A 144,179-nucleotide genomic window follows, 5' to 3' on the forward strand; every position below is an offset into this window, starting at 1 on the left:
GTAGAAATGTGATATGTTGTGTGCTGTTTTGTGGGAAGTGATTCTTGGCTAGGTGAAAAGTCATGCAGTGAAGAATCAGAACTACTAAAATGAAAAGATCCAGTTCTGAATATAACCGTGTTTAAAACACACCACACCTTTTCAGCCAATTTGATGGAAGACGTTAATTTTGCACATATTAATGAGCACAACACCACCTGCAATAAAACCGCTCTCGACGTGTGAGCCGTTTTGCACAATACCCCATGTCATGTGACCAAAAGATCCGGCACAGAATAAATCTGGACGTTCGCTTCGTGTACGCGGCTCATGTCTGCCAACATTCTCCCCTGGGTTACTTACCACTTCAATCTACCCACCCACACTTTTTTATTTCTTGTTATTTGAAGCATTTAATGCAAGATTGAGCTCTGCAGCTTGCCCTCTTGTTCCTGCTTGGGCTGCGTCTGCGTGAGATAAAGTTGAACGCCTACTTTCGACACACATGGTGTGAAATAAAGCAGGTGTACCTGATGGGAGAGACGCTATCGGTGTATCGTGGCATTAGTGTGTTTATATTTCGTTTAGACATAAATCTGTTATATCAAGAGATGTGTTTCAAATCAAGGTTCTATGTGAGAGCCATAATCGTGGTTGTCTGTGCCATCTTGTGGGCTTTTTCTTCTCTAGTACTTCTGTGATTTATTTTCTCAAAATTGTTCCTCGCAGATTCTTCTCCAGCATAGCAAAGCAAGTGATACTTTGTATAAGTCACACACTGCCTAAAGAAATGAGTTTTAAGAGGACTTTATAGACAATGACTTTAAGCTTTTCACCATATTTATAGGCCAGATGTCAATTGGGTGGTTAAATTCCCATGTGATGTCTCTCTGAAAGTTTTTAAAGCATTGTTTTGCTGTTTTTAAAGTAGGAATGTCCATAATCAGGTGAGTGAATTGTCTCATCCATAACAGTCCATATTCCGCATAAACAGACACATCGTGTTCTATAAAGAACCACCCCATCTCCCCATTTGTTAGGTTGCTTCTAGTTTGGTCATTTTAATTCACAGAAAAGTGTGTTTTCTCACAAAAATTTCCATTCTTGTTTTCAAATGCATAAGGCATGATGTTTCTGCTCTTTGAAAAAAGAAAACTTGTGCATAGACTGATATTTTTATGATATCATCATTGCTTTAGTCAAATATAAACAGAGGGTTCAAAGAACGGTGATAGACACACACTCTGAGAATTTATATTTCAGGTTTTGACAAAAAATGTCACATCCATAATGTTAGAATTGCTCAGGGTCCAGTGGGACAAAAGAGCATGAGCATGTCATCATAAATATATAATATAAAATATCATTTTTTGTTCTTTGATTTTTAAAGGACAGCATAGAGAGAAAAGAGGCGATGGGGTGGATAAAGGGCGGGACTGGGAAAGAAAAACAAGCTGGTCTGGAGCGCTGTCCACACAGCCATGATTCTGACGAAACTTGGCAGTTTTTGTCAACGTTCTGCTGTATGCTCACTCTGATATTGAAAAATTAGATGTAACTATGTATATAAACAAGGTCATTAAGTACTTCTATCACATTCCGACATGTATGTTAAGTCTGTTTATTACCTTGCCCCACTTGGTGTTTTAAACTTACTGTAACCCGAATGTATGCTTTTTGTGTATATGCAAAGAGAACTTGATGTTCAACATGTCCCCTACCCCCTATCCAAAGCTGTCCTTTGGGGTTAGGCCTCAATTATGGAGGTCAGACCCTCCAACTCCCTCTAATTTATGCCCTATTTAAAGGTGCCAAAACTTCACGAACTAAGCCACCGAGTTTAAAACACGATCCAAGATTTCTGTAAACGTTTTGCTGAGAAAAACAAGACATGCTTCTTTTCAAGGGTTTCATGAGGCTGGTATTGGTGGCTTGCCGAACCAGTCAGTGTCCCCGAGTAAAGTGCAGAGCTATGCCAGAGAGGTCACTAAAAGCTGCATCTCATTTCACTGCGTTATTTTCAGTTCGCTTTCAGAGAGACGTGCAACCCGCAAATCTGGTTTATGTCGCCCTCCTGTTTTCTTCAGCACGCCTTCATCATTACCGCTGGAGATGCCAAACTATGAGGGATCTGATGCAGGCAAAATGCTACAGGAGGGATGGATCTTCCCGTAATTACAGACTCTCTCTCTTATCTCTGGGATGGAATTAAAAACACATTCCATGCAGAGAGTCTCGGTGCTGGCCTGCAGGAAGCAAATAAAAAGAGACTGTTCTTAGAGAATTGGAAAGGACTTTGGCAGTTTGATTAGAAACTGATGTGATCATGGTCGTGCTTTACGTTATCTGACAAGTCGAAGGGTCGAGTACTGACTGTAGTTTGCTAGGGATGCTGCAGCGGTGTAGGAAAAATGTGGACGACTGTGAGGATGTGTGGATTAACCACTCTGAACAGAACTTGAAATATGATACAGAACAAGTCAATGCATGAAAACTTGGATATTTTTGTTTACTTTTTAATGAAAAAAAAGCTTTTTTAAATTGACAATGTATCTGTCTTACAACACTTACAGCACATGTTTACTATTAATACATCACAAATTCTCAATACAACAAAGCAAACACCTAATGTAACAAATATTATGTGTAACTAAAATAACTGTACAGTCTGGTTTAGCTAAAAACATCTAAAAAATAAGTGCAAATTAATTTTAAACGAAACGCATACCAACTATCATGTTTCTGTTGACAAATGCATTTCCACAAATATATGTCTAGAATGAATTTACATCATTACAAATATACAGCTTTTCAACTTTGTCGATATTTTTAATGAGGTATGATAACTGGCAAAACCGTGTATAAATGGGAATTATAATACAGTTTATGTATTTATGAATGTAACTTGAAAATATGTAAAGCAACTTTTAAAGGCAAATATAAACAAATCCAGAACTTTTTTCACACCGTATTTATTTTATTTTTTTCCCACCATATTATTTTCCTGTCACTTGCCCTCTGGTCCAAAGATCTCCAGGCATTCAATGAGAATGAACTCCACTATCTGATGCTGATATACCATATTGACTTCCATATTTCCAGATTCAAACTCTGGCCACATGAGAGTTGGTCCAAACACAATGCTAATGCCCTGGGTCGACATCAAGTTCTGCTGGGACTTGGTCAAGACTCTGTAACACAGAAAACAAGGGCTCAATCAGGTGTAAGACACAATAGCGCTGAACATCATATATTGTATATAATTTTTTTAGAAAACATTGTATGGATATTCTAATGGAACAACAGAACGAGATATAATTTCCTCCAAGCTTATAAAGTGTATAAGTTTCTTTCATAAAACCCGTTTTGGTGACGAACCGTCGGCACGGGTGTTTTAGAAAAACTTGTGCCTGTTCCTTGGAGGCGTCTAAGCGCACTTTTAGCAGAATCTCTCTGAGTTGAGGTTTGGCTGTGGTGAAGAAACAATCAATACAGGGTATTGGTGGAGTCTTATAAGGAGTCGGATTGGAGCCCTCTGGCTGTGTTATGGGTTGAGGCCTGGAAAGGGAGGGAGGGATTGTGGTGAAGGGCTGCGTTCCAAGTTGTCAACAGGATCCTGACTAAGAGGTGGGAAGACGGCTTAACATTTCGGAGCACGCTTTGTAGGGTTTAGCAGCAGCACAGATCTGAAAGGTACTGTTTAGACACGTTGGGTTTATTGCGTTCACGTGTACGTGTACTGTTGCACTATGCCATCTACGTTTGTGGTCACATCTATCAAAATAATGGTCTACAATTATGCAGCGTAATTCAGCCGTCTAAAATCCCGATGTCATTGTCAAAATACCACTGGTATAAAATAAGGGCACGGGCTCCCTCCCTCAGCAAGATGTGTTCGGCTAAGTTTCTCCGCGTGTGTTTTTAGGATTTTGGGAAGCCATTTGAGCTGAGAAACACAACTTGAGAGGCAGGCCAAGCCCTCTCAATAATTCCCTGTTAATGTGTATAATTAACCTCGGCCGTTTCGCTTCCCCTGTACATCACAGCTAGACGCTTGTCCTGCCATGAGCATTTTAACCTAATTAGCGCACTATGATGTAAGGATCCCGGCTGCCATTGCTAATGGTCCGCTAATGATCTTAAAGAGAGAGACTTCATTTCCGAAGTGATTTTTCAAAACATTAAATATGAAGCTTTTTCGTCCAACCTTTTAGTGTTTTTTGGTAATTATGTCACTGTGACACCACTATATACTATGAAGCCCACGTCCCCCACCTTCACGTTCATTTGCGCTATCAGTAATGCCAGATCGATTAAAATTATGATAGAAACTAAATTACAGTCATTATCATTTTCAATTACAGTATCACATGTTGGGCAGAAGTGAAATATGAAGAAATCCTCTATCCAGACGCGAAAACAGGGTTCTTTAGCTATAAACATGATTTCATCAAAAAGGACCACAGAAAGGATGCAGAAATGACAGAGCTGAATGCTCACTTGAGTTATTTCAACCTTACAGGCATTTAACTGGAGCCTAATCTAAAGTCCTGCACTGTACAAATTCGCTATGTGAATATTTGTTGTTGTTGTTGTTCATTTTATTGTTTTATTGTTTTAGCAGAATTTTCATTTATTTAAAAAACAAAAAACGTAAAAGAATGTCAAATTAAAGAAATATACTGCAAAACATGTCTAAAATAAAGTGACTAAAAATAAGATATATGTCATATTTTGGCATCTTTGTCACAATTTGCCCGCAATATTTAAAAATGTCCCCTTTCCATTTCATCAAACAGGTTTTTGAGATCTTACCTTTGAATTCTGTAGCTATATTGGCTGCCCTTTTTTAAACCAAAGTCATCCAATCGAATAAGTAGGCATAAACAAATAATAAAATATTTTATATATACAGCATATATATATATATATATATATATATATATATATACACATACATATATTGTTATTGTCTAAAGGGTTTAGGTTCTTGAATTACAAAAGTGAAGGATGTAATCTGATCATCATTATCTGGGTATTTGTGGCAAAAAAAGCGCTGATTAAACCATCAGTTGACTCGGAGCCCAGTGAAGTTACTCTGGTGTCTGGATAAGGGCCAGGCTGAGGGCAGCTTGACCGGAGGTGACTGCGTTACACATGGTTGAATCTGACAAATCATTGATATCCCGTACATAAGCCGACGTGTAGGGCTCAAGATGCCAATGGTTATTAATTAGCATCTCGTTTGCATGACAGGAAATGGAGGATAGTGCACAACGCCATCATACCCCGCCTAGGAGGCCCGGCTAATTGGGTCAGCCTCACTGGCTTCTGAAGAACCTTGGGACGAATAATAAATTGAGGTGGGGTGGGGGGTTACAGAATCGCTCCAAGCTTTAAACTGTGTCATTTTCATGTTATGCCTTGATGAACCTATGAAAGCCTAGCTGGAATCAGAGGAAACAATTCCATGCCTCACTTTGATTTATGCTAGTTAGAGATTTATCATGGCTTACTGTCCATACCTTTGAAATAATAAGGATTTTTTTATAAACGCTTGTAAATATCAAAACGTGCACAACACCAGATTTCTTTCAATCTAATTTAAGAGACACAGACCTAGATGAGAATAACTTTTTTCTTGGCTTTGCTGATCAACGGTCGCTCCAGGTTTCTTTGCCGACACAAAGCGAACGGAACCTTGAATTACTAACGAAAAACAAAACCTGTGGCCTTTTAAATCACTTGCGGTAAACGGGAAATATGAGCGGTGGTGACAAAACCTCCCACAAAAAGAGACAGAAATAGCACTACTGAGCAAGTGTACGGTTGAGAAAATATGGTTGCCTTGACCACATCATCACAATGCAAGCACACAACTGGTTATTGAATCCAGGCTCCACGGACCAGAAGAAAGAATGAACACTCGTTCCACGCGGGCACAGAAAGCTCCCACAACAAAGAGTTTTTGACTTTCACCACTTTTGCATGGGCCAAGCCAGAACAAAATATAACCCACAAAAGAAGTTCGACCGCATGAGTTCAGAGACGCATTCGGTTGAGTTTTACCTGTTTTGGATGAGAAGGACAGGAAGTGTACATTAAAGGCTGGGACTGATGTTTGAGAACGTATGGAGCTTGTGCATATCAATACTTTGATATTGGACCAATTTTTTGTGTGTAGGTCATGTCACATGTCTGGTCTAAAGTTTCAGAGCAGATCTCAAAAACGCCTCGAATGTGATGAGTCCCTCAACCTAAACTCTCTAAAATATCTTCCCATCTTTACTTTCACTGTATTTCAGCAAATGTCTTGTTTGTGTCACCAAAACCTAAAACTATATAAAAAATATATGGAAAACTCCCAAACATGACGGAACCCCAGAATGGAAGAACCCCCTGTTCTCTCTTCGCTCTGGACTGTACCAGTATTAATAAAAAAAGAATACACCTCTGAAAACAACAACGCACTTTAACCTAATTCACCATGACCGCACATTCCTTGCCTTGATTCATGGTAAAGCCGTCCTGATATTTAGAGAGGGAAAGAAGTAGACGAGTATGACTTAAGTGAGAATGTAAAATGAACTGAACCACATCACTTGGCCAGGGTGTGGTACCCACAAAGCAAAGCGTTACGCTTTGGATTCAAAGCACTAGTCTTTATTGCTCTAATAGTGAGAGAAAAGAGCAGCGGGAACGTCGCTGTGGAGAAGGAACAGACTTGGTGGCACTAGAGGGATTTTCCGTGTCACCGCAAGTTTCACTTAACGTTTTTTTGGTAAGCGACAACTTAATGAATGTTCGAACGCTGCCGTTTAGTGAATTGATGGTAATCTTAATACTTATGCTTGCATGAAAATGGACAATATTTCTTCCCATTCTTTCGAATGCAAAAACTACTGATGGACACAACTTGTCGATCTTTGTCACGAAATGCAGGCTCAATTTTTCTCAACACATCAGAATTTCAGAATAATGTGTTCCTGTTTAGGAAGCGTTCAATGAGCATCTCTCTCTCTCTCTCTCTCTCTGTCACACATTAGTGTTTCCTGATTGGGAGACCTGGCATGGGCAACCCAACAGACTTTAGCACTAGTGCCAAAGGGCATGTTCCACTGGGGGAAGGGAGGAGGGGGTGCTCATCAATCTGAGATGAGTCCTGTGGCCCTCCTGTGCAGGGTGGTAAATGTGCAGAAGGGTAAAGTGGGATAGAACACCCCTCCTGGGAGATGGAGACTAGCCATATGGCCTTCTGGCTGTGCCAATAACGCTATCATGGACAAGGGTTTGAGCACTGACACACACACACATTGTGCTTCATGTTGAGTCCTCTGTTCACGTTGTCTCTCATATAGGTTAAAAAGTATCCCACGATATTTTTAATGTAACATTAAATATTATTACAACAGTTGTGGATAGTTGTGGTCTTTGATGCTGATCGGTCAATAGCCATGGCTAAATCATAAAAGAGCACATGAGTCATGACCTCTTTACCAACCATAAGTGATTTTTCGGTCAAAACAAGATCAGCTATCTGTATCTAAACATAAGCTCACGAGATGCAAAGCCATTGCAGATTTAACCACAAGGTCTTTCTTACAGCATCATTAGCAAATTGGGAAAGACCACAGCAGGAATCTGTAATACGTTCGCTTCCAGTCTGAAGCTGACAGGTATGAATAAAGCTATTAAAACAGGTCAGGCACAACTAAACAACAAAGATCTAACGTCTGAGATCAAAAAAGAAATCCTGCACCTGAAGTCAAAATTATTATAGGTGCCAGATTTCCACCTACTCTGTTCCTCGGGCTTCTTAATGCCCTATATAACATGCATCTACAGAGTATTTTTGGAGATGTGCGCATTGCATTAAGATTATTGTACGTTACAGGCAACTGGGTACTGGAGGTGAGTAGGCTTTTGGCAAGTGACAGATGATGTGTGTAATTTTTTAGATGTTTGATGTTAAAATACTTTTGTTTAATATGCAGAGGCATCTAAGGCATACTTATAAAGATGATTTGCCAAAAAAGTGAAAAATCTCAAAACACTGTTTGTGAGATCTATCTATCCTGAATGGATTTTTACCTGGAATGGTAAAATTTGAAATTATTTCTTGAAATGTTTATCTCGTGCAAAGGAAAAGGGAATTTCTTTTTGGATCGGAGGACCCCAAAGTAATCGTATGCGTGGGGCCCGACAACAAGTCCCCGCCTTTGTAGGTGCGTACGGATGGAGCCAATGTACAATATTCAACGTACCTCCTCAGGTGGTGGAAGAGCAGTTTCATTGTGTTGTGGTTGGATTTGGGAAATTGATGGATCAGTTTCTTCAAAGCTTGAATCTTCTGTGTGGTCTCCTTAATTTCTGTTGGCACAGAAGACACGATGAAATGTTTTGATTTCAGTATCGCTCCTTCATTTGAGCTTCTAGGTTCACAGAGAAGTTAATGTCGTTTCCATCACTTTTTCATTAACATAGCTCATCTAACATCAGAACTTTCCCTAATACCACATCATTACCCCCTTCTCTATTAATTATACAGACATGCCCGAGAAGGTCCCATTCAAAATGCCTTGGACTCCAAAATGCAGATTTATGACAAAGGCGATATGCAATCAAACAGATTATTCAATTTATCTCTTCATTTCATTACATTTGATACCCTAAGCCTTAGTTACAGTAGGTTTCATTTCCCTTACAATTTAACGAAACATAATCCCCTTTTTAATTCTGACATTTGGACAATAAAGTCCCAAGTGACTTCTTTCAGAAGATTTTGCAATTGTGGTTGTAGTTCAAGGGCATTCAAAAAAGGTTTTCATCGTTATTTCTTCAAAAATGAGCATGGATTAACAGGTTAATACACTAAATTTAAACCAATCAGCATTTAGTTTTTTGCAAATATAAACTTTACACAAATAATATCACATGCCACTTCATATAAAAAAAGAATTGCAAATCGCACTTACATTTTAAAGTACCTTCCTAAAAGACATCTGCTTTATCATACTGTAAAATGAACACAAGCTATCTGTTAAAACCCACCCATATGCTTAAATTTTGTAGTCAGGTTTGTCTTATGAAAGCACATGTGAGTGATGCTAATGGGCTATAATACTCCACGTCCATTAAAAGCTGTTATCCTGTAACACTAGCTGTAACTGGCGACCTCTTGACCCTGCTGCTCTTTACATGTCAGATGGCTTATGACCTCATGGCAAACTCCTGAGAGGCTCCAACCTGTGTGCTAAGCGTTCTTCATCAGTTTCAGTACCTGACCTTTGACACTTTGAAGTTCTCTGTATCCGTTATAATGTATTATAGCATCTCATACACTGAGGATTTACACAAAGGCTGACATGATTTTAAAAAGGCTAGTCAAGCAACATATTAAAGAAGGAGTCATTTGCAATTGTTAAAACTTTGAATTGCAGGAGTAGAGGGTATTTTTATAATAGTGGAATCAATGGTTTTGATCAATATCATTATGGAACCTAAGTAGATGTTGAAATGGAGCTGCTTTCACGGGGGCCACCTGTGGGCATTCAAAGCCCTCTCAGGTCAGATTTCACCGTAACGGATTGTGTAAAACAGTATTAACAGACCTCCAAGATTGTAAGTCGAGATTTCCTTACACATACAGTGGCCCCAAAAAGTGTTTCAACACCTAAAACTATATCTGTTTTATTTAATATGAAACATCAAAGTCGTAGACCTGTTTTCCAAGTAAACACAACATTTATAGGATTTTTTTTAGTAACTGGTCACAAAGTCATTATCAGTAGAAGTTTAAAATTAAGTTCCCTTCACAGATGTTTAAGCAACCACAGGTGTGGTTCATCACTTAAAAAAGGGACATATTTCACATGACAACCAGAATTTTTTGGGGGGGTCTTAGAAGTAACATTATATCTGTTGATTTTACGTTTAATGCTCAATAAATGTATTTTAGTGAAATATTGCTCAAAAATGTGCATTTAAAAAATAAATTCCACTGGTCTTGATATGATGTTATTCAAAAATGCAATGACATTCAGACATTAAGTGTGCTTCAAGTAACCAAATATTAAGGCTACTGTATTTACCCAAGATATTTTCTTTATATATTGCAAATCATTTTTATATTAGTCACACCCTGAATATGCTTTTTATCAATATGGCTCAGTGGTTAGAGCATGGTGCTAGCAACAGAAAGGCCATGGGTTCGATCCCAGGGTATTACACATAGTCAGAAACAAATGAATATTACATTGCAATGTTATTCGCTTTTGATAAAAGCGTCTGGCAAATGCATAAATGTAAACGTATAGGGGAATATACTGGAAGATATAATGCAATATATTAAATAATGCATTTCCATATGATAAAAACAAGTCCTTATATCTTTCAGTATATGAAAAACAGCAAGCGTGATTAAATGTAATATATTAGAAAATGTATTATTATATATATTTTCATGTACAGGCCTATAATACAATATGATACCGTTAATATATAGGAAAAGGTATTTTCTTTGCATAATGGAATAAAGGCAACAACAAACTATAGCTAGCGTAATTGTACTAATGAAATATCATGCCAAAAAATGTAAATAAGGTCATTTTTATCCGAATCAAATATGTACATCTATACATTCTGAACAGAGTGAAATCTTCCTCCAGCTCAACGACACCAATGCAACCTCCCCAAACCATCACTGTTTGTTCCTACCGTGGTTGGCTAACAGCTACACCGTGCTATTCATGGGATGTGCCATGGAAGGGAGCTGGCAGTAGTTTTGCCCCTGGTCTACTGTACTGCCCAGGATGCCCCCTGGGCACTAATGGAGCAGATGTCTCCGTGTATACACCGCGCTGGCACAGGCTCTGCAAGCAGATGCCCCTGTCAGATGCCAGGTCTGTCAATTGAGCACAGATAGAGACCATGTTCTAGGACAGAGAACCATTCTGACCCGCTCCTCTAGGTAACACTAACAGATGAACCGTGTTTTCTGCTATTTTACTATTAGTTACAACATTAAACAATCAAAACATGAGTCATATCCCCTAAAGAAACCCAAAACACATTGTAATTTTTAGCTGCAAAGTTACAGTCATCACGACACCACGTGCGGTAAAGGCTAGAAATCTTTTCTTCATTATTTAGTCATTGCTTCATCCGAGCAATTTCTTTTTTTATGATATTCTCTTCAAGCATTATCTCAGCAGAGGCCTGTCGCTTTCTTTTGGCTTCGACACTGCATGGCAGTCGGCCTGTAAAATATTTAATCTAGTCATTATTGCTGGCATTATTGCTGTCATTAATTACTTTGCCTTTGGTGGCTAGCATATTGGAGATGGTCCCTCTTCCTGTATTTTGGACAGATGGTGCGGACAGTGTCATTAATATAAAACAGGTTCAAAATGCCTACAGCCCAAATCAACAGGAATACACTATGGTAAGCATTACATCCACAGTAATCAGATCACAAGGGACTCGCTGATGGATCAAATTCATCATGTTCACATTGTCATTATTTTATTAACTATGTTGGAAGAGCAAAACTCAATTTTTACTGTTTTTTTAAATAAGCAAATACTAACCAATTAAAAATAATGAGATGTTGCCATTTTGGTTCACAGTATTCAAAGATGATTTTGTATTTCTGGGTAAATGTGCTTGGTGTGGTTCTATATAACAAAGGCATGGCTCACTCTTTTAACACAATGCTTCGGATGAAAATAGTTGTTATGTACCTGTGGTTGCAAAACGTACCAAGTTCGCCAGCGCCATCGGTGCATGGCGCACTCCGTCTAAATCAAACTGAGAGCATCATTGTTTTGTCAAAAGCGCTGATGTTTAGGAAAGAATAGATTCACTTTCAGTTACAAAAATCTGTGAATATAATCCAATTACAAACAATGAGACCTTCTTTACCGCAGTACAGCTTTGCTTCTCAGGATAAGCCCATCTGTGAGCTTTGTCTACAGGCTTCTTTAAGCCCCGTCAAGGCAAATATTAGCACACTGCAAATAGTCCTGAAGGTTATGATTAAGATTTTAAATGTATCCCAATTGAATACTTTGCTTTATGAATAACAAAGTCTTAGAGGATCGGCGTTGTAATTTATTAAACATGAAAAACTTCTTGATGAAATATAGAGACTGGGAAGAGATTTATGCATTTGAAAATATTTATGCATGCTAGCTTTGCATGGCAATGAGGCCAGGTTGCACAAATGAGAAAAGCTCAGTAGAATGTAAAGACTTGTGATTTCAAGGCTGAGTCTCAACTGTCAATTGAAAGAGCATAACATCACAATGGTCAAATAATGACGTTGTGACGGATGTATTGTTTGATGCAGCTGACAGCCATTGTGTTATTGTGGCACGTTTTTTGTCAAAATGAAAAATAAAGAAACGGAAAAATGTTACTATCTGCATAAATATGCAACGGTCATCTTCAAACTTCAAACAGTGCATCTGAATGAACTTTAGAGATTACACCACAAACGCTGGATTGTGTGTGTGGGCTCAGAGAACAAAGCCTCCATTTGTCAACAAGTATGTCTTCGCTTTGTCTAACAAGGCGAGCTTGTCTATTGGACAGGTGGCAGGACAATGTCGCTTAGATACCAGGCAATATGAATAATAGATTTTGGCCATCGCCAGCCAAGAGCTGGTGCCTGCCACGTCCAAAACAGGAACCAAGTGCAAGAATGGAAAATTAGGCCAACTATTCGCCTGAGTTCGATGGGAAGTCCAAATGCAGATTTGTGTCAGCGATCGCATACATTTTTCACAATAAACACAGATTCCCACTGAGAAGCAAAATCGTGAGTGAAGGGGCCATTTAATGTTGGTTGAAGTCATAACCCCAAGATTACATTTGAATAGTTTGCCAGAGCTTCCAACAAGCTTAAACTGACTTAAGGTTTCGTAAAGACCTCAAGACGCAGCGTGCTATTGGGCAGCTGTCCTAATTGAATGGATTCTTTCCCAAAGTAGCGTTCCAGAGACCTTTGGTTAATACCAATGGTATAAAGGGCAGCCATGTTGAGAAACTGGACTAGAGAAGCTGTTCTCTCTTGACAGTGATGGACCAATATAGATGTCCCGAGCCACTCAAATATCACCAGGATTACTGAAAATGCTCGCTGGTGGCCTAGTGAGATCAATGAAACTGGATGTCGAGCAGTTACGGTAAATGAAATGTAAGACGAGCTGCGAGGTTCATTAACCCGAGCCAATATTACAGGCAGGGGAGGGGCTTAGTACCGAGATACCCTGTTCTACAGTAGCTGTTGTCACAAAATTTGTACTTTTGTTACATTACTAACACTCAATGTGTCTCCTTTGCCAGCAAGCCAGCTAACCCAGCTTCCTCACGTAACCCAGACCTCACAAATATGAAACTCATTGAAAAGAATTTAACTTAAAGAAGTGTATATTTACCATTATGCAAAAGGAAATGAAGAACATTTTAGACAGTTTTTGCTTGACTGTTGTTGCATGAACTTGCTGTTGCATGACTGCAGCTAGAATTATTCAGAAATCAATATGTTTGCATTATTAATTGATTAAAATTAATTTTTCAGCATTAATTATGTTTAATTCATTGGAGGCTACGGAGGATATTACGATAAGCCGATATTACTTCTTGTCATGAACTCACTGTTGCATGTTCAGTTCAGCTTCTTCTCCGATTTTATGATTTACAAATTTTATGCAATTGATTATTGATTATGATTATTTTTGCGATTTTCACTTTCTTCTAACTGTTGGAAGCTATGAAAAAGATCATGCTAGGTTAAAATTGCTTTGTTTATTTGTGAAAATAGAAAATCAAGGTCCATTGCATTGTGGGATACAATGACTACTGTACCAGCATATGGTGTTTTTTTTTGGAATATTCAACGCATACAGCCCATTTTCATCATGTCTACCACAGGCACACTGCATATTTTGCAAAAACATTATATCATGGTATCATAGTATCATAGTAGGCAACATCTCCAACATACCCTGAGTTTTGTTGGGTATTTTATTGGGTATGTTGCAGGTTGGACTAATTATACCTCCTGCTATTAGGGGTCTTTTATTGTAATAATTAGCTGTCTAAACACTATCTGTAAATGATCGGGCTCATCTACTGATTAATTGGATACAGTTTGCGGTACTATGGCCTACATGCGGCATGAGTAAATATTTATTAGCAAATTACAACATCACCTCAGGCCTGTTCCCATTCTGTCTCATGCACATCTCCGTCCAGCAGGGAAACACTGAGGTGCTGTGATCATAATGATAATACAGCCATTAACAGAGTGAGAAGACTGGTAGTACATGCACAGGCATTTTGATAGTCTATATCTCAAAATGTTGAGAATACAAATCATTCATTGATTTAAACAAACTAACAAATATCGTATTACTTATATGTGTGAATTTTTAATATTAAAGTGCTTTCCTCTATCCTAGCTTACAATGAGTAGACAGCTACAGATGGTTTGATCGGACACATGCACCTGGCCTGAAGTTAACTTCCGGTCTGTGTTTGGTTATAATATAACCATTTATTTTATATAAATATGAATTAATATTTGATTGTATATTCATTTATTAAATGACATTAAACTACTCAACCGTTATTATATGCAGAAGTCTACCAAAAGTTAAGTTTGGGCCACATGACGTTTGTTGCCGCTGAAAGCGTCTATAAGTAAATTATTTGTAAATTGATTGAAAAGTGTAAACTCTTTTTACAAAGCAACACTGACTCAACCAATAGCATGAATTTTCAGCCGGGGCTAACTGTTGTCTCAAACAATTGCACATGTAGAAAATCTGTGTTTGTGTTTAGATTTTTTTCAATAATATTAATAATTGTTGTAATTACTTTTGGTACTTTTTGAATAGATTACACGCTTTAGCTGAGGGCTCTTATTTTGTAATCTCCTATTAAGGAATGTTTTTTACGCTGTCTTTATTCCTGTTAACAATGTTTAACTCTATACAATTGTGTATACCTGTCATCACTCTCTATTTGCTTTATATGTTCCTCTCTATTTACATCCACACGAAGAGTATCACACAGTTACAACTACTGTGTTTGTTTTTGAACTAACATGGTTTCAGAAACAGCCCGAGTCGTAAAACAAAAGGAATGGACAATGTTTTTTCAAGCATACACATATTTCATTAGGTATACAGCTTTCAGAAGGTAGATTGCCCAAGAGAAACATATTGGCGTCAGCTGGACGGCAGAGATGAGGCCCAAGTTTGCTCTGTGCTGCTGGAGGGAGGTTACACGTGACACTAAGGCCGATCTGGTGACAGTTTCTGTCTGGACCACAGGCCCTGACTTTGCCCTCTGGCCTGAGAAATTCCCCCATTCCCCAAACAGGGAATTTGAATGATCATAGTACCTCCCTGTCAAAGAGCGACCCCTTTTGGCTGACAGATCTGCAGGAATGCCTCTGAAAGGGTAAATCCCAAATTCCACGCTCAGCCCGAAAGTGGCTGCCGGTTTAACCATCCATTCCTTAAATTACAGTCAGTATGACCCGGTTAACTTAAGCTGTAAACCTTGAATGGAAATAACTTGTACATGTTGCCGTGGAATACTTGAGCACATTATGAGTGCTCTGAAGTCTCACATCTCTGCGAAGGTAATTATTCATTCCTTATAATGTATTTTAAAATCCTATTCTCAAATATTTGCAGCTAAAGCACAAATTTGTTCACATTGAGAATGTTTTCAGTACTTACTAATGGCTTCCACAAACAGGTCGAAAAAGCGAAAGGGAAACAGAGGCTCTGGCAGCTCGCGGAAAAACATCTTTAGCGCTCCGGTGATGACATGGATGTCCTCCCATTGGCTGTCGCCCAAGTCAAGCTCCTCCTCTGGGGAAAGAGGCACAGTCAGAGAAGCCAACGGAGAGAATTAGAACAACAGTCGTTTGATGAGGAAATTAAAACATGCTAATCATTGTGTCAATGTTAATACGCCCCTTGAGAACCCCAGCACATTGTCCTGACTGCATCGCACTGCATATCAAACCTCATTGAAAATCCGAATCAAACAATTTGTGGCGCTTAACACAAGTAACCACTTCATACCTTTCAGCAAAAGTATTTAGAAGAAAAGATGCTATAGATGAATACTGATGTGGTCAAGAGAACAGTCAAACGAGTCACTGAAGATATAAATAATAACTGAATTAAACTTACCTTCATCGACTAGGAAGCGTAGTTTCTGGATAACGGCCAAATTGCCGCTCACCCTATATATCCCATCAGCCTCCAGGCCTGTGAGGGTAAAGACATCTGTTAGTCAGTCAGCCTGGCATAAAACCACCACTTTTGTTTTTCATAAGAATCATCTTTTGTACCTCGTTTCTCTACTTCCTTCACACACAACTTGACAAATCTGGGCACTGTGGTCTTTTCTCTCTCACACAGGGTCAATATGTGACATCCAAACACACGGTCTATAAAACAATGTGTTATTAAAAATATTTAGTTAAATTATTAGAAAAATATAAATAAATATATAATACATCTAAACATGTGAACATATTTCAATACATTTAATAAATATATAATAATATTAAGCAAACAATATAATAAGAACCATTCATAACTATAGCAATAATTTTAGTCAAAAAAATTATTTAAAATGTTTATTTAGTAAAACAATTAACTTGATTTTACCTATTTAATCATAACCCAAAAACACATTTGTAAGTATTTTTAAGTAGCACTGTAATGTTTATGTTCAACCACTGAAGGCCTAAACTAAAATAAGACATACTGTACATATTTACTAAATCCATACTTTGAATTATCATCATTTGGTAGCTTTTGGCAAGTATTGATCATTCAGCATATTGTTGCTGTCCTTCTGAAACCTTGTATCTCAATAATATGTAGGCCAAAAATCATTATTATAGATCACCCTTTATGTCTATTACTGGGTTTGCACATGTCTTACCAGTAAAAATATTAAAAAAGTGCTTATCAACTGTAACAACAAAATATTTAATCATTTAAAAAGTGTTTTTTACATTTCCTGAAAAACAGCGAATTTGGACATCCGAGGTATTGGAAGTACAGCGACCTTATAATACTATTCATTCAACTACTTTTAAATCCATTGACAGTTTATAAATGTATGATTACAAGCCCCAGAAAATAATTTTACAGCAAAATCTCAGTTGTCAGGGCTGAGGTGCACAGAGGCAGCGAGCGTCCTCATCATCTGGCTTTCTGAGGTCATATAGGACCAGGCGAGCTGTCCCAGAGGCTTCTGGAACATCAAAGTTGTCCTGCTCTCATTTCAGCACCCGCGAGGAGGAGGAGGGGGGTGCGCGCTAAATGCATAAATGACTGCGAGCGAGCCACCTTTGCATACAAATGTGCATTCACAAGGTTTCCTAAAAAAATATTTTGCACGGGAGGAGGGGCGTTTCAGATAAATTGCCATTAGAAAGAGACGGTACAATACGCAAGAATCCTAATTTTGAGATGGATATTTAAAGGCTCACTTGCCTTGGAGCCCTGCCAGGGATAGCTGTGTTGGGGCCACCTGCGCTTCTCGGTTAATCTCACAGTAGTTTAATTCATTCCCTCAATATTGTCCTCTTTGATCTCCCATTTACCCCCACAGATACTGCATTAAAGGGTCTTTTCAACACCAGAGGAAACTAAAGATATCATTACCTTCATGCGACGGTTCCAAGTATGCCTAAAATATCCTTTAATGTTATATGTGGTGTGTGCCATGAATGGAATATATTAGTTACAGCCTTTAAGTACTGGCGTCAGGGGCCGAACTGGTAGAATATACAAAAGGAAAACAGAATGTGTTTTTTTTTCACTGGATCACAGTTTTGTTTAATATGGAAACACGTAGAGCCAAACTAAACGAATGTCCTAAGATCATCCATTCAAATGTCATCATGCAATATGTAACCAGTAATTATGTAGCATGTAATTATAACTATTAACTGGCCTATGAGGGTTTGTTCTCAAAGTTGTTAAATGAATAAGAGTTTTGCAGCAGATTTTTGACAGTCATTTCCCAAATCTGCACAGAGCTGAAGTTCCTTCTCAGACCAGTATGTTAAAATATAAAAAGTTCACCCTTAATAATGCCTTTCTCCTGTAGTGTTCTCATAGAGGGCCTTCTGGAGATGAACTTCTTCAGTCTGTTCTTGACACCGTTCTTATCCGCACTGTCTGACGCGCTGTAATTCAGCTTGAACACTGTGCGGGGGATCACAAAAGACAAAGGAACAATGTTGTCAGTGAACACTTGCCACATTCTTTTGAGGGTTTCTTTGTGCAAGTCCTCCTCATGCAAATAAGAGAGACTCGGTCTCCACATTGTTCAAAAACACGGCGAGCGCAGCAGAAGTGAACTGCTTATGTAAAATATTCAAATGCCCTCCAGTGTAAGTGAATATCTCGTTTGGCTGCATTTTTTTATTGATTCTGGCCAATGGTGGTGTCGGTGTTACACCATCTTTGTGAGTGATGCATGTGACTGTGCTGGCCAGTGTTCAGTAGTGTAGTAAATGAAATCTCTCTGATACTCATTTAGGACGGAAAAAAAAGCTGAAATTACGAATGACAGAGGCGTTTGGAGAGTGTCAAGTAGCTGGTAATTTATAATAATGATTGACAATGACTTAGTCTTACTCATACTGTATGAAATTCAACAACATTTATACAGTTTTTATTGGCTTGATTGCTGTATCATATGATAATGATGTAATGACGTGTCTAAATTTTACTACAAGTGTATCTTTATTAAAGATGGACGTGTTAGTGTAACAGTAACACAACTGTATTGCTGTATTGGAGAAGAGCTACAGCAAAGACCAATGTTCAATAACTCACTGTTTTCACCTTTACAGTTTGAGCATAATCATGCATTATAAAGATTCTCATTACCCCAATACCTAATACAATCATTTTTACTGTAGTACAGTGTTTTCACACATTGAACGCCGTATAACAAATACAACCCAAATTATGAGGTAATATTCTATACTATCATACTACAGCCACAGGAAAAAATCCTAAATTTAATATAATCAGCTTTTCTACATGAATTGTGGCCATTCAGTCCAGTGTCCAGAAATTCAACAAAATCAAAGTCATAATCGAGGTTATCACCAAAAAATATTTGTGAACTTTTCCTAAATACATGTACAAATATCACTGTTGTATTGCTTAAAAGTAAATATCAACTTTTACATGCCTATAAATAGTGATTTTTAAAAACAGAAAAACTGAAAATGGTTTCTTCTGTTTTTCTGCGGCTGTTGGTATACATTCGCTACTTTGGAAATGTAAATGACTTGTTGACAGGTTTCATGAGAGTCACCCATAAGAAATGGAAGGGGAACAGAACAGACTGTGTCAGCTGTACTGTAAACTCATTAATGTAGATATTAAACAGTGGTGAGGCAAGACTGCAACCCTGACACACTCACTGTTTCTGAACTATCTGTGTCAACTGCCGGTTATCACCTTCTTTCTCTCTCTCTCTCTCTCTCTCTCTCTCTCTCTCTCTCACACAAATGTTACTCACTGATAGAGCGTCTGTGTTCAGATTTGGAGTCTTTTGGTTTGGGTTTAGGTGGATCGCAGATTGGTCTGGACAAACATTCTGTACTGTTTGATTTCTTTAGGGCTGCTCTTCCATAGCTCTGGCCTCCAGTTCTGCTTGACTACATAAAAAAATGAGTGTTTATTAACATGCAGAAATAACATCAAGAAATATAGTTTTAAGCATTGTTCACCGTGCAAAATGATTTATCTACTGTAAATAAATCTCAAAGTTATAGTATATTCAGAGATGCATTTAGGAACCCAGTTCTCAAAAGTTATATTCAATCATTACGTACAGCAGGAAACAACAAGAAAATAGAGCTTTCTTAACATTGAGTGGAACAGCATACTGAGCTCCAGCTATAGTGAATATGACCATATCTTCAATGTCATTAAATTCCAGTTAAAGACATCAACTGAAAGAGCTGTTAATATAATAATAGCTTCATTCATTTTCATAAATGACTTACCAGACTGTCCACTGTTTTTTGGAGGGTGTCGTGCCATTTGCAGATTGTTGGAAAATGATCAGCCTGTAGCAAAAACTCATCGCCAGTAGGGGTGGTGATCTGTTTGTTAGAGAGGTTTGAATAGAAAGATACATTATAACAACCAGCAAACTCTGTGTGAACATCGTGTGTTTAAAGGAAAACAATAACGAACCAATTTTGTTTGTTTTTTTAAACCAATTTATCTTTGATTATTCAAAAAGCTGATTCTGTAACAGACACCGTGGAGAAGGTAGATTTCAGGGACAAAATTACACACACAAGAGGTTTTGCTTTACACTCATGTTTCGAATGTTATAAGCCTTTTGACAATGCTATTAGTTTGATACCTGACTAAACATTGCACTTATTTTTCAAGACTGGTGTAACTCCACATGGCACGGTCTCATAGTATAAGCGGCCTTTCCACAAGATCCATGCCAACACCAACGCTAAGGTCAGAACTGTCAAATACCGTCACACTGAACAGATCCTTGTAACTTTAAAGAGAGCTGACGGCGCATATATCTAAAATCATTTTAAAGTGCTCACTCTTAAAAAAAAAAACACATCGCACGATAGATTCCACCACCCCCGTGAAGTCACTCTACATAGACGTCCAAAGTTTTGCCCATTTAAAACAGACTTCTCTGACTTGGAGAGAGGGGGGCGGGGGAATCAAGCAGTCTCTTTGGGGATGGAGGGAGGATGGTTAGGGGCACAAGTCTTGTCAGAGTGTGTTTGCGATCCCTCTATTCTTCAGAGTAGCACATCCGAGAGAACATGTTTGTTCTGAAGCTCGTTTTTTCCCTGAAGGCCGCCCGCAGACATGACAGCATTAGTTTGTAGTGGAGTGGACTTGTTGGAGTTCTCGTCGGCGTTTTGATCGAATGAAACATCTCCACTGTAATGAAGGATATAATGCTGCAGGTCATCAAAAACTTTACAAGGGCAGTTTCACATCTTGTTCTGGTATGACTTGTGAAGCACACGCAATAGCAGCGATCTCTTTTTATGCAGATTCGACAGATATTTAATGCATGACATTTTTAATTCAAAATTAAGCGAACTACTGTCAGTCAAATTCGTTTTTTAGAAGTACCGTGGCATTGTTTCACAACCCAGCACGCAAAGGATCAAATAATTCAAATAGCATTTCAAAGCCAAACCAGCCTTAATAAATTCAACACCATAGTTGTATTAAGTTAAACTGAAGCACATTGTATATTTCTTTCAAAATAGCTCATCCTGTAAATCAAGCTGTTTCAAAACCAAACGCCGCATTGGTCTTTGATATCACGGAGCTCATCGAAGAACGTTAACCGATGACTTTAATTAAGTTTGTGGGATGGGAGCCATTTAAAAGGGTTTAGATGTTGCCAGCATAATTTTTCACCAACACAACATTGTTATCAATGTTTATATCAAAAATGCAGATGACATGTATCAGGATTGATGTTCTGCATAAAACACATGCAAAATATTAAAAGAAATACTATTGGTAAAAAATGGCAAAACAGCTCATTGACAAACTGGGACTGTTGAAAAGTTTTTCGATTTTGGGAGTAAGTAATAAAGTATAACATAAAAGCACATGGCTTTTAATGCCACTGTTTAATGAGGAGGAATTTGAATATCTGGGCCCTCACTTTGACAGTTCATTAATGTTTAATTATGCAGAGCCGTATAAAGACCAGAATGCCATTTGTGACTTAACATTTGTGTTTTGCTGTTAAATTAATCATTAATTTGAAAGCTACACAAAGACACAACTCAACTTTGAAGCGCTTCTGATAACAGGGTTAATTATCTCCAATTTTCCACAAATCTTGAGATTGGTTTGAGTACGAGAGCGATCAGCTTCCGAAAGAAGAAAGAAAATGCATTGCGTTCTCTTGCTCAGTGTTTAATTCAATGATTCAGACTGCGTCTGCCAGATTAAAAACATTCATAATAAAAATAACAGAAAGGAAATCTTCGTAAAATGCTTCACTAGCTTGGAATACTGTTCCCATAACCTACTTCTTTAGATTGCAGTTTTGAGAGAGCTTTTCTCACAAAGAATTAAACGGCCAATCGATTTGATTAAACTCTAAGTAGTAAAACAAACACAAAAATGTTTCACAACCAAATTGCTAATATAAGTCTGGGTAAACAAATACAATATTGATAATGGAGCATGTAATAAAATAATAAAGATATATAGAAACAAAATATGAAATAATAAACTATGCACCCATCAACCATTAAGTATATGATCAGACACCGAGTTTCTGATCTCCAATATGTCCTAAATGTGTTAAAATTGTAACCCAATTTCCCAAAGAGGTCATTTTAGTACAAGCCAAAGTGTCTTATTTGTCCTGAGATGTGGTCTTGCAGGAGTTGTTTTTCTACTTTAATCTCTTTTGTAATCTGTTGTCTGAATCTCAAATCCTTCTGTTCACCCCATGATTAGAACCGTTTATACACTATATTGCTATGCTATGAACAGAGAAATTAATGTTCAATACAATGTAAGCAGCTTTATGCACTAAGGTCAAGAACTGCAAATACCTTTTGTTCAGCTCTCATGCAAAGTGGTCTTAAAAGATAAATGACGGTTGCTAGTTTAAAGGTCCAGTGTGTCATTTTTTGAAGAATCTATTGACAGAAATGCAATATACTACACGTAACCATATCTTCAGATGTGTATAAAGATGTGTTTTACATAATTCAGCGTTATGTTTTATTACTCAACTTTATTTATATAGCGCTTTTTACAATTTTCATTACCATGAATAAAGTATTTAAATACACATCGGGTCCCCTCAGATTTCGCAATGTTGCTTCTAGAGTAGCCCTACACGGACAAACTCCTCTACAGAGCTCGTAAATAAGTTATCTCCTTTGGGAATATGTACCAATCAGCCCCTGTAGTGCTTAGAGAGGGAGGGGTGGAGTGAATCGTTAGTTGCAATTCACAACCTCACCACTAGATGCCGCCAAATTTCATACACTGGACTTTTAAAAGTGCAGAAATATGTTTCAAATCTGAGAGAAAGTGCTTGAAACTCCACAATCATCATGTAAAACCTAAGAAATCTTAACAAATGATACTGTAAATCTATCAAAAATATTGATTCAACATTTACTTACCTATATTTAAATTACTTCAGAGTATTACTATTACCACGATGAATAAGTTGTTAAACAAATCTATAAAATAAACAAATCAGCTATTTTTGCATGAATCAACCATGACTATACTTTCCAACAAATGAATTTATTTATATTTTAATGTAAATGATCACTTATGAAATATAAACATATATATTGCAGCGTGAAAATATTGTATATGTGTACATTTGGGATACATAAAATGCCAACTACAATACTGGTCTCAGCAAGACAAAGAGGTCTGCTGATTTATTCTGAAGAGTTCATTTTCTGAATGTCCACAGGGCCAAAAGTGGCCAAATTTGAAGAAACACACAGTTGGATGTTCCTTAAAGTAACCGAAAAAGCCATCTATGTCTCCTCCATTTTTTCTCACCCAGAGACAAAAGCAACATGACAATGACAACATTTAAACGACTTTTTATCTTGCGCATTCTCCTAATATTTCTCAAAAACGTTATAAATGCACTGTGCTTTTAGTCAATTTGATGCCATTTTTTAGACATATTTTGATAGAAATGACAACATCCTGTGTTACGGGACACATTGGCGTGGCGGTTAGGTTAAGCCTGTTGACATGTACTACAATGAATGACAATCTAAACAACATTTTGTAATTACACAACACATCACTTCATTAGCTCAATTCTATAAAGTGTCCTTTCAAGAGTCCAATACTTAGCAGTCCTTCTGGGCAAGCCATTCAACGTGTCAGATCCTTCCTACTCACTGTACAACCTGTCAGTCGACCACATCGCCAGTAAACATGCCCGAAATTTTCAGAGTACATGAGACATCAGATCTGACAGCGCCTGGCCGAGGATCTTCATTTTCACAGACAGTTTAAGAGATGATGGATAGACGTGAACCACATGCTATTCATCATACTGCCTATAACATTCCAAACAGGATAAATTGGTTCATAATTTAGGCATTTCCTCTGGCCACTGTTCTTAAGAAAGGATTTATTAATCTATATGCGTTGTCTGACAGGCCTTTACCCAGAAAGACCTTACAGTTCACTCACAGTTTATGTAAAACATTATACAGAATATGCAGATGTAACTAATGTAAAAAAAAGTCTCTGACAAAGCTTTTTAGATTTTAGATTTGGGATGTGCATTTTTTTATGATGTAATATAACATTACAAACATTACAAACAAAAAGGTGTCTGTATTTCACCTCCATTTTTCTTCATGTTTTTCATTTCATAACATGGATACTTGCATTGAAACCCCCATATCTCAAACAGATTTATTACAGAGCACAATACTGGTTCCCCAACATGCAGAACAATTTCAGGCTATATGGGACAGTTGGCAACTCTTGGTGACGCGAACAGCAAAGGCGCTTGGCCCTGATGAGAGCGGAACGGTTTCTGTCTTATCTCTACAGTCTCTCCAGCTTGACGCCATATGCCGTCATATGATATTACAATCAGCCTCAGATGTTTCCTCTTGATTCTCAAACAGTCATGCCAGGCATCTATTGTCAATAATGTGACACAGTTGTAAGGTCTTAGTCCACTCACTTTTTACTATAGGGATGACTGGATTTCATAAACATTTTCACGCAGGTGACGCAAATGTGGACGAAATGAGAATCGGATTTCTATTGTCCGACTTTTTTGTTTCCTGCTATGCTGCAATCTGAAACGTGCGAAATTTAGGACGAATGTTTTGGAAGAAGATCCTTTTCCTCTTCCAATTACAACAATGGAAACATCTTTTTTCTGACAGGTAAATCTTAAGGTTATGATTAAAACATTTAAATAACACTATATAAATGATCAGATTAGAATTTGTGCAGGTATTGTTCTGCTTCGAGTTATGTCTTTACATGAACACCCAGATAAAGTATTTTTCTACATTAAATCATCCCAATAAAATTCTGTATAAATACAACCTTAATGTTTTTTAGATCTAAATTAAAGGTTCAAATCGAACATTAATCCTTGTTATCTCGAAATTAGATCATGAGACAAGCCTGCTTTTCACCCAAAATGTGTACTAATCTAAGCATGCCAACGTAAGGTTAGATGTAGTCACAGTATGTTTCTTAACCTTGTGATCTGCCTCAGTACTACTGCCTACACACATCCTAACCATAACCAAAGGTGACTGATTTTACATGGGCGGCAACTATGCACACCACAGAAATGGTGTTTTGCAAAAATGATACGATGAAAATTATAATTCAACACAGTTTTACATAAGCTAATAATGCATTCAAAACATACAGACACATGAACATTTGATTAAATGATTTATTTTAACTCTAAAACTGAACTGATTGATAGTCAACATTTCTATTATGTCTTCTTATTTTGTGTCTTAAGTAGCACAGGAACATTTTTAGTAATTGCCAAAAATACAGGGTATGGGTAAAAATTACAGGTTTTTCTTTTCTGCCCAAAATCATTATGATATTAAGTAAAGATTATGTTCCATGAAGATATTTTATACATTTCATACTGTAAATTTATAAAAACATTGCTTTTATATCAATATTTTCCTTTTTAGCACCCTAAGATTCCAGCTTTGTAAACATTTGTTGTTCCGCCATATTTTGTCCTATCCTAACAAACGATATATCAATATAAAGCTTTTTTCTTCAGCTTTCAGATGATTTTAAAATCTCAATATCTGAAAATGTACCCTTAAAACTGGTTTTGTCGATCATGGTCACATTTTGAATTTTTTCACCGAGACAGTTAAACTAAAAAAAAATGGCATCACTTACAAACCCTCGAGTTGTTCCAAATCTGCATACATATATAGAAAGATATTTGGAAGAATGCTTTTAACCAAGCAGTTCTGGCCAGCATTGACTACCATAGTACACTGCTATTAAAAGTGCTCCAAAACCTTTCATTTCTATTTAAAGGATACCTGCCTTTTTTCTAAAACAAAGAAGGCATAAAGATTAAGTTGCTTACATTTTGGAACAACCTTTAACGTAGGCAGCTTGATTTGGAACAAAGTATGTTGTTTCAGTGGTGGGAAGGCTTTCCTCTGAGAGAAATGTGGCACTTACCAAAGCTCTAAAGTTTCATCAGTGTAAGAAAACAGATCTAGTTTTGTGCAAACTCAGAAAAAGATAAATGCATATGACTCTTTAGGTTCATAACCCTTTCAAATGATCCAGAAAGCTGCGAGTCAAACTGAAACCATCTAAAAAAATGCATGATGAGACTTTCAAGCACTTCTTTGTTGAAGTGGTGCATCCTGCCTTTCTCACTAATAGACAGCAAATATTTCTCATATATGGCTTATAATAAGACTCAATGCCAATTACATCTACCCACATTTATGAGAATTCCTCTCATAATAAAAATAAAGCTCATTTCAGCTTTCCCGGCATTGCAAATCAAGGCTTCTACATTTCAACCGATAAGCACTGTAATCTATGTATAAGCAGAGATATAAGGATCTGCATCAGCATTTAAGGTTAATATTAGACGTGACAGAAGCATAAAAAGGACTGAAAGTCAACATTAGATGCTTAAGACACTGATCAAAACCTCCAATGAAAGAAAGTGAACTTCTTAATCGCAACTATCCCTCATGTGACACAAGTGTTTTGTCATGGGCTAAACCGAGCAGATCTACGAGACCTCGCCTGAATGCCTCACAGATTGCAAATCTAACTCAGAGCGCCGTTGAATTAACAACCCTCCGCACTAATTTCTAATCCCGGTTGAGGTTGATTGACAGCAATGGCAGACTACGAAATGGCTCGGTACCGTCATTACAAGCACTTTTTCCTTGCGAGAGTTTGGATTATTTAAGATTACTGTTTAAAGCCTTTTTAATCTCTCCTGCCGAAAAAGATTTCTGGCCAAAGCACTGGACGGCAAGTACTGCGCAGTGATAAAACATTATAAGAGATCGGCTTTTTATCCACGGTTTGCATCATTATGAAAGCTAACTCTGCTATCAATTTATTGATAATCACCGGGCGTCCCGACACACCAGCTTGAAGATTATCTCTCTTTAGATAAATCTTAATGAAAAGTCTTCAGGACAAAAATTGACTGGACAGAGATATCAAGGGATGCTTTTGGATCCAGATCATTGCAAACACTGGTGTGCGGATAAAATACTGTGTATTTTTTTCAAAGGCAGCTTATATGTTCTCGCTCATCTCTTGAGAAACACTTGAGGGATTTTAAGAGGTATGACACCAGTTCTGACAGACAATATCAAGCCTTTAAGAAGGGTCTGGTGAAAGCTCTATAAGCTCACTGAGCAATTGGATTCCCCTGTAGTCTTTTCAATCCCTTGAGACTTCATAAATGCATTGAACAACTTGGTTAAGCTGTGACCTTACAAGTTTGAGTTGAAGAAAAAAGGATAGATTTTACAGCTGAAGCTATGGGCCAAGTTATTAGAGGTGAGACCTTGTGACTCAAGAGATCTGTCTCAATACTGCTTTGCCATTGAGGTTTACGAGACAATATTTATCTGTTAATATGTCTATGCAATAATTAAAATATTCTAATATCAACTGTCTCACCTGCACCACGTTCTTTCGGCTTGATTTCTCTGTTGTCCACCCGATTGCAGCCCCACACAGATCCACACCATCTGGTCTACAACTGGGTTTCTGTGAAAAAATGTGACACTTTTTCCAAGACTGACACAAGAGCTTGTGTTAAAACTCACAGAGCTTGAGACATCGCGTTTATCTCCCCCAGATCTAATGATGAAATGCTCAGTAGATTCTTAACATCATGTGTCCTTCTGATCTTGAACCACCACCACAAACCAAACCTACCCAGCACTGATTCTGGACGCAATGTAAGTGTTTCTAAATACTAAACAACTGATAAACGGCATGATCTGAAAAACCGCATGTTCACCCCAAAATAAATATTTTGTCATTATTTATTAACCCTTTTGTCATTTTATACCTGTGTGACTTTCTTTCGTCTGCAGAACACAAAAGACGAAATTTGAAGAATGTTAACCGAATAATAACAGTTCCCAATTCACTTCTATGTTATAGACACAAAAGCAAAGCCAATGGGTTCTAATGTTGCTCGGTTACCGACATTCTTCAAATATCCTCCTTTGTGTTCTGCAGAAAATTCATCATACAGAGTAAATGATGACAGAATTTTCATTTTTGGGTGAACAATCCCTTCAACTGACACATTCTATAAAAATCTATGACATCTGTGAGGAGAAACGTCCATTTATTATGTCTGCGCTTTATACAAAAAAAAGCTCTGGCTTTTAAACTATTTGAAAGAGCAGTCTTACTGTTTTAATGAGGTGGCAAAAATACTTAACTTGATCCTGATAACCTCTGTGTGTATTGGCCTCAGAAATGGCTGAGAGGCTTGAGGGCTTTATAGCCACTTGACCATGAGTGATGTTGAACCAAACGCGAGCTGACCTCATTGATGGTCTCGATGTTTCATTTAAAAGAATGACAAGCCTGCCAAGGTAGAAAAACCTCTCAACCTCTGTATCACGCTCTCTCTCTTTCTCTCTCTCTGTTTCTCTCTCTTTCTCTCTCTTTCTATTACTGCCACATGCTCACTCAAATCATCAAAGTAATGATATGCTGGTATAATTCTATGCATGATGGGTAAATATTTTCTCAGCAATCATTACGTTTCTCCACCCATTCGTTAACCGTTATAGGCTACTGCTCAATGCACATCTGCATCTATTCATTAATGCTGCTGTTTGTTTTCTGTTTATACACATTATATTCTTATTATTCTCAATGAGAATAACCGTTTCCCTGTTTTGAAAGAGCAAGATAATTAACAATTCTCAGCATTAAATGTTTTTACTAAATGCACTCTGTTGGGCGTGTGTTAATATGCGTAGGATGTGTATAACAGAGCTGTAGTGTCTTACCAAATTAGCCACAGCTTCTTGTTTGCTCTCCTTATAGAATAATAGCTGACTAGAGGAGAGAACAACCCAGGTTGAAGTCCAGTTTTTCCTGTGAAAATATCAATGGTTGAATTTCTTCATTCATTTTTTTAATTAATACAATTTAAATTGTAAACAATATTATTATTATTTGTATCATTACAGACATACAGATAGAAAGATATGAATATTTAAACAAACCTTAATTTCTTCCCTCCTTCAGCAATTTTGGCTTTGTTTATATATTCTTTTAAAACAGGCTGAAATATAAAAACACATACAGACACAAATTATTTTGTCTTTCAGAATTCTTCAAAATGATAAAAAATGTGTCAGGGTAAAATTGAATTTGATTGTTTAATTTATTTGGAAAGGGAATTAAAAAAATGCACGTCATTTATTTTAAGATGAATACCAACTCAACTGAGCAAACTAAACATAATACGAAGGGTGAGCATCGCGTCCTCACTACCGGCTCATTATTCAATTTCCATGCTCTCTGATCTAAACCCAATTTCATGTTGTGTCAAAATAAAGGAGGCACCACAGATCATACCTGCAGCCCAACAGAAGCTTCCATGTTATGTTGAGACTGATTCCTCCGGTGACGATTAATCTAAACAAAGAGTGTTGCTAAGTCAATATGAACAATTTCACATTACTAAATTTTTGTGAGACCTAAAAATGAGTTTATGGACATGTTAATTTTCTATATACGTAAATTCCGTACGTTCATGCATTGTTAATGTCATGTATTTATGTTGTAACTTTTTATCGTTCTGTTTGGTGTGCATGACAGTCTATGTAAATAATATGCAGATGAATTACTGCTCATACAAATATTCTATTAAGCTATATATTAAATCATATCTGATCCTTTGATATCTCTATATAAATAATACATGAACGATCTTCATATTTTTAAAGAAGATCTAATAATTAAAACAATCACATAATAATTAAAAATCACAAACTGGTGTAATGTAGGTTTTAAATCTTGTGTATCATAAAAATGACTAAATACATAAATATACATTACTACTCAGAATGACACTGAATCGTTGGTTTATCTGTCAAAGTGTGATCAAACGTAAAAAAAAGAACCAATTGCAGCTAGTTGTGTTTTGTGCATGCTGTGTTGACAGAACTGTGGGAGAAATGAATAAAACCAGCAGGCCACGTTCAGCAGTGCTGGGCTGCCCTCTGCTGTTCTATACCTGACACATTCAGTTACAGTGTTTCTCAACACACAGCTTCACAGCTTCATGTGTTGCATTGTAATGTATCAACATACATCATTGATTTACACTGGTGATTCTCACGAAATCTTGGTCAGACATGATTTTCTTAAAAACACATGTATCAACAAATTCCCTTTATATCAATTGAAAACAAGGTATGACATGTTTTAAAGCATTCATTTCAAAACTTTTACGAACAGTTTAACACAATAAAAAAATACAAAAAAGGCCTTAAAGATTCTCATTACCGCAACCATTTAAAACGGACCATCTCATAGCATGTTTTGCTAAAAACAAGCGAAGCCATGATGCCTAGCAACTTTTTATTAATCATACATAATAAGACATTAAAGAATGATATTTTAAAAGAATATTATAGGCCTATATGTAAAATTGCTGTAAATGTGGAAAACTACCTGTATCGGTAATGCCATGGGAAAAAGTTGTTTCACAGCGTGACAAGAGAATATCAAGTTTTTAACTTGAAAAATATAAAGAAATTTGTTAACTTGTGAGCCAGTTAAAAGGGTATAAGTAGATGTACTTCTTCAAATAAAATCAAACTTGTATGTATGTAAATATCTTTCTGTGTCTTAAAAAATGATACGGAGGATGAGAATTTTCAGTCGAGGACACTTCTCTCTTCCACCATTTCTTCATTTTTATAATACATGAATATTCTGTCAATCGTTTTTTTTACTTTTTTGGTCATTTGAGAATATCTAGTAGAATTTCCCATTGTTTTTTTTTACAATGTTTTTTTTATTTTACTCTGTTTAAATACAACATATAATACACTCAGACAAATCAACACGCATTACGGTTGTGAGAATTTGAGCAGAAAGAGCAATAGAATACATGTCAAAATGAATATGGTATAGAACACAATTATCTTTAATCTGATCATTTTTTGTGTTACATTTTTTTAATGTTTTATCGTTCAAATCTTTACTGCCATGGTGTTTCAGTGGTTTCGTGAGAATCACAGCTCAAAAACCAATGTGTGAGCATTAAATTAATCTACCCAAGACATGTGGTGAAAGTGCGCATGTGCCCACTCACAGAGCTCACAGGTTTCTGTAGTGTCTCAGGGTCTGGAAGGACCATAGACTTAGTCTGGCTGAGTCTCTCTCCAGAGTTGCTTTGAGAGTTTTTGATCCTCATCTGAACAGCTCCAGGAAGTACCAGCCCGGGCTGCTTGTGCATTGCTCTGACACTGACAAATAAAATGGCATAATTCCTCTTAATATTTAGTAAATAATATGCATTTAGTAAAGACTGGGGCTAGTTGTCACGTTTCACTAAATTAAACTAAAAATTATTGCTTTTATGTGTAATAAGGAAATTTTATTCTAAATTTGATAAAATGACATAAAACACATGAGATGACCTCACTCATTAAACACTCTGCATTTACAAAAAATATATTATACCCTTCTGATTAAAATATATTTCTATTATAAAGCTGACTCTTGACTTAATGCATACCGATGTGGTTTTACTGTCTGTACTAAGACTGCCGCTAGTTTAACACTAGTTCAAAGCATACAAACCCTCTGCTATGTGCATCTGATATATTACTTGGAATCGTTTTTGCTCAGAGAAAGGCTTTACTGTCAAAAATAGAATAAGTCAAACTAGAATAGTTATCCGTTTTATTTTTGTCACAAAGGAGAGAAGACAAGTTTGAATTTATCAATATACAGTAAATCAATATTGCTATTGAATTGAATTCATTTCCTGAGTTGATTTCATCTTGTAAACTGCGATCACAATTTAAAAGCTGAGCTTTCATATATCTTCTTAGTATATATATATATAGATTAAACAGCATTGTTTCTAGTTGTGGTTTCAACATCAGTCTGATTGCACCATAAGACACACAGCAGAGGAACTGCTCTGAGAAAACTTTACACTTTTCTCTGGGTCTGAGTTCCTTAACTACATTTTACGCTACATGTGTATGTACTGAACAGCAACTTACACTTGAACAGCAATGAATTGTTTTCATATTTTGATCAGCCTGATTGAATTATATGTATTTCCGCTTCATTTGACACCAAAGTGTTTATGTCAAAACAAGTGTACAATGTGATTCACTCTAATGGCCAATTCTCTGAGTTTGAGGTCTACCGCACAGTGTCTACTTTTCTTCTCATTATAGAAACGCATTCAAGATGAACAGTGTTAAATGTAAAACATGCACCACTGACAATGCATGAAGATGGACAAATTCTGTATGCGTAAATTTAGATTTTAAGCCAAAAGTCTCTAAAGCTATTAAAACATGAACTCTGCAGTTGACATGGCAACACTCTGACATGACAGGAAATAAATAAATCTTCAAAAACAAAATGCACCGGAAACTCAATGCCACTTTTCTCTATGCATGATAAGTTGCCTTTCTTTCAGTGGTTTATTAAGGGGGCAAAAGTTAACAACCTCCTCCATGAGTGACTGGAACTTACACGTGAATGAAAATGAACAGGTTCAATCGAATCACTTTGACATTTTGCCATAAATTTACTACACTTTGCACATTTCTTTATTCCACTGACGTAGTTAAGGTAAAAAACCCATCAAAAGATTTCAAAAATTGAACTTCTCACCTAACATATATAGATATTAAAAAGTCAATGACACTTTGATGGCTTAATTATATGCAAAATAACAAAAGTTCCACTTTATTCAAACAAGTCAAGTCAGATACATCAGTAACTTTTCCTTTCCATCTCCTCTTAAAAAACTACATTAATCTGAAATGGATTACAAAGAAATGACATCACGATCAAAATCTAGAGCCAGAAACATAAGCAGAGACACTTTAAACAACCACCAGTAACCATTTTCCACCCACATCGCATTCTCTTCTTTCCTTGTTCATTTCAGGCCCAGGTTAAACAGATCTGCTGCATCAAAGCTCTTAAAAATTGATCAAGAATTTCTTACCTGGTTCACGTTGTTTACCAAAGAATATTGATCAAATTCTGTATCGGTAAAGACAGAGAAAGAAAGTGTCGTTTGGAGGAAGTGTACAGGTCACATGGGAGACTTGACTTCTTTCAAGATGTGCAAGTATTAGTGCATACATCACACACTCTGCACTTCCTGAGGCCTGTAACATCCGTTTCAGTCAAGATGGCTGCTGTTTGCAGATTAAATAAAATCAGCATCAGGCTAATATGAGGTTTATGTCTGTTCCGGAGTAAAATGGTTATTAGTTAAATGATTTTTTTTAGATAAGTGAGAGACATTATTTATTGTACTGCGATGAATTGTTTTCTACTGTAGTATTGTGTCTGGCAGAATTGTTCTTGTTCTTCTAAAAATAAGTTGAAATGAATATAATATGTAATAATATTTCTTCTGGTTTTAATTTTCAGAGTTATCCTCTTCCCTTTAAGGTAAATGGATTGTGACATGTTAAACATTTCTAACTGTATGATGGCAAACATTTTAATATGTCAAATTCATCCTTCTCTTCACACAGGAAATATCATCAGTCTCACAATAGGACTTTGTGTAATTGTTATGCAGTGACAGTATAATAATATAAAACATAATAATATATTAGGAGATGTATTTTTTATTTTCCATTCTCTAACATTCTATGTATATTCTGTATTGTTGTTTATTTGTTTCCACCTTCAGCATTACGGCTATATAAATATTCAGTTAAATTACGGTAGTCTTAAGAAGTTAATAATGTTTCATGTTAATATTCATATTTACAGTAGTAATATTTGATATACAATTCTGGTTCTGTTGTCTAACTAACTAGTCATTTATCAAGAGATTATTTTAAATACAATTTTGAATGCAGTGCACAGTTAGTCCAGCAGATGGAGACCTCATTTCCACATGAGAAAATAACATTTTATAAGGCGATTTGAGCTTTATAAAGTCATTCACTGTATTGCTCAAGAACAGCGACAGATGACCGATGTATAAGTAAAAGCAACAGTATATCAGATTATAAGTGCACATACAATCTATAACGCAGACGAGAAGTACTACAATGTAGCCACTAGATGGAGACAAACACTCACACACACGAACACTGTATTATATATTCGCTTACATTTGCAGATGTCTCGTATTCATCCTATTCATCACGCACATTTATTACATTTGTACTAGTTTTATCAACACTTAACTTAATTTAAAAGAACGGTGACTATGATTATAAAGGTCCTATTGATAAGCTATGCAAATGAATGGTAGGCCTTGTACAAACGAAATTGATCTGATAAGTCCAGGAAAACTAAGAAATGCCACATGTCGTGATGCTAAAGTTTATCTGCAGCTTGCGTGGGTTTGTCCTGATCAACATTCCACATTACCAATAGGATCACAAATCTTTCCACAACTGTCCATGAACTTAAATACGAATCAATTTGACCAGAGCGCCACCTAGTTGTTGGCCTACAACTGCTTTGTAGAAAGAAAGCAAGAAAGAAAGAAAGCAAGAAAGAAAGAAAGCAAGAAAGCAAGAAAGCAAGAAAGCAAGAAAGCAAGAAAGCAAGCAAGAAAGAAAGAAAGAAAGAAAGAAAGAAAGAAAGAAAGAAAGAAAGAAAGAAAGAAAGAAAGAAATCAAGCAAGCAAGCAAGAAAGAAAAAAAGAAAGAAAGAAAGCAAGAAAGAAAGAAAGCAAGAAAGAAAGAAAGAAAGAAAGCAAGCAAGAAAGAAAGCAAGAAAGAAAGAAAGAAAGAAAGAAAGAAAGAAAGAAAGAAAGAAAGAAAGAAAGAAAGAAAGAAATCAAGCAAGCAAGCAAGAAAGAAAAAAAGAAAGAAAGCAAGAAAGAAAGAAAGCAAGAAAGAAAGAAAGCAAGAAAGAAAGAAAGAAAGAAAGAAAGAAATCAAGCAAGCAAGCAAGCAAGCAAGAAAGAAAGAAAGAAAGAAAGCAAGAAAGAAAGTCAAAGAAAGTCAAAGAAAGTCAAAGCCAAAGTCTGGTTTATTGTCAATTCTGCCAACATACATATAGAAGAATGAAATTGTGTTACTCTCAGATCCATTGTGCATACAAAGAACAATCCACAGAATAAATATGTATATAAATACAAATACAAATGTATAAATGTTAAAAACAACTATTATAAGCAGTGATATTTAATGGCCATTTAGGTTAATGGCAGATAGAGTGCAAACCAGTGATATAAACAACAGTGCAGATGTGAGGAAGTGCAAAGAGTTTATTAATCTCTTTAAAGTGACAAAGAGAGCAGCTTTGTTAAACCCATCAGACGTTAAAGATAGAAATTAAGAAAGAAAGATTTATTGATCACAATTGCATACTTATCTCTTTGTCAAAGAATGAAAACATAGACATGAGCTAATGTTTCTGTGTGTGTTTTTGGAGGGGGGTAGACAGAAAGAATTAGAGGCAGGAATGTGGTGGAGTTCACGAACAATGTCAGATTCTATTACAGTCTGAGGGGCGTCACTCTGTTAGATAGGTGCTGTGTGTGAGTGGGGTTAATCCAGTGTTTATGAAACACACAGGGTGAATAGCTGGCCCGGTCACACTCAAACTGCACTGCTGTGTGATGTGTGTTTGCTCTGTCACTTCATCTTAGAGAGAGCGCACAGCTTAATGAGAACGAGGAAGTGAAGAAGCACTACAGGGATTTTCTTTCTTTTGTAACGGTGACAACAGGTGAGAAATCTTTTAGACTCTACATAAACAAATCACCTCTGAGAAAAGCCTGGGTCAATAAAAAAGCAAGCTTTAAAGAACACCTTACATGCACCGTTTCACCGCAAATGTTTTGAAAGGTGTTGAGGTCTCAGGCGTGGTCCTGGTGGTGCAGTCTGACCTCTTTCCATGCCTCCTCTGGGACATATGGCAGGGATTCCCAGTTCCCACGTCTGAGTCCAGATTAAACCCTGAACCTGAGGTGTGGTAATCCAGAACAGAAACTCGCATTGACAGAATTGGGGCTCTTTGATCAGATGAAGAAAAAGAGCGAGGGATTGAGTGTTGGAGGGTGGGGGATAAACAGGGATAGAAAGAGATAGAAATTACAAAATGGAAAAAAGAGATTTGGAAATTGTGATATCAAATACACCCACAATAAACCAAAATCAACTATATTGCAGACACCACATCTGTGGTATCCGTTTAGATCGCTCACGTGTGCGTTTCAAATGTTTGTACCAAGAGAAACCAGTTGTGACTGTTAATAAACACCTTGTGTTGTGTGTAAGCACATTAATGAACGTCAGTGTATGTTGATGTACATCCATAAATCAATCAGTACATGTGTCATGGCACTGTAGGTTTGTTTGGTTATACCCCTCTTCAAATAATTCTCTCAAATATAGCAATGCATGCCAAAAACACTTGAATATTACACTCTCTGGTGTTTTGTGATGCCATAGAAAGGTTCTATGGACGTTAAAGTTCTTCTGGAACACAAATGGTTCCACTAAGAACCTTTAATGTCCATTGAACCTTTCTATTGCACAAAAGGTTATTTGTAGTGAAAGCATGTTCTTTAGATTATAAAAAAGTAAAAGAAATTCCAGAGTTTAATAACAAATAAAGATACTCATTAAAAAATGTCTTTGATAAGGTTATAATTTTTGATTGTGTTAGTTGGCTGTATTTTAATTTATTATTATTATTACTAATGGAAAACAACGCAACTGCAGTTTGATTTGTATTAATTGGAATGCACAACAAAACATTTCTTTTAATTTAATTTAAAAGTAATCTATTTTTGCAAATTAACTAAATTTATCATAATTATTTTGGGAACTAAACTTATTCTTCTTATTGCATTAAAAACCGTTTAGTAACACATTGAGTATATAATTGAATATAGGGAACCTTAGTTGGTTCTCACTAGAACACAATAAGTTTGTGAAATATTATATTTATATATTTTTTGCTTTAAATAATCTAGTCTACGTAATGTCTTTATTAATTTACTGAAGCAAACATGTACTCTTTGTGTGTGTGTTTGTGTGTGTGTGTGTGTGTGTGTTAGAGCAGATAAGCCAGCAGAAGTGAAGAGAGCTGTTATTTCAATAGCAGGAAATGGAGCCCTTGGTGAGTAGAGACATGACTATGAAGTCTGGCGTGAGAAACTCCAGTTTACAAAATACACACATTATCACACACACGCCCACACACAAGTTTACATATTTAAATATACAAGAATATATAAAATTTCCCTGTTCAACATCTCCATGAAGTGACACAATCACAAAGAAATTAAGTCTAACTGAAAACCAAACCTGCCTTTGACAAACAGGACATCACATGCTTTAGGCAAAACAAGCTGTCAAGCAACACCTCATATGTTGACATCATTGCATTAGTTATGGCAGTATTCTCACCCATGGCTTAGGCTAAAAAATCATATAAATACGTTTTGGGACTTCAAACACGCAAAGGAGTTCTAAACGCCATATTTAAAAACCAAACACAACTGTGTCAATGGTTTTCCACAAGAGGACAGCACAGTCCACAGCTGACACAATCCGACTTCTCGCGGCTTTGAAAAGCATGGACAGATGGCCAAATAGCTGTGTGTGCCTTTTGATGTTTATATGTCGGTGTGTGTTTGAGTAAATATTATATGTGCACGTCAAAGAGCATAAATGTGTCTTTGCGTTAATATCCAGCCTGACACATCCATTTTTATTTTCTCCAATCACCCTGTCGAGTCTCTCTCTCTCTCTCTCTCTCTCTCTCTCTATCTATCTCTCCCTCAGCTCACTCCATTAAAATAAAACGAGAAAGTGTATAACACACGCGCTCAGGCTGGACTCTATTAAGGTCTGTGCTCTTTAGTAGACATCCAGTGTGACAGTGAGGTCAGAGAGGGTTAAATCTCTTCAATGCAGCTCATCTTGTCACAGAAGCAAACTCCTGCCTCTGAACCCCCGACAGCTTTGACCTGTGACCTCATCTTCTTAGGAGAACCCTTTCTCTCTTTTAGCTCCTTTATTCTTTCTTTAGAACAGAGCAAACAAAGCCATTAATAATCGTCCAATTGACATGACATGAGGTAAAAAGATATTATTATCTACTTAAAAGAGCTTTATTCACATCTGACCCAAAGCATAGAGTTAAAACACGGACTGAATAGTTACCTATAGTACCAGGCAAAGGAAGCACATCGCAGACAAAACAAAAAGTGTTAACAAACCAATGGACTCTTGTATAGTCTAAGAAATCTCTATGTCTTAATTAATTTGGGTCAACATGGTAAAAGTTAGGCCTTTCACAAACTAACCTTTGGACGTCATTTATTGATATTGACTGGTATATTTGAGTATAGTATATAGTATATTTGAATGTGTCTTAGTATATCTGTGTATGTTTGTCATTGGTACATACTGTAAATTGTCAGGTAGAACAAGGCTTTTACAAACTTTTTGGCAAACATTTGCTCTTCTTTAGTTTCATATATTAGGTCAGATTTCCAAACATTAAGATACGACGAGTAAACAAGAATGTTATTATTTAACTAAAGGGAGTTTTGTGTAACAAAACAAACAAAGAACATCAAAGTCACCTGGCCTAATGTAAAATACATGCATTTGTATAATTGTGCAATGCTATGATGCCATACATAATATAATTAAAATCACTTTTGGGCATAATGTTCCATAGGCAATAAATAAAATGGTCCATGTGGCGGAGAATAGAGTAGAACCTCTAATTTAGGTGTTGGGGCGACATAAGAAAAGCAAAGAAGAGAGTATCATGCAGACACCTCTCTGAGTGGACCGGATACAGACCCACGGTCCTGAGACATCCAGGAAATACTGCATGGAAGTGTCTGGGAAATGATGGCCATTTAATATATGTTTGATGAGCAAATCACTCATCACGTACTTCTTTTTTTAGGCCATTTTAAATGATACTTGCAATCACACAATTTATTTTAAGTAAATTGTACTAATTTATACAGTATTTAAAATTCTTCAACAATACAATGTATTCTATTTTATAATTATTTTTTTTACAGTTTTACACTATTATCTGTACAAACAGGGTTGGGCAATAATACATCAAAATGTATTTAAAAATAAAAAAAAGAAATACCTTAATTTTATTTGTATTAAACTAAACTACAAAATACAGATGGCACACCACGTATCAAAGTAAACTACATTATTTTTGTGTTTTAAAGAGACTAAAAAATACTTTTAAAAGGGAGGATGATTTTCTTTCTCAACTTTCCATCAATCAATTTGCCTATTTGATCTATCCCTTCACCATATCACAGACTCAGTTGATTACGTAAACAATGTTTGATAGCAACAGCTTTTCTCTGCCCGAGTCGTGCAATAAATCTGACATACGCAACCAGTTAACAGATCAAATATTCGTACAACGTGTCTACCCCTCATGTGACACGACACGATAAAAGACAATATAGCACCCTGGCATCCATTTGATTTTACATTTTGTCCACACTGGATGTGGCGCCATGCGATAAACCTATTAAGAACAAGCTGTAGTCGTGCCAGTCGTGTCTGGTGTCAGTTTTGAAGTAACCAACAGTTTAATGTGTAACAGTTTGCTAATCTTAATTGTATCCTAATTTAGTTATTTGGTGTTTGGTAATGAAGGGCCTACTTTGCATCAGCAACACTGACTCAATGACAAACAAGTCATTCATAAGTAGACAACTGATGCCACCTGGGGCCAGACTAGTCTTACAAGTTAGTTATCTTATTAAGAAGAATGATCTTATTGAAATCTGAAGAGTACGCATTTTTAGTCTAATTGCTAGTTATTGAGATTAGTTGTTAAGACACAGTCTTAACTTAGTGGCTAAGTTTATGCAACTGGGCCCTGTATTCAAAGCAACTAGTTTCTAACTAATTCATCATCTGATTGTTAATTATAAATATAGTATGTATATTATTAAATATGTGTCAGGAAGTCGTTCTTGCAATGGTACACAAAATCATGATCCTATTCGTCTACTTCAATAAGGGTACAATATTCAGCAATCAAATATTTATTTATCATACATATTTGGAAGTAAAAAAAATCTTTAGCTAATAATTAAATAATCAATGTGTTTTGTAGCCATATGTTTAAGCCAAATATGTTTAAATGAAGCCAGAAACGTAAACGGATAGTAGCAACTGAACTTGTCAACTTAAAGTCTAACAAAAACAATCAAACTGAGACAACAGGTCTCATTAGCTTCTTATGCCTCTCAACACAACACATTATGTACATTTGCTAACTATTTAGTCAAGGTTACTAAAACAAACACCAAAACTTAACATAAACTGTTAAAATTATAGCAATTTCTGCAAAAGACAATGAAAATGTGGCGTGATATGTTATAATTATATGTTTTGAACGAAGGGGGTTACATAAATGCCATTTTTTTTATTACAAACTAAACTACTTAATAAAATATCCTTGAAATAGATGACATTACAGTGAAGATGCTAAAATATAAAAAGGTTTGTTTTGATTTCTTTGTTTCAACATAATTGTATTTTTTTCTAAAATATGGAAAAATATTAATAAGTAATTGTTCTAAGTGTTCCCATATAGTGTATTCTGTCAATTTTCTTTGCAACAATGCAAATCTATAGAATTAATTTGATTCGATTAAAGAACGAAATGAAAAAGCATATCAGAGCTGAAAGTCATGCCTACATGATGAAAAGTACAGTATAAAATCAGACTTTATATTTATACTAATGTACTGAATGTTATGTACAGAACGTTGTAACAAGATAGGGCATCACCTGAAGAGGTGTGTGTGTTTCTGGAGGTGGTAAATCTCATTATCCCACCTGCATCCCATAAACCACCCGTGGCATTGGACAGTAAGTGGTCCAGTAGATTTGTGGCTCACTACAGCCTTATGGATTAGATGATGTTAAAGTTCAAATAAAGTTCAAATAAAGACGTTCCCTGTAAAGTTTGCTTTAACAGTAAAATTAGACAGATAGAACACGTCTTGTTGTAAAATATCTTGCTTTTTAGAATTATAGAATGTGTGTGTGTGTGTGTAAACGAGTAATTTACAAGCTGGGCAGGGTGTGTTAGGGCTGTAAAAGAATAAAGAGTTATTGAGATCGCACCTTTAGGACGCAAGAGAGGTGTCATCTTAAAAACCTGTTCATCAGGAAATTGTTACAATTGAATGCTCAAGGTTGACACATGAAATACCTACACACGTAGTGCTTCATATGCAAACCTCTGGCTTTTGAATCTCAAGTTTTGATATAAAAAATCAATAGGCTAAACTAAGTGAGGAGCCAGACCCCATGCAATCTATATCCTTTCTCTTAGATCGACGAATCAGGTCAGCAAAGAGGTGCAGACCTTGTTTCTCCAGCTCCTGCTCAACCCAGCACACACAGATAACTTAGTGATTATTGATTGGGTTAAATATTTCCCTTTGATTATCATCTCATCCATATTTGAAGGTCACGACTGTCCATTGATCGTCTTTCTTACATGCTTGCCTCTGCACATACTCATTTTTATCTGTCTGTCTGATGTCAACGAAAAAGACAAAACTGCACTTCTCAAACAACATTTGAGGGAATTTCATGCATTGCTTGCTGACACACTATCAAACACAGAAATCTTGCATCATATTCCCTCAGTGGAGAGCCCTTGGGTTACCCCCACATAAACACTTACACAGGTGGTATGTGAACAGAGAAGAGCTGTCTCTCGGATGCCCGATTGTTATTGCGGGCCCTGCTGGCACGCCGCTGGACTCCTACATTAATGGCACTGCAACAGGAAGTGATATATTGTGTGAAACACTGTGTGTCTTTGAGTTACTGCAAAGAGAAAAAACACATCGACAGTTTCTGTCCCACTCAATGGGCTTTTAGAGGATTAATAGACATTCTTTCCCTTTGCACAGATTGCTATGAGAGCTATGCATGTGTGTGTTTAAGTATGTCATCTATTATTTATGTCTGAATATGTTTACAGAAATTGTTTATTTTACTTAAGGTCAGACCGTCTGACTTTAATTGTGTTTGATGGGTGCGTATATGTGTATCAGTCTGTTTTTGAAAAGGTCAGTCGTGAGAATCAAACAAATAATGGTATAATGCATTGCAGTAACTCAAAATATTCAAGACATGACAGGAACTGAACGGATGTAAATGTGTGTGTGTAAAGACAGGGACCAGATAATAATTACATGTGGTGTGTATTACTAAGAGCAGGACTGGTTTATCTGATTTTTTAAAATAAATATGTTTGTATTAATTCTCATGTTGTTTTAAACCTGCGTGGCTTTCTTGTGTCTGTGGCTTTCTAGTAGAAACCTACAAAGGCACATGCAATAAAAGTTGATGAGGACAGAAGTATACCAGAACAAAATGTTGTGTCACAAATTTCAAACTAACACAAATCCATCGCAAAGTCAATGGGTACCGCTGTTGTTCGCTTACCACCATTCCTCAAAATATCTTCTTTGTTGTTCTTCAGAAAGCCAAACAGGTTTTTATTGACAAGAGAAGGACAACATTTTCATTTTTGGGTGAACTATTTCTTTAACTTGTTTTAAAAGCTGGAACATTCCTTGACCCGCCCAGACTCTCGCAATGCCTTATTGCCTTTCACACCTGCATCCCTCTAGCAACACTCTGTGTGTGTGAAACTATTTGCCTTTTTCCGCTGATAATGATGCCACAATTATAGTGTACTAATATCTACTTCTGTGTGTGTAATCCAATCCCATTCAGCAACTGTGTCCTTAAGTAATAACAACAACACATTATTACCCACTTCAGATTTTCTCTTCTCAAACTCTCATAAAAGAAAGAAGACATACCATTCATGTAACCCCATCATTAAACATCTCTGAGCCCGTCCTGACCTCAAACAAAGCCCTGGAATGCCGTCCCACCAGCAGGAATGTTCAGAACAAGGGGGAATAAAAGGACAGAACGAGGGAATGAAAGTGTGAATCCTCTTTCTTCTGACCCTCCTACCAAGTGTCCAAATGAAGGAGCGTGTAGGGGAGTAAAAGAAAAGCAAAGAAGGAATAGAAAGGCCGCTTGTCCCCGCGTGAGAAATGCATTGTAGCGATACGGCTCCTGGCTAGCATCGCTAATCACAGGAATGAGCGGAATGAGCCGAATTGCTGAAAAGAGCATTCACACTGCCCACAGTTCATTCCACTGGACAGCCCTCAGAGAGCCAGCGAACACATCTGTATCCACATATATAAATGCTAACACTTTAAAATAAGAATTTATTTGTTGACATAAGTAAATGAAGTAGCTAGCATGTACTTTGTTTATGAGCAATATGTTTTTTCAGCATTTATTGAATTTTGTTAACGTGACAATTATTCATGTTAGTTCACTGTGCATTAAAGGGATAGTTTACCCGAAAATGAAAATTCTCTCATGATTTACTGAACCTCAAGTTGTTCCAAACCTGTATAAATTTCTTTGTTCTGGCGAACACAAAGAAAGATATTTAGAAAAATGGGTAACACTTTCTTTGTAGCATGTATGTACAATGCATTATAAAGAGTAATTAAAGGGTAAAATGCATTATAATTGTTCATAATGTGTGTTGTAATGCATTATATTTAGTTGTAAAGAATTATAACCAATTTAAAATATGTAGTGTAACAATGAATTGCTAAGTGTTATAATGTATTAACTATAACAACAATTAATTATAAGACATTACAATGCATTAAAAGGTGCATTACAATCCTTTAAAACAAATTTTATAATGCATTATAAATACAGTACATGCTTCAAGGAAAGTTTCACCGAAAAATGTTAGCAACTGACATTTCTGAGACACCATTGACTACCATAGAAGAAGTAAAAAAAAATTAAATGGCAGTCAAAGGTGTCCCAGAACTGATTGTTTTCCTGAATTCTTCCACAGAACAAAAATGTTCTTCTATGGTAGTCAATGGTGCCCCAGAAATCTTTCTTGTGTTTAACCTAACAAAGAAATTTACACAGGGTTGGAACAACTTGTGGGCGATAAATTGAATAAAGACATTTCATTCTCTGATGAACTTTCCCTTTTACTTATGTTAACAGATACAACTTTAGATTTTAAAAATGTATTAGTAAATGCTGAAATTAATATGAACTGAGATTAATAAATGCGTTAGACGAATTGTTCATGTTAGCTATTGAGCAAACTGATGATAACAAATATTCTACATTTTTGGTTTTTAATATAATTGAAATTTTACATTATAATTGACATTGTAAGGTTATAAATAAGAAATAAATAAGAAAGGTTTTACACAGAAACACTGTGTGCGAAAGTGATTTATCTGTCCCTTCTTTGTATCGCTTTCCATCATGTGTGTCTGGCTTGATAAAGCCATATACATTTTGTTGATAAAATGAGTCTATATCTTGAAGCAATTGTTGTAATACAGTAACTTTACAATTTATACTATTAATGTGACAGTATTTGAAAAGGTGTGAAATATACAGTATCTGTAATCTCAAAACAACGTTTAGGTTCTTTATCTATGTGGCCTGGGGGAAGGGTTCGGTTCTATGCGTATATCACTCCACCTGCTTTTACATCAGCCCTTAGGAGAAATGTGTGTGGATAGTGATCTCTGTCTAATCTGATTTATCTATTAAATGCACATTCTCCCGAACTCATGTCACAACCTCACAAATATTTATAACCAACACAATACAGATCATTTGCAGCATACGCAGTTGATCTTATACCATATTTTTTTCAGAACATGCAAGCTGAAGATTAAGAAATCTATCTTTGTTAAAAGAACCCTGGGATTGTTTCTGGGTGTGTAAAGTTTATTCGCTAAAACAAATGTAGATATAAACAGTAGTTTCATGAGTTTGCCAATTTAAGAATTCAATGTCAAAAGGTCTGCCAAAGAGACATATAAAACAAAATCCCATGGGTGAGAAAGAAAGGAGGTTGTCTATATATTTACTTTTATCACTGGCAATGCTACTAAAAAAGAAAACAATGGAAACAATTACCGGAATTCTAATGGATTTATTGGTTATAATTTAAATTGCATTGGTTTTAATGGAAACTATAATGGTCTCTACTGGTTATGTGCTGGGTTGTATTGGTGAGATGTTATCTGGTCGACGGCAACCAGTATAAAACCATTAAATCCTAATGGAATAAGGCCCAAAACACAGTTCACAAAGGAATTTTGTAATCGTTTTATTGGTGAATGCTAACGGCTCAAAATGGTTTTGAGATGGAAGCCATTAGTATTAGTATTTAATTCATTCAACTTCTATGATGGTTTCTTTTGTTTTTAGCAGCGGTGATGATAAGCAACGTAAGGAAATTCATTATTTTAACTTGTTTGGCGAGGCAAAATATATGGTTTGCATAAAAGGGGTTTACTTTTAACAATATATCTACTTTTTGATCACTGCAAGCAAACGTAACACACGGAAACAGTGCAAGCCAGCTTGTACGCCGAATCACTCAGCATTGACTGTTTTCCTTTAACACCTTTTTGTGAATTTATCCCCCTTATTTGTCTTCAAATTTTACTTCCTCTCGCCATCAAGGCTTATGTAGATCTCTGTCGTCTCTCGTTCACACGAGAGAAAGGAAAACGTAAGCTTTCAATCACACGCTACGCAGGATGAAAAATAACTACACGAAAGCTGAATCACAAGAATCAGGATATACCACAGCTCCCAGACATAGGCCGACGCTAATTCATAACAGAGAAACAAAACACAGTGCTAGCTGGCGCTTTCCCACACTTACGCGTATGCAAGGTGACTGCGTACAGCTGTCACATAACAATGAATGAGAAAAATAATGGATGAACGAACATACGCGGCGGAGCGCTAAAGAACGAACAAAGAAACAGACCAATTAGCTAATTCACATGTTAGCATAGCATATGACCAATTATAGTGTTTGAATAGCGAGGGAGCTGAAAGATACGAACGATTTGGAAGAGTGGGGGGAAGAATAGAAGAAAGAGGGGATGAGGGAAATTGAGCTGATTAAGAGACTGGGGATGGAGAGAAAAAGACTTAAAGAAGTGAGGCGGTCAAGAAAAATAGCGCTGGTAGGAGCGCTGATCCTAGATTAGGTCATGTTGTCTTTGTTAGTGAGAGTAAAAAGAAAAGAAAACAGAAGGACGGGTGGACGATGGAAGAAAAGAGTAACCAGTTCTCAGGAGTTTAATCCGAGAGAACGACTTTGAGGTATTGAAACATCATGATGGTGGGATGAATGAGAACTGCAGTGATTTTGAGGAACGTTCAGAGACTTTGCTGATGCGAGTGTCTATACACTTGAGTTTAAACTGAGGTGAAAGTTAGCAGTAGCAGCACTAGGTGATAATTTGACCTACACTGCAAGATAACGAACATAGCAGATAACACACAGCAGATAACATCACGGGATGGGATTAGTGACAATGAAGGTATAGATTTGTGGTGAGAGGGGAGGTCGAGGGCCAGTTTGGCAGAGGAGGGGGTGTTATCTTTGTGTCTCTGTGTGTGTTTGTTATCTTTGTAAGAAAAAGGCCTTTGTCCATGTCTTCCAGTGCTGCACGGAGATCACATATGGACAATTGCATTACAGTGTCAATGTACAATGTTTGATTTACAATCTCCTGCATTAGAGTGTTTCTTCATTCTTGCTCAGTTTCAAATATGTATTTTCTTGCTTTTACTCATATAAAGTCTATCATAATTAAGCGAGTCAGAATATGGGTAGTTGACATTAATTTGTACATGTGTCCTATGGTGTGACATAGCAAAATTAAGAAAACAAACTTTTAATATTGCAGTGTTTTATATTATTAATATATATATATATATATTAATTTATTTATCATATAAAATAGCACAAGATAGATTTATCTTCTTTGTTAGTTTACTTTTACTTTTTGCAGTCACACCATAGGAGGAATTGCATAGTCTGTCAACTACCCATATACAGTATTATCAATAACCGTGATATCAAAACCAGGATTATCATGTTAATCCTACACATAGGCTATGATAATTTTGTGAACATTTCAGTATCTGTATTCTCATAAATTGTGCAACAGAATGGTTACAAACTCTCTCCCTATGCCTTTATTGTCATTATATTTATTTATAAAAATATATTGTTGCAAAAAGGGATAGCAATACCAATGTTTGCTGTCTAAAATCCGTTTCTATATATTACCTTCAATACAAATAATGACTATCCCTCTACCAGCAATTTCGTTTTAAGACAGTTTATGATTTAAAAGGGATACTCAACCCAATAATGGAAATTCTGTCATAAATTACTCCCCATACCTCAATACATTTCTTTATTCTGTGGATTACAAAGAAAAATATTTGGAAAAATGTTAGCAACAAAAATTCAGTTACTTACATTTTTTCAAATATCACAAATAAAATTTGTACATATTTGAAAGAACTTGAGGGTGAGAAAATGACGACAGAAAATGGATATTAATTTTTGGGTGGAGTTAACAGAGCCCAAAAGAGTCCACAGAGCCAGAATTAGACAGGTCATGTATGCGATGTAAGTATTAGTTCAGAAAACATTTGAGTGGTCAGTTACACTGTTTCTCTCAGATGCATGCACATATTATGCAAAATTTACTAGGATAGATACTGGAGTAAGCCTGGGAAAGTGAGCGAGTGTGTGTGTGTGTGTGTGTGTGTGTGTGTGTGTGTGTGGTGGCTTTTTGTATCCTGTAGTGTTGAGAGCTACAGAAGCAGATCTTCACCGATAACAGGAGCCAGCAAAGGAAACAACACAATAGCAGGAGACTGAGAGAGACCCTGTGAGCAAACCCACCTTAGAATGTTTATGTAAAAAAAGTTTCATTTATTATGGTGAAGGGTTTGTGAAAATCAACTGGCTAAAAAGATTACAACTAATTGCAAATGATGTCAGAAGGAGATATGAAAAACTGATAAATAGCCAACTTATTGTTATACTTAATATCACACCATTAACCAATTAAAATCATGTGTTTGCACGCACGTGTCTGTACCCCTCATCTCCATCTCATGAGAGTCAATCACATCAATTTGCCCTCAGAAAACCAAGAACAGAAGACCAAAGTGTGTAAAGAGCGAAAAACCGCTCCTTTCTTTTAACTTCTAAGCCGGTTTAAATGAAAGCGTGAAGACGAGACCACAATTAGCAGGCGCAGAAGGAGGGATGGGAATAAACTTGTGAAAGACAGAAGAATAAAAGGAAAAAGGATACAACTTATTTGGCGCTCTCATAACCTCTCGAATCCCACCACCGAGCTCTACATGAACACAGACCTCGCGAAACATTTCAATCCAATAAAAACTAATGAGACTGCATTTGAATCCCAAAAGCAGAGCGAAGAAGAACGGGGGAAAAAGAGACGATAGAAAAAGAGGAAGGTCCCGGTGTGAGGGTCTGCCCCCTGCAGATCACACTATTCTACCGTTCGCCCCCTTTTTCTCGCCCTCTTTTCTCTCCCTTTGAGCTTCACAGACCTCGCTGTCTCTCAATTGGATCTTTTCTTTGCTTGCTATTTCTTTGCATGCCTAATCCACCAAGGAGCTGAGAAACACACTCATTAGTGAGAAAAAGAGAAAGAGAGAGCAGAACATATGGCTTTGACTTGCGCTCACTCAAGAAATCTCTTGTCTTTTGCCGGTTAAATAGTTTGTCTGTTTATCGGCTTCCTCAGAGAGAACATCGTATCTGAACAGATCACAGAGAGGAAACTGTTTAAAAATGAAACAGGTTTAGAGGAGAGGTCGCACAAACAACGATCACAGAAATGATGTTTGTGGTTTTCTGTTTTAAATATGCTAAAAGATAGTAATGCGAATGCCACCTGTAAATGTTTGTCTGACCAATAACATTATCAGGTTTCACTTGAAGGCTCCGGCGGCCCCTTTGATGGGGGAAAAAGCGTCTGCCCAAGGGCCCGTTCCCTTGATTTCCCCTTTCTGTCTCTTCTTTCTTTCTTCTCCTTCACTTTAAGTATTTTCAAACACAGTGAGAGAGTCACTCTCTGAACCTCAGCCCTGTCAAAGGTTAACACACACACACACACACCTGAAGGAAATGCTTTTAACACAGGTAAAAGAATGTTTCCCATGAGTCCTTGCTGTCGCAGCTGCTGGTTAACGGTGTTGTGACATCGGAGGACAAAAGAGGCGTCTCAACTTTAACCTGAAGACAACAAAAACCAGAGGGATGGATTACAGAAGAGACTAAGATAAATATTGCAGTTCTAAAAGCGCTTTGCTTTCAATGGCAATTAAGAGAAAGACGAGCAGCATTGAACCATTTAATTCAAAATGCATTGCATTCAAGTTTTCATACTCATGGCGTGTTTATGCCAGAAATTAATTCACAACATTATAAAGCATGTGGGCAATTCCAGCGTTATTGATGTGACATTTAAATGCTCAGAGAGTATATTAGTTACCATTATACTGAATCTGTATTATTATTATTTCAGTAAACCCTTGTTGATAGAGTAAACATCATGTAAGGACTGATCAGTCTTTACTGATGTTTAGTCTATTTCAAAACAGTGAAATAAATGTGCATTACAGATGTGACAGAAAATATCAGTTTTTGTGAGAATGCTTACGGTTGACTTAATATTCAAGTACATATAAAGAAGCAATAATACCCGACAAATAGAGAGGGTAAGGCTCTTTATAGCCCACAAAATAGTTACAATATTTTAATTTACATGTGCCAATTTATTCATGATACTTATGGACAATTTATGTGATAATCCTGAAAATGGTATTACCAGACTATGGAAAATCATGCACTAAAAATAAAAATAATGCTTCAAAAATTTAGAGAAACCTATTTGATCCACCAAATGTTGACATCTGTGCTATCAATTTAGTAAACATCTTTGGTTTTGTATCTTTTAATGGTAAGGTTGACATTTGCATGGAATTGACCATATATCATTCTTTTTACAAATATAATTTTACCTTTAACTTTAAGTATATTAAAAATCGAGTTCTTACGTTAAAAAGAATACTCGATTTTGTATACTTGTATTAAAAGGTAAAAATCTGACCTCATGTATGAAATGTTTTGGATTAATAGTATGATATATGCTTTATTTTGTAGTGAAGTAAAAAAAATAAGTATAAGATCATTAAAAATGTATACTTCAAGGTAAAATATAAATTGATGTTTACATGTCTTTAAAAAAAGCTTTGTTTCACTTCATTTAAGTTGTTTACTTTATTGTATGATTATTTTTAATAGTTCACTTTGAGAGTGAAGGAAGTGTCCATTATACACTTGATAAACTCACGAAACTCATCTCAGGTGGATACTTCATGAGATTTGCTTGTGTGAATGAGTTTGCATAGCTTCAATCTAGGCAAATGGTGTATATTTTATAAAAGCAATAAGTGGGTTTTGATGAAACATTTATTAAGTATTGTTCTGCATAGTGCACAATTCTCAAACTTATAGTAATGTAATTTCAAAGTTTTGGTTAAATTGATGTTCTTCTAAAATGTGGTCAATTGTTGTTATAAATTCTGAATTGAAACTGTGTTTGGGCACATGCTAATGTCCCAAACCTGTTATTGCCTCTTTGTGCATCCACTTATATAGAAAAGACATTTAAGCACCTAAAAAGAAATAAAGACAACTAATCATTTAAAATAGATTACTGTTCTAAACTAAGTTAAAATCTGACTTGAAAATACAAACACATTCTCCATTGAGTTTTACAATTTAATTTGCCATTGTTGCTGCTCTGAATAAGTATCCCATGATCCTCTTTGGTGGGTGTGACTCGAGAGCAGCGTTCCACACCATTGGATGTTCGCTCTACCACACAGGGGCTGGTGGGTAAATGACTTCCACGACTAATCCCTTTGGAGACAGGAAGAAGTGTTATCTAAAACCTTTCTTTACGTCTTTCTAGGGTTGTCACAATACCGGTATAGAGAATAACCATGATATTTAAAACCACGTTAATCAATATTGCGTTAACACTACAAATACATTAATATCACTAATTATTAAGAACCTATGTATCATTTTGCCTTAAGATCCACCAGTGGCGGATCTAAGATTTTTTTAAAGCAGGGGCCACAATAAACAGAGGGGGGCCAAGTATAATGCACAATTCTTTCAAATTCATTTTTCAAAAGGGTGGCGCAAAGTTATCCGCAAAGTATTTTTTTATACAAACCCTGGAATCGAGTTATCATTTAGGACTTCCCTTTCCATCGCTCCAAAGTCAGTCCAAAGTGGGTTTTTTAATGGGTTTTTGGTAAATCGCCCGAAATAAACTCTGTGGTAAACAAAACCTCAAAATATTTTCACGTTTTATTCTATGGCATGTTTTTGACCCATCATGTTATCTTTTATTCTAATTAGCAAACTTATAAGACACAAAAAATATAACATCTAATACCACAGCAAAATCTATTGTCCTAACAAATATAAAGTTCAAAGGTTATAAAAGACAAGTAAACAGTCAGTAAATAAGAACTATCTCTCTCCTTCGGGCTGCTCCGGTTATCTGGGATCACCACAGCTGTTTTTATGCTGCATGCAGTCCGTAAATAAGAGCAAATAAACAAAAAATACAAGCTATAGCACATCATTTAATTAAACAGAACAAATGAAACATTGCTTTAGGTTTTTAGGCTTAATGGTATTCAGATACCGATATAATCAAATGTAAAATAATATTTTCAGAAAACAGAACGCATAATCTTTGTGTTTTATATAAAAATGACATAACTTTCAGACTGTTTTCCAGGATACTCGTCAAGTCGGGTATTCTGACATTTTGACATGTCCCTTCAAGCACAAAAAGACACAGAGAGAAAGGCAGAGAGAGGTTTGAGGTGCAGCCTGATCGAGCAAGTCACAAATCCCTCAACAGTATCGAGCATCTTTCACATCAGTTATCATGCACTCGTGTGAGCCCTGAGCTGACTAGCTTTCTAAAGCGTTAGACAAAAAGAAGTTAAGTGACAGCAATCGCTTTTTTTTTACTTTAAAGTGTAAAATAGGTAGGCCTATTTAACGTTAAGGGGACGACGACAGTGAAAACATTAACACTATTAAGCAGCTGTATGAAGAAATTGCTAGATCTAAAGAGGCGCATGCAGTTTAAATTTGAACGCGACCGGAAATAACAGAAAAACATACTGAAAGCGTTTTTTATTTCCGCTTTGACAGGCTGCCGCATTACTGTAAAGGCATAAGTATACTTCGGCCGCCCGAATTACAGAATTTTTGTAATCAGGATGGTCCGCGATCTTCTGCACACCCCATTTACGTGCAACCCATTTTTTGAGACCGTGCAGACTGGACCCGTACAACAGCGAATGCGCGAAAAATGTGGTATTATATCACGCTTATTCGCGATTAGAGTGCTCAAGAAGCTGTGTGGACGAGAATGTAGTTGCGTTTGTCTGAGCTCGCTGGACACTGAGTGCACTGGAACGCTGCTTTTACACAGCACTGTTAAAAAGTTAAATAAACATTGGCGCAAACAAGCGTTTCGGGTTAAAGAACGTGTTTATAAATCCAACAGACTGATGAGAATGCGGGACATTTAATCAATATGCTACATGCGGGACAAGGTGTGAAAATGCTGTGCGGTACAACGTAAAGCGTGGCGGGTGGTCACCAAAGCTGGACACCACAAACGCAATCCGGTCGAATGAGTTTTCGACATCTTCTGGAAGTGGTAGAAAGTCGATAAGCTCAAAACGTTTCACACCCCGTTATTTAACATTGTCCGCTTGTGATCCGTTCGACCAAACACATTTCAGGTATAGGCTACAGAGGCCCTGAGAGGACAGGGGCACTTCAGGGCCCAATAATATTTCAAGCCATAGATCCGCTAGTGAGATCCACAATAGTTACAAACTGATATTATCCAATTTATTAGATATTTTGAAATCTTTAGGGCACAATAATTGGATAGTGAAAATCCAAAATTGTGACAGCCCTACGTATTTCTTTCTTTCTGTATTTATTTATTATTCTTGAACATATACCTATCTTATGTACAGAGACATCCAAGAAACAAACAAAGGGCATCTGATCATCTCAAACATTCCTTGAAGACTTTCAATAAGCTCAGTGCTCAATTTATTGCCATCCTCAGTCTCTCCAACCATCTCCCTTTCTTCTCCTTCAACCCCCCTCTGTCATGAGTCCTAAGTGAGTGTTAAAATATTAACAGACTGTGGCTCATTAAGACAGTGTTGTTTGTTTCTTGCATTAGAGACCTTCTGTTCAGCAACACACCAGCAATACAAGAGGACCTCTAACCCCACTGCTGCTGAATTCTCCTCCCAGGGAGAAGCTTTCACCTCGGGCACAGACAGCAGTGGCCATAAACCATCTATGGAGTTTACAAATGAGCGAGGAATTTAGAAAGATAGATAAATATGTTAAACAGTGATGATGCTTCTGCATGTGTCCACAATGTATTCTGATACCTTCATCTTATTTGCCTCTCCTCTGATTTCACTTTCTCTCCCTGATCCCCAGCACACGTAAATGTATCCAGTCTCTCCAGGAGTCATTGATATGGGGATTAACTCTAAAGTGTCAATCAATTCTGTTTATTCCCTGGCTAATTTTCCTCAAACCACACAGGTATTTTGACACTAAAAGGAACAAGAGAGAAGAAAGAAAGCATTAACAGGGAATTTGCTCATTATCTGTAACGTTAGAAACACACATGGGTTTGGTCACACCGTTTCAAAGTGTAAATTGTTTCCCAGCATCATTTCACAATGAAGACTTCATATCACTTTAATCTGCTGAAGATTGGTGTTACTCATCTTGTCTTCTCTTAAAGGAAAATTTCACCCAAAAACGTATTTGTTTTGCTCACCCTTAATGGGATATTGTTCCATATCTGTATAAATTTCTTTGCTCAGATAAACACAGAGAAAGATGTTTGGAAGAATGCTTGTAACAGTTCTAGACCACCATCAACCACCATAGGAAAAAATTCATTACGTTTCTTTATTCTGTTAAACACAAGAGAAGATATTTTGAAGAATGTAGGAAAGCAAACAATTCTGGGTCACCATTAACTACCTTTTGTAATTTGACCTGCTATTGCAGTCAATGGTGGCCAAGAACTGTGTGGTTACAAGCATTTTTCCCCAAATATCTTTCTTCATGAGAACAAAGAAATGTATGCAGATTTGAAACAACTTGAGGGTGAGTTAATGATGACAGAATTGTTTTTTATTATTATTTTCTATTACTTTTCACAAACACGCAATGCTACAAAAAAGTTTAGACTATAATCCATGTTTTTTTGTATTTAAATGGGTTCTTGATATTCTGACATCTGGTCACTAGTTTAACAACACAAAAATATGTTGAGTTGGATTTAAAGCTCAGCTCTCACTACTCAATACTAATTTAATCAAAGATGAGTACTCTCCTCTATCACTCCATCTGTCTCTATGTTCTTACCCTCCTCCATTTCACACCTGGAAACCCTCTCTCTCTCTCTCTCTCTCTCTCTCTCTCTCTCTTTCTCTCTCTCTCCCTCTCTCACCTGCTAACAAGAGTTATTTCAGGTTCATTAATCTCTGTGACCTCCTGGAGGAGATGTTGTAAACACACAGATGTGTGTGTCACCTGGCAGCAATGCAGGAGTTGACCTTTTTACGTCTACACACACATGCAAACACACACACACACACTTTCCTGAGCAGAAATGTGACAATGGGACTTCAGAGAAGGACCCTAAAGTTTCCAACCCAACACAGAAAAGAGAGTTAAAGAAACCACCACCAAATCATTAGTCGATAAACTACAGTACTGTGCTGTCTAGAATACCAAAGAATTACAGAACAACAAACAATCCCACTCCCAAAATGCAAGTTTATTTTTACATCGTGTCTACACTGGACATGACAGACACTGTCGCTTGATGGAATGCATTTTGGGATTGTGATTGTTTGCAGTCCTGTAATTCTTTGAAATTTTAGACAGCATAGTACTGTAGCTTTTACAAAATTTGATATTAAAATGGGTTCTAATGCGTTTCTAATGTCTTCTGTTGTGTAGCATCGCGTCGGTCGCGTCCGGTGTAGACATGGTGTTACAGTTTTTGCAAGTATAAATTAAAAAAACTTTAGGACTACGAAAAACTTTATCATGTAATTTTAAATATACGGCCAAAATTACAGGAAAAAAATACTTTACGGTTTATTTCTGGCGCCCCAGCTGCAATTTTACAGTGCAGTAGATATGATACGTATAGTAAGGGAAAATGTTTATTTTAAAGGGATAGATAGATAGATAGATAGATAGATAGATAGATAGATAGATAGATAGATAGATAGATAGATAGATAGATAGATAGATAGATAGATAGATAGATAGATAGATAGATAGATAGTTCTGCAGAAGAAAGAAAGTCATACAGGTTGTGAATGACATGAGGGGGAGTTAATGATGAAAAAAACAAAAAAATTTGTGTGAACTATGCCTTTAAATAAACACATTTCATGTACTTTTTTATCGAATACACTGGACATATTTGAACATACATTGAACATATTTGTTTGTGCTTTTCATGAGCAACTGTTAACATAAATTTTGGCTTGATGAGGTTGAGTTTTCATAATGATGATGGCATGCTATAGAGGGATGTTGTCTAAGTAGGTTGCTCTGCAGGATATAGAACAGAGCTATTGTCTTTCAGTATTCCCTAATGGCTAAATCTATGATTGTTTAGATGCATTAACATATAAGCAGATTAGTGTTCATCAGCATGTACTTTCAACTTTCAAAACATCAAGCATTAATAGCAGTCTATCTCCAGCACACAGAAAACACATCAGGATGTCTGTCAATATCAATTAAACATCGAGACAGTGTTTAAACAGGTTTAATAGTTGTTCATAGAGCCAAAGAAAACATTTACCCAACACATACCTTCTAACCTTCAACTATGAACAGCAAAACAGCAGCAAGTTCTCATGCGACCTGCTTCAGAGTGGACGATTCCGGTAGATTATGAAATCAGTGAACTTTTTCCCTCTAGAACAATAGCCAGCAATGTGGTGGAGTGGACACCAGCTCACCGGCAAAATGTCGCTGACCTGAAGAAAGCAAAATAACAGAGTGAGAACCAGACGTGCTTTCACCTCACAGCCGGGCATATACACAAAGAGAAACAAGAAAGAAAAGAGCAGGAATGAATGAATGTTGTGAACATAAAGTGTTTGTTTGTGCCTCTCAAACATTGTTTGTGTGGGTGTGTAGATCTGGACACCATGTGTGAAACTTACACATGGTCTTCAACAGTTTTAGGCCAAGAAATGCTTCGGTTAATATAGAGAGATGGAGGATTATAAGCATTTCAGGCTGGTTAATGTAACTATTTTACATGTTTTCTACATCAAAAATGTTCATTTAATGGCTTTACAACTAAATCTAAATCATATACTTGTTCGTTGTAACATTTACTTTGACAATGAAAAATTGAATGTGTGAACTATGAAACGTTAAGCTTCATTCGTTTGTAAATCATGAAAGATGTCTTAACTTAAATATAAAGCAAAGCTGAAAAGTAAAATATACCAGACTGCAGACATCTAGTCCCGTAACATTTAGGACAAACTTGTAACATCGGAAATTGCACCGTGCAGTCTGTGCTTGTTCACGTACCTGGTTTGCATAATGCCTTTATCAAATCGGGCACTAAAACAACACAGATCACCCATACAAATACCAGCGATAATTCATCCTACGTGAATTCCCCCAATGTCTTCTTTTGTGTGTATAGTGCCAAAAGCGTGACCAGTTGTCTGCACAGTCATCTGTGCCTTTACAAACGTTATTTCAGGTCATTGAGTAAGATTAATGTCACATCAACATCACTACCGCATTGGCATTCATTCCGTCACAGTTTTGCAAATCGAGAAGCCCACTGGGGTCATTCCTGTTAATCACACAATCCATTAACTATGAGCTGTTGTAACATATTACACATCCAATTTTTCTAAACTGAAGATTAGAGGGTAAACGAAATCTTTATGCCAGGAAAGGTCAAGAAGCTCAGGGTGTGTTTTGTGCAAGGGAGGACCGAGAAAGTGTGTGATCAAGCATGAATGTGTATGGCAAATGTCACAATTAGAGGATCAAGCTCTACTCAATCTTATGAACTCAGAGGTTAAAGGTTAACATGGATGTTCAGTAAGCGTGTGTGATGGTTAGACCTACACTATGGGGTCAAAAATGGCCTCCACATTATTTGGATAGCGATGTTCGTGTGACGTTAGGGGGTTGCTGCTCATGAAGAGAATTTGCAACTGATCACTTACAAGTGCTACAAAACTTCTATTTTTTTATTTTTGCATGTTGAATTATTCATTTATTATCCTTTCATCTTCAATGAGAGTTTAGTACTCTTAGTGTGGTTTAACAGGTTTAAATCCGCTCCAAAGAGAAAACAGTCCAAAGATGGTCGTGATAGGATGTTCCCTTAGAAGTAGTCATCAGACATCTTACTAAAATATAGAATGAATGTAGAGAGAGAAACAGAGAGAGGGATGGAATTGGTGATAGCACTTTTGGAACAGCTCTCCACATTAGCATGAAACTGGATTTTCTGCTGTGAAACTCATTACAACAGAATGACTCCAAGCCCTTATTTTTCCTTAATCTAATGAATCAGTCTTAATCAAGAAGAGGAAAGAGAGGCTGTCTTTTGTTACTGGTGTCCCCAAGTGCTGATTTGAATCTGTAACGGTGCGGTCGTGCCTTCAAAAACAAATGCTCTCGTGTGATCGGGCTCAATCTGTTGTGTTGGAGGTGTCCTCGAAAGGCCAGAGCTTAACCTGTGGATACAACTGTTACCACTCAGAAATCAAGGCCTCGTATCTCTCTGTTTTTCTCACTTTTTCTCCCGGGCCAATGTCTGGGCAGCATGAAACCACAGTTTTGAATTTGGGATGGTGTGAGCTGTTTAGGATGCCCAGTGGCAGTCGCCACGCCAGCGGAGAGCTCTGTTCTTCCTGTGCTGTCTATAATCGTAAACATCCATATCACTTAGAGTCAATGTGACCGGAGGAGAAATAGGAGAGAGGAACAGATCAACACAGATGTGAGGATGCAGATCTCAACTTTCAATCTTGAGTTATTTTATGAACTGACAAACAAAAACAAGTCTCAAATTTAAAACATAAAAAAGCTAAAGAGTAACAGGAGGCTGGATCAGATTTTTCAGAGTTATAATAATACACTTAATTTCTTTAAATCACAAAATAAGCAGATTATTTATTGGAGTATAGAGTTTCGATGACACTTTGTAACCTTTTGATGATGTAATGAGTAAGACCGAAACCACATAGAACTGGGGTTGACCAAATGCAATCGATTTACATTTAAATTGTAATAATTTTTAAGGGAAACTTCTGTAATCTTTTATTCATTGGGTCTCAAGACTTGTATATCACTTTTTCTTCTGTGAAAACAAAAGTTGATATTTTAAGAATTGACTCAGTAGTTGTATGTGCGTATAATAGAAGTCAATGGGGGCCAGTGTTGGTTATTACCAACTTTCTTCAGATAATTTTCTTGTGTGTTTTGCAAAAGAAAGAAAGTCATACAGATTTGACATGAATGACATAACAGTAAATAAATGATTAAATGCAAAAGAACCCAAAGGTAACACCACCATGTTGCCACTTTTACAGTGAACTGCTGAAAAACGTCTATCAGTCATATTCAAAATAAAGAGGGGTGATGTGTCTTTCTCAATATCTGCCATAGTCATGGCCATGGTAATGAAAGGAACATTCAACAGTCTTTAGCAGGAATCCACAACAGCACTAATGTCATCTTCACGCAGGACTTCCACTGTAACTAATGCAGGCATGTGGGCGTATAGGGTGTGTGTGTGTGTTTGTGTGTGTGCACAATGTACAGGACAGAGAACTAATAAGAGGGCCATTGTAACCTGCAGATGTCCCCCAAACCACCCAGAGAGAGAGAACTATGGAGAGGGCAATAAGACTGTGCAGTAAAATAGTGAGTGTCCATTTGCACTAGTTAAGGGCCTTTCTTGGGTTATGAGGTGATGAAAATACACATACACGCAACTTTACGTCCCTGTTAAAGATGTTTGCAGTACTGTGTTACAGTCTCTGTGGATTTTAGATGGTAATGAAATTGTGCTCAGTGTGTAGCCATAATTGGTGGATATTTAAAAGGAATTAAACATTGAAAAAATGAAAGTTTTGACATAATTTACACAAACTCATTTTGTTATTTTCAAAATTCTTTTTCCATTGAGCTTAATATAAAATAGGTTGGAGTGAAGAAAAATCTTTTTTAATTCATTATTAACTAGATCTTGTTAAACTGCTGTAGTCAACTACAGCAATTTCTGACAAATCTTAAATACTGTCATTTATTTTGGGTTTCTTTGAAGCACAAGTTCTGACAAATATGTATAGTTCTTTATAGACGTATTTGTATCATTATTATTGGCAGTTGTATATTTAGATAATTATTTTATTAGATAATTATTTTAATATTTCTTAACTATATTTTCAGTGTTTTTATCAACCCAGTATATTACTATCTCAAGTATGCTGTCTTTATCAGGTATTTTTTAAGTTTTATTTATACTTAATGCAAAAGTATCAATATTTGTATAACAGCCCAATTCTGTCTGTGAAAAAGAAAAAGGAGAGACAGTATACTGCATATAGCTTGTCTGTTTTATGACAGCTACTGTTTTATTCTCTCAAATGCCGCCTGTTTATATACATATTTCACCTCTATTGTTTAGATTCCTGCATGTAATGGTGCGTTGAGAGATAATTAGGGATGTATGTGGTTCTGCTTGGATGTGTCGGCTTGTCCAAAACACGTCCTTTATCATGTTAGTGAAGGCGCTCTTCCGTTGAGTGGCTGAACATTCCACTCTAATGAAATACTCTTCATCCTTTCAGAAGATATTAAAGTTTACGGTCATAATAATCCCTGAGAAAGAATGTGGGTAAACTCTGAGATCCTTTTGGTACCAATTTCTGTGACGCCTGTGCATAGTCCATTATAATGCTATCCTGAAAGCATTGTAATGCTTTTGTGATGTCAGTTTATACACCCTATAATAAATTGCTGTTGGACGGACTTATACTCACAGTTATCATATATTATGATTCATAATTACATCTTTACAGTATAATGCATTTTACCACGTTATTAACAAGAAATTAATCCATCTTACAATTCATTATGGTCTTTATAATGTGACCATGACTTGGTAATAACTGTGTAATGCTCGATTGAATTTTAACTCACAATGAATTATTTTGTCATGTTATTATTTAACAGACGCTTTTATCCAAAGCAACTTAAAGATGAGGTAAACAAAAACGAAAGGTTGCAATAAAAGAAAACTGGGCTCATATAGCCTACCACAGTATACATAGCTAAGTTTTTTTATTTTAAATTTTTTTAGTAGAAATGAGATAGAAGTGAGAACTGATCAGTCAGATGTTGATGGAAGAGATGTGTTTTCAAATGATTCTTAAAGATGGCTACAGAATCTGCTGATCTTGTAGGAGTAGGCAGATCATTCCATAAATGTGGAACCGATCCCGAGAAGGTACGTGAGAGACATTTTTTTACCTTTTTGGGATGGCGCCACGGGGGTATAGGCGGGTATATATGTCTGCAGTAGCGAGTGATGCATCACATACATATTTTTTAGATAATGTAACTATTTTGTTTGCTTCGGTGAAATAATGGGTCTGTTTGCATGGTGTGATCTCCATTGATGTATACAGGTTTGCAATGGCATAACAGGACCCGAGACTTCATCTAATCCATCATTACTTCCAAGTCCAAAAACACGCTGGCCCGTTGGAAGGCCTCACACATGTGATTTGTAGCAATATTATTTCAAACGTAAATCATTTGTGGCTAGAGTCGAACTGAAGACAAGGGTTTATAATTTGTAACGTTCAGCATTTTTCCCGTGGCTTTTAAAAGCATTGGGCTTTGACTTGTATATCTTTGCCTGGCCAGCAATATCCCCTACGTAATTTAAAAACAACAGTGTCTGAGAGCCGCCGGGCAGATGGGATCAGCAAGTCAAACAAAGCCTTGAGCCCTCAGTGCCCCCTCAAACCTGGTCTTATTCAAACAGCCATTAGCATTTCCGCCGTGGTAATGACTGGAGCTGAGAAAACATTACGGAAAACTCACGCCTCACTTCCCACTCACTCCTCCACAGCAAATACACACAAACTACAAAACAAAGAATTGATGTGCTATAATGTATATATGTGTTTGTTTATATATATAGACATATCAATCAATTATTTTATTTAAAACATTTGTGGATAGTATAGTACTAGTCTCCTAAATTCATTTTGTTGATCAAAAGTTCCTGTAGGAAATGTTTTAACAATTTTATCCTCAACGTATGCCAAAATAAATCCTTATGGATAAACATAACATATATTTACTTGTATATTATAAAATATCAAAACACACTCTGGGGGTAATAATATCTACAAATATTTTTCTTCTAAAAATCCTGGGTTATTTTCAACCCCTGGTTGGGTCAAAAATGATTATTTTCTTGTTAAATTTAACCCAACAGTTGGGTTTGTGCCAACCACGGATTGAAAAAACCCCAGTATTTTATAAGAGTGTCTGCTGTTCTCATGGTTGTAGCCTAGCGTGTAAAAGGGCGTTAGTGACTCGTATAAGGAAGAGGATATTACAGGTTGATTGAGAAACAGAGATGCCAAATCTATTCATTAGAACTTTCATGAGAAACACCGATGTGGAACGTCTGAGGCGTAACCACCCATTATTACCCTTTATTTATTATTACAAGCTTTAACTATTTTATCTTAGATTTTATATTTGAAATTTGTTGTCCCACACATGCAGCATATCTCTGGAAACCACTATGAACTGTTGCAATTTATAAAACAGACAACAGGTGTCAGTGCTAATGTAGATCTCTGAAACTACAGCCGGGTTGTGCTCCCCTTCACTTCTTGGGACCACGGACAGCATTTTTATGGGTAGGTCCCCACAGATCCAGTGAGTAGACCCATTTAAATGTATGGGACATTTTGGTTCGGAACCCTGACGAATATCTCTGACCCTGTTTTTTTAACCTCACACATTAACTTTACAGACACAATGTTGATCGGCCTGTGAGAATCTTGACAGAAGGTCACACCCCACTGCTTAAAATACACATTTTCTTAATCAAGTGGCAGCTCCTCCGGCAGCCATTTGTTCTCGAGCCGTCTTCGGATGTCACTTTTCAATTATTACAGTGTGTGTTTTCACACGTGGACCTACAGAGATGATTGATGCAAGTAAGACTGTGGGAAAACGAATTAGGATGTCACAACTATGTGTCTGTGTAGTGAAATGTGAACTTCTTCTGTGTTTCACAGAAAAATGTTACAGGTTTGAAAAGCATACATACAAAAAATCTGTAAAAAATATATTTTCTGTAAGCTGGAGACACAGAAATGTATAGTAAAATAATTAATTAATAATTTAATAATAATTAAATCATTCCAGGACATAAGGATATATATTAAATTATGTTCTTCCTTTTTCTTGTAAATTGTTGGACTTATTCTGTAATTTTACAGTTTTTGACTGGATTTCAAAAATATAAAAAATCTTGGTTTGCCCTGCAAAAAAATCCCATTTTTTCTTTTAAATTTTCGGTCTTTTTCTGTAATTTCAAAAATACATAAAATGTTGATTAAAAAAACAGTAACATTGCTGAGTTTATTTACATTTTATGTGGGAAATCAGTAAACAAAATTACAGGAAAATTCTGTAAAATAATTTTTTTGAATGAGTCAAACTGGTGGAAACAAAATTAAATCTTAAAACTGAATGCTCTATATCAGCAGCAACTCCATGATGCTCCTCATATGCACATTATTGGAGTGTTTGTTTTGAAAGTATTCACATTTTGAGCGCGCCCATTATACCTTTAAATGCTTTCTACCTCACTAGGAAATCACGGTGATGATTATGCACACAGCCACGTCAAATTGACATTTTGTAAAGACTGAATGAACGTTACGTGGACATATGTTCAAAGGAATCAATTGGAACATGAGTACTCAACTAATGGGTCATATGTACATGTTTCATGAAACGTAATACCCCCCAAGGGTTTCATGCCGTGAGTATATGAATGAAATGGAGAGTGTTAATGGTGTGAGATGCATGTGTGTGTGAAAGAAAGAGAGAAAGGGAGAGATATATTAGCGATATATACTCGCAAGCAGTGTACATAAACGCATCAAGGGAAGGAGTGGACAGATGGTGCATTCACACACACACGCACATACACACGAACACACGCATGCACACACACACACGCGCACACACACACACCCTCACACACACAAAATCCAGTGACAGACAGGTCTAGGGCTACAGATGGTGACATCACAGTGGGGGTGTGAATGACAGAAGCCTGGCAAAGTAGGAAAGAGGAAGTGGAGTGTGGTTTGGGAATCATGGGGAACATCCAAATCATTTCAACTGTTTATATGGTGGCCCTTAAACTATTTGAAAACTATTTATTTTTTTATTTACTGCATTATATAGTATAAAAACAATAATAAAGTAAGTGGCTATTTTAATGAAAGACCATGTGTGCATGTGCACAGTTCACGCCGACCATGCTTAGAAGTATTTCCAAAAATGTCTCACAAATGTGAAGCTGATCCTTACAGTCTGTTTCCAGAAGACATCAGACATTCACCAACAGTAGCTACTTTTAAATCCAGATTAAAAACACACTTGTTTAGCTTTGCATTCACAACCTGAGCACTGTGCTGCTCTACATCAACTGCACTTCTATTTCTAATTTATTTTTATTTGCTCTTATTCTTTTTATATATACAGTCACATTTTTTATCAATTTTATTGCTGTTTTACGGTTTCTTAAAATCTAAAATTTTTGTGATCTTAAATCATTTGCATTTTAAAGATAAGACTTATTTCTTCCTGTCAATCATTTTATGTAAAGCACTTTGAATTGCACTTGTGTATGAAATGTGCTATATAAATAAACTTGCCTTGCCTTGCCTAGCATTATTTGTTTGCAAACAACATTAAATGCAATGTCATGAAAGTATAGATATATTTATGTATATGCATGCTGTTTAAAGCGGGTGTAGGTAAAACTAACTTGACATAAAAGCAGATTGGATGTTCTCATGAATCTGTGATTTTTACATAAAGATTTGCATTTGTTCCTTCCAAACGATAGCGTGTCATTGTCTGTGTTCTCACTTCACTGTCTGTTCTCAGGTCCCTCCTGTTGTATGACTTCCTTTAAACCACAAAGGCCGAGTTATTTTAGAACATGCTGACCTTCCTGAATCACACACACATTTCTCGACCCTTCTAACACAAGCTGACGTAAGCGCTTTTGGGGATTCTCTCCTAAAATTTCCAAACTCTTTATAAACACAAATGCATCTTTATATCCAAAATGGTGATTCATATTCAAATGGAATAATCTGCACGGTATACTAATTTAAAGAGCATCATAGACGATGTTGCAAACAAATGACCCTTAAAATGATGTAAAATGTGTGATCAGAGACACACAGGCTGTGTCTTTGTGATTACGCAAACCCGTTTGGAGACTGTGTTTGTTGGATGCTGATAGCTCACGGCTTTTGCGGAGGACAGTGCTGTGTGATGGGTGGGGAGGATGTGCACATTGTGTGTTTGATTTGTGCTGGATGGACAGTCTGGATTCTTTTTCCCACAGCCTTCTAAATCGGTGGCTATTGTTCTGCACGTGCGTGTGTATGACCGTTCGAGTGAGCTGTCTTCTCAGGTGAAATTTGTGTTCCTGCATGCATGTACTTTAGTCATTCTAGCCCTGTGAGTTTTCATTAATATCCACCACATCACACCTCTTTCTTTCTCTTGATCTGTCTCTTTCTTTCTTTTAAACTTTTATTCCTGGCGTGTGTATAGCAATTAAATAGGCACATGGGCCGTGTGATGGTCATAGAGAATGACATAAGTCTCTCTCACTTCCTGTCATTTTTTTCTTTACAGCTTACTGGGTCTTACAAGAGATTCCCACCATGAGACACAAAGAAGCTGAAAACAAAGACCATAGAAAAACAAAAGATGAGAGCATTAGCGTGTGTGTGTGGCCACACGTTGAAAAAGCATCAGTCTAGCACTTCAGTTCTTCAGTTTAAACTTTAAAGTGGGGACTTAAATTCTGGGTCAGCATTAGATGATCGTTCTGACAAAGTATGTCAGGAGAGTGTTCTGTAATATTTAATTAAGAGTCAACTGAACATTATTCAATATTTTAGTTCTTCACTTTGTTTTAGAAAAATATTGAAATATACATTATATGTAATAATATAATACTATAAATTTCCACATTGTGGAAACAGTTGGAAGAAGTAACTTGGAGTAGTAACTTTCATTTGTTCATCATCATTTTAACATTTCTAAAATTTCTTTTAGATATTTAGCATACGATTTAGTGATTACAATTTAGAATGTATTTGAACCTTTTAGCCGTGTGTCCATCGAGGCGTTTACACCTGCAGCCGGCATTTTTTTCCCCATTGTTTTCAACGGTAATGCCGCACTTTTAAAAAAAGTTGATCATCCCTGGTGCAATGCGTTTTTCACTCGATCGGCGCTGGCGTTCCACCGAGTGCCTAGAGTTGAAAGAGGTACAACATTGTAAAATGTAAATTGCGTAAATGCGCCTCGATGGACACAGCCCCTTAATGATTATTTGTGCAAAAGGTGAAAATAATGGCTACGAACTGTTGTTAAAAATGCTTTGCTAATGTAAACATTGCTTTTGGAAATTAATTCAAAACTTTTGCTCCCTTAACTTCCTCAATGTCATAGCTGTGCTAAATAAAAGTGACGTGCTTAATAAACACATTGTCACCTTTACGTAGGGACTTTCCTTCTGATGTCTAAGCTGAAAGACCGGAATTGCTTCTGCACTGTAAACAACTGCTTAAACGGTCACAGTTACAGTACAGTCACTATTATTACTGTTATTTCCTGGTACAGTTTCCACAAGTCAGTAAAGATCAGGGCCCATATTTGTGAAAAATCTTAGCGCATAGAGTTGCTCCTAGTGACAAAAAAATATATAGAAATGTGGGCATGTCCCCTTTAAATTACAAAAGAGATCCTAGTAAACAAAAATGTAATTCGTAAAGCATCTTAACCCTTAAAATAGCTCTCAAGGTCTTAAATTTTAAGAGTACCGAGGAGGAGACTTTTTTTTAGCAGTAAAAAAAAATGGATGAAACACGAAAAGTGAGAATAAATGTGTTGTAATGCATGAACATTTCAATATTACTTTAAAGGTTCATCAGATTTTTTAAAATTGTGCTTGTGTGTGTTCAACTTTGGTTTGTTTTGGTTTTCTTTTATAGCTAACTGTAAACATGCAATGACTTTAAATTACATTGAATTGAATGACAGTGTGTTAATAAGACACAACACATTAGATCATGCAGGGTCCATGTTTGTGACCGATCCTATCAGAGACATCTTAAAAAAATGACATGATCAATTTCAAACTAATGACCCTATACTTAAAAGCGCTCCTTTTTCCTTCTTGGCCAACCAACCAATCACAGTCTTCAAAAGACATAGCAATAGAGTAAGCTCCGCCTCCTAAACAAGATACAAGTTTTTGTCTTTTCCTGGCTCAGAGTTGCTCTCCAATTGATCCTAAATTCTAAGAAGCTTTAAGAATACGGGCCCAGAAAAAGACTTTCCAAGTTTCAAACAGCACCATTAACACACAGAAAACTATTCCGCCACCTTGGAATTCTGAAAAGATATCGAGGCTCAATAATATTAACTTTGTAGATACAACTTTTTGTTTTCTAAAAAAGTTACAAATATGTGAATAACTAAATTTTGACAAAAATGTCAGATAGAGCCTATAATTCCAAGGAGAAGATTTATTTTTATTTTATAATGTTGATAAATGTTGCATCTCTTTTGACTTGCAACTTTCATGTAATTGGGTATAGATGGGGGAAAAAAAATCACAATTATACTGACAAAATAGAATCAGGTTATATATTATTAGAATATATACTGATTATCATGCATGTCTGTCATGGCAATATTATAAAATGGCTGTGATGCAAAACACAAGCCTAAAATCTTTTAAGCATCCTAACTCAATTTAAATTTAATATCTTACATTTTGTACGTGAAATATCGGTGTAGAAATAGCCGATATTTTATTGGAGTACCAATTGTTTTATTCATTCTCAATCTGCTGTGTGTTACAATTTATGTGTATCTTAGCTACTTTGACTGGTGGGACCAGATGGCAGAGATCACCTGTGATGTGTATGTGTGTCCAAGCATGTGTGTGATAACCAGATGGGGAATTTGAGCAACTGACTAGCTACAAACAAGACATGCGTGTCTTCTTTCAATGATAACCATAATTATCATATTTACAAACATGCAGCTTCATGATGTAACAAGGCATTCAGGAGACCCTGATAAACCCAAACCAACACACACACAAAACACAAAGTTTACTCCAGTCAGTCTCTCTTTTTCCTCTATTTTGTGTGACTTGTTTAAACTATATCGTTTACAGTGGGGTCCAACATTTAGCCTGATCCATCAGATTGAACAGGTGTGCGTGTGCTCCAGTTGAGAAGATAAAACTGTTATCTGTTGCTGATACGTGGGAACGCTGGGTGCGTGAGCATTCCACGCAAATGAGCCTAGTTAGGGAGGAGAGAGTGTCTCTGGGTCACATTTAGGTCAATATCAAGTCACCATTACCACCCACTCACCCCTAGTTTAGACGAATGTGTTTGTCAATTTATTTGTGTGTTTCTGTGGTGGGGCTGGAATGCTAGGGTTGTGTGTATAGGTTTTGTAAAAAAGAAATAAACAGACTCACACACACACCACCAGCAGCAGCAGCAGCTGTCTCACCCCATGCTTTGCCACCTACATGCTAGAAGCCTGGAAGGTCAGAGGTCCTCGGATACTGAAACTATCCAAAAATATCAGCCAAGAATCTCACAGTGTCCATAAATGCCAACCTCTGAACACCAGCTGTCTTCACCAAATCCAACGGGCACTTTCCATTCTGACCTGTTACATATTTCATTAATAATCATTAGGAGAAACCATATGTTATAGCATGCATTTCAATGCTTATGTATGCACAAGAGACAAATGTGGTGTTGACTCAATATAAATGCACTTTTATATTTAACGATTAGCTATATTTACTCTTTTATGTTTTAAATACATTGAACTTTGTTGTTTACATTGCCAGACACAATTATCCAAAGTGACTTACGTTCAAGCCATACCATACATTTTTATTAACTTGTGTTGCTTCTGGGAACCAAACCCATGATCTTTGCATTGTAAACACCATGCGCTAACAGCTGAGCTCAATATGAACACTTAATATGGAGTTGATGGTAGCTGTGGGTTAAAGGGCGTTCTTTAAAGTGACGTGTGTGTTTGTGATCAAAAGACCATCGTCTCGGTGCTAAGCAGCTCTATGTCACTATAAGGTGACAGAAGGTGAAACTTCTCTTTCCTTCCATTAAGAATCGAAGTGTCACACAGACTTATGGCCTTTATAGAGCTGTCAATCACACCTGACCTCATTGGTCAAGACTCAATAATCAGACTACAGCATGAGCAGCCCATATAGAGCCTAGTTAAATCTTGCCTGTATGCACAGAGTCATAAACACATGAGAATTTAGTCCTTAAACTGTAAAACGTATATTTGTTTAGTCTTAATTATGTTAATGTGAGAGATGAATATAATTCAAGTGCGGCCTTTAAAGGGTTAGTTCATCCAAAAATAATTCTGTCATCATTTACACACCCTCACATTGTTCCAAATCTGTATACATTTCTTTGTTCTCATGAACACAGAGAAAAATATTCAGAAGAATTCTTCTAACCGAACAGTAACCACGGTAGGAAAAATTACAAAGGAAGTTCCCAGAACGGTTTGCTTTCATACATTCTTCAAAATATATATATTTTTTGTTCAACAAATATTTGTAAAGCAAAATGTCCTACTATGATAGTCAATGGTGGTAAAGAACTATGCGATTACATGAATCCTTCCAAATATCTAAATGTAAATGAAGACCAAATTAAATTTTTTGGGTGAACTGTTCCTTTCAGTAATATATAAAAAAATATGTCATGCTTAATTCTGAACTGTTTTTGTTGCCTGATTTGCCTGTGGGGAACATACTTAACCCTTTGTTATATTCTAATATTTCCTAGGTAGTCAAGGTTTTGGGGTTTTATACTGTACATTTCAACTATTTGATGTGCATAATAACGCCAACCCCTCATGAAACGCTGCTCTACCCAGGGTTAAAAGGTGACAACTTTCACTGAAATAAAAACACACATCTTTTTGTATCTTGATCAACCATGAATACTAAAAGTAGTATCACAATGGTGAGATGTATTATATAAAGTGATAAGGTCAACTTGTTATCTACAAAGAGATACAATCAGTCCCAATAGTTTCATTATTTTCTCAACAGAAGCAGACTGTGCTCTCATCTGAGCCTACACAGCAAGCCTTACATTACATTTTTTTAAGTTTTCCTGCCAAGTTCTGTCTAAAGCCCAAAATAAAAGCTTGTGATGACACCAACATTATGAAGACAGCTCCAGAGCAACACAACAAGATTGCACATTATGTACCATTTCAGATGGAAACAATATCTAACAATATTTATATGTGTGTTTACGGCGTCACCATAAATAAAGATTAGTCCAAACCCCAGCCTACTTCAAAACCTGATTCACAGATCGTCAGTGAGACGAACGAGGTGGGTAACAAAAGGGCAGAAAGTGACAGTGAGACAGACACACGGCCGCATTAGAAAGAGAGCGGAGGCTGAGAGGGTAACAGCAAACTGTGCACCAGACAGCCGGGGTGATGGATATAATCACCTTAAATGATCAATCACATCTAACTGTGCCGCAGGACATCAGTCAAACCTGAAGGGCTTTGACTGTGTGTGCGTGTGTGTGTTGTATGAAGAGTGTGGCGAGGGCCCGAGGGAGTCTTTAAAAAAAGGCATCAGTCCAGCATGGTGTAGAGAGTGAGGTTAAAAGGAATTTAAAACGAGTTTGATATTGTGTAATGGTATCCGTTGTACACACCCATTTTTCTAATGTTCACTTGAGACCTCGTTCTTTGATAGCTATCTACAACCTTGGGGGGGTTTGAAATCACAAATCACACAACAAATCCAGCATCAATAAGAGAAAGTTCTATTGCGAACAACCTCTACAAAAGATCAAATATCTAGCCAACAAAAGAATATACCTCGCTTCATCCTGACCACTTGATCCTAGAAACTTGTATGAAGATCTATTACTAAAACTGTACAAATAAGCACCGGTCTTTATTGTAGGGGCTGTGATAAGGATGTTTTTTAAAGTACTGCTTATAAATTATGTTCTTCCATCAGAAGACATGCACACGCACAAATACACACTTTAGATCTCCTCTGTTCTTTCCTTACAGAACACTCTCTCATGCATTCTCTAACTGTGTTTCTTCCATGATTATTCATTTTGTCATTTCAGCTTCCAGGCTTGAGGCTCAGCAGCAGGAAATAGCCATTGTTTTTAGATCAGGTAGAGAGAGAATGGCACAGAGAGAAAGACAGAGAGTGAGAGGAGGAGAGGAGGTCTGGAGCCATGATGGATGTGGCTCTTTTCCTGCAGGGACTTTCTCAGGCTCGTTTTCCTGTCCTGCCAAAGTCTCACTGCCTCCTGCTTTTCTCAAGAATCGCCTCTCTGAGATATGGTGAAGACTGAAATAAACTATAGGATAAATCAATTGTGTTGTATTGTTTTAAAAAAGTAGGCATGGCGAAAAGTGTTTCTCTTAACTTTAAATCCTTCTCTTCCCTGTTCTTTACACTGAAGAGAATATAGAATCCAAGATCTCAGTTATACATGAAAGAGGGAAACTATTGAAGGAAATGTGTCACTGCTGTGAGAATTACACTTTCCCATTGTGTTTGAGATGAGAAGAGAAGGGTATTGAATGAGATTTCTTCTTTGTTTGGTCACTTTTGAAATGACCTTTACATAATCATTTGTGGTCTGGAGCTGGGGTCTTCAACGTTTTTTGGGGCAAGGCCCCCATAGATGAGAGATGCAGGGAGCAGGGACCGACTTATTGTGTAAACAGAGCTATTTAAATAGAAACAACCCTTAGTGTCACAGCAATATTATGTTAAGACATTACATTAGCGATATTATGAATGTTGTTGTTGCAAATAAATACTTTTCTGTGTATTATTTTTATTGTTAATATAGATTGTATGATTATTTTAAGGGATTTGCAGATTCCTACATTTTCATTTTACTTTGAGATGGACAGCGTGGGGTATACTTGACTTTCCGCGTCCGTGTCCGTCTTGCGCACAAACGTGTCCGCACAGCTTCTTGAGCATACGCAATCGCGGATAGACGATTTCCACACATGCGCACTTTGCGCAGGACAGAGCATGTGAGCGAAGAGTCGCTCGCTCATCCCTCTTGCTGATTTACTTTTTTGTTGCTGGATTTTTTTTCTTCGTACACGGCATTACCCTGAAGCCTGAATAATAGCACAAGACATAGTTTCACTTACCCAATGTAACAGTTGCTTTTCTGAAATAAAACATGAATAAACCTCGATGTCATATGCAGCCGAGGCCGACAAATTTGATCTCCAGAGGATGGATGCGTAATATGCTTTAACGATTGAGGTTTGACGTTTTAAGACTGCATTTCCACTTGTTTTGGTTTTTTTTTTTCTTAAGAGCCTGTTTCTTGTATTAACCTCAGTAATAATAAAGGTGTTCATAGTGTATTTCATCTTTTGTGTGTTTTTTATGAGTGTTGCACTATGACAGCTATGTGTTCAAGAAAATAAAGTAACTGGAAATCAAATATGCGTTATTAGTTATTAATTATAAATTTATTTTAGGCACTCTTTAAATAAAAAATGTAAATTAAAAGATATAGGCTGTAATGTCACAGAATGACGGACTGGACAGACTATACTCGCCCCTTAAAGGGGATCACACACCGGATGCGCAATTTTTTGTAAGAATGAACATATTGTTTTCTATGAGTGTACACACACCAGCGCTGCCATTACGCTGTTTTGAGTTCTGCAACGAAACAATGCGCCACGCTTAATTTAACATTAAATTAGATGTTCTTTGACTGAAATCATCTTTAATGTACACACTGACTTCACCATAAGCTGCAAGATGTATTTTTCTGTTTGGGAATAGCAGAAAAACAGCACATTAATACTGAAAACCTCTCGATTCTACCACATTAATAGCAGAGTTGTCCTAGACGTGACGCTGTGCTTGCGCATCCGTTATGCGACCCCCTTAAGGCTTCAATTTGATGACTGACCCTGGTTAATGTCTCAAAGACTATTCTAGTGGAGGTTGAGGTTGTCTCTGGATGCGAAAGAAATCAGTGCAGATGTTATGCATACTGTGTGTGTTGGAATTTTCAGAACCGCACAACACAAATTTGCGCTTGAATAGGGACATCAGCAGAAACGTTGTGTCGTGGAGACATATGTCAATTCCAGTTGGCATGTCAGGTGTGTTTTAAGTCAGGTAGCTTGTTTTAGGTAGGCAATATGCGTGTGAAATGGACACAGGCAGAGGCAGCATGCAGTTGTTTCACCTCCTCCACTACTTTGAAATAATGCTCTTTGCTATAGAAAATGTATAGAACTCCTGCTGTTTTGAAAACAACGCCTACTTTGCTCTGGCCTGCACAGCTCAAATTGAGGTGCTACGCTGAACCTAGTGGCCTGCGCAGCGCATTCCGCATAATATGTGAAAGCCGCATAAAGCCGCGGGTATACTTGACTTTCTGCGTTCGTGTCTGTCATAGCTTCTTGTTCATACTCATCCCAGATTAAGAGCGGACCTCCGAGTTCAACACATGCACAATACAAATGAGTATGTGTGCTCTACCAGACCGTCAGAGCATCGAGATATGTATCGAATTGTGAGATGAGTGTATCGTTACACCCCTAATTTAAAACATAACGGACTGTGCTAATGTGAACCTTTTGTGCTTTTGACATAACAGCGTGTTTATTTGACAGTATAAGAACATTCTTGGCATCTATATAGCATTACACAATGCTACAGACTTCAGGTATGTTGCTATGTAGTTCTAAAGCTAGTTATTGTTAGCATGATGCTACAGAGTGCTGCAGGGATGGCAGATTTTTTTAGGTGATCTCCGCAATAAACATTGCTCTGGTTCCCTCAACAAAAACTCAATAGGATTTTTTCATAGGCATTTGGATTATTGCAAAAAAAACTTTGATAGACCTACACATTCAAGATAATCTGGGAAAATGAAGAAAGTGACGCTATAAACATGTACACCACAGTTGCTAAACATCAACGTCACCAATACCAGGTTCCAACAACTCTTTCAAACTTGATTGAAAACATGTTCACTGGTATGTGACTGCTCCACGAATGAATCTTAATCTTAATCTTAATTTATTTATTTGTGCCGATCTTGTGCACATTTTTACGCATGATGACATTTAATGTCCCTGGCATCAACAGTCGCATTTAGCATCTTGTTAGCATCTGCCATTTTAAGACAGGTCAAAAGCTTTAAAAAGTCACAAGTGGTTATTACTGGTGTGGTGTGGTCATGGAACAGAATAAAACGTAAAAATATTCAGAACTTTTGTCAACAACAGACCATAGTTTAGGCATTTAACCGAAAAACCCATCGCTTTGGGATGATGCTGGAACTAAAGTGCTAAAATGAGAATTTGCTTTCAGGTTTTGTATACGAAAATACAGTCATCCCTTCAGCACTTGATGTGGCAACTTGCCCAAGTCAGAAGAGCACAACCACCAAGACTCTTAAAGGGATAGTCCAAGCAAAAATGAAAACTTTCATCATGTACTCATCCTCAAGTTGATCCAAACCTGTATACATTTCTTGGTTCCGATATTTGGAGAATATTAGCAATTTTCAGTTCTGGGACATCATTGACTAATGGTAACAGAAAATAGCTAACATCCTTCCAAATATATTTTTCTGTGTTCAACAGATCAAAGAAATGCATACAGGTTTGAAACAACCTGAGGGTGAGTAAATCATGACAGAATTTTCGTTTTTGGGTGAACTATCCCCTTGAACCAAGATTGTCTGGTCTGTAGATATAGCTTTGGACCCTAGGTATACATTTTGAATGGCACCCAAGGAGGAATGGACAGAGTTAACCCACAACCCAAGCATGTCGGACTAAAAAGCTTCTCAAATTTCCATGAAGCCACACACAGAGACATACACATACAGAGTAAGGTGACTCTTTGCAGAAAGCAACCCCAGGAGACTTTAAAAAGTCAGTGACCAAGATCAGTCCACTGACCAACACCACAAGAGTTATAGCCAGTACCCAACCCTTCCCCCCTCAACACACACACACTTCTTGAGTGGGTTAAAGAAACTCCTCCTGAAAGCCTTGTGCTCTCTCTCTGTCTCAGGTCTTTCTCTCTTTTCCTCCCCTGAATGGGCCTTTGTGTAGGGGCCTCTGGGATATCAACATGACAATGTGCCCCAGTGGTGGGATCCTGTGTTTGTTAAGTGCCCTCACCCTCAAGAGACAGAGGCTACAGCCAACTGAGACGAGAGGTTAGCCAGAGAGGAGAGGCCATCTTTGATCAAACGAGTAAAAAGGGGAAAGAAAGAGCGCAGCGACTTTTCATTAACTCGAGTACCATGAAGTCCATTCATGTCGGAAGAGCGGGAAAAACAGCGGTATTATAATGCTCAACTAATCATTTAAAGATGAGGTTAATATGTTTGAGAATTGTAAAATGGGTCGATGGAGGGCGACTGATACAGCCTAAGGTTGCGGTGACGTCTGTCTTTTGTTTTACTTTACCCCAATGGAGGAAATGCAGTTGTTCTTGGTGCCGCAGCTGGGAAGTCATTTTGTCTGATGTTTATTGATCACGTCAAAAACATATAAAGCTTTTGATATTTGGGTTTCCTCTGGCAAAAAAAGAGATCAGAGTGTGTTTATGGGCCATTCTAAAGAATTTGTGGAAACTGCTGTCCTACATCAAAAAACACATTTAAAAACCATTCAAATCTAAATTGTTAACTAAGATTCCTTCTATTCTCTACAGAAGACCACAATACTTGTTATAATATCAGTGAGCTTAATATATATAAAATCATAATTTATTGGGTACTTTCAATTGGGAGACGGCTGTCTCAAACACCTTAATTTCAATTTATGTAAATGATAGTAAAATATTTTTGTATTTTTTTCAATTGTTGTTTTTAAATATATATTTTGATATTTTACCCTTACCCTAAGTTAAAAAAATATTACTTTTTTTTTTTTTTAATTTATTTGTGAAAATGTTTCATACTTTAGTCCTGTCTGTAACTTTAAGGAATGTCACTACCAAACATCTCTTTTCCTGCAATTAAGCACATTTTTGGGGCATTATTACATAAAATCTAGTTTATCTGTTTGTACATCTATGCAGAACTGTGCTTGCTAACCATATGCTGATTAGCATCTTTAAGCTAGGCTCAAAAGTTTTTAAAAATTGTCTTTTGTGACAAAAGCTCATTTGATAGTGACAAAAAGGAACACTTAATCCTTTATTTGGGGCCAGTATCGTTATGCAAACGTTATGCAGCTTCCGCTTCTCAGGCCGTTGTGATTGGTCGGTCCGCCTCTCAGTGCACGTGTATTCATTAGCTTTGGCTTTTAGCAATAAACAATAACAATTGCGTCAACTTCACTTCATCAGTTAAAAACATGTGTATTGATCGAAGTGTAACAGAGGTCTGCTAGTGCATGTACAAACGTCAATCTTTGTTAGAGATGGTGATTTTTTCCTACTATGGCCAGGGAAATGACAATGGACCGATTGGGTCAGACCGGTTAAATTAATTAACACTAACAACAGAAGCATTAGTTTTGTCTTTTTATATTGGACCCGAGTTGGATAAAGCAGACAAGCAGATTGACTAGAAGACATTTGCAAGCAGGACTTCAAAGGATGTTACATACAAGTGTTTTAGAGGTATGCGCACACACAGACAATATCAGTCTATTACACAGAACAGCTTTCACATCTGATGTCATGGAAGCATTTATTTGACCGATGGATATCTATAAGGGCCTGTCTCCACCGAGGCGCTTTTACGCGGTTGAAAACGGCCGCGCTGATCGTGGGGGAAAAAAAACGGCAGGTGCTCGCGTTTTCAAAAAACATGGCGTATTTATTGGAAACAATTTTAAAAAACACGCCGTATGCCGGAAGAAACGCCTTGGATGACACAGGCCGTATGATAACCTAAAAAGTCAGGAATGTACAACCCATGAACTGGATACTGAAACCCATTCAAACCATTTGCTTTAATGTTAATGTGACATTATACCAGAGATCTTTTCCAAAACCAAGGAATGAGGACAATGTTGATGTGATGGTCTGCTTTCACTTTTAACACTTTTGGAAGTAACCGAATAATACATATAACTCCGATGACAGATTTGACCTATTTGTGTAACAGATCGTTCTTATTTCTGCTAGCAATATAAAAAAATCAGTTTTCTGCAAACAAAAAGAAAATCCCAATACACATTTTCTTCTCTTGGCATTACAAAATAAGTCAAACAAGTCTGTGCCCATCTTATCTGAACAAACTCCTTCCCATTTCTTAAAACAGAGGTACTTAGTTTTTTTTTTTAAATAGTCCTGACTTGATATTTTCAGACTAAAAATAAGCAAGTGGCTGTCACAAACGGACTGGAGTCTAATCTGTTTTGTCAGCAAATAAACCTGACACAGAGTAATGTATGAATTTGTTTTCAGAGCTAAGATAAGCTTATCTCAAAAGGAAAACAACAAAATATGCTAAAACAGATACAGCAGAAGAAATTAATTAATCATGTAAAAAAGTCATTTACATATCGTTTTAAGATAGTGACTATATTCAAAACACTACTAATACTCATCCTGTTTTATGTGCACTGGATTGACAATATTTGTGTGCATTATACAGAGATACTTGCTGTGTGCAGTGTGCAGTGTGCTAGGCTAGTGTCTGAAACAATATTTGGGTCAAGGTACCTCTCAGAGAAACTGGTTTCAGATTAGTTTATAAAGGGGAACCGATGCTTTCCTAAATTCCTTCCACATCTTCCACGCGCCTGTTTCCCTCACAAGTTGTCCCAGCCTGGACGCCATAGTTTATTTTATCGGTATGTGTCACTGCACATACAGATCGAAATATTTCATCAAAGTAGCGCGAGAACAATTTGCAAGCAATGCTTTCGCTGTCGATCTCGCGGTACTTTGATGTCATACGCCAATCGGTCTGCTGATCGTTGGAACCCGGAAATAGCCGATTAAACCCGAACGCGTTGCATTGTGGGAAAAGGAAGACTCGGGACAGTCGCCATATTGTTTGCTTCCGCCGTGTAGTGGAGCAGAAATCAACAAATATACAGGCGTATATATGTTTTTACTTCAACAAATGTATGCTAGAAACGCTTAACGCTTACATAAAACTGCATTTGGTCGTCGCATTGAGCACCATATTAATAAACCTCTCGCAAATAGTTTTAAGTCCGGTTATATCAGAGGGCATAAAATGGGTCGCTCCCGGAGCCGCAGCTCGTCTCGGACCAAACACTCGAAACACAGCCACAAGAGGAGCCGCTCCAGAACCAGCAGATCCAGGGAGCTGAAAAGGAGCAAACGGTCCCGCTCCAGATCTAGCAGCAGGAGGGATAGAGGCGCCTTACCACCCGACCGGACCGACATATTTGGCCGGGCGTTAAGCAAAAGAGCTAACGACGAGAAACAGAAGAGAGAAGACGAGGAGAGAAAAGAAGAGATGGAGAGACAGAGGAAGATGTGAGTCTGTTTTTGATTAAACTTGCCTATTAAATGTTGTAAAAGCTAATGCAATTGACTCTCAGTTGTTTGGCCTAGACAGGTTACAACTCTATGGTCATTAATATTCATAAGAGAACATAATAGGCCGAGTGCCCAAAAGTGACAGGTTTTGCATTACACGCCTGCATTCTGTAACCTTTCATCACTCCTGAAGTCTTGTAATGTCCCATAGACAGATCAGGTCGTCTCATCTTTGAGATCTGCTGCTCATGTAAACTGATACGCCTTTGTGACTGTCACAGATTGTTGTCATCTCTCTTTTGTGATAGGAGACCACTGGTATAATGGTAAGAGGTTTGAGGAAGAGAAGGAAGGGGGAACCCAATGAAAGCACAGGAAGAGAAGTAATGCAGCCTCGGGCCTGATTAGATTGTTGTTTTCACCCTAAATACATTGTGACTTCATTTAGGGTGGTTTTTAACTCAAAGGAGGCCCGGGACAAGTTGAGCCTGATCGAATTTCGTGATGCTGAAATCAAATCAAGAGACGGTTGCCGTCCTACGATTTTTGTTTTGGCTCAGGGCGGTGTTATGGTCACTTGACTTGGCATTGTGTCTGTGTGTTTGTGTTCCTTCTTATGGCCAGGTGTGATCGCTTGCTCTGCTCTAATGGTTTAGTCATGCTAAAAGTGTAAATAAAGTTGGAAACATGCTTTTGAAATCATGGCCTCCCCCTAGGGTGGCTTACCTTCCTTTGTGGCGAGGATATAATGTCGTTGCACAACCTATTGATAAGGAGAAAAAATAAAGATTAACGATCTGATTACTAGCCTGCTTTACTATGGATCTATCGTTGTGTATCAAGTAAAAGTCTAATGATGTTTGATCCCTTTTTATGGTCTTCCTTGTCCACCACAGCCGCCAACAGGAGATTGAAGAGCGTCTGATCGAGGAGGAGACAGCACGGCGTGTGGAAGAGCTTGTGGCACGACGTGTGGAGGAAGAGCTCGAGAAGCGACGTGAAGAGATCGAGCGGGAGGTCCTGCGCAGGGTGGAGGAGGCCAAGCGCATCATGGAGGCGCAGCTTTTACAGGAGCTAGAGAGACAGAGGCAGGCTGAACTGAATGCCCAAAAAGCCAGAGAGGTAACGCTCGGTCGTTCGGAACACAGCGGGGCTCAGCCGCAAACCATACGCCCGCAGCCATGGCACAACCTGACACTTGTTACCCTTCGAGAGAGAGCAGGAGATGCAGGGTAGTTGAAATAAACTTCCTTGAATAATTGGGTGGGTAATGCAATTAGTCAACCGAGATTTTGATCAGTAATCACGTGAGAATGTACAGTTCACCGGTTATCTAGGGAGTGCTGATGAGAACGCCTCTGAAAGTGACTGATGGAGTCCTCATTTGTTTTTTGCAGTCAGAACTGTATTTTGTTAGACAGACAAGCACAGTAGTGATTTATTAATGTGATTTATTGCATTATGATCAATGGGACATTTCCCAGCAGACACACACACACCTCTAATGCTCTCTCGGGTTTCAAGTGAATGTTTTGCCATGGCTGTGAGGAACAAATTTTTTTGTTCCCCATCTTCTTCCTAGCCTAGTTTTTCGCACCTACCCTTTGTACTCGTTGTACTCTTTACACTCTTTTTAATTACTTTGTCATTTTACTTTCAGATGTGTATTTATCTTCAATAAAAAAGATACAAACGTAATGCTTACTGTTTTAGATGTTCAATTAGAGCCTTATGTGGCTACCAGACAGCACGTTAAGTTGCCAAAGCCATACTGTGTAATTCCCCCTCTGTCACCAATTTAATGAAGGGTTATCGACGTACAGACTCAAGTTCTAAATGACAAACTCATTCCATTTTACAGGCGCACACAAAATCCAGTGGCTCAGCACTAATAGGGTTAGATATGTGCCCTCCAACTGTACGTTTCAGATCTCGTCTATAGCTCTTTCCCCTAACATGCACTGTTGCTGAAGCGTAAAATGCTTCTATAGTACTTGCATATAAACTTTGCATAGAAATCATGAAACGCTCCACAACCCCCCCCCTCCTTTTATTCTTCATCCATTTCTGTCAGTTGTGAATCTTGTGATTTTTTTTTTAATTGCTGATTGTGATACAGATTTTCTAACATCACTTTTTCCTTTGACCCTTACGTTCTGCAGTCATTAAAAGAGCGGTGTTGTCAATGTACTTCTGTGTGCTCACGATTTGCTTTCCCTCAGGATTGCTGCCGTACGGGTACACGCATAGACACGCACTTTCACATCCACACTCACACGTTCACTCACCGACCCTGCCATTGAGCTAAGACCTCAACCATCACTATTTTTGTATTCAAGCACCATCATCTAACGACTGATCCCACCTTTGTGTTTTTGCAGTCTTTACAGTCGTTTAACATTAATAGCCTGACGTCCCAACATGGTAATGTTGTATCATTAACATAATTCATTTTCCTGGACTTGCTATACTGCATGTGGTGTTGCTGTTTAAGAGCGCTAGCTCATGCTAGAAGCTCAGAGATTTTAAAGGGGAGGTGCTGCGCTGTCCAGGACGGGACACATGGGACCAGGCAGTAAATACTCACTCCTTAAATCAGCAGTTGTGTAGGTACTGTACACAGTCAAAGGAGAAAAGCGTAGGTATACAAGCATTGGTGAGCCACTACTATTCCCTCTCTCCTTAATCTGTTTATATTGTCTCTCTCTCTCATTTTCCTTTGAGACGTCTTGCTTATGGATGTTAATAGATGTAGAAAAAAATTATAATAAGAGAGAGAGAGAGAAAACTCGAGCTGATTTGTTTTTCCTTTATCATTTGCAAACGAATGAGATTCTTCGATAGTTGTCGATGTGTTGTCTGTACCTACATGTATGAATGTTTGGATATGACGTGGCGGGGATTAAAGGTGTGATTGAATGCATCTGTGGGTGGGTTTTTGGACATTGTAGCATACGTACAGGTTAGCATCAGACTTTGATGCTGCAATTCGAAAATGTGGAGAGTGTGTGAAACCAAGTGACAAATTGAGAGAATGTTGCTGGCTGTTGGCTCTGTTCAAGTGTAGACGTGCTTGAGTGTGAAACTGGATGTATGGGGAATCGTTTCTCAGAATTTTTTTGCCCGCCCTAACATGTCACCGTGTCACCCCTTTAGGAGGAAGAGAAATCCAAACGAGGGGAACTGGAAAGAATTTTGGAGGAGAACAACCGAAAGATTGCTGAGGCACAGGCTAAGCTGGTATGTCTTTTATCGCCTCATTCCATCTAAAATATTTACCAATTAAGTGTGTGTGTGTTAAAGAGTACATAACTAGGGATTTTTAAGGTCCTAGTTTGGTCTATGGAGTGTCAAACAACAAGTTTATGTACGTAGAAGGTGTAAAAAGTCTATTATTTCATAATAGCCAGTTATTTTTAACCTACTTCTTGACTGACTCTCAAATGATTTGTTCCGCGATTCGTCGGTCTAATCCCCTCCTTTCAGCTAGCCTAGTCTGATTTGATTGGTCAGATGGTCTAGTCTGCTATGATTGATCTACTGCGAATGAGGCTCACAAGTTATAGGGTTTGGGGGAAAAGAGTCCTAGCAAAAATGTAGGCGGGGACTATATGTAGTGACGTAAATCTGCGGTGGTTCGCAAATCGGACTTGGGACGAATCGTTTTCGTGTTCCAGAGTCGACTCATTTTCTTCCAAACCAATAACTTTAATCATTCACCTTTGGATTTACAACTTGGCAGACTGCTTACTTTCAAACACGGCAACATTACACACTGCATGAAATTTTCATGATCTCATGGTATGTACTCTTTAAGTGACAGAAAGCAATATTAGTACAAAAAAAACATTATTTTGCGGTGTGATCAAATATGTGTCATTAAGCTTATTAGGAAAGTATGTACACTAAAGAAAAAACACAATTTTGATAGCCTGATGAAACATCTAGTATAGGCAACAAAATATTTGACAGTAATGCGAGACCAGGAAATTAGCGGAAATGTAAAAACTGTATATGAATGCTTTGCAATGGCAGCTGTCCCCCCACGTGGACTTTTGTTTTGTAGGCCAGAATAGAATACCTCAATCTTTTTCATGAATACACGCTATTGTCTTTAAAATATATTAAGTTAAAGTAATATATTACGTTTCAGTGTTACATCTGTGTTTGTTTCAGTCTGAGGATCAGCTACGTATAGTGGAAGAACAAAGGAAGATCCACGAGGAAAGAATGAAGCTTGAGCAGGAGAGGCAGAAGCAACAGAAAGAGGAGCAGAAAATCATATTGGGGAAGGGCAAGTCTCGACCTCGCCTCTCCTTCACTCTCAAAGCTGTAGAATGATTCCTCCTCATCTTTTCTCCTCCTCTCCTCGTTGGATGTGTGCTTCATGTTGAAGTGAATCGGTGGGAGTCTCATAGAGAGGTCTGCTTTGTCCACACAACAGCTCTCTCGTAAACCTGAGGAAGAAAAACCACTTGAGTCCTCACGCTTCAAAACCGGACTTGCTGGCACCACCATAGGCTTGCAGATCATATTTCTTTTTATCAGTATATCAGCTGTATATCGATATTTGAAACTGAACACATCTCCTTCAGAAACAGGTCTTTTTATTTTAATGGCAAACAAATAACAATGGGTGTCAATATTTGTGTATATGAGCTGGTGTGTTTAGTTGTCATTGTGTGGGAGTGGTTTGGGAGCTCTCTTGAAACAAAGTTAGTTTAACCAGTGTTTTTCCGCTCGCCATCAAGCTTTTGAATGTTTGGGGAACTGCACAAAATGTTTTTAAAAAGTACAATTTGCAGGCATTTTGTTGAAATTGTAAATTGTACATGTAAATGTTTATTTTGAGATTTGCTTTTTAGATTGCTGACTTAATGTAACCCTCAAAATCTTGAAGAGCTCTCAAATTGCTTCTTAACTCATTGTTCCCATTCTCACATGATATGAACTCCAAAGTCTAAATCACGTGTCGTTTTTGCTAAACCCCCCTCAGTACTCAATATGAAACATAAAAAGAAGTATATGACCTGCCTTTTTTCAGAATTCTAAATATAACCAAATAGGTAAAAAATGTTAGTTACAGTGTGGAGGTCATGTAATATTAAGTGCTCTGTTTGTACCATTAGGAAATCGGAAAACACAGGTAAGGCTAGTTAGGGTGTGTGTGAAGGTGAGTTTGTGGTTGTTTGAGAGTATGCTTGCCTTGTGCTGAACAATTCCTCTCCTTGTGAACTAGGACATTGATATGTTCTCCAATAAAAAGATAATTGAGTGCATCGTTATCCGAGTTTTTACTGAGGCTTACCCTACAGATGAGGTTGGTAAACTTAATAATGCATCATTCATAATCATTCAAGTGAGCAATTGCTTAATTTGATTCCCCCTTTTAAGGTTGTGTATAAACACTCCTGCCCTTCAAATGATTTGTTTTCGACCATGAGCAATATTCAACAGCTACACCGCCCTTATTTTTTATCCTCTTTTTAATCAACCCCTTTTTCCGTTTTTCATTTCTGTTAGCCGTTTTTGCAAGATTTTAATGGTTAGAGTTTTCACCAAATTTGAACACAATCCAGTACATCTCTCGCGGCATCAAAATAATCAAACGGAATTCATTTATTATCGTAATTATCTATTGTAATAGAATAATTGTAAATTGAGATTTGTAGTAAAAAAAATCTATAGCGACCTTAAGAATGCTACGCTTTGTGACAACTTGTGATAAATTATTATTATTATATCACACTTGCATTTTGTGATTGTGTAATAAATGATCTTAATACATAAAGTGGTAACAGTTTTCCCTCTGGGAATCCTTTCTTTTCTATTTCATTGTTTATTGTTGGTTAAAGGCCTGCCAGAACACTTGCAGCATACATAAATGGTAAAGTTATCCATCTTTTTGTTTTACTTCAAAATATCCAATAAATCAAAAGGGGTGCTATGACATTTTAAACAAGTATCGCAATATGCGCCTTAGATGACCCTAGTGATTGAATGAACCCGCACATTTTTTCACCTCTGTTGTGCTGTAAGTGCTGTGGATTTAAGACTTGACAAAAGGCTTGCCAGTGCATTTCAATGTATTTCTGATTAATTTACCCGCTCCTCATAGATTCACCTCGAGGTTACTTCATGCCTGCTGTCTCCGGTTCTCAGGTAGCCTTTAAGACACTAATGGAAATGTTGGCAAATTCACAGACGTGTGATTTTTTTCTGGCCCGCATGGTGCAGTCTTGCGTGTATTTGTCACTGTCTACTTTCACAATACTGCGCTGATGAACGACTGATGCAAAACGCTAAAACTCTGGATGCTCTTACGCCTATGTGAGGACGTGTATTATCATGACGTGACTGGTGTTCCATATCGATGAAGTCCACAATTTTCAATAACGAGAACACAAAGGGTCGATCACTCTGATGTGTTAACAGTATGAGAGATGTGCGCAATGTTAATCAAGAATGCGCAGACAGATTGCATACGTGTGGAGAAGCCAGCAGGTGTGTTTTTTCTTAAGTGTGATGTGTTTGATCGCCGCAGGACCTGCACGGACAGTGAGATTATTCGTGCGCAACTGAATAAACATCTACCCTCACCCCATGATTTCAAAAGCTGAGATCTGCTACGAGTTTATCTTAAAGGTGTGAAGGGTTGTTTGTTTTTAATTTAAGCAGTGTGGGGTACTCTTAGGATGGGGTGTATACATTGATATTTAAAAGGTTTAATTTAAATTTATTAATAAAATCGAGCATATAAAACAAATAATCAGAAATACCCTGTTAAAATAATCCATCAAAGATAAACCATAATACAATCTAGCATGTTTATTTCTTAACCAAGACATCTAGGCCCATCTGACTTAATTTTGGAACAGCTCAGGAACTCGTCGTTTCCGTGTTTTCCCGTCGGGAAGACGTTTTCTAGATTTGGATTAGTTCATCCTATTGTTTGCCTTTGTCTTGGTAATGTGGGAGCATGTTAGGAGTCACATCACACATAACATTTTTTACGTTTGCAGTTGGCCACGTTTGTAGGCAATATCGCATTTGCAGTGCAAACTTTTTGCAGCTGAGAATATAATTCTATAGATGTAATGTAAACTTTAAAGCTTGCATGTACAGTATGTACAAAATTACTGTTTGTAAAACAACAACAAAAATGTTATAGGTCATTAGGCAATTTCTTTGATGTTTGATGATTAAGTTAATAAACATAATTAAGGCACGGAACAAGAGCAATCCTTCAGTTTGTGTATTCAACACATGTAGTGTCACAACTATCGCACCGATGTGGAATCAGCTCGTTTGAGGATCTCTAAACCATTAGAGCAATACATACTGAAAACAATAAATATGCGCTGATTTAATTAATGCTTTCTTAAGGTGTGAATACATTTTCACACTTGCGTTCTAATTTACTTTAAGATGTGCTGTTTCCTTAATGCTGTCTGGGCATGCGAAAATAACCCATTGCCCGAACTTTAAACACTCCTAATGACATTACACACAAATATTAATAATACACAAGTATTCATTTAGTATGAATATCTGTCGTCCTATAGATATTATTTTCTCAAATTATTTTTTATTTATTATATAAATTAAATTAATACATCTACAATATTTTATAGCTATAAACACTTCTTGAACTTCGTTTCCAGTAAGATTTAACTTAACTTAATATCGGTGTTTTTTTAAATAACACATTTACACCAATATGAGATAACTCTAAAACTTTTTTTAACTTTTTCAAAAATCATGTTTTTTATTGTGATTGTGTTTTATTTAAAAATAAGCAACTTCTAATTTGTTAGTTAACTGTACTTTATGAGTTATTATGGCTCATCAAACCAACTACAGTTTGATTGATATTAATTGGAATGCACAATAAAAAACATGACTTTTTTTAAAACGGAGTTATCTCATTTTAGAAATTATCTCTTCAAATACTGCAGTGTTACAGTGTTATTGTGCGTTGTGCAATAAGTATACACATTTGTATTTTAAACAAAATGTACAATTTTGAATTATTCTAAATTAAGTGAGTTTGATTTAAACGCAAATCACAGTCATACGGAGCTGACGTGTTGTAAGAAACTTCCTGTTTAATTTATACGTGACATCAAATAAAAATAAATGCTCATAAAGTACTTACTTTGAAATAAAGTAGATTCTAAAATACCGCTAGTGGGCGCTGTTGTCCGTTGAATGAATCTCTTCCGCACAGTCAGACGGCAGTTTTCTGTCGACCTCAACCCAAATAAACGCCTTTGGGGCTTTCGGGACATGGAATCTACCTTTAAAGACGACATGGATCAGTCTATGTATATTAAAAATATATATTGGAAACAAAATCATATATTATAAGAAACAAAAAAGAGTTCTGTTATTATTCGATATTTTAATTAATAAATGCTGCATATAACAGCTCAGGCTTATTTAAACTTAAAACAATGTTTTAGCAGTAGTTGCTTTATTAGTTTTTTACAAATGCTTAATTTTTAAATCTGGGAATACGTCTTAAAGTCTGAAATATTCTTTCTGCCAGACCAGTCGCCGGGCGATTGTTTGATTGACATGTTTCTCTCCATCGCTACCTATCCAATGAGATCTAGGTGGGAGGAGTCCGGGAAAACTCGCTCTGACAAATATTCCGCGCTGTACTCGCTTACAGCTACTTGCAGTACAGACTCGCGCAGAGAACGGAGCAGTTCAACGATTCACGCGCACAGCATTTCAATCCGGACCTGTACGGTTCGAGTCGGAGCTGTTCTCTGCTACAGTGCGGGTTTCACGGCGACCCATGAGAACTTTCATTTGACTTCATCTTTCCATTTTATTTTTATTTTGACTCATTTACCATCTTTATTTTTTTGCTTCATCCAATAGCCTGCAAACATTTAATTCTCGCTCATCTTTTCCAAACTGCCTCATTCATTTTGGGAACTCATTCCCTCGTTCGCCTGAACGGAATACCTCGAGACGAGTTTTGTTTGGAATTGGTACCTGCTTGACTTCTCATCCACGCCGGGGGGAATAACTTCCATGTCACCACGGACATCCAGCACGACGGCGGCGACGACACCGGTCGCCTTCCACTGAGGAATGTACGTGCTCCCCACGGCAGGCTGAACGGAGTGCCCCACTCAGTAGTGCACATTTCCGAATGAGAAACTGTCTGCTGTCCGCGGTGCTGCTCTCTGTCAGAGGAGTAGCCCTTCTCTCCGGGATGGTTCACTTCTAACCGGGCTCCTTTTTACATTTTGTTGCCTTTTTCTCCTGGAACGGGGATATTGAGTTTGGATTGTCACAGGCATCTTTCCTCGAGACGATTTCTTTCTTTTAGTTGATTTAATTTTCGAATTAGAGATTCCCGCGAAAAGGAATTTGACCGTAACGGTCATCACTGACGATGGGCGACTCTTTGTGGAGATACTACTTTGGAGTTTTAACGTTAGTCATCGCGTGCAAGGTGAACCTGTCCCGCGCGCTCATTCTCGACTCCATATACTGGAACACGACGAATACCAAGTAAGTGCCTAAATCCAACTGCCCAAATGTGTCTCTCTGTCCCTCAGAATAACATTCCCATCCTAGAAGTGGGTGAATTCGTAAACATTATGTACAATAAAGCAGAGCGTTATAGTGTCGACGCATTCATCCTCTCTTACTGTAAATATAATTGAACAGCAGGTGATGTGTCTAGCTGAGGCTAGCTATTCGCTTTATTTCTACTCATAATGCTTTGATATTAAAAAAAATTGCAGTATTTTGAAGTATTGAAAAGCCTACTTCTTTGTGCAACACCGCACATTTGGGGGAAATGCTTAGAAATGATTTGTTTTGAAAGGCCCCACAGGACCTCAGGTCATAACTCTTAAAGGGTTTGAACGCACAGTGGTTTGAGATATTTCAGGATCACAAGCGTTATATGAACAACCGTATTTTACTCGTTTAAATACGCAAATTATAGATCTGTCTTTTATTGTTAATTTTGTCACACATGAGAAGTTCAAGCTGCTTTATTAATAAGGCGTTTTTTCGAGCGGTTTAGGCCCAAGTCCCACACATCAGATTTTTTGCTTACCATCACTATCCTAAAAGAAATGTAAAGTTTTTTTTGCAATTTCCCCCTTTTATTGTTTGTTTGCCTTTATAGTTTACTTTTAAACAGGCCTCATTTAGCCCAGTTTATCACGCTTTTAGAAGTGGTGATGAAGAAGCTTGTTATTAAAAAAATCTAAATATCTATCTGATGTCTTTAATAGCATGCATATTTCTCAAACAAAATATTCAATAGTTGCATAATATTGCAGGCACAGTGCTGTTTTTATCTCGGAAGTACATCGCAGTCCGTCTTAAAAATGTTTAATTGAGAATTTTTATTAATTAAACATAGAAACATCCAGTTGAATTTCGCAGGAGTATCGCTGGACACTCTCGCACTTCGTGAGGATTTCAGTACGTTAGACTCCAGCTTGTTAAATAATTTAACTGTATCTGTCTGCACCACAGCAATACGCTCTTTGTTTTTGCCACGGCATGTGCGGGGCAGGGGGCAGGATGGATAGGGCTCATAACAGGTGTCTCGTGTTGATAATCACTGTCTTTATTACTTAGGTAATAGAGTGGCTGTCTTCAGTCCTGTGGATGTGTCGCAGGCGTCCTTAAGTGCGATCATTAATAAGTGTATAATTCATCATACAGAGCTGTGCTCTCTACGGGACGCACTTCTATTGAATCACCGTTAAGAAGATCATCGGCCTACATCGCTGAACTTCACGCTTTGAAAATCCGTGTAGATACGCTTTATTTCTTTATTTTTAAAGCTGTGAAAATTACGAAATAACTTTGTAAAAATAACAAATGTCGTTTCCAAACAATAGTGAGGTTTCAAAGATTTTAAGAAGACGAATGGACGGAAAATAGGGTAGTGTGGATGCACGGGGAAAGAAACGTTTCCGCGGTGTTTTGCTGAATGTGCTCATGACCATTGGCCTACTCCACTTAACCTACTTTTACATTGTTCTTATGTTAAACCTTTTTATATAGGCGATTTTAATAATCCAGAGAAATATTAAAGTAGCAATGACGAATGCGTTTAACTATATTACAACATGAGCGTTTAATTGTTGCAGATAACCGACTCTATAGCAAACTAATTTAAGACATTTCTTTTGTTTCTTAATAATCCAAAACATGTCATTGATTCAAATGGATAAAAGCCTTGTTGATAACTCTTTACATCCGTTTTAATTTAATAGGCAGAATAGATATTATGTGGATCAGTTGTAATTGTTTACTGCTATCCTATAGCATTATTGAAATACATTTTTAATATGCAATATCAAAAATTGTTGTCGTCCATAGTTATTGTTACACCTTCAGTAAATGAGACCCGGAGCGGCCATGAATTGACCTCTAATGGCATGTCTCTCCATTGTGTGTCACTGTAAATATGCGGCTCATGTCTGCAACAGGCCTCATTCTCACTGGGCGAGCTGTTCTTTCATGGAATTACCCACAATGCACATTCCAGGCGTTCTGTTGAGGTGACAGGTTCAAATGTATGCCTCTTTCTTTCGCAGGATCGTAGGGTGACGCCACTGATAGCATTGTTAGGGGTGACAGCTGCATTTTTTTAACTTCATTAAAAGCTGTTTTTCACCTTTATCCTAACAAGATTAACTTTGAGATAAGATGCATGAATCTAGCTAATACGCATCGGCAGATTCTTTCTTTCAACCGTATTTTTTTTTTGAAACGCGATACACACTGAGCTCGACACAGGGTCTGAAGATTACAGATAAATAAATCCCATAGGTACAGTGTTTGTGAGTCTGCAGTGCTATGGGACATGCCTTCATCTAATGTATCAGTACAGTATAATAGAAGGAGTGTGGTTAAATCTGTACAGCACTCCCTAAGGCCTTCTGTACGTGAGACAGGCGTCGATAACTCTCATAATACTGAATCACCGAGCGAGGTTGTTTTTGTCTTTCCTCCCCTCGCAAAAATGTGCCAATTTATTGCGCACTGCCGTTTACCTCTTAACTGCTTTAGCTGTGATGTATCTGGCACGTAAAGATTTTGTCCCCTCCCTCTCCTTCTCTTTCTTGTTCCTTGTGGTAATCCATTTTGTCGGAGGTGGAGAAAACAAAAGCAGTCTGCTCTACACATTTTCAGTCAAAAGAGGTTCTCCCTCTCTTCATTAGGAGATTACATCTCTTAGCAGGGTTCTGACGGGGGCACATCCATGGCTTCATACACATGCAGATACAGCATGCATGAATGAAAGGCGAGTGAGCCATGAATAATAACTCCCCCCCCCCGTGTTTAGAGGCACAGGAACTTCTTATAGACTGCTAATGAAAATCTGTTTTGATTAAGATGCTGAGTAAATCATCTTAGAAATTTGGCATGTCTTTTTTTTGTCATCATATTAGTGGTGGGGTGGGACTGTGACACCGCTGTGGGAAAGAATGCGAGACAGAGGGAAAGTATGATGTCTAGCTGTACAGAGAGGGTGGGGAAAGGGGGTGCAATAAAGAAAATAAATATATTTGACTCAAAAAATGGCATTTGTGCTCTGAATTGTGAGGGGTCCAGAGTTTAAGATTAGTAAATAATTAAAGAATAGAGGACAGAAGAAACAAACAGATAGGGTGACTGGCGAGCATATAAAGGGATGAGGCGCCTGTCTGGTCGCTTTGCCCTATCGCCCGACACTGGTGTCACAGCATTTGTTGGAAAGCATGATGGAGCGATTAAACCGACTTGCTTTCTTTTGTTGCCTGCTTTGTATTCATGCCTTTCTATACCCAACAGACCTCTATATTGGTCAGATGATTGAAAGTCAAACAGCTTATGTTCCCTCCGCCCCAATCCGTCCATCGCCCTGTGTCGTTAGATCGCCGTGGCCCTATTGGGACAGGATTAGGCTACTGCTGTCACCATGTCACGACTCGGCCCACACAACTAGAGGCTGCGATTAGCAGGGGAACAGAAAGAGAGGGAGCGAAGCTAGAGAAAAGCTTATGGACAAAGATTTATATATAAAGATGGAGTTTTTAGGGTGAGGGAGCTAGATATATAAAAATGAGTAGAATCGTCCTGTGACACTGTGACAAAGGAAGGAGATGCGTAAAACATTTCTAAGGAACAGATGTGGACATATTTTCTTTAGTAAGTAAAGCTGCTTTGACCAGCTCTCACAAAGAACAGATATAAAAAATGAATAGGAAATTAAAATAAAACATATGTTATCCTTTGGTATTTAACACCTTACAGTTGACCGTCCAGCACTGTTTTATTACTTTGGTCAGGAGCAGAAGAGACAGTCCTGAAAGTCGTTTGCTCATTAGCCTACGTCACATTTTTTCTTATTTTGTCTTTTATTTCTGTGGCCAATGGCTTTATTTTGAATTGTTTTAATTTTTTTCATAACATCGCCCAATTCAAATATATCAGTATGAGAGTGAGTGAACACATCAGTGAGAAAAAGACAAAACATCTGCCCTATGCGCGAGAGTCAAGGATAAAAATGCAAAAATTCTGCTCAATTACAATTACAAAGAAACATCCGTGTGTGGCGCGGTCATGTCTTGGTAGATGCACTGCACATGTTCAGACTGTTCTCTCTTGCACAAACGCACACACACACCTACACACACACACATTTTCTGACTTAATGGGTTCTCTGTGTGCAGCTGCAGTCTTGTTAACAGAATGAGCGGTCTGTGTTAAACGTGTGCAAACCCTTATTCTGTCATCCTTTTCTTTTTCACATTCACGTGTCACACAATATTTATGACCGCTGGAAGAATCACCAAGGCTAAAGTTGGGGTGTTAAAGTGTGTCTTTTAGACGAGGATTAAAGCCATTAACAAACATGAGTTTGACCTCTGGCTTTATTTGTACAACTAGCCCCTGCTTTTACCCAGCACCCCTGTGTTACCAGTGACTCCTGTAAAACACAGACCCATAAAACACCCTTTTAATAGCAGAATTTGTGCGTGTATGGGCTGTGGGATGACCTTAAATACCCTGTGGTTTAGGGTAATGAGTAACCATGGGGATGTGGGTGAGCAAAAATGTTGTGCATCGTAACAAGCTGTCTGCATTCGCCCTCTCCGGTTTTCTCCTCTGTGTCTGACCAGTCATGTGTCCCCTGCATTAAATGTAATAAAAATAAATTGGCATGTCTGAAATAGACATGTATTTAGATGTCCGGATATACATTTGATCCACATGCTTCTGAATGTGTGCATATGATTTCTTTCTTACATCAAGTCATACAGTATTGTTCCGTTTACGGGTTTGAAGGCGTGGGTCAACCTATAAGGTGTTGTACTCAGGGAATGTTTAAGTCTCGCCCTTTTATTTTGAACGTTCCCTAAGTAAATTTTACAACACACAATCGCACTGTTTTCGCCTTTTCAAATAAGCCAGCGTAGCGATAAGACATCATGAACGAGATAGCGATCCAGTGTTCAGAGTTTGATGCCGAGGACGGCTCAAGAGGATTTGTGTAGCTAGATCTGTCGTACAGATAGTACTGACAGCTACCCCGCTGCACATCACACACACACACACACACACACACACACACCAGAGCAGTTTTCCCAGCTACTCCTGTTTTAGTCCCTCGAGGCAGTTGACTGGTCCACAGAAACAAGCTGCGTGTGTGTGCGGGCAGGCGGGCTGCAGCGCTTCTCTTCATTATTTCTCATGACATCATTTTGTTTTCACAGCGCTGATGTTTGAGCGCTTGGCATCACAGACACAAACATTTGCCTTCTTTCTTTCTAAATGCACATCAGCCGTGAGTCAACACCTTTGTCTCGTTCCAGTTCGCTCCGTTCCTCATAAAGAACTCATAAACGCTCTCAATTGTCATTTCTGTTGAAAGGCTGCCGTTTAAGAGCACGTCAGTGACTTTCTTTTTCATGAACAGGCACAACTTTTTCAGAACCGGCTTTATTCTTCATAATCACTGTTAAATAATTGATTAGCCTCTTTTAATTATTTATCACATCATGCTCCACCATCCACACATTTCTGAACCTCACAGCCTTGCAAGTGTGATTTATTATGTGCGACGTGTCTCACTTTCTCCATCTCTCTCTCTCTCTCTCTCTCTCTCTCTCTCTCTCAAAGGTTCGTGCCAGGACAGGGTCTGGTGTTGTACCCACAGATCGGGGATAAGATGGACATAGTTTGCCCGCGTGTGGAGGGCGGCTCAATGGAGGGTGTGGAGTATTATAAACTGTATATGGTTCCTCGGGAACAGCTGGAGTCCTGCACGGTCACAAAGGCGGACACGCCTCTGCTCAACTGCGTCAAACCGGACCAGGACGTCAAATTCACCCTCAAATTCCAAGAGTTCAGCCCTAACCTCTGGGGCTTGGAGTTCTTCAGAGGAAAAGACTACTACATTATCTGTGAGTATGGCAGTGGATATAAGCACACGACCGTTTGAGACCATTAGATCACTTTGCAGCACCGTTCGGGCCAATTACGTTGGCTTTTCAGTCAATTTGATGTGGCTTATTTAGCACTCTGGTGAATGTTGATAATGTGGTGCGCTTGCTGTGTAAACTAAATTAGTGTTAGTGTCTCTGTCTGTGTTCATGTGTGTTTTTAATGACACGTTTCTCTCTGGCAGCTATATGCTTATCAATTCCAGAGTTACAGAGATGGAAAGTTTCATTTTAAGAGCACCAGCACACAAACACAGCATATTATATTTGTAGTGTATCGTTTTGCATGTGGGATGAGTTTTCACATTTGCCAGAACAATAACACCTGGCTTCTACACACTTCTCGTCTCTTACACACACATATGCATATACACACACGCTTCAGGCTCAAAGCAAGCTGTATAAACACAGTGGGTTAGATGGGAGATGAGCAAAAGATCCAGAAAATAGAATAACTGACACACACATATAAACCAGAGACTGCTGCTTTGATATACAGCATCAATCTCATTTCGCTTCAGTAAGTTCTAGGCTGTTACCTATTTTTGCTCTCTCTCTCTCTGCCTCTTTCTCTCCCTGCGAGAATTCACCTACAGCATAAGGAGAAAATCCAATTTTGCTGTTCTGGGAAATGCGCTCCTCCTTTATTTTGCTCTCTCTCCGTTTCTCTTAAGCGACTCTAATTTGTGGAGGGAAAAGTGAAAGAGAAAAAGAAGGAAAGAGAAATGAGTTCATTTTGCTGCATTGTAGATGTTAATTGCCTTGTTGTAGTGCTGGAATAATGCGTACGCGCAGAGGTGCATTTTAGCGCAAGGGTGTGTGACTGCCGTGTATGTGTGTGGCGCTGTGCTTTATTCGATAAGTCATTAATTAAAAAGTTGAATCCTAACAGCTTGCTTTAATCACTCTGTCTTTATCCAATGGATCTGCTCAGAAACCAATCAGATGATTTCAGTCCCTTATAAACGTGTTCGGAGAGTCCAATGTGTGCGCGTGAGTGTGTGTGTGCAGATCACACATTGAAATGGCTCTTTATTGTTCAACCGCAGCCGGATGCCGATGACTGTGATATGATTGTGTGTATGTGAAGATGAGCTTGATGTGATCTTGTCTGACAGATTGCCCTGGAGCTGGGAGCCAAGAGAGAGAAACATGATCTAAATATGGAGACAAAGTGCAGAAATGTTTCATAAAGGAAAGCACGTCAATGTAAATCGTAGCACTTTTTACAGGGGTTGTCTAGTTTTATGGTGATCTCCATGTTAAAAACACATGATTAGTTTTGTATTAGCTTTTATCAATTCAATTCGCAAGAAATGAGAGGCAGAATTTTAAGTGCTCAGAATTTATCTGCGGGTTCAGTTAGTGTTGCATCAATTTCACTCAGTTTATTGTGTGTGTGTGTTTTTGCGTTTTTTGTCAATCTAATTTACTAGAACGTGAAGAAACGTGTGTGTGTGTGTGTGTGCATGTCTTTGCTACTGTTTGCTGGAATTCTCGGCTCATTTTCGGCATGTTTCTGAATTCATGTCCAGAATCTAAATCGTAATTTTCCCTTCATTGAGTTATTTTGGTCTATATTTGTACAATACACACTTTGGCAATATTGTAAATCTTAACAATCAAGCCGGTGATTTGTTGTGACTCAGAGAGAGAGACGGAGGTTGTTTGGCTTTGGTAAAAGGCACTGAGGGCTTTTCGAGGTTCTCTGCCATATCTTATTAGAGAAGATGTGCAATGTTTGTGTGCGCGTGTTGTGGTGTGTCAGCTCTTGTTATTGGCCTGGGCGCTGTTCACAGCTTTGTGACCCTGATGCCATGTTGATTCGGTCAACAGCAGCTCGTCATAATTCAGATTTAGATTCAAGTAGCTTTATTGACTTTGATAAAAACTGTACTGGCAGTTAATATGTAGATACAAAAACATTTACATTTATAAACATGTCATTTAAAACAAGTCTCAATTTAATGAGTTAAAAGTAAGTCAATAATACTTTATATTAGTTTGTGGTAACTAGTGATTAATTATGACATGATGGTGTCATTTTCCTGTCCCACTGGTTGTGCTTTCGTCGGGGCAGGACTTGACATACCTCACAGCAAGGTGTGATCTTGCTAAGGTTTCACCTGTCTGGTTTGAGTGTCAGTACTGGGTTGTTGTGTTCGCCTGGCTGCAACACACACACACACAGACCTTAACACAAACCCTAACTTTAGCCCTACAAGAAAAGGCTTTGAAGATAAATGTGAAGATAATAATAATTTCTGAGTTTAATCTTTGAATCATAATCAGGATTCAAACTGTCACAGAAACCAAAACTAAAGAATGATTATAAAACATGCGCGTCACATGTCCTTAAATATACTGTTGACCTGGAATGCCAGATCCTAAAATCATGTGATTGTTGCTTTGTGATCTGCTTTGATGTTTGTGCGTATGTGTGTGTTTGTGTGTGTGTACACAGTGAAAGGAATGCAAGAGTTTAAGGAGATTTAGATGTAATGAGCTTGTCAGATACACAGCACACAAAAGCCACAGGTCTGAGAAAGATGGAGGGATCGATGCAGACCAAGTCAAATTGATCATACAGAAAAAGAAGCATATGCACATAAGAGGCGATAGAATAACTAACAGAAGTTTTGTCTCGGAGTGCCGTCATACAGAATTCACTCACAACCCTTCTGCGTTATGAAAGTGGCAGCATTGGAAAAAAGTGATGATGGGGGACAGGCGCCTCATAGACTAACACACCCCCACCCGTTCTCTTTCTCACTCTGTCTCTCTTGCTGTGAACGCAGGCCACATTTTTCTGGACGCTGACCAGACGTTAAGCCCTTGGCAGCTCGTTAGCTCTGCGTTACTGACCCAATAGACCACAAGCCTGCCGGGCATAGACACACACACATGGCATAGCTGCATTGTTTGGTTAAAAGGCTACATGGACACGTGGGACCAGTGGCTAGAATACTGCCGATAGTTTGTTTAGGGTTACAGACAATGGCGTCAAAAATATCTCAATGCAGTTTGTAATGAGTGTATTTGCCAATGATAGTTTCTTCTAAAAATGAATGTTTTCATCATTGTCGACTTTTTGACGCCAGAACATCTGCTTAAGAAGAGAACAATTAAAAAAATGATTTTTCTTGCTCCCTTGTTTTTTGACAAACATCTGCTGTGCTAAGGTATTACATACTCTCAAACATGTTCAAACCTCAGATTCATTAAAAGCTCTTTCTCTCTCTGTCTCTCTCTGAGCCGTATTTGCTAAATTATTAACACCCGCTCTTGCTGCTCTAGGCTTTTGCCTCCCCGGCAAACAAAATCATCTTTTTATTATTCCTTAAATCCCTCCTGTTCCTTAATAACAAAGTTCAAGAGCATCACTACATGTTCAGCGGGGGTCCTTACACCGTCAACAAAAAGGACTTAAGTTTAGCAACCATTAAAAGTTTGGTTGAATCATTTACGAATGTGCTGCATGGCGATTACTTTTTTATAAAGCTTAATGAAGACTTGTTAGTTATGTTAATTATGCAGTGACATCATCCGAATTCATCAGAGATGTTGGGAAAAGCTATGTACAATTTCAATTATGTACTTGCATACTTGATAGCGTTTTTACATATGTAGGAAGATTGTAACTGAGATTATTCTTCATTGCCTTCCAGCTACATCTAACGGAACGATGGAAGGGCTGGAGAATCAGGAAGGAGGGGTGTGCAAAACCAAGTCGATGAAAATCCTCATGAAGGTTGGACAAAGTGAGTAATCTTCACAGCTGCGTTGTATATGTGGGTGTGTAATGACTTCTTTATTGCGGACATGTATGTGGGTATAGAACAATAGTGTAGCGGTTTAAAAATTCAGAGGCCTTGGAACCCACTGCGGGCCCTGCACCGTAAATAATGACGATTACTCATAAATCACTTCACCGGCGACGTCCATAGTAATTACCATAGCCACACCCACCAACACGAGCGGGCGAATTTCTCGCTCTCTCACAAACACAGAGACACATACTGAAGGTCACTGGATTAATCATAGCTGCCTGTGTTTTAATTAAGAACACACACACATTCATGCATTGCGTTAGTCACAAATGCATGCATACAGACTTTTATTTCTTTGAGCAGCGAGAAACTAATAGCTCTCGGTGGAAATGTACATGGACGTATCAGAGTGATGAATGTGTTTCTTATCTGTTTTTTGCAGACCCCTCAGATCCCATTTTCCCCAAAGACTACCCCACCAGATACCCCCCCAGACACCCTGACACTGACAGAAAGGACACCAAATCGAATGAAGTAATTGACAAGCATGGTACGTGACAAGCTATATCTCCTCACGTGTTTGGCGAAGTTTGCTGATTCATCATCTTCTGCGTTTTCATTTCTTCTTTTTGCTTAGCAATTGACAGTCATCATCTGTCACTGAATTGCACACATAGACAAACACATACACATTTGTGATGTCTTCTCGTTCAATCCTTCTGACAAGCAACCATAAATGTGACAGAGCAAGATGGATGTGCTGGAACTCATTCATCGCAGAATTTCGCATCTCCCTCTCTCTCTTTTTCTCCATCTACTCTCTAAGTAGAAACATATGGTCATCAAAGTCGTTTGAAAGGAGTGTCTCAGGTAGACTAATCCACTTGTAAAACAGTCTGGTTGTGAGTGTGAGCAGCTCATCTGTTCCGCCAGCCTCTAGCCGCCCCAGAGAAACTCATTGTAGTCAAAGCTAGATCTGTCCTCGGCTTTCCATGACCTCCGAGTGCAGCATTTCTGAGACGCTATCTGTTGAAAGCCTAATTTGGCTTTGCCTTTTTGTGAAATCATCTTATTATTTAATGTTAAGGATGTATTTTAGGAAACGTCGGAAGGCACACTTCTTCCTTAGGCACTTATTCATAGCCATTAAGACACTTTCTAATAAAAAAGACATTCTTCTTTACTGTTCTGAATACACGTACATGTATTAGGTGTGTAGTCAGTTTTTTTTCCTAATTGATTAACTCACTTCCGTCTCCTTTCCTGTTAGATGCATCTCATCACGAAGAAAAAGAAGAAGGAAATAAATCCTCCGTCATCGGTTCGGAGATCGCGTTGTTTGCCGGCATCGCCTCAGCCAGCGTCATCGTCATTATCATCATCATCATGCTGGTGTTCCTCCTGCTGAAGTATCGACGTCGTCACCGCAAACACTCGCCTCAGCATGCCACCACACTGTCACTCAGCACGTTAGCCACGCCCAAGAGGGGTGGTAGCAACAACAACGGCTCCGAGCCGAGCGACATCATCATCCCATTGCGGACTGCTGATAGCGTCTTCTGCCCACATTACGAGAAAGTGAGCGGCGACTACGGACACCCCGTTTACATCGTGCAGGAAATGCCGCCGCAGAGCCCAGCGAATATCTATTATAAAGTGTGAAAGCGGACACGCTTCATTTGAACTTTTTAACTTTAACCCCCACACACCCCTCGATGAACCCCCATAGGGCAGGATTGAAGCCTGAGCTCACCCTCGTCCTGCCCTGTCGTGGCTGTCTTACTTTTTTTGTAACAATATTCCTGATTATTACTCTCAGTATAGATGCTGATGGTGGAGTGATGCTCCTGATTCGCTGCTCTTGCACCTGCAAAACGAAACAAAACAAACAAAAAAGTTAAAAAGAAAACAAGAATTTCTTTTGGGGGATTGACGTGCACTATAACGGATGTTTAAGATACAATAGTGTGTGTATGAGGAAGTGTGTGTGAACCACACAGACGAGCAGTGGAAAGGGGGGTCGAGGGGGTGGACTTGAGATAAGAAAATGTCTTTCTCTTATTTCACTACATTATTCTCCCTTAAAGATACAATACTAAGAGAGACGGAGATGGAGAAGATACGTGATGAAAGAAGTAAAAAAAATGCCGTGGCTGATTGACTGATCCATCGCAAAAACAGGAAGTGAATGCGGCCTATGGGTCACAGCTACAGGAAGTACACCAGAAAGCTCTCGTCCATTAGTTCATTGGAGCATACTGTTGGACATTTGAATGGACATCACCCGTTATAATGCATCGTACTGTTTTCATTCACGTTAACTCATTTGTCCACCTCTGTCTCTTCTACAAAAATCTTTTCGTACGGTCTTGCATCTTCCATTTCTTTCTGTCATTCCCAGTGCAGTCCACTTGCAGATTTGTTCGGTAGAAGACTAATAGGTGTCCTAGAGATCCTTTTGTGCTGGTATTATGTGCCGTTTCCGAGTACTGTGGGAGACACATTCACACATTTCATTTAGTACATGTTAGCTGACTGGAGGAACGAGAGAGTGATAGAAAAAAGAGATGGGAGGAATGATAAAAGGTCAGGTGAAATATTCAATATTTGGTACAGTTGTTGCTGTCCCGTTGCCTGCTGGGAAGGTCGAGGACCCACGCAAACACTTTAGCAGCACTTTGAAAGCCTCATCACCTTGCCCATGTGGAGAACACACGCAAGGCAGACACATTTACAGCATAGAAACAAACAGAAACAACGGGGAGCACATTTACATATAAGAATTATCGAGCCATGGCAAGACCTGCCATTTTGAAACAAAATAGCCACCTTACCCGGCACACTTGCTGGAAGAGATTTGCATGTCACGGCGAAAGGTTCCTGTTTTACTAGTATTTCTGCCATCACAAACATGCTCACCAGTGGAAAGCTGAATCTCCATTTTCCTCAGAAGCACAGGGATGCATCGTAACTATTTAAATGTTGTATTATTTACTTTGGATTTTACACAAAAGAGTTAATCATCATTTCTTTATGAATTTGTTTAGATGTAGATCCAAATGGACGGAAAGAGTGCAAGTAAATTTTATTTATGACGCATACAGCACACAGATAGGCAGGCAAGCATGAGGGTATGAATAAGTTATGGAAGATCTGCACATTATGCAAGATTAGAGTTTTTCGTTTCGTTAATATACAGATTTCTCCTTTTTGCTATTTGCTTTTCCATCAATCCCTACACAAATAGATGCCTTTAACCACACATACACTCACACAAGCACATGCGCTCATGGCCAGAGAAGGGGTGGCTTTGGAAGGAGCCCTCGGGGAAAACAGCATGTTGGGTTTGAAAATAGCTGAAAGGAATGAGAGGGAAGGGCCAGAAATGGACCAAAGGAAGGGCACGTCTACCGGAGTCCTGACTAAACCAACTTCTCCGGCCTGTCTGTCTCTCTTGATGAAGCTCAGATGTGCTCTGGGTTGAAATTAGGCCTCTTAATCTGGAAGGAAAGCAGTAGACGTGGGTAAGCAGGCATGCCAGATGAGAACGAGCGAAGGCTAAATGTAGTAAATTGCATGAAATGGAATCTTTCAGGGAGGATTTTGGCGGAACAAAAACACGTTATGACTGATGACTGATGGAGGTCACAAGTGGACTTAGTATTGGATATAGAGAGGAAGTCACCAAGCACAGGTCAGCGTATCCCACAGTCTGCAGCTCCCAAAGGATTTTGACTCCCATGTTCCCTAGATCTCTCAGAACCATCCTCTCTTAGTGGTCGTGTGTGTTGTCATTCGTGCAAACCCCTTCTTAAGCCAAGCCAGCCTGTAGACAGTCATTCATTGTCGTTTCCTACATTGACTTCAATTTAATTTGCTGGAATTTGAGAGTTTAAAATGTCCACAAACTGTATGAGGACTGTGGGTTGCCATGGTCACACATTAACTGTTCATTCATCTTTTGTTCCACTTGTTCATGGAGGTTCTTGAATCTCACTGAAAAGCCAAGCCTTGTGTGATCGGAGCTTTGTGCCTCTGTAAGAGGCGACAAAATCTGCAAATATGCAATTTTTATTTATTTTTATAACAATTGAGAAAAAAAGATGATATACGTTCACCTATGGAAAAGTGTTCTTAACCACTGAAATTAAATGAAACAATACAGCATAACAAAAGACTACAACCCGGTGTGTTATTATTATTTTTTACTTTGTGCTGTAGGTTCGAGTTAAACTGTGAAACACATATACACACACAGAGAAGACTGAGCAGTTGTTTAACACACACTACAAAAACTACAAACATGTTGCTGTTTGGTTGCTGTCCCGTATGGGCTAAATATGACAATCTCCTTAGTTTCTTTGAATCTGAAGACACTTTCCAAGACAGCGTTTCGAAAACATTCCAAAACATTGTAGGAGTTGTAGGACTCAACTTGTAGCGGGAGATGTTGCAGGAACGTTTGCGAAATGCTGGGAGAAGTGTCTTCAGGCCACTGTAAAATGCCTTGCTTGTATGGTCACCTTGAGTTCACGAGACTCTGATTTTTGCACCGTACATCTGTAGGTAAGAGGCTGTAAATACGTTATTGTTTGTATTGTATATGGCTCCCCGGTTGTTACAATAGCCTTATTCTCACATTTCTAGCAAATAAAAAAAATTAAGAAAAAACATGAATCACTTGAGTTGAAAAGCAGAGCATACTAATTTTTTTGGTAAATAACTTGTGTAAATATTGACAAAGAACCCAATAAATCTTTTTTTATAAATCTCTCTAAGTAAGATGTTTTGTATAGAATTGGAATTTTTTGCTATGTATTTTAGCTAGCACTCGTCAGTACCCTCCCACTCAACCCTTTTGCACTGTTCCCATGGTGATCTGGTTAAAAAAATGAAAATGAGATAGAGAATTGCCAAACTGACTGCTTGCTGCATATTTGTGCCATACGTGTGTACCATAGATATTTATTTAAATAGTTCTTTGTTTTGGTTTTTGTTTCAGTTGGATTTTTTACCCAGTTTGTACACAGCTTCAGTATTATCACTTGAGTTTTTCTGAACTTCTCCATTTCCTGTTAATCTTTCTGTGGCTGTCGTTTCCCTGTGGCTGATGCGCCCACCCCTCCCTCGCAGTGAGATCTGGTCAGAACGTGCAACATTATAAAGGCATAGAAATGAAATGGCACACATTCCACCAGTCTGTTACAAACTGAAAATGTTTTTCAATAAAATGTTTTTCCCATGGAACTTTCAGTTCTCGTTTATGTTTATTTGATGAGTTTTGACACATGATGTCGTGGAGAGTTTGTCTGTTTACATGGACTAATTTCTTATTACAACTGTATTTCACGTCTCTTGAATTTATTTCTCATTATGTCTCTGTAAATGAAGTCTATCATACACTCTGCACGAATGAAATCCCGCTCAGACACATTATGGGCTGGTAATATGCAGATAACATGCCAGTATTGTGTTGCAACTTGCGTTTATTCTATTTCATCAGCTGCGAAGCACAAACATTCATTATTAGTTCAGAGGAGCTCAAGAGTCTATAATGTTCTAAATAAATAATATTTAGTTTATTATTCTGAAATTTGTAATGCCAGCTGTTGGATGCAGATGCAGTAGTGTCAACGCCTAGCATGTTAGGCACATCTATTTTTCTGTCTCTTGTTGTCATTAAGGCTAAGTTTAACTAATGTGTGTTACCATCTGCAAGCTTTAGAATTTGAGGAGAAACAAAACAGGAAACTAAGAATTGTACTGAAGAGTGTAACTTCTCTATGTTCAAGTTTATCAGAAGATCATTGCTCAGCCTGTACAAACATTCAGTTCTCAGACTGCATGCTGAGTTTTGTCGCTATGCACTCTTTCTTGTTATTCCTTGTTGAGAAGGAGCAGAATATCTGCGTGGTGGTCTCACCAGCGCGCTTCCTTTTAACGCTCAAGAGACGTTCTTCTCCTCTCCACATTCTTCCATATCTTCTTCCTCCTTTTGAAGTGAAAGAATAATAGAGGGGGTGAATCAAAGAGGTCTTTATAAAGCTTCCACTCTGGTGAAGACAAATGAAATCTTTTTTCATGAGTTTGGGGTGTATATATATATTTCTCAAATCACTTAGTAGAAACTATTTCCAATAGTTTGCATTCCAGTCATTTCACTTCAGAAGTTTCTGGTAAACAACCAGTTAGGCATTAATTTAGCATACTTAAAGCAAGCATACACATGAATATGAAATAGTTTAGCGGATAGAAACGTATATATATAAAAATGAGTCTCTTGGCTGAGAGGAAGATAGAAGTCTCTGGAGTTCTCCTTGAAAACCAATCTGTGCCGATTAATGCAGCCGCCTCGCTTTTGGCAGAGCCACATGTCACAGTTGAACTCTTCGTTCGGGAAAACTCTCTAGTGGGGGAAAATAAATAAAGCAGAGATATAAAAATGTTATTGTGATTTTTTTCTCCGTAAGATTTGCATTAAGAGATCCGCCCTGGGATTTGTGTTCGGGGAGTGAGTAGTTCTTTTATCATTCTGTGTTGATAGTTCAGGGCTTAACTGTAAGCTCAGTATGGATGTGGGTTAAGAAACAATAGTCATATTGTCTCATAGAAGAGCAGAGGTACGGCACGGTCACAGCATTTCTCACACCAAAAACAAATTGAACATGCAACATCTGTAATATAATAAGACTACCCTGTTTTAAAGCAAAGCCTGTTCATGCACGACACAAAACAGTTTGCCTGTGTTTACACTAAACAACACATGCGTTGCCAGCAATGTTAAAATTTCCTAATACCACTTGACAAGTGTAAAGCAATAGTGCCCGCATAGATAATCCTTTGGTTTTGACAAGAAAAACAAAACGATGACGGAGGGTGACTTGTAAGAATGGATGGTGCGGTTTGGGATGAACCGGTCCACCCCTGTGTTTCGGCGTGCGTTTCCGCCACCGTCGTAACAAAGAACGTGTCTCGGTCTTTATCTGTAGCCACTGGTTGCGTTTCACCTCAACCCCATCCCCGCCCTCCTCTGGAAAAGACAAATGCTGAGTGTAGTTTAGTATAAAAGGTGCGCTGGGTGTGTTCGGGTGTGTGTGGATCAGTATTTGCTTTGAGCGAGTACAGTTTCAGGTTGGCCAATGTGTAAAAGATTATCTGTCACTGAAGTATGCTGACACCTGATTGTTTGGAAAGATGATTAAGTTAATACAAAACCGAGATCAATCCCACGGGACCTGAGAGAAGACGATTCTATAATACTTGAGTGAGTCTGGTGCTAATGGAATCAGATTTGTACATATTTTGGCTAATTTAATCCAATTTTAGGATTGTTAAGAGGTCAAATTCAAGCTCCAGTATTATTGACTGACAACTGGTCAAATGTCTAGAGAGCTTCAGCTCACTGAAGCCCACCGATCAATGTGATTGGCAGCTCTCAGGAGGCGTGTCACCATAGATACCCCTCCCTCTGTCCCGTCCGCCTGTCACCGAAGAAGCATTGAGCTGTCCATCAAAGCGTCGTCATTGAAATCAAACTGTAATGCACACATTAATAATAATAAAAACCTCATTTTGAAATCCCTGTGAGACCAGCCTGCCTAAAAAAGAACCGCTCCATCCGCATCCCCTGCGAAGTCATATTCATATTGAGTCATGCATTTATTAACATCATTTTTAGTTCTAGAAGTCCCTCATGTGTGACTAAAGCTGAGGTCGGGATTCAGGGCCACGCTGGGGTTTGAGTGTAAAGATCTAAATTAACACATTGATTCTCTTTTCATTTTCATCGGCGGAACAACGACAGAGGGTTTTTGCATACATAAATATAAATTGATGAATTAGCTCCTTGCTTGTGTGATTAGATGGAATTAATAAAGACTTTGATCGTGTGTGTGTGTCGCAAGGGGTCTATGATAAAAATTACCTGTTGAATTGTCACACTTGTCAAACTATGAAAGAGCAATTCAAATGAATATTTTAACTCAATGTTGAATACTTTCCCTTCCCTTTGTCTTTACAAGAGCACTTGTTTCATTAACAAAACATGAATCTACTAAGCCATAAGATCGTTTTTGTAAGGTGAACTGCGGGCAGAGAAACCTGCCCAATGCAGATGAGAAAGAATGACATAAATTCAGTTCATTCTTGATGGGTCTCATGGTCTATAGCGAGCTGTCATTCAGAAGGTTATCATAGCATATAGCATGTGTTTTATTATGTGCTTGTTACTCACATCTTTCAATAAGCTATCAAACAAAAACATTCCAAGGAAGGTATATTTTAACAGAAATCCAAACAGTTGCAGTAGGAGTGGATTTTGATCATTCTTTCTTTCATCCCTATTCAAATTCCAAGGTAACATTCCATTGGGCGGGATCGATTCAAATTCCAACTCACAGATTCAAAGGGACCCAATTCCTAAACCTGCCCAGACCTGCGAAAGTTTCAATGTCAGCGTGACACGTGTGATGATTCACTTTTCAATGATAAGTAACGTAAATACACCTGTATGATGAAGATGGGAAGAGTATTCCTCAAAACATTAGTACAACATTAATCAGACACATCACACCATGTCACATTATGCAGCAGCTAACACATTATTGGTGCAAACTAAATTGAAGCACCTAGATATGTGGAAAATTTTAAAAATCATCAAAAAGCTAAGATAAGATATGGTAATCAGTAAGAATATATATATGCAACAAATTTTTTTATGTCAAAATACATTTTTCATATTACATAAATGTTTCATAATGTTTCAACAGCATCTTGGATAATAAAGATGCTCTCAGAATACACTTGACTTAATATCTTTTGACGTTCTCAGACCTTTTGACTGTTGTCCACATCTTTGTAGTTGGAGTAGTGGTGGTGATAAAGTTCTCTTGATTCATTTGTATTTTATATGAAAAGAATGACATTATGTCAACGGCCATCTTAAGTGGAGGGTGTAGGAGACCTTCTGACTCGTAATGGAATTGAACATGGATCACAATTATAAGCCTACGACTATCGGTGAGCCTTCTGGGAACAATCCAATGACTTTCTTTTGTGAATAGACTGAAATTTCAGCTGTTTGCGGGTGATTAGTCAAATCTTGTATGAATGCATTTGGCAACGCAAAAATCTTGATGCTTGGTCATTAGACATGCAAAAAACAACGCAGTTTGATGCTATTAAAGAAGAGTTTAACCAAAAGTGAAAAATCATCATTTATTCAGCCTTAAGGTGTTCCAAATCTTTGTAAGTTTCTTTGTGCTATTGAACACAAAATAAGATATTTTGAAAAATGTAAACAGTTCTGGGGCACCATTGTAATTTTTTCAACTATGGTAGTCAATAGTGGCCAAGAACTGTTTGGTTAAAAGCATTCATTCAAATATCAGAAAAAAAGAAACAATTCGAGGTTGATGAAAATGATGCCAGAATTTTCATTTTTGCGTAAACTGTCCATGTAATGTGTCTTCTACATATTAATATAGCATGTGGTGCTTTAGAAAACCTGGAATATGCCACACAAACATTTACTGGACTATTATTTGTATTTTAGAGCTTCATAGTAAAGTTTATTTTTTTTTTAACATTTTATATTTTGAAAAGTTTAAGCAACATTTCAAAATATCTTGTACCAGTTTGCTAAGGCATGACACGAGTAAATGATGACAACGTTTTCATTTTTGGGTAGACTAATCCTTTCATTGAGTCACGCTGAACCTCCCACAGAGACTGGAAAATGTGACATTACTCATGATACTAGAATCAAGAAGAGTATTAAGAAAGACAGCTTTACTTATTACAAAACAAATGGGAGGAATTGCCACATCCATCATAATGGCTGTAAGAAGGAAGTAAATTAATTAGGCCAAACATTTTATTTTCAGAGTCATCTCCTGATGTTTTTGTCACGAAACATTTTAAAACCGTTGATTTCATTTTACCAGACTTCATTGGTAATTTATTTGACATATAATGACAGTTATTTAAACGGTACTAACGAAACCAGAACACCCAAGGGATTAACCAAACTTGCCAAAGAGTTCCTTAAGAGTCTTAACACCATTATGTGCCTGTGGTTGAGTATTAGCAAGACTGAGATTAGCATTTTCACTACTACTTCGTTCATTCTGTTTTCTGACATTTCAGTATGAGCTTTAATAACCAGTTCAGTTCTGACTGAAGCTGGTAATTCAGACAATTAATTTATGTCCATTTTTCTGACATTCCTGTAATGATGGACATCACTACCATACCCCCACTGGTCCTGTCACACTTCTGTCATTCTGTCATCTCATGGCAGGTCATCTGAAGACCATCAGGGAATGAGAGAGGAATGGAGCAAGGGAACGCAGTGAAAGACAAGTGTGAGAGGATGAGAGGAGAACAATGTGAGGGTTGTGCTGGATAGAAAATCACAGTACAGAACACCAGCCAGTAAGAGACAGACATAAACAGAGAGAGAGAGAGAGCGAGAGAGAGAGAGAGAGAGAGAGAGAGAGAGAAAGCTGCAGACTACTCAGAAATGTAATGAAAGGACACCTGTGGAAAAGGGAATCTGGATGTGGGAATCTATGGGTTTGGAGTGAATGTCAGTTTACTGTTGTTATAAAGATGAAATAGGCCTACTGTACAAATAATTTATTTGGACAAATAAACATCAGAATTGTATATATACATCAGAATACAAATGTATTACCATGATACAAAAAAAACAAAGCAACATTTCGTTAATGCTTATAATGTCCATTCCTCATAACATAAAGTCCTATAATGACTGTAATATAATTTATATTCCCTGAAATATAAATTTTGTACCTGTTTAACTTTACAAAAACAAAAAAAATATGGTAAAAATGTAAAATGACAGAGATAGCTTGTAAAACTTACATGTTGAGAGTAAAATTACTTAAAACACTTTTAGGGTACAAAAAGTGTCATTTTACAGTATTTTTAGGCACGTCAGCTGCCGGAATATTACCGTTATTTTTGGGATTTCTTTTACAGTTTTGGCCTTATTTCTGAGCTTTCTCTATCAGTTTTATTGTTTGTGTTATATTGTTGTATTGTATTGTCTACTCTTTTGATGCATAGACGAGATGTTCATTTGTTTTTCTGTGTGAGTTATAAATGCAAGTCTCACAATGGGTAGCTTTCTTAACATACTAATATATACAATATGTGCATACAGGAGTGAATAGAGACAGGTGGTAGAAAAGCGAGGAAAAAATGATGAATACGTTACAGTAAAGAGCTGCTTTAATGCTTCCCAGCTTTAGCTTACAGTACATTTCTCAGCCTAGATGGCATCTTAAATGCACTGTGTTTAATCTACAAGGCCATTGCCGATTTCCTTTTATTTTCATCTTGCCAATGTTGTAAATTCGTTTGGAAAAATGGCACTTAATAGCTAAAACGGGTGTAAGCTATACATAAAGAGACAGATTTCAGCAGTAAAACTGAAGCAGCTGCTTTTAGATCGCCCTTAATGTGACGCTGTTACTGACGCATGGAGCCCTGACACGCAACCATGCACACACACACCTTAGAAGTTTAATCTTATGGACGTGATAGTTTTCATACTAAGATAAAGATATATACTTTACCCCAACTATCAGAAAAATCTGATGACAACATTAAATTTAATAAGAGATCAGATAATGGGGAGTATTTCCAAAGTCAGTAACATTGCAAGTCATTATTCAACATAATTATTATTATTATTATATATACATTATAATTTTGTGGGCATTCACAAAATGGTGCCCACAAGAACAGCCCAAACTCATCACTAGATGATTAAATTCAAAGTTTCCAAAGGATTGTCTGCGGATTTTCCCAAAATTCAGTTTCTCAATTTACAACACAAACACACACATCAAACCATTCTGACACGGCTTGGGTTTTGTCTGTGGTCACTACATCATAGTCATGGTCTTTCATGTTTAAAGTCACAACAAATACACATTGCGACCCACGGCTGTGTTTCTGTTCAGTTTGCACACCTCACATGTTGCCATGGGTACACTCTGGACTCTGGAATCCACCCCGGAGGGTGTATATGTGTGTGTGTGTCTGTGTGAGCATAAGCTCCATACCCAACAGAGATCAGAAGAGCGTAACTCTCAAGTTAAGATCAATATCTCCCCCCATCCATCCATCTGAACTTCTACGCCTCATCACACACAAACGCACAGAAGGGCATTGCGTATGCTGCTCGTGAACGCCGTGTCGCAGGATTAGTCTGAAAAACAGGAAAAAAATTGTTGTCATAAAAATGAAATAACAAGGAAAGAGAGGAAAAGACTGGATGGGTGTAATTGCAATTTATTTCCACTTTAGAGCCTCTGGGGTAAAAGAGAGAGAGGGAAAGAGGGAAACCCTTTAATATTCAAAACCATGAGATGAGAGAATGCAGCCATACCTTGAGGTCCATAAACATAATGAGCTTTTTATTTCGCCTTACGTCTGGATGTGAATGATGTGGCCAAGAATTAAGATCATCCACGTCTGAATGCTCCAGTCATTTATGTATTCACAGAGGCATCTGTTTCATTTTTTATATAAATAAGCGAAGTTGTGGCAAGTTATTTATTCGAGTGACACTTCATGTACATTATGATGTCACTAACTACTAAAATAGCTCACTTAGAACTGTCAGATTTAATAATATTTGTGTTAAAAGATTATTAAACTTGTCGCCTTTTGACATATGACCATGCCTTTGACCTGTCTACCTAAACAAGCTGCATTTAACATGCTTAAAATAAATGCATAAATAAATAATAGTAACAATAAATACAATAAACAGTAATATACAATGAATATAAAAATAAATACGTTTGATGTACAGATGCATGGAACATGTTTTCAACCAATGAGACTTAATTGTGGGTGGGACATAGAAATAATCTGACTGTCAAAAAGTGTTTGTTGAAGACGTGGCTGGCTATGACATGGTGTAATAATAATATGAAAATCAGTTCTATCTGTTGGTCTCTCTCTTTGTACACATGCATACGTGCTTAAGCTGGATAGTGCTGCATTTGTAAATCAATAGAGCCACGTGTAATATCTCTGACTGGTAATGATCGATAACCGAGGTCTTGTTATGCTGCATTAGTTCGAGACCCACCGTCGACAAGGGCTTTCAAAATGATCTCATCTGCAGGGAAGCCTTCATCCTTTCAACTTTCAGCGCATTGATTTGGCCCACTTAAACACACATTGGTTTCATTAGTGAAAATGAATTTACTGCTTATTCATTGCTGAAATTCAGCTCACATTTGTATAATAGTTTTGCTAGAATAGTGCAAACAAATGGCCAGTATTACCAACGCTACAAAAATAAAATCTATTTGATGTCACTTTATAATTTCTTTAATTTCCATACACTATTAAATTAACAACTCTTAAATAAGACTTAAACGTTTCTTTTCTGAAACTACCGTTCTGAAAAATAAAAGGCTACGATTTCATCAGCAAGTATTGGGGTTCAGAATGCTGTTTCTTATTAGCATGCTTACAAAAATAAAAGCTCAAAAGTGACTCGTTTAAAAAACTTATGGTCAGCAACTCCAATTACATTTCTGAAAAAAAAAAAAAAATAGATTTGTAACGAAAACTTAGAATAATAATTAGGTGATTTTGTCTTGTTGCTTTGTGGTGAGGCACCATAAAACTGAACTTTAGTGCACGTCATAAAAGCTTTCTGTTGTATTTTTGTGTAAAAGAATAAACAAGAATAAACTAAAATCAATATTTCATGGGGGACCATTTATTTATTCTGTAAGAAGCCATGTATTAAGCAGGGTAATGTACAGTTAGCTGGGCATTATTGCAAAACTGACTGTACATTATCCGTAACATGTTTTCCATCAAGTGCTTGATGTGCCCCAAGTTTTTGCACACATCATAGTAAGCCAGACATGAAAAATATAATTAGAATACTTTTTTTACATAACAATGACTTTAAATAATTGTAAGCATGGAAAAATACCAAACTTCCTATGCAAAAGAGCCCCACAGCACTTCCTGACAGTACAGGTGGAAAGGCTGATCTCACCCTAATATACATTCAGTGTGTGTACTGAAGAGAGAGAGCAATCTTCTCTCATAACAATGAGAACAAGTCTCCATTGTCTTTTAGCTATGGATGGGCTACAGGCTTTCCTATAAGAAAATAATTGTGTGTGTGTGTCTGTGTTCCTCGTGACATGCTTTATTCTAGTAGCACTCAAGCTGATGAAAACAATTTTTCCCTATCTTCTCTCTCTCACACACAATTTCATGCAGGTATATGATGACAGCAGGACAATACTGAATGTGTGTCGAGTTAAGCAGCCTGTAGCGGTAAGATAGGACGACATATCTGCTGTCTGACCCAGAACATTCCTGTAATGTAAGAATGACGTTGAACTAGGGCACTTTGCACACACACATACGCACACACACACACACACATACGCACACACACACGCACACACATACACAACATGAATCAAATCTCTGTTTGAGCTGGATATTCACAATGCATGTGTGTGGATGGTTGGGTGTGTGAGCCTCATCAAACTGGTGGGAGTCTGTGGGAAACTGTCACAATAATTCGGAAAAGCGGTGTAAGATTACACCTGGCTTCTGCATGAACACACATACTCTCTCTCTCCCGTACAAATGCACTGTCACCCAAAACCCCAAACACACACTTTCACCCCAAACCCTTCAGGTAGAGCACTAGTGTTGAGTTACCGCATCAGTGAGAAAACACTTGCTAAACTGTTTACAGTCCTGCACACGAGCTCTGCTCTACAGAAAAGAAAGATTGCTGTCTGACTGCTCTCATTCTGTTTTAATCGTACATGGGCGTAGGTTTGGTTGTTACATTGGTAGAGATGTTTTCAAACTTTCGCCTACACAGTGAAATTGGATCAGTTGTTTTTGTTTAAAAAGAGCATTTATGTAAGTATGTAAGTTTTTGTCCAAAACCTCTTTTTTATACTGAGTTCAACATCCAAACACACATACAAAAAATGGTTGATTTTATTACAGTAAAGTGCAGTTTGCTTTTCTGTGACTGAAACAGAACTGAGATGTCGACACGTTTTCACTTCTTTGCCCAAGGAGATAACGTGGTTACGAAACGCGTTCGTCCGTTTAGGGCAACTGCAGAAACAACATGATGTGTTCTTCCATGTAAGGGGACCCACGGTGTATGTAGATATAAATAGCTCAGTGTAAGGTTATAAGACACAACACTTCATTATGTAAAGTCTGTAGACTGTTAACTGTCACCCGTTCCGTATACGGGACACCTAGGTTTGCTTCAATATTTTGCATGTGATTTCTAATCGCATCATGACAAACTATATATCATTGGAAAGGTCCAAGAGTCTAGAATACAGATTTCTTTGGTGATTTTTTAAATAATTTATGTAGGGAGAGGTATTGATTGTTTTTTTTAAAGAGTGTGCTTAGATTTTTAGTTTTTTAATGTATTTTTTTTAAGAAAAACATTAACTTTTTTATGCACTTTTTACAAGAAACCTAACAACATACCTTTTAAAACAAAATCTTGCGTGTGATTTTTTGTAATAATCAGCTACTTTTCTTTTTTCAAACGAGACCAACCGTAAGTCTGTATTGCAAAGAATTCATGAGTTACCGCCTTTTTGTTCCAACATGCGTTTTCATGTGTAGGCTCAAAAAGGGCTACGACAGTTTCCATTCTGAAAACAAAGTTACGTATATTATATTGCTTTTCTGTCAATAGATCCTCCAAAAATAAACACAGAGCACCATTAAATATTATTTTACCTCAGTAAGTTTATGATTTATCAATCTTTTAAAGAGTCATGTTGCATTCTTGATGAGCTGATACTTTCTCTGAACTTTGTCCCACAAAAACAAAACAGTTTTGTACAATTACCAATGACAATGGTTTTTTGGTTCTTATCATCAAACATTTTTGTATTGATATACAACTTATGTTTCAGTTATCCAATTACAAGGAAATATTCTACTAGGAACTTCGCTGCTAAAAGAGAACAAATATGTAGTTTTCCTCGTGTCATATTTGCATTTACAAATACTTAACGTTTTGAGAATACGCCTGTCTAGTTGGTTCATCGAAAAGTTTGAGAACCTCTGATATGTGATCACAAGTGCATTCCACTCAGTGATGAGGGCCTGACAGTTGAATAATTGAATATCTTTTTTTCCCTCAGCTTTGGGGTTAAAAGAAGTCCATCTACAGTATGATAATGTTGGATGATAGTATATATGCCCAGTGTATGAGTTTTGCACAGAACATCTTTGTTCACTTTAATCCTGTGAAGAGGGCTGAACACTTAAGGCTCCATTTTGATTGGCAGCTCTATTAACGTGTTTATATAGAATGTGAGTGTCTATAAACATGAAGAATTCAGAAGTTGTGTTGCACAGGACAGGATAATAACAGCTTATATCTGAGGCTCACTAACACACACATATAATGTTCTATCCGTTCACCAAATTTCACCATATGTATTACCTGTTGTTGTCATGGTTACCTTCTCAACATTTGCTGTTTTTATGACCTTTCTGACACCAGAAAAGAAAGCATATAACATATGGTATGTGAAGTTATATACATGTGAGTGTGTGGGTGTGTAAGTAAATTCACCACATTGGTGATTGAAATAAAGTTACTGTAAGTAAATAAATCCCTTTTGTGTACACACAGAATTTTCCACAACCAAATTCTCTTTTGTATTATCCAGTGAGTAAACAGACCCTTTCAAAACTTTTCAGTATTTAAATAGCCATGACAACCTCTGCGTTTCCTTCTAAAGAACGCACAGACATATTTGCATGTGTTATAATGTTGATTCTCTCTGTCCAAAGCTGACTGAAGTGTGACCAAACACATTTCCATAAGTCTCATCTCTCCACCGCAATCCTTCTCTCTGACACATGCACGCTCGCTTTCAGCGCACCTCAGCTTCTTTGTTTATGAAGGTTCATTGTCCCCAAACTACAGACATCTATGCACAGTATCAGACTTTATTTTTTGTTCATGTGGCGCTTATCTTTGCATAATGTCTCACTGTGCTGCTTAAATTTTCATAAAATATGCTAGCGTGCTAAGTCATTGTGCATTTGCCTGATGAGTAAAATAAAGAGGTTTTAAAAAGCTGCAGTGCGTAATATCTGTGTCACCAGCCTAAAGGAAATGTAAAAAAAAGGTTTTTACATACAGGTGTCAAAAATACTAATGCTTGTCTCTACCTGCCCTGTCTTCCATTGTTTGGAGAACAGTCCACCAAATGTTGCTGTGTCAGAACACTCAAACCATAGTGGCATGTTTTTCATTAGGCCAATCTGTAAATAGATATATAGTTGCTTTTGTGCATTAAATAGGAGAAAATGTTTTAACATACAAAACTTAACAGATACTGTAGTGCATTAAAGGTAAAAAAAATGTAAAAGAATCGGAGAGACAGAACAAGATAGAATGGAGAGAAATGATGAGATGAAGAGAGCAGTTCACCAGTTTGTTGTAATAACTGCAGCTCGAGCTACAGTCTAATCCCACACGTATACACACGCACAGAACATTACATATACAGCGACTCTAGACTTGTATTTTATAATCAAGTACGATTTATTCATTCATCTGGAATGAGCAAAGCTCAACCTTTGGAAAGCTGCATGAAGATGACAATGGCAATGTTAATGAACATGACACTTGAGAACTGACTCATATACTCCATTCCATCCATCTTCTGTTTTTTAATTCCCTGCATTAGGGTTGGATTTCGGCCAGACTTTTGCCAAGGCCCAGACAGACGAACCGAACATGAATTCATAGTTGTCTAAAATCTTAGTTACTGACTTTGAAGTCTGTTTGACTTTAGTGATTTAGTGAGTGTTTTACGTTTCCAAACCGACACAAAAAGAAAGACAAACGGAGGAAATAAAAGACAAATGCCTATTTGTTACACAAGACAACTACACACTGAACACCAAGATCAACTAATAATCCAACTGCAATCAATCCCAAGAGTTTATAAGGATTTAACCACATTTTAAGCACCTGTCTATCAATCCTGGATGAAAGAAATGAAAGGTGAGATGACTGAGGAACCAAAAGGATGAAACATTTCAAAAGAGAGGAAAAAGCCGAAGGGATTTAAATGTACAAACTGAGATAAATAAATAGTAACACATTTATACATATACAGAATAACCCACAAAATAAAGAATCCAATACGGATTACAGCAAAATAATAAAAACATCAATAATTTTGAAACGTTAGATGTGGTTCCACAAAATTTATCTCACTTGAATTTGTACTTATGCTGTAAAAAAACGTCTTGGTTACGTATGTAACCTCAGTTCCCTGATGGAGGGAACGAGACGTTGTGTCGAGAACGACAGATGGGGTTCGCCCTTGAGAACCAATCAACTCTGACTACTATAGAAAAGGCCAATGAAATTTGGCGAATGCAATTTGCATGCCGGGCTCCGCCCCCGGAAATCCGGTATAAAAGGAGGCCGGCGTGCAGCATTCACTTACCTTTGTTCTGAAGAGCCTGAGACCTCTCAAACTGCAGCAGAATACGATACGTGTTCGTGGCATAAGGGACACAACGTCTCGTTCCCTCCATCAGGGAACTGAGGTTACATACGTAACCAAGACGTTCCCTTTCTGTCGGTCTCTCGACGTTGTGTCGAGAACGACAGATGGGGTTGCCTATGGAAAACGCCACAACGCTGTATCGCGTCACAATCTCTAGCGAAGCGACGGTAACAAGCCTGGGCGTGTCATCTCGAAGCTTTCGTGAGACTGTAACCTTCCAGTGTGGTGGTCGGGGGGTTCCAGAGCTTTCTTGGAGAAAGATGGGTACAGCCCTGACCGGTAACTTTCACGGACGGGGCCTTAGCTCTCTATAGGCGAGAGGCCGTCCAGATCAGTTTACACCGGGTAAGCGCGACTCTTAATCAGAGAAGCGCTACAGAGGCCACCTCCTACCCGTGGGGAGGAATATGGTGGATATAGGTATGGTCTCGTCCTTGGAGGAGAACGCATGGAACGTGCGGACTGAGTAGTTAACCGCGAGGTGGAGGCCCACCTGGGGAAGCTCATGGGTTACCAGGAGTGGGAACCATTCTCATGAGGATACATCAGACGGAACAGCCCACGGAGGGGGTGTTACAGACGTCCGGTAGCACTAGGTCCGGTTAGAGCTATCTGTGATAGCTCACATGGTATCCCGGCCTAAGGGGGAAGGCTGCTCTGCCCAGCCAGCCCCCAGGGGGTGCTTGTTTGGTGATGGATGGAATGCCTATTCTTAACCAGTGTCTGGGTAAGAAGGGAGGCTGGTGAGGTACCAGTTTCTTAGCGATGTGTTCGGGTAAGAAGAAAAGGTAAATAGCACACTGACCCAACCTGTTAGAGGGTGGAAAGGTGCTTTCGCAGGCATACGCCCCCCCGGATGCCAGTCCTACATGTCGCCACGCAGGACGTGGGCTGACACCGGGTTTACGCGAAGGTTGTTAACCCTTGCGAAGGTGTTTGGGCATAGCCCAACCCGCAGCTCTACAGATGTCTGCTAGAGAGGCGCTTCTGCCAGTGTCCAGGAGGTGGCTAAACTCCGTGTGGAGTGAGCCCTCACTGCCAATGGGCATGGGAGATTCTGAGATCGGAATGCCGTCGTAACGGCGTCCACGACCCAGTGCGCCAGCCTCTGTTTGGAGACAGCCTTCCCCTTCTGCTGTCCTCCAACAGACACGGAGCTGGTCAGAGCTTCAGAGCTCTGCGTGCGGTCCAGTACGTACTGGACACAACACTAATCGGGTTGGGTCTTCCTCCCCTATGGGGAGCGCCTGCAAGTTCACCACTTGGCCCCGGAGGGAGTAGTGGGAACTTCTTGGGCACGCATCCGGGCCTGGGTCTCAAGATAACGTGAGAGTTTCCAGGGCCGAGTTTAAGGCAATCCAGGGACACGGAGGATGCTCGGTGGTCCCCTACCCTCTTGAAGGAAGTGAGCGCCGTCAGGAGGGCCGTCTTACTCTATGAGGAAGATCGGAACCTCCGAGGGGCTCTTTGGGGGGCCCTGAGGCTCCCCAGGACCACTTAGGGTCCCAAGAGGGTATGGAGCGGAGATGAGGCGGATTCCGCCCTCTCGCTGCTTAGGAACCTGGTGACCAGGTCGTGTTGCCCTAGAAACTTTCCACCGACTGAGTCGTGATGAGTGGCAATAGCGACTACATACACTTTCAGTGTGGAAGGGAGATGTTAGTCTCCAGTCTCGTGAGGAGGGGAACACAATCCTGATCAAGCACCTCAGTGGGTCTTTCTCGTTGAGAAAGACACCAGGACGAGAAGAGGCACCGTCTAGAGGCGTGTAACCGCCTAGTAGATGGGGCCCTAGCCTGGGTGATGGTCTCAGCCGTATAGGGGGAGTAGCCATCTTAGGATCTTCTCGTCCCGTCTAGAGACCAGACATGGGTGTTCCAGAGGTCTGATCTGGGATGCCAGAACGTGTCCTTCCCCTGAGAGAGCAGGTCCTCTGTCAGGGGAATGGTTCAGGGGGAGTCGCTATCCAGAGCATCGGCTCTGAGGCCAAGTGCGGTTAGACCGGTGTGGTGTAACCAATAACACTTGGTGCTCCTGCTCCCTGACCTTGCACAGAGTCTGTACAAGAAGGCTCCTGGGGGGGGAAGGTGTGCTTCCGCCCATCCCGCGGCCAGCTGTGCGCAAGGATATCCGTGCCGAGGGCAGGGACTATCAAGCGGGCAAATGGTGGTGTTACGGGAGGTGAACAGGTTTTACCTGGGCCTACCCGAACAGCCTCCAAATGAGCTGGACTGCACGGGGGTGGAGTCGCCACTCTCCACGAGGCATAAACTGGCGAGAAAGCACGTCGGCTGTCTAGTTCAGTTTGCCCGGGGTGTGTGGCCTGCAGGGAACGAGTCACCTGTTGACTCCACCGGAGGAGGCGTCGAGCAAGTTGTGTTTAGCTGCTGTGTGCGAACGCCACCCTGACGATCTGTATTCGCTACAGCTATAGTGCTGTCCTCGGAACAGCACGTGTATGTCTCGCACGAGAGGCCGTAGCCTGCTCAGTGCAAGTAGCATAGCCCACAACTCTTGGCAATTGATATGCCAGCGCAGGCGGGGGTTCGTCCAACACCCCACCTGCGTGCCCGTTGCACACTACACCGCACCCCTGCAGGGAGACTTCAGTCGTCACCACGACCTGCCTCATAACCTGCTCAGAGGGACCTGAGTCCGTCGAAAAAGTCATAAAGACTAGGGGTTATGGTGCGTCGGCAGCAGGGCGGCATCACCATGCGCCTGCTGCCGGTGTGCCACGCTCTCCTCGGAACTCGACTCTGAAACCAGTGTTGGAGCGGTGTCATGTGCATCAACTCGAGGGGTATTAGCCCGCGAGGACGCCATGTGTCCCAGGAGCCTCTGAATTGTTTCAGGGGGACCGCTGTCTGCCTAAAATGTTCATTTCAGACAGTTCAACACTGGTTGGGCACAACTGCGGACAGGTGTGCCGACATGGTGACAGAGTTGAGTTCCATACCGAGAAAGAGGATGCTCTGCACTGGGGAGAGCTTGCCCCTCTCTTGGTTGACCTGGAGTCCCAATCGACCTAGGTGCCGGAGCACCAGGTCCCTTTGTGTACATAACAGATCTCGCGAGTGTGCCAAGATAGGCCAGTCGCTGAGATAGTTTAGTACCCGCTCGCCTTCCTCCTCTCAGGGAGAAAGGGCGGTCAGGGACAGACCGAAAGGGAGGACTCTGTACTGATATGCCCGCCTCTCGCACGCGAACCGTGGGAACGGCCGGTGTCGAGGAGGATCGAGACATGAAAGTAAGCGTCCTTCAGGTCGATTGCCACGAACCAATCCTGACACCTCATAGATGTCAGGACGCGCCTCTGTGTGAGCACCCTGAATGGCAGCTTGTGAAGGTGCTCTGTTCAGGGTACGCAGCCTTTGGGGGCAACCCGCCGTCTTTCTTGGGAACGATGAAGTGCGGGTGGTGACCCACTGAACATCTTGGTTTTGAGGGACGAACTCGATGCCTGTTTTGCCAGAAGGGTGGTGACCTCTACCCGAAGTACGGAGGCGTCCCTGCCTCTGACAGAGGGAGAGATGATGCCCCGAAACTTGGGTGAGTCTCTGGCGAACTGGATCGAGTAACCAAGACGGACCGCCCTCATTAGCCAGCGAGACAGTGTGGGCAGCTCTCGAGCTCCCAGGGACTGTGACAGGGTGACCAAGGGGACGGTCTGCTTCATCATTCCCACGGGGGGTGGTTCGTCGGCTGGCGGAGCTAACCATGTCGCGGGGAGTCCCCGGAGGGAAGGTTTTTGCTCCGCCTGCTTACCTGCCTGGCGGGACAACGGCACGCACTGTCGGTTTGAGAGTGGTGACGGCTGTCGTATGTGTACGACCTCACGCCTCGCCAGGGTGTGAGGTCGGTTCGCCGAGCACAGTCCAGTGGAGTGTGCGATCGGCTGCAAGTAAACCCGGGGAGAACAGAAAACTCAGTGAGTAAGTGGGCGCCAAGCCCTAACAAGGGCCCGGCTTTGGTGACGAGGCAGGAGTCGTCCCGTACCGACCGATCAGAGCCGTGGCTGTGAAGGTTCGGGCCCGATGTTGTTCTCCCTGGGGTCTTCCCGTCAGTGTCCCTTCTCGCGAGGAGGTTGCTGACGGGGTGGAGGTTTCCCCCTCGACCTCTGCTTCCGGGGTGCCGCCTGTGGGGGCACAGGAACCGGAGCCGATGCCGAAAGGGTCCTGGGTTGCAGGGAAGCAGACGTCACGTGAGATCTCGGAGGCCTGTAGGCGGCCGAGTCGCGGCGTGAAAAAAATGTGGTTAATTGCCACTGTCTGCTTCGCCGTCAAAAAACTGCTGAGCGCAGTCCTCGACGGTGTTACCAACAACCCACCCTGCGAGATGAGTGCATCAAGAAAGCGGACTTCCTTGCTGTCACTCTTCTGCACAAGGTATAGCCGGGGGTGTCTCTCCTGGACCACTACCGTGGACATCGTCCGACCCAGGGCCCGTGCCGCCGCCTTAGTCGCCCGTAGAGCGCTGTCAGCGGTGGCACGGAGATCCTGCATTATACCCGGGTCGGCCTTACCCTCGTGGAGCCCTCTCAACGCCCTGGCCTGGCGGACCTGCAGGATGGCCAAGGCATAGAGAGAGGAGGCAGCCTGGCCCGCAACATCGCAAGCTTTCGACACCAGTGATGCCGAAGTCTTACGTGCTTTGGACGGTAGGAGTGGTCGATCCCCCCCCAGGTGGTAGCCGTCCGCGGCACAGGTGCACCGCAGGCGGACGTTCCACCCGGGGGATCTCGACGCAGTCCTTGGCTGCCTCACCATCGAGGGAAGTAAGGGAGCCGGAGCTGGTTTCACTGGAACGGTCCGTGAGTGGAGCGTTCCAAGTTTTACACAGCTCCTCATGCACCTCCGGGAAAAACATGGCACCCGGGGTGGGCGCGGTTTGCACCGCGCACCGACCTCGGGAACCACGTATCCCCGGGTTAGCACGGATGACATCACTTCTGCTTCCTCCTGAACTCGACCGCTGGGGGTGGAGTTTGGATTCGGCAGAGTCGGATGCCAGTCTCCCTCCGATGCTGCGAGCGACATCTCATCTACGTCACACATCGTTTCCGAGTGTGTGCGTGAGGATCCGGACGGTATGCCACCGCCGGTTGGGGAACGTTCAGAAGAGCGAATCGGGGTGCGATCGGCCCGTGAGCACTTGGCTGGCGGGTTTACGTTCGCAGAGTTCCCCGTATCACTAACGCTGCTAACGTGGGTGGTCATCGGGGCCGTAGCCACAGATGTCACAGCCCGGGTAGCAGACGAAATGGTGGCTGGTTCCCGTAGGAAGACAGCCACCCGTGACCGCAACTTCTGAATGACAATCTGCCCGCAGTGCAGGCAGATGTGTCAACGAACGCTGCTTCAGTGTGCTGGACGCCCAGACACCTAATGCAGCGATCGTGTCCATCCCCCTCCTCGATGAGGGTGCCGCACCCAAGAGAACAGCGGGACATGCCGCGCTGGAGAATGCTCAGTCAGTCCTGAAAAGGACTTTTAGAAAAAATCTCTAACACCTCCGGAACCGCCGAGACGCCCAGGGGAAGGTCGCTGCAGGAAGGGACGATCCGCTGTAACACGTCGTAGCACCAGCGTGTAGTTGTAGAGGATTGAATCCTGAGTTGTACTCATGAGCGATGGCTCTGAAGAACAAAAGGTAAGTGAATGCTGCACGCCGGCCTCCTTTTATACCGGATTTCCGGGGGCGGAGCCCGGCATGCAAATTGCATTCGCCAAATTTCATTGGCCTTTTCTATAGTAGTCAGAGTTGATTGGTTCTCAAGGGCGAACCCCATCTGTCGTTCTCGACACAACGTCGAGAGACCGACAGAAAGGGAACTTCCTATTATTCTTTCAAATTTTCAGTCATTTTTGTAATTTGAGGTTTTTTTCTCCAAAATTCAGAAAATTAAGTTTTTCTGTAAAACATGTTTTTTAACATTATACATGAAAGAAGTTTTTTAGAGTGAATTTTACGAGGTTGCTAATTTGTATGAATGTACTATATGAATCATACAAAAAACGTACAATTATTAGAAGAACGCAATACTGAACCCGCTCCCATAATACCACCCCTAAATCTAACGTCACTGGTACGATGAAACAAATCGTTCCTAAATTTACAATACAGATTGTATGAAGTCATATAAATTAGCCACCATGTAAATACGTACAATCTCCCATAAGATAATCTTGGTTGTACACATGGTTGTACTCACAGCACTCACAAACACAAAAAGACGTGTTTATGGACCTGAAAATCGACATGGTAAGGAAGATCAGAACAGAGGAGCATGGGAAAGGTCGGAGGTTATTCACAGCTGTCACCTTTCACATTAACACCTCAAGATGTGAAGACTATTCTGATTGGACACGGTGTTCCCTTGGGCAACAGGTATAGGAAGAGAGAGACAAAGAGAGAGAGCAGGAGGAGTTTGTTCTTGATAGAAACATCGGTTTACATCGGTGTAGCTAGATGAGCGTTTACTGGTCCAAGACATAAGAGCCTGTTTCCAAGACTCTATGACATTCTCATACCCGCCAGCTCCGGTCTTCCTTCAATGTCGGGTCCGTCTATTGTATTTTTGTTGCCAGTCTTATCATCCACCAGTGGAACATTGTAAGTCTCTTAGAAATGTAATAGAACATCTCTCCTCCGCAAGTCACAATGTGGTATCATTCACGTCTACAGCACAAAACATTGCGGGATAAATAGGTATAATATTTGGCATTAAAGATTTGTTTTTCTTTGTAGCACAGCGGGGAAAGCACACCTTATCCAAGCATATCTGATGGAGAAATTAATGTGATGTTGTTTTGCTGACTGTACAGAAATGACTTGGGTCACACTGACCCAATTCATACAGGCGCAGCAGAACCATGTTATAATATGAAAATATGAAATATCTGTCAATCAATTTGACAAGTCTGTGACAGAATACAAATGAATGTCCTTCATGTCCTGTGAGTGTGTGCATTTGTGCTTTGGCTAAAACCCATATAAGCTGAGTCAGTGTTTGTAATTGTGATACAATTAAATAGATATTGATTGAACTGTTGTATTGCAACTCAGACAACACGAGGCTCTGCCTTCGGTATCTGACCTCATCACAATAAAAGACAAAGAACGAAAAACCAGAACGACAAAGCTATTGAGGTGAGGCGGCTGCGGAGAGATACGGAGAGAGAAAGAACAGAACAGAAAGGTTAATGATAAAAAAAGCATGATGGCGATGAAAACGCTGACAGAGGCAAAAAATGGACAGGCGCTGGAAAATAAGTGAACACGAAGAAGTAAATTGAACAGAAAATCCTCCATCTTCCCCTCACTCTCTCTCTCTGTATCGATCTTCTCTTTGACTGATGAAGTCAAGCAGAGATGATAAACAGATGCTGATAGCTCCCTCTGTTAGCACAGCTCTGACACACTGTGATGCTTAGACACTGAACGCAGCAGAATAACACCACCTGCTCTCTCTCAAACACACACAGACACACACACACACATTTAAATTATATCATCTGATCTGCTCAGTTTACTCCCTGTGATAGAGTCATTCAAGGTTCATCATTCTTGGATTGATAGTTTGACTTGAAAAGGTGCACATGGGCAATCCTGCGTGTGCAAATTTGTGTTTATTGACAGTGCATTGTTTTCAAAGTATGACATCTTACGGTATTTTCCCACGAGAGTTTGAGTCTGTGAACATGGAACATAACGTTTCTAATGCACCTCAAGATTTGATTCCCACGAGTACCTTTTGAGAAATGATGTCTGGCAAACAAATACATTCATTGAATAAAAAATATATTCTTGCTTTACATAAAATAACACTTTTATCCACAATTAAAGGGATAATTCACCCCAAAATCCACTCAGACCTGTATGAATTTCTTTTGCAGAAAGTTAAAGAAGATATTTTAAGAATGTTGTTAACCGAACAATGGCGATACCCATTCATTTCTATTGTACGGACAGAAAACCAATGAAAGTCAATGGGTACCGTTGTTGATCGGTTACCAACATTTTTCGAAATATCTTCTTTTGTGTTCTGCAGTAAAGAGTCAAACAGGTTTGAAAAGATAAGAGTGAGATTAAATGATGACATCATTTTTATTTTTGGGTAAACTTTCCCTTATAAAATATAAAGTCATTTTTGTCATTAATGTCATTATTGTAGACATCAGGACAGGGATTGAACCTCTTTCTTCTCCAACGCCAGGACTGCAAAATCATCAGAATGGCTTTTTAAACAATCCATCAACTGAACCAATCCAACCTCTCCAAAGCTGAAGCTACAGCAGAACTCATTTGTCAATAGCATACAGGTCTCAGGATTAGGAAACCGATTTTCAAGCGGCTAAACCCAATGCACGAAGGGAAGTTTTGTCAATCAGAAAATGGAGTAAATGGAGCTAGAGAAAGTCTAATCGATAATACCACAAGCATTCACATGAAAACCTCCAAAAGCTAAACTAATTAGAGATAGAACTTCAGAAAGTTATTTTCCAGAAATAAAGAGCCCGAAACACTGAGGGCCGGGGACCTATTTTAAGTGGAATCATGTTTTTAAAGGGATAGTTCACCCAAAAATAAAATTCTGTCATCATTGACTCACCATCTTGTCTTTTTAAACCTGTATGACTTTCTTTCTTCTGCCGAACACAAGAGAAGATATTTTGAAGAATGTTAGTGACCGCACAAGAGCGATACACATTCACTTTTGTTGAATGGACACAAAACCAATGCAAGTCAATGGATACCGCCATTGTTCGGTTACCAACATTCTTCAAAATATCTTCTTTAGTGTTCTGCAGAAGAAAGTCATAGAGGTTTGAAATGATAAGAGGGAGTCAGAATCTTCTTTTTTTTCTCGGATGAACTATCACTTTAAGCAGATGCATGAGTTGTACAGTACAGGCAAAATCTACTGACAAGTATATCAGTATTTCAGGCGGACAAAAACGAAATCTGCAAAGTAAAATTTAGAGTAGAAGAAGCTCTCCTTGTAACTTTTACTTATCTATCCAATATACTGTATATCGAATGACTTAATGATCAGTCATTAGGGACAGCTGTAGAGAAAGACGGTCCTTTTCTATCAGGATCGGCTCAACAATGGCCTCATCACATAAAGCTCAACTCGATTCATGTATGAACATCAACGCCGCCAGAATCTCAATGGAATCAATAATCACATTTTCATAATCCATAATACAGTGTTTCCCCGCTGATCCCCGATCTCATCAGTATCTCATTATAGCGTCTCTATTGTCTCGTCTCGCTCATACCATCTCTTCTGAATATATTACAGATTCCCCGATGGCACGGGGAGTGTTTTGTGCATGTGGAGAACTGCGTTAGTCTGTTGAGCGGTGTCATTTTTTAAACCAATTACTTTGGAAGCTCGACGACACGCAGATGAAGTGGGGTAACCATTGAGAGGCCGAAGGAGGAACGAGGGATGGAGAAATATGACATCACTTGCAGGTTATTGAGAGAGATTAAATTTTACAAGTGAGCGGAGATGAAGAGAAAGAGAGGCGAATATTGGACAGTGTAATGTCTGTTCGATTTTTTGCCAGTTGTCATTTCATGCATACAGTCAACAGGATTATTTTTTATTTAGGTTATATATTACAGTGCCCTGCGATGGGTTGGCACTCCATCCAGGGTGTATCCTGCCTTGATGCCCGATGACTCCTGAGATAGGCACAGGCTCCCCGTGACCCGAGGTAGTTCGGATAAGCGGTAGAAAATGGAATGGAATGGAATATATTACAGTTCGTACATATGTACCTGTAGTGTATGTCTTTATTTCACACAAGCCCTACTAGTAGTCTTATCATATATAATAATGAAGATGATATTACAATACTGTATGACATCTTTCCAGTTTATAAAATGCTGTAAGAAACACTTCTGTTACCTTTCCACATGGCTCTCATTGAAAATGAACCAGACACTTGTGACTGCCACATATGGTGCGAAAAGGCCTTCAGTCCTGCTCTAGAGTGAACTGATGTGATCTTGACACAATCATCTGGAAATGAAGGAGCAGCAGAAGCCGTGCAGCTGAATAAGACACGACAGATGAGAAGTGAGAGAGATTAGTCTGGAGTGATTTCAGAAAGAGGTGGAGGGCAAGAGAGAGGGAATAATGTTACACACCGAATGAGAGCAGACTTTTAAGACATCAAGAGGTTTACGGCAGGAAAGAGTCTCAGTGCTGTCAGGATTGGTAGAGACTGACCCCTAAAGTGACTCTTTTTAAAGCACTTCTTCTCAAGACTTTACTGAGTCGTGATGGTGAAGCTGAACCGAACGTGAAGAAAAATGATGAAAACAGGTTAAAACACTTATCTGTAAAAAGGGACATCATTTGGACACATTAAAATCGAACTTGATATTGATTTGTGTGTTCAAAAATAAATATAAAATAAACATAAACTTAAAAGGCAACATTTACAAACAGAATCTTCAGAGTTAGATGTTGGTTTGTATTTACCAAAAAGTTCTATTTACCATATTTTACATGAAAAATGTAAATAAAAAAGAAATTATGTCAAAATGCCATGGTACCCTCATCTCTCTCTTGTCTCACTTTCTTTAGTTTCCGAAAATACACAAACACTCGGCCGGCCCACATTGGCACCTCATTCAACCCAAACAGTCTATCAGTCTCAACCCATTTCTGATCTAGGCTGTATTTATAACCTCCATTACCTCAGATATCACATTTGTGCAACCCAGCTCTTAAGATTTTTTTCTATTGTTTTGCTATGAGAATGTGAATCGGACCGTGCACAAAAGTGTGTGTTTATCTTTGTGTCTTTGCAGCTTGAGCATATAGACCCTCACAACAAATAACCGCTAACAGCACAGCAAGGACACACAAAGAGCCTGCTGGAAGTGACCTATGCAGCCAGCATGTTAATGTCATCCAGCGTTAAGGAGTCCTCTACGTGTGTGTGTGTGTGTTTGTACGAGTGTGTGAGTGTGTTTGCCCCACACGACAAACAAACTCAAACAGGGCACAGAAAGCCGCCCAGTGGCCGTGTTGCATGTGCTGTTCTCTTTAGATTTGGTGAATACCTGCCGATCGTCCCCCGCGGCGCCAATAAACCTCATGACCTGCTGCTTTGCTCATTTGCGCTTGTACACTTGTGAATATTTATGCCATCATTAAACGTTAATATACGGAGCTGTGTTGTGACAGACGCGCCGATCAAATTCAACTTTATTTAACTTTATTAGCATAAAGTCTCCATTTATTTTACGGCTATCTTGTTATTCTCCAATTTACTGTCCACAGGCAGGATCAAAGGAGCATGATTATCATACAGATGTGTGCGGTTTTCATTCGGCTTACGTGTTTTGGTGACGGCTATTACTCGAGTGGCTCTTTAAATTGTCTATTTATGGAAATCTGTCCGAGTTAGATTCATGTGTTATGTTTGTTCAATGGTGATCTTCATTTATCTTAGTCTGCATGACAGCAATGGGAAACGCAGCGCATGGGGAAGTGAGGTCACCTTCCCTGCCTAAATATCCCATCTGAAAAAACAAGGTCATGTTTGTAGGGGAGGAGATACTGTGTGTGCATACGTCACAATGCCCAGGAAGTGTGGGTTAAGTGTCGAGGTCTCAATGTATACCTGGTGTTGTTCTCGCTGGGGTCTCAGGGGAACGGAACTTTTCGCTTGATTCTTTTACCTCATGTTCTTTCTCAGATGTCGTTCTTATCCTGACCTTCTCTCTTTCTCTTGCTGTGATGTGACAGATGCGACAGGTAGGAGAGATTGACGGTGCCGGGTAACGCGAATGGCGTCTGTGTTCACACGCGTTTCCCAGAATCCTGCTGAGCTGGACACAGTAGGCGTGCGACTGTTAGCTTCTGTGCCCTACTGAACAAACAAACTTTTATTAGGGGCCACAAACAGCCTCAATAACAAACACATGAGTAAACATAGCTGACCCTTCATGAGTACTTTGTAAATTAAGGAGTGTCTCGCACAGACACACATGCATACATACATTTACTTAAATATCTAAATAAAGACATACTCTTTACACCTACTTTTTTTAGTTAAAGGGATCATTTCTCTTTACACCATTTACTTAATTCTCTTGTCATTTCAAACCTGCATGGCTTTCTTTCTTCTGCAGAACACAAAAGAAGATATTTTGAAGAATGGCCAGAATTGGTTTTGTGTCCATACAATAGAAGTTAATGGGTACCACTGTTTTGCCCTTAAATTATAATGACCACAAACAAACCCATCACTACAGTAGATGTACCTTTAAAACATTACAACAAAACAAAATTGAGCATCTTTTGAGGATGTTTCATTTATAAGTTTTGAGGTAAACAAAACATGAAAGGTAATTGATCATTGTCTTATAATCGCATTACATTGAAAAATAAAGACGAATGAACATCAGTTGAACTGTAAAATTGAGTCCTGGTTACTGATGTATCATCTCTCGCATATAGCCTAAGTTAAAACTTCAAATCTCCAGCACTTGGTTCTTTCAAATATTGTACAGGCTTTTGTTTTGGTGAATATCTGTTTCTAAGAACATAAAAAGAAGACCCCCTACAACACCCCCACCGTACTGTAGATTCTAGTGATGAGCCTGCCCTAACCCACATTCTAACCTTAACTCTAAAACATATATTTTTTTATTTTTACTATTTAGAAGAATAAACTTTTATATATAGTATTATTTAAAAAAATATCTTTTATATACTTTTATGTAGTGTTTTTACAAATGATGAGGCCACCAAAGGGAGGTTTTGCTAACTAATGGATACAAATTTGTCTCCAAAATTCAGTGTAGTTAGATGGGTACACATGCACACACACAGACACAACTATCTTTATGAACTATCATTCAACTTTCATTACTCTAACCCCTAAGCATCAGACCCTTACCCTAAACCTAATTATAACCCAAACCAAAAAACCAAGTCAAGACCCTCAAACAGCCCTTTAAAGGGGTCTCAGGAAGGAAGAACCCGGCAAAATGTCCTCACTTTACTCTCTTTGTCCTCCGCTGGTCTAAAACTCAAACTGGTCCTCATTAGAAGTACAGGTTTATTTTCTATCTTAGTGATAGTGAGCACATTTTATAAACATCCATTGTTTTCGTACCAGACTAATGATATTTAATATCCTCTAACCCTATAAGCACAAGGTGTTGAGTAGTGTTTAAGTTTCAGGAAAACAAACCTCTCTACTGACGGCCACATTAAGGGACTGATGATAAACACACACCTTAGCAGACCACACACACGTGCACGCACGCACACACACACACACACACACACACACACACACACACTGGGCTGTGCTGAATGATGGGGATTAGGAGGTAAAAGAGAAGAGCTAGATGTTAAGAACCTGTGATGATAGATGGACGCACAGAACCATTCACAACAGGCTTATGTGTGTGTGTTCAATTTTATATGTGAACGCATAATTTCTCCTCTGAATTAATCTCAGTTTGATGTAGCTGCAGAAAACGGCTGAAAAGACATTCAATTATTTATAAAGATGAAGGTTTGGCTGGAAAAGTGCAACGAGAGAGAATGTGTTTAACAAGCAATGGCTGATATATTTTTCATAAAATGCTTAGAATATTTCAGCTTCTCTACTTATTTTATGCGGCACCACACACACACACACACACACACGCACACAGTAGTTAAACTCATTTCGCTTTGGTCATTTTTTGACCCGACTAACGGTCAGTGAAAGTGCTTAACCCTAAACTGTTGACCTCGGGGTCAATTTAAATATTGAATGAGCTTTAATATTTTTTTCTTGTTTCTATTCTTCCACCAAGATTAAAAACACAAACTAGTTTAGTTATTTTTTAACTAAAACATGGCAACAATTCTTTTTTTAAACAAAAAGGTCATGTCGTGACATAAAAGTACACAAAAGTTCTAAATTTACTAAACTGGGAAGTCCTGAGACAAGCTGGATTAGCAAAAACAACAACTGCTCAGCGTGAGATGGAATCAGTCTGTCAGTGTTCTGTCACAAAGGAACAGGATGGGTAACGTGGCTTGAGTGACAGAAGAGAAAATGAAAGATGGGTAAAAAGGGCGATGAAACAAAGGGAAGAGGAAGAAAGGAAACAACAAACAAACAAAATGGAGAATGGAACAGTTGAGAAAGCGTCGGAAGGACTGAAAAAGAATATAAAAGCACTTGTTGACTAGTTCCTTTTTGTTCTTGTGAGGAAAATGTAAAAAATGTGATTAATTAAACCATGGCAACATCTGTTTTTACATCAAAACTCATTAAAAAAATGTAAACGTATACATCACACGTAAAGGTTTAAAATAAAGCAATAATCCTTAAGAAGCAATGGTTTACATTGCATTTTTTAACAGCTAAGGGCGTTTATAAAACCCCCTTATAAAATTCACTGTAACACACTGATTTCTGCGGCTTATTGCTTTTATAAAATGGTTATTCCACATGCGTAGCAAGGTTTAATAAAATAATGCAAAAAAATATATATCTAGGCTATGTAATGAGGTCAACCATTATAAATCAGGCTATTTTATAACCGCTTAGAACTCGGCTCAGCCAACCAGAATCAAGGACCAGAACTGACGGTTTTATAACAGTAAGCTAAAATTACTTAAACAGCCTAAGTGAAATAAATGATCATATTAAATAAAATGAAGTACACTGTATTTGTGCCATTTCATCCTTCAGCAATCTTTTTGTAAAAACTTCTGATATACAAAAGATACAGAATTAAACACAACCAAAAAATATTCTCAGCTTGAACACCAAACAGCATGAGCAGATTCTTTATTTTATTACTGTTTGTAATATTAAAGCTTTTAGAATTTTTTAGGTTTTAGAAATGCACTACACTAGCACACATCCCGTTTAGCAACTTGTTCTGTGAGTTTCACATTTTCTGTCACGTCAGCAAGTTTTCAGCTAGTTCACAAAGTAACACTGTCTGTATAACTGACAGCTCATTTTCATATGACGTTCATGGGGCATCATTTGCATTGTTTTCATTGTGAATAGAGCGCAAGGTTATTATATTTTGTAACAGATACGTTCTGAAATGATTTGGAGAACGAATATGTCTCATTTGCCCTGAAGGAAAGGTGAGGTGCACACACACACGCACAACCGTGCACTAATAATTGTAAGTTAGCATGTTCACTGGATGCGCATAGGTGTGCTTCCCCCACCCACACAAATTCATGCTCACATAACAAGCTCTTCTCTGATTTTTACGAGCAAACTTTGTGACAAATGTGGATCCAATGATTTAATTTAGGTTTATTTAAACTGGTCATTACAGAAAATCACTAAAGGGAAATTAAGGACACATTTTAAACATAGTGTGTAACATGCTCTACCTGAGGCGCAAGGTTGTATTTATCCTGGTGACAGAATGGTTGAGTTGAATATTTTTGCCCGGCGCGTCAGTTTTTGTTTTGTTATGTCTGCGAGTCTATAGATTGGGACTTATAACACTTTATTGTAGGTTTGCATTTAAACATGAGTGACACATTGCAAGAAATACTTTTCTTGATCAGTATTATCGAGTAAATTTATCTAAAAATTGACTATAATCTAAGTTGTTAAAGATGTTGTTTAATAATCGTTTCACTAACTTTTGTTGTTTCACAACTTTTTTAAATTATGCTTAAAAAATTGCCAATAAATGACAAATAGAATAATGTGTGGAAAATCAATCATTTATGTTGTTTTAAAGTCTATGTGTATAAAAAACATATAGGCCTTATCACACAAAAAGGCAAAAAATTGTGTGGAGGTTGAACATGAGGTTGAATATTTATTTAGACTTTCAGACCCTGATAGGGTTTTAAAACACATCTTTAGAGATTTTTATCCTAGAATTAGTTTCAACTGATGTGATATCAAAAATAATTGTTTCTTCTGAAATAATCAGGTTCATATGAACACATACAGTTTTAATGCTAATAAATATTGCCATTTCATCCCATGTTTACACTGGGAGACATTCAGTTTTCCAGAGCTCCCTGTCACTCATTGATTCCTCTTCAGAATCTGTCTGAACAGATAGACACAGCTGAATCTTTCCTTTCTCATCTTCTCTCTTGTTTCTTTTATGCCTCTTTCTCTGCGAGAACTGTCAAAATCAAATGGGGGACTCAAGGCTCTTTTGCCGATACTGAATTAGATTTGGCAGGTTGTTAAACCAAATCGTCTGAGCATGAAGAATTGCCCAAACCAACAGAGTTTGTTTCTGAAATCTGATATTACTGAAGATTTTCACATTCGACCTAACTAGACTAACAACAGGCTAACTAAAGCAGGAAAGTTTTGGGATCCAATATACCAACCTGTGAACAAAACACATTGTAGGAAAAAATATTTGATGAAAATACTTCAAGTAAGCTCAGTGGTAAGAGCATTGCGATAACAACGCAAGGTTGTGGGTTTGATCCCTGGGGATTGCACATACCTATGTATAAATGTAAAGGATATTGCAAAGTAAGCCGCTTTGGACAAATGCATAAATGTAAATAATTGTACTTCTACATTCATGTTTTATATCTGGCTTCTCTGAGACCCCAAACAGATGAAATGTTTCAGGAAATTTTGTTTATAATTAACATCTCATAAGATCAGGGAAGTCATGAATTTTCCTGACACAATGTTAAGTATCCATTTCACGCTATAAAAATGGCCTTAGTCACTTTACACAAATCATGAGTGTTTTTTATGTTTCCACTTACTAACTAGACAAAGTTTTAACACAAGCAGCTTTTTTATTGCTTTAGTTCTATTTAGATTTCTTCTAGTACTATTATTTAACATTTACATGTAATTTTACATCTTATTTTATCCTAATGTTTGTGTGTAAACGTGTATGATTATACAGTCCTACTATGCATTTGGCAAAGTAAAGCATCTCTCTGACATGCCGACAGCTATTTGAATTTTGTCTCTTGTTAGTGTTGTGATAAAGTCCATGCTGACAAGCTGTCGTTTAGCTTTCCTGTCATCCTGTTTTCAGTGTTCACCACACCTCATTTATCCACTGCCCTAAGGGTCACAGGTCATTCTACTTCACGGCTCCAAGCCCGAGGTCAGAGGTAAACGTCTCTTTTCAGCACGCTACACAACACCGTCGACAGGTTTGTGATAACAATGTGATCCAGATGTGGAGACATGAAGGGAGAGAAAGCGCTAATGTCTGGTATAATTCAAAAGCATCCCAGTGGGGTAGACAGAACCCCTAAGATGGGATCTTTGGTGTCGTCTTGGTAACCGACATGGTAACAGAATGTGGGCGGGGTCACAGGGGGTGTCTGGTGAGAAATCGGCTCCATAGCTAATGAGCAGCTGCTGGCAGATTCTCTGCAGGACAGCAGACAGGCAAAAACAATATTTCAAACTCTTTCAAATGAAATAATATGATAACAAAGACTCCTGGGGCAATGTGTGTGTTCTGCAACGTGTTTGGACAGGGGGTGCGACTCCTCCCGGTGAATAATCACACACACACACATTGCTTTCATATCTCTCTCACCACAGATGAGTGTGTATATAAGGACTGTCCCTCTTCTCAGAAGTATAATTAATCTAAACTTGATCATGATCCAGCGTGTGAGCTGGCAAAAGAGAGAAAATACGTGTTACCTCCTATAAGACCGGCACGCACTCACTCAGGAGCGTTTTGAACTCCTATGCAAATTTAAACATTCTGACAGTTCATCAGTTTCCCATTACACACTCTTTCTAGTTTTCTTTCAAACACCCTCTCTCTTTCTGAGTGTTTTCAGTGCTTTTTCCACTCATTTCTGGCATCTTTCCTCTCATGGGGGCAACCCGAAAATCCGGTGTGTGCCAAGAAGAAGACAGGGAGAGTTCTCCTGCATTTATCTATGATAATTAAAAGTCATAAATCTATGAGTTTTTTGGCTTTAATCCCTTAGACCTGATGTTCTTCAAAGAAACAGGGAGACAAAACCTCAAACATAGATGACACACACACATACACACTTGACTATTGATTTTAGGAGACACAATCATTGTTTGAAGTCCAAAAAATTTGGTCCCATGATGAAAAAGAAAGTTCATTAATGGATGCCATTTGTGTCTTATATACATCCGTATTAAGACTTTAACAAATAAATAATTACAAAATAATGTCAACCCTGTTGCTACACTACACACTTTTTTCAACCCAGCAATGTGTCTAAAAGGGACGAACCCAGTCACTGAGTTAAATTAACCCAGAGAATGTTTATACCTGAAGGTTGGATTTGTCCCTTTTTGACCCAACACTGGGTTGACAATAAACCAGCATTTATTAGAGTGCATAATATTGTAGAAAACATCTAAAGAAATGTCAACACTGAAGCAACTTGTAGTTTCATGACCCTTAGTTTAGAATTTTGTTAATTTAGAATTAAATTGTAAAACTGTCATCCCTGTTACTTTCGTGTGACAAAACTATCTCACTTTTTCAAATGATCAGGTATAGGCACCAACTGTACAGGAAAACAGAGAAAAGTATTTTTGATGCCAGGCCCCTCCCGCCTCTTTCACTGTAAGGGGGAATTCTCTAACTTTCTGTCATTGAGAGGGACAGAAGAGGGAGGGATACAGGAGTGAAGGAGCCGAGCTTAAAGACAGGGCCTCATTGTTAACAAGAGGGCACCAGGGTTGAACTGACGTGTACATTCATCTTTAATGTTCACGGTTTAAATATGAACCTGCGCAGACGGCGATGACAGACAAACGCTTCTCTCTCTTACTCACTTCACTTGCATTGTAGTTCTGCCAGCTTGGACTGAAAGATTACAAGGATCTACGGGTTAAAAGAAGTCAAAGACATGATAAACAGAGATAGGAAAATAGCGACAGAGAGATCTCAAATAACCATTTGTCTCCCAATGTCATTTCTTCTCAAGAGACTGCACTTTGAAACATATGCAGACTCTTACACTAAAAGCTAATTCATCAATATGAATGCATTTCGAAGCAGGTACATAAATATATTTTTTCTGTGGCTCTCTGTGCAAGAAAGATTGAACAAGTTAGTATTGTGCAGTCATACATAAATAAATATGCAGTCAAATACAATGGCAATGAAGAAAATATGAACTGTCAGGCTATTATACAAAGGAATTTCATCTATAATACAACTTTTTATAATGCAAATTTGGTAGATTCTTCTTCCTTGATAATCAAGGTAAATCAATCTTGTTCTATAAAATGTAAGTGCTTCCTTGACCTGACATATTATGAGAAAGGAAAAACTTTTAAATGCAATAATTAACTACTATGCCAACGAATGTTTATCACACAAAACATATTATCCAGAAAGGTCTCATTCCAAACTTGTAAATTTTTCTGCCATCAGACAGATGACTTGCACGTACATGTATAGTATGAATAGATTAATCAACCTTACAATAAATTAGTCCATAGTCTAGCCATCGGGTAATTTTGATTGTTGAGCAACACAGAATCTGTCATCACAATGCATTTATTTGTATTTTACAACGACTTTGAATACGGCTCACCCAACAAGATATGGGAGGCAAATCAAATTCGCTAGATTTAAGGAAGCAGTTTGACACAGGCCTCACACAATTCACACGCCACCTAACCCAAAAGAAGCCCCATTAAAGCCCTCCAGACCAAGTGTGTGTCTGACAGAACAGGGTGATAATAATCTTGGAGAATGAGGGCTGCTGAATCTGTCTGCTGTGCTCATCCAGACACTACGCTTGCACTCTTATAAATAAAGCTTATTTTGTCATTTTTTAATTGGCTGCATAGATTAAAGTTTATGAGGCTCCTTCATAAAGTGAATGCACCAACGTCACTGTCTTACCACTAAACGCCCTCTGAATCACACTGAGCAGTTAAACATGAAGCTACATTGAATAAACGTTCATTATAAAATACGTTTAAAAACTAAAATTATACAGATTATAAAATGCTAAATATTTTAAATGAGTAACTAAGACAATAAATACGATTTTACCCCTGAAATGAACATAACGCTATATCTAATGAGCTGAAACTGTGCACATTATTAATTTCTACTCTACAAGGTTTTCTACAAATTGAAAGTGTTTAAAAGGGTGCATTTTAAATGCCAGTTAATATAGCGAGAATGAACGGAAGTAAACAGAGGAAGCTCTTAAGAGGAACCTACTCAATAGCAACGACTTCAGCACTAAAACTGACTGGTACCGGCTTTAATTTATTGAAACAGTAGTGAAAACATAAACTAATTATTATATATGAGCTAATACCAAAATGTGGGCCTATTAATATTCATGACGGAAGAAGTAATGCTTAAAGACACAAAGATTAATTCATGTAATAAGAAGAATTGATTTTAAAATTCTGTCACTCACCTGAGCGGGAAGGGGTGGGCCATGTGCCGAGAAATGCACCCATGCCGGAATATGCCCCACCCACAATGGTGTTAGAATAGCCAATCGGACAGCGTGTTATTGAAGGAGGTGCATAATCTAGCAGGGGTGCATTTCTCGGCACAACACTGGCAGCCCCTCGCGTTTTTGGACACATTAACATGTCCAGTTTTGTATAAATGTTGTGGGAAATCAGTGTAGCCTATATATTGAATTAGGTGTTTATCGCAACAATTATGTGCGCATCTATCACAGATTATAATTAAAGTTTAAAATTAATTTGTTTTATTTCTGCGAAAACTCTGCTTTCTTTTTAAGAGAGGGTGCAAATCGGCTTTGCCGCTATTTCTTGATTATTGGTTATTATTTCTTGACTGTATTTATTTATTCACAGCTCCTTTATTGATGGTTTGTGTGTTTGTGGTACGAACTTTACTTTGTCATTTTAGACAGTGAGTGTGTGTCATGAGTTTTCATTTCTTTCATTTTAGAGACACACGGCAATTCCAAGAGAGAGAAAAAATACCTCCGCTGCAACTTTGTACAAACTGTTCTTGCCTTTAACACAGCACCTTTTGCACAGCATTGGCACTGGATGAAGAGGACAAGGAAATGGCCCTTCACAGTCTCATGGAACACCTGGAAGGTTCCATGAAGACCTTTACATTTTGTTTTTTCATTCCAGGAAGACATGTAATATTTTTTGTGTAAAACACACATGATAAAAGTGGACTGAAAGTTAACTCCTTTTTTATTCTTAATTGTCTAAAGTGATAATTATTTCTGTAACAATTATACATCTATTTAAATATTTTAAATATGTTCTGTTTTAAAAATATGTTCCTGTTGAAATGTTTTTATAAGAAATTATTTATTTTCAATTTATTTGAATTCTGAAAATTAATATATATTTTCTAATAAAAGTCCACACTTATTCCCTAAGTGTTTGTTACAAACTGAACAGATGTTTTTAGATATTACGAAAATTAAGTAAATATTTTATTTTGTCAAATAGAAAGCGCTATTCAATTAATAACTACATAAAAATGTAGGTAATGCATTTTCTAGAGTTTTCAGATAGACTATTGTACATAAAAGTCAACAAAATCTATGTGGTAAATAAGAACGTAAGATACAAAAACGGTTGGTAGCGCGATCTGCGCTAAACCATATATGGTTCGCCTTCATTTCCGGCCTGAGACTGGAAGTCTGCATCGTGGGTCGCAAGCGACGCGTCTATTTCCGGATTTTTCACTCGCGCGTAAGAGAAATGGTTTTACATGCCACTTTTGAGTCATTTTAAGGTTTTATTTTGTTTTTTTTACGTTCTTGTGTTTTGTCAGTGATGTTTGCCACCTTTTATTGCTGTTTACAGTGTTTGTTTTGACCAACTCTCGCATTCAACTTTGCTGAAATTTTCCTACGTTTGTTATTGGGCAGGTGGCTACGCGGTTTATGTGGTTGTGTGTGTTTATACAAAATAGCATCTATCACAGTTTTGTGCTAGTCAGTTTTTCTTCCAAATTAGCCTGAAGGTTAACTCGATCTTTATCGCTTCAATCATTACACAGTTAGTTGAAATGAAGGGCGACCATTTCATTTCCTTAACTCTATCTTTATCTACCCATTTAAGCGTGTCCTGACGCAAACTCATTCCATTATAATGAGGAAAGTCCCACTTTTCCTTTCAAAATGCTCTTTCTTTTTCTCTGGCGCTCATGTTTAAAACATGATGTAAATAATCTCAAAACCAGATAAGACTTAATTATGTTTTTCTTAAACGAGAAAATTTGTCTTTCACAAGCATCAGGCCATATGTGACATGAATGAATGAAAAGATGAATACACAAGAGCTGTTTATAACAAAAGACTACCTGCCTTTTACTTCCTTCTGTTGATTCTATTTTATGTTCCGAGGTTTTTATTTCCTTCTGTTTGCGTGTCGATAGCATGTCATGTCTCTAATGTACTGACCTGTGAAGTTCTGGCTTTCAGTCCTTTCTGTCTTCTGATTTCTATTTGTGTGAAGTCAAACATAACTAGAGATTAAACGCGGTGATGTTTTATGTTCTTCTGCCAGTAGTTTGAATCTTATCAGCCCGGATGATTGAGGTTATCAGTTTTCTCTCGGTCATGCGTGACCTGCTGGTACCAGGTGGAGAGTACAGTACAAACACGTCTCTTGTTTGGGTTTTTCATCTTGTCCTGTCAGCTGCTGTTAGGAACAATTGCTTCATAATGCTGATAATCATAGTTTAGACTGAAAGAGATGTTTTAATATAAAATGAGTAGTTATTTTAAGGACTGAAGATATTTTTTCTCTGTTGCAGTACATCCAGAAGTTTTTGCATCTAGTTTCCAGTATTTTCTAAATTCAAACTTTCAGTCCTTTAAACAGTCGTTAATATTTGTAATGCACAGAATCATGAGTAAGAAGCATTCACTGTCGTGACAGCACGCCTCTGACCCTAACCAGACGACAACTTGAACTCTTTGACCTTTATCATTTATTTTTAAATAATACTTCTCTGTCTGTGGAAAAACAAATTGTAGTTGTGGATCTAACGGCAGTATCGCCCCCTTAAACGTCGAACAAAGACACTTACTGTTTGCAAATATCGGACAGCTTTGAATTCATAACTGATTATATTTTGGTATTTGACACACGCTGTTTAAACATAAACGCTCATTTTAATCTTCAGCATCAAAAGACTAAAGCATCCTCTTAATGAAAACAGCCTTTGTTCTTCATCAGTGATGTCAGGAGAACAGTGGCCGCTTTCAACTCATTTGACTTAAGTGCACAAAAAAATTGACACGGCGGTCCCTGTCCTACATCTGTTTTTTACAAGCGCCCCTTCCCTTTAGCACAGGCCCGTTTGCGTGTGGTTTACGCGTGCGCATACTAGCTTCTATTGAGAGCAAATAAATGGTATTTAGAATGAGTCAGTTATGAGATAGTCATCTCACAAACATGCAAAACGGTTACTTAGCTGATGTATGTAATGACTTGTTGGGTTTCACTGTTGTTGAACGTTGGCATTCTCTGGTGTTCGAAGCCTCTACACACACACACACACACACACACACACACACACACACACACACACACACAGAGGAATGTGAATGTATTAATGTTACAGAGGTATGGTGGTTCAGCAGGAGTCATAAGGGAAATATGTTACCTATTGAAGCTTGTTTATATGTGGAGCGAATAACACAAATGTGTTATTTTGTGAGTGACACCAGCAGGAATTTTTTGTTTTGCCCCTTTCATCCTCTGAGGTTCACTGTGGGCTGGATAATTTAATGGAAATGTCTTCCTTGTGTTTTCCGAATTTTATCTTATTTTTCAGATTTCCGGTGTCCTATATTTAAATGGAGAGATCTCAGGGGTTGAAAATCAGATGTTTAGAAACCTTCACGTCTATAGATGGCTTACATTCAATAACTGCATATTTAAGTGCAAAACACAAAAGAGATTATTTAACTCCCTTTGATCTTGAAAGAGGTGCGAATTGAGACTGCAGACTACACTAGATGTTAAATTCATGTTTAAGGCAAGAAAAACATTAGTGTATTTGATTTTTGAGCACAAAGAAAGATGGGTGGTAGAAAAAATTGATTCGATATGAATATAATCTGTATTCGAATCCATTCACAAATTTAAAAAATCTATTTTTCAAACGGTACTAAAAATAATAATGTGATGGCTTTTGAACAGATAAGGTGGAGGTCAACTGCAGTGCGTTGCAGAATGCAAGAAAACCTAATACATTCAGCCCTGTAGGACTAAAATGCAAGATAAATGAGATAAATGTTTAGGATGTTCTTTCTCTGAATCTGATCTGTGCAGAACGCAACTTCCAATAGCATTTCACTGTCATTGTTTAGACTTAACAACATGAACAAACTTCTTTAAATATGTTAGCCGGACACTCTGGTTGATCTGCATGGGACTAATACACTAATATTGGTCAAATAACCACTCTTTTAATGTATGTGTTAATTATGATTCTTGTTTTAATGTCTGACAGCAGAATACGTCAATGAGAATGGCTTCACGGGCACTCAGTTGTATTAAAATACAATATGTGACAGTTCTAAGAGTAAAAGCCAACACAAGTCTGACTCTGAGCGCAAACGTGACGCGATGACATCTTGAACCTAAAGATGCTAATCAGTACATCAAGAATTGATTTAGAATCGAATCGTGACCTTAAGAAATAAGAATCTATTATGAATCGAATAGTGAGGGAACAGACGATTACCACCCGCAAAGTAAAATGTATAACATACTTGAATGGCCAATAACTCTCTTTTGGATGAAGGCGTCTGCCAAATGCATTCATGTAATGTGTATGAAATGTACTTGAAATGAAACTGGGATGAATCAGATTTGTCAAGATCCTCTATTGTCATCATTACGTATGTGATTCGACAGCACGGGAATTTTCGATTACATGTTTCGTTTCGGTTTGAGACAATGGGAGCTTGTTTGGATCAGTGGTCTAAAATTCCAGTCGAGTCACTATCACCTGACTGTACAGGTTTCACCCTCGAAATAATTCACTGGCATTTTGGATGATGAATAGCTTGCTGCCTTCCAAAACACACACACAGTTTGAGGGTGCGGCCCATTTCAAAATGTGAATCCTAATACCCAACTACTTTCAAATCTACTGCACTGAAGGAGTGAAGTGTAAGCTGTGCATAAGCAATGTGCTCCTAACTTTTTAATGCCAGAAATGTTGTTGTTATTTCTACAGCATGTAGGCAGTAACCCAGATATATTGAGTAAAGATTTCTTCACTTGTATCACTAATATGTGCAAAGGGGAAAAAAAACACAGCGCTTTGTACTTCAACACTTTTTTCAGCACGTGTGAATCAGTCGGCAGACTTGCTCAGGGGCATGCTTTGAAAACACAGATTTAGCTTTATACTCTATCTAGTTAGTGAAAAAGTGTTGTCGTCATGATTTCCCACAGTTGTTTTACATTTGTCTTTCAAAGGTTAATTTGATTTAAATAAAGTTTTGGATTTGAGTTGTTTACACTGACTAGATGTAGATGGATTGAATATTTATTTTATTCTTTACTCTTAGTTTTACTTTGTTCAGAACTACACTATATCTGCAGTTAATTCCACCTATTTTTAGGTTTATATGTATTAGTGTGCTTTTGCCAACCCGTCTCAGCGTTGGACATGTTTGTGACATGAATTTCCCTTTTTTGTGCATAGCAATTTTTTTGAAAACAAACTGTTATTTATACTTTATTTTATAGGCTATTATAAACATTTATATTTATAATATAAAATGGAATAAGATACATTTTTATCGTCAGATTTTTTTCTACATTTTTGCCTCAAACCATAGAACACATTTACGGTTTTATGTTATATTAGTCACACGAAAAGAGAAAGAGGTTTGGTTTGGCGCTTGAAAATATCCCAGTATTTTTTCTATTGTCTCATGAACACTTTAAGTCTTCAATATAAATGTCCTGTGAACATTTTAATTGGCTAACATTTTTGAATATGAAATGAGTAGCAACCTTTTTTTGCTGGCAAGGGTCCCATTCAAGTCCCACTCGCCAACAGAGTGCATTGTTTTATCATTTGTAAAAATCCTAAATACTGGTAGAGCTAGCCATATCTTTTAAAACTTGACTACAAATGAATTGTCTTGCGAATAAGACGCCAATGTTTTTTAATGATTATTAATCACATCACATTTTTGCTGTCTGTGTAAACTCCTATGGAGTTTACAAAAGCCCCTTTTTACAACACATTTTATTCTGCACTTCTGGGAGACTCATTGACATAATTTGAGCTTCAAAAAAGTGAAGAATGAAATGCAAAAAACAGCATGAAATCCTTCATCCAATCCTACTAATTATCCTGACACGAGGAAGAACATAGCAGGATAATGACAGTGTGTGTTTTGATCGCTGCACACAGTGTGAGTTGTAAAGACTCGAGACGGTCCAGAGGAAACAGGATTATGGGCCGGTCTCTATGGGATGTTAGTCACACATCCTTGACTCGGTGTCCAGCAGTCAGAACCACAACAGAAACTTTGGATCGTTTTCCTAAAGGGCTTTTAGAAAAAATAAGTTTTTGTGTATTTCGGGGGGTGGGGGGAGAAAGTGTGTTGAACATGCGATACCCTGTGAGGCACGTTGAGGCATGCTTCTGTGCCATCTGTGGGTTCTGTTGTAATTAAAATGTCAGATTTCTCTCGTGTTCAGTCTAGCTCTGTGTGTGTGTGCGTCTGTGCGCTCATATGTGGTAATTAAATGTTTTCTCACTGAGTGAGTGTGTATGAGTGATAATTTAGATGTCATGTGTGGTGTACATAAGCAGCAGTCATTTATGCTCTGGTGTGAGTTTGTCTTTTATTATTTGAGCATTACTGAACTTTGAGTTCTTTTAAAAAAGAGTTCACCCAATGTGTTGCTTTTGTGATCTGTGAACTTTTGGAGTTTGACAGTCCGATCACTCCTACTCTCATTGTATTGTAATCATTGAAATGTCAAATGTTTACATTTGGGTTTTATCTTTGCATTACACTCCTTCCATGAAAGTAAATATAGACTTCAGTAATGATCATTTTAAACAAAAATTGGGTTAACTCTTCTATTAGGCTGTCACATCAATTGAGTGAATGTGTTTTTGTACTCGCTGCTAGTTTTTTAATTTAGACATCTACGTACAGGTGTGCTTGTGTTGTCATGTACAGAAGATTTCTCCTTCTAATCTTTGTCAGGCCAGGTGTTACCACGGTAATCTCTGTGTCTTTAAGATGTGATATATTGGTTGAGCCTTCCTTCAACTGCAGTAACTGTGGAACTGGGAGTAACTAGCTGTCATCGTTTGGCACATTATAAATGGTTTAGCGCTGCCCTAATAACTAGCTGTCAGAGTTGACCACCGACATTTGGAAATCTAGCTACTACGCTGACTTTTGTGTTTCTGCACTGTATTATGGAGACTGTAATTGTAACTGTGTGTATCCCCGGGAAAATATCCCCTTTTTAACTTCTCACAATGGATTTGTTAAGACTGCGCACACACACAGATATTAACAAAACTGATACGATGAAACATAAAAGAATAACAAAACAATTTACACTCTATTCACTTTAGATGTTTCCATGGCTTTTCCATAAATTTGTAACAAACTTATTTCATTCCGATTTCACATTAATTTATTGGTTGAATGACTATTTCACCGGCAAATCAAAATTTCCCCATCGTTTACTCACCCTCAAGCCATACTGAATATGGTTTTATTCTTGAAGAATAATGCAGTCAAAGTTAAAATACCATCACGTGTCTTTTGACTTCCAGGCAGTTTTTGAAGCTCCAAAAAGTGCATCCATCGATCAAAAAAACTGGTCCTCTGAAGCGAATCGACGCGTTTATTTAAGAGATATCCAATAACCATATTGACAGCGCTATTAACTTTGATGTTTTGCTTCCGTTATCCTGCG

At 38.4% G+C, this 144,179-nt stretch overlaps 3 protein-coding genes and 1 long non-coding RNA gene across 5 annotated transcripts; 2 read left to right on the forward strand and 2 right to left on the reverse strand.

Annotated features, from left to right (window-relative positions):
• Window positions 1-2,479: 2,479 nt before the first annotated feature.
• Window positions 2,480-33,450, reverse strand: arhgap15 (Rho GTPase activating protein 15). 2 transcript variants are annotated; one of them, XM_056755902.1, is made up of 14 exons: window positions 33,319-33,450; window positions 31,432-31,585; window positions 29,685-29,744; window positions 29,330-29,388; window positions 29,111-29,198; window positions 27,753-27,842; window positions 20,057-20,155; window positions 19,567-19,705; window positions 18,111-18,233; window positions 16,358-16,456; window positions 16,197-16,274; window positions 15,735-15,869; window positions 8,244-8,349; window positions 2,480-3,170 (listed from the first exon to the last, which is right to left on the reverse strand). In XM_056755902.1, the coding sequence occupies exons 2-14, from the start codon at window positions 31,573-31,575 to the stop codon at window positions 2,987-2,989; spliced, it is 1,404 nt and encodes a 467-aa protein (XP_056611880.1). In that variant the 5' UTR covers window positions 31,576-31,585; window positions 33,319-33,450; the 3' UTR covers window positions 2,480-2,986. The 2 variants fall into 2 exon arrangements, with proteins under 2 accessions (XP_056611880.1, XP_056611881.1); XM_056755903.1 differs by lacking the exon at window positions 29,685-29,744.
• A 19,745-nt stretch (window positions 33,451-53,195) lies between these two features.
• On the reverse strand, window positions 53,196-77,714 carry LOC130427754 (uncharacterized). Its single transcript, XR_008907345.1, has 4 exons — window positions 77,584-77,714; window positions 56,277-56,443; window positions 53,807-53,977; window positions 53,196-53,709 (listed from the first exon to the last, which is right to left on the reverse strand). It is a non-coding gene; the product is annotated as an uncharacterized LOC130427754 (long non-coding RNA).
• A 154-nt stretch (window positions 77,715-77,868) lies between these two features.
• arglu1a (arginine and glutamate rich 1a) lies at window positions 77,869-83,656 on the forward strand. The gene is made up of 4 exons (XM_056755397.1): window positions 77,869-78,372; window positions 79,272-79,497; window positions 81,532-81,615; window positions 82,552-83,656. Exons 1-4 carry the CDS (start codon window positions 78,107-78,109, stop codon window positions 82,714-82,716), a joined length of 741 nt encoding a protein of 246 aa, XP_056611375.1. The 5' UTR covers window positions 77,869-78,106; the 3' UTR covers window positions 82,717-83,656.
• A 3,418-nt stretch (window positions 83,657-87,074) lies between these two features.
• efnb2a (ephrin-B2a) lies at window positions 87,075-102,877 on the forward strand. The gene is made up of 5 exons (XM_056755401.1): window positions 87,075-87,909; window positions 93,538-93,821; window positions 97,529-97,621; window positions 98,073-98,180; window positions 98,901-102,877. The coding sequence occupies exons 1-5, from the start codon at window positions 87,791-87,793 to the stop codon at window positions 99,290-99,292; spliced, it is 996 nt and encodes a 331-aa protein (XP_056611379.1). The 5' UTR covers window positions 87,075-87,790; the 3' UTR covers window positions 99,293-102,877.
• Window positions 102,878-144,179: the final 41,302 nt, after the last annotated feature.

Source organism: Triplophysa dalaica, chromosome 8 (genome assembly GCF_015846415.1).
Source record: "Triplophysa dalaica isolate WHDGS20190420 chromosome 8, ASM1584641v1, whole genome shotgun sequence".
NCBI classification, from domain to species: domain Eukaryota; kingdom Metazoa; phylum Chordata; class Actinopteri; order Cypriniformes; family Nemacheilidae; genus Triplophysa; species Triplophysa dalaica.

Coding starts and splice junctions, on each gene's coding strand:
- efnb2a (XM_056755401.1), top strand. CDS start 87,791: ATGGGCGACTCTTTGTGGAGATACTACTTTGGAGTTTTAACGTTAGTC. Junction 97,622..98,072: donor CCTCATGAAGGTTGGACAAA/GTGAGTAATCTT, acceptor TGTTTTTTGCAG/ACCCCTCAGATCCCATTTTC. Junction 98,181..98,900: donor TGAAGTAATTGACAAGCATG/GTACGTGACAAG, acceptor CTTTCCTGTTAG/ATGCATCTCATCACGAAGAA.
- arhgap15 (XM_056755902.1), bottom strand. CDS start 31,575: ATGCACAAGCAGCCCGGGCTGGTACTTCCTGGAGCTGTTCAGATGAGG. Junction 29,745..31,431: donor TACAGAAACCTGTGAGCTCT/GTGAGTGGGCAC, acceptor CTCTTTGTTTAG/ATTAATCGTCACCGGAGGAA. Junction 3,171..8,243: donor CTCTTCCACCACCTGAGGAG/GTACGTTGAATA, acceptor TCTGTGTTACAG/AGTCTTGACCAAGTCCCAGC.
- arglu1a (XM_056755397.1), top strand. CDS start 78,107: ATGGGTCGCTCCCGGAGCCGCAGCTCGTCTCGGACCAAACACTCGAAA. Junction 79,498..81,531: donor ATGCCCAAAAAGCCAGAGAG/GTAACGCTCGGT, acceptor TCACCCCTTTAG/GAGGAAGAGAAATCCAAACG. Junction 81,616..82,551: donor CTGAGGCACAGGCTAAGCTG/GTATGTCTTTTA, acceptor TGTTTGTTTCAG/TCTGAGGATCAGCTACGTAT.